This window comes from Pipistrellus hanaki (genome assembly GCF_964339955.1).
Source record: "Pipistrellus hanaki genome assembly, chromosome: 9".
NCBI lineage: Eukaryota > Metazoa > Chordata > Mammalia > Chiroptera > Vespertilionidae > Pipistrellus > Pipistrellus hanaki.
In genome coordinates, this window is record NC_140511.1 from 45,091,003 (window position 1) to 45,208,268 (window position 117,266).

At 38.0% G+C, this 117,266-nt stretch overlaps 11 protein-coding genes and 1 pseudogene across 12 annotated transcripts; 2 read left to right on the forward strand and 10 right to left on the reverse strand.

Moving 5' to 3' along the window:
• Positions 1 to 2,159: 2,159 nt before the first annotated feature.
• Positions 2,160 to 3,110, forward strand: LOC311628424 (olfactory receptor 52A5-like; the record flags this gene model as incomplete). Its single annotated transcript, XM_084895664.1, has 1 exon — positions 2,160 to 3,110. The coding sequence occupies one exon, from the start codon at positions 2,160 to 2,162 to the stop codon at positions 3,108 to 3,110; it is 951 nt and encodes a 316-aa protein (XP_084751790.1).
• Positions 3,111 to 8,750: 5,640 nt separating this feature from the next.
• LOC311627728 (olfactory receptor 52P1-like) lies at positions 8,751 to 9,704 on the reverse strand (the record flags this gene model as incomplete). Its single annotated transcript, XM_084894288.1, has 1 exon — positions 8,751 to 9,704. The coding sequence occupies one exon, from the start codon at positions 9,702 to 9,704 to the stop codon at positions 8,751 to 8,753; it is 954 nt and encodes a 317-aa protein (XP_084750414.1).
• Positions 9,705 to 22,390: 12,686 nt separating this feature from the next.
• On the reverse strand, positions 22,391 to 23,338 carry LOC311627740 (olfactory receptor 52P1-like; the record flags this gene model as incomplete). Its single annotated transcript, XM_084894300.1, has 1 exon — positions 22,391 to 23,338. One exon carries the CDS (start codon positions 23,336 to 23,338, stop codon positions 22,391 to 22,393), a length of 948 nt encoding a protein of 315 aa, XP_084750426.1.
• Positions 23,339 to 33,909: 10,571 nt separating this feature from the next.
• LOC311627726 (olfactory receptor 52P1-like) lies at positions 33,910 to 34,863 on the reverse strand (the record flags this gene model as incomplete). Its single annotated transcript, XM_084894286.1, has 1 exon — positions 33,910 to 34,863. The coding sequence occupies one exon, from the start codon at positions 34,861 to 34,863 to the stop codon at positions 33,910 to 33,912; it is 954 nt and encodes a 317-aa protein (XP_084750412.1).
• A 10,741-nt stretch (positions 34,864 to 45,604) lies between these two features.
• On the reverse strand, positions 45,605 to 49,890 carry LOC311628425 (olfactory receptor 51I2-like; the record flags this gene model as incomplete). Its single annotated transcript, XM_084895665.1, is given in 4 exon segments — positions 45,605 to 45,801; positions 45,804 to 46,596; positions 49,275 to 49,374; positions 49,844 to 49,890. Coding segments are annotated over 4 exon segments (1,137 nt in total).
• Positions 49,891 to 52,990: 3,100 nt separating this feature from the next.
• On the reverse strand, positions 52,991 to 53,962 carry LOC311627708 (olfactory receptor 52Z1P-like; the record flags this gene model as incomplete). The annotated part of the gene is made up of 1 exon (XM_084894263.1): positions 52,991 to 53,962. One exon carries the CDS (start codon positions 53,960 to 53,962, stop codon positions 52,991 to 52,993), a length of 972 nt encoding a protein of 323 aa, XP_084750389.1.
• An 8,049-nt stretch (positions 53,963 to 62,011) lies between these two features.
• Positions 62,012 to 63,713, reverse strand: LOC311628426 (olfactory receptor 51V1-like; the record flags this gene model as incomplete). The annotated part of the gene is given in 3 exon segments (XM_084895666.1): positions 62,012 to 62,940; positions 62,943 to 62,973; positions 63,531 to 63,713. Coding segments are annotated over 3 exon segments (1,143 nt in total).
• Positions 63,714 to 74,370: 10,657 nt separating this feature from the next.
• LOC311627802 (hemoglobin subunit beta-2-like) lies at positions 74,371 to 76,235 on the reverse strand. Its single transcript, XM_084894411.1, has 3 exons — positions 75,672 to 76,235; positions 75,351 to 75,573; positions 74,371 to 74,625 (listed from the first exon to the last, which is right to left on the reverse strand). Exons 1-3 carry the CDS (start codon positions 75,761 to 75,763, stop codon positions 74,497 to 74,499), a joined length of 444 nt encoding a protein of 147 aa, XP_084750537.1. The 5' UTR covers positions 75,764 to 76,235; the 3' UTR covers positions 74,371 to 74,496.
• A 3,857-nt stretch (positions 76,236 to 80,092) lies between these two features.
• LOC311627803 (hemoglobin subunit beta-1) lies at positions 80,093 to 81,782 on the reverse strand. The gene is made up of 3 exons (XM_084894412.1): positions 81,436 to 81,782; positions 81,115 to 81,337; positions 80,093 to 80,347 (listed from the first exon to the last, which is right to left on the reverse strand). Exons 1-3 carry the CDS (start codon positions 81,525 to 81,527, stop codon positions 80,219 to 80,221), a joined length of 444 nt encoding a protein of 147 aa, XP_084750538.1. The 5' UTR covers positions 81,528 to 81,782; the 3' UTR covers positions 80,093 to 80,218.
• Positions 81,783 to 86,576: 4,794 nt separating this feature from the next.
• LOC311627804 (hemoglobin subunit epsilon-2) lies at positions 86,577 to 93,364 on the reverse strand. The gene is made up of 4 exons (XM_084894413.1): positions 93,325 to 93,364; positions 88,079 to 88,295; positions 87,744 to 87,966; positions 86,577 to 86,844 (listed from the first exon to the last, which is right to left on the reverse strand). The coding sequence occupies exons 2-4, from the start codon at positions 88,168 to 88,170 to the stop codon at positions 86,716 to 86,718; spliced, it is 444 nt and encodes a 147-aa protein (XP_084750539.1). The 5' UTR covers positions 88,171 to 88,295; positions 93,325 to 93,364; the 3' UTR covers positions 86,577 to 86,715.
• Positions 93,365 to 96,034: 2,670 nt separating this feature from the next.
• Positions 96,035 to 109,227, reverse strand: LOC311627798 (hemoglobin subunit epsilon). The gene is made up of 4 exons (XM_084894400.1): positions 109,178 to 109,227; positions 97,256 to 97,403; positions 96,924 to 97,146; positions 96,035 to 96,262 (listed from the first exon to the last, which is right to left on the reverse strand). Exons 1-4 carry the CDS (start codon positions 109,200 to 109,202, stop codon positions 96,134 to 96,136), a joined length of 525 nt encoding a protein of 174 aa, XP_084750526.1. The 5' UTR covers positions 109,203 to 109,227; the 3' UTR covers positions 96,035 to 96,133.
• LOC311627534 (nascent polypeptide-associated complex subunit alpha-like) lies at positions 100,866 to 101,548 on the forward strand (annotated as a pseudogene). Its single transcript has one exon. The product of its transcript is annotated as a nascent polypeptide-associated complex subunit alpha-like (transcript).
• Positions 109,228 to 117,266: the final 8,039 nt, after the last annotated feature.

Genomic DNA, 117,266 nt, shown 5'->3' on the forward strand with positions numbered 1-117,266 from the left:
ATGGGTCTCACTTGAAGGTCTGAGGAACAGAAAATAAGAATTAACAAGAGAGAGGTAAATGGCTAGAGAGCTTGATGTATTCTTTCACTAGCAAAGATGAGTGGTGATTCAGAAAAACAAGCAAACAAATAACCTTTTGAATTTATAGCTTTATGAAGTTAAGAGAAGACCACATTTTTGGCTCATTTACAATTGGATGTCCATGATGCCTGAAAAAAATTTACACAACCCTATTGAAGAGAGTCTGTGACCACCCAACATAAGTAAAAAGTGAACACCAAACTGTGTGGAATTACAGATTGCTAGGAGGACTTTTGGAGGATAGTCATTTAATAGATCTCTCTAAACTATTATATAAAAACAGAAACTGGCTCCTCAAATGTGTAGCTCTTGGTGGAATTGATTGCACACAAAGCCAAGTGGTCAGAAGTAAATGTTCTTTAAAGAACAATATGAATCATAAGGCTGTTGAGCTTTTGCCAAGTATATGATTCTAGGATACTAGGTGACTATAAATCTTCATCAGAGTAGAAACCAGCTTTCTCTTTGGTATTAAGTCATCCTCAGAAGAAAGTTTCCTTCAGATGGTGTATAGTGTGATCATGGACCAATTCTGGCTTTGTCACAGTTAATAGAGACCATCAAAGAAAGTGATCAGCAAGTGTCAAAAATTCAATATGGTCGAGACCATTTATCTGGAAACCGAAATTTTTTTGGTTCGCTTTGGAGAGAAGCAAAAAATCAGTACATGTTACTGATAATTGAAATGAGCCTGACTGGACTAATTTTCTAAATACTGATGTGTGTGTGTGTGTGTGTGTGTGTGTGTGTGTGTGTGTGTGTGTGTGTGTTTGTGATGAGATGGTAATTGATAGTCAGGATTAGGAGGTAAGAGTTAGTGAGAGGAATGGCAAGGGTCACAAATAGAATAATTACATCAATCCAGAGAGTTAAGAAGTAGGCCTTGTCCATATAAATTCAGGGAATATATGAGAGCTAAACTGCTAGGAAGACTACTAATTAGTGATTACATATAATCTGAATTCTGGATTACTCAGTAATCACTTAATTGCTTACAACAGTAGAGAAGTGAGATTTTCAATGTATTGATTCTTCAAAACTGAAATCATCTTAAACCATCTGATATTTGCATATATGTGCATTTAATGTTCTATTACAAAAATATACATGCCAACTTACTAGTAGATTCATATTTTTGTTGAAATTGAAGAAACTAGGGGATAATTTTTGTTCATTTATATACTTCTTGCCTTGGTGTAGCCTTTCTGAGTAGAGGCTCTTGGAGTAGACTTAAATTGATTTAGAAAAATGACCAAAAAGTTATTGCAAATATAAATAAAATTTTTTTTATCACACAGCAAGATCCTTATTAGCTTTGAAACATAGACTCAGGAAGCATGATATAGTGTAATCATAAGACCAAATATTCTCATGTAAAATTAAAGTGCAAAATAGTCAAATGAGTTCAGCCTCATTTTCTGGAAAGTTCTATAGCTTTACTGTTTGTTTATTCAGACCCTGCATAGAGCCCCATCTATAGAAGATACCTAATAAAAGCATATTGACCTTAATTTGTATTAGTTGTGTGCCTAATTTCAATATGTCAGAGAAAAGTAAACATTTAAGGACTTGTACCAAATTCTTAAATATGAGAACTGCCAGCAAATGCGTATTTGAATACTGAACTACCACTTCCATAGCCAAATAATGGCAACACACAGGCAATTTAGTTGTTTAATAGTATCCAAAGGTGCTTGTAAAAATATATTAAAAACTGTTATTTATTTTTATCAGAAATTATAAACTGAACAAATAATTACCTATTTAATATTGCAGAGTATATTTGACATTCTATGTTTTTGCTTTTTATTGTTTTCTTACTTATCTACCAAAATAATATTGAACAATATCGGTTTTTGTATACATATGAAAATATATATATTATTAATTGATCTAATTGTGATAATAAACATTTTCCTAATAAACAACCTTAGCACATTTTAATTTTTGGCTCTTATTCTATTAGGTAAATATTTAAGATTTTGCAGAAATCTAGGTTGGAACAGAAAACAGAAGAGAGATACTCAACCCACACTGCCTTGAATCAGAAGCTCCAAAGCAGGGAGTTTTAAGCCATCATGTTCAAGCTCAATGGCACAGTCTTCATGCCCTCGGTGCTGATACTGGTGGGGATCCCTGGTCTGGAGTCGGTTCAGTGCTGGATTGGCATCCCTTTCTGTGCCATGTACATCATCGCTCTGTTTGGGAATTCTCTGATCCTGGTCATCATCAAATCTGAGCGCAGCCTCCACGAGCCCATGTATCTCCTCCTGGCAATGCTTGGAGCCACAGACATTGCTCTCAGCACCTGCATCCTGCCCAAAATGCTAGGAATATTCTGGTTTCATCTGCCAAAGATACACTTTGATGCCTGTCTCTTGCAGATGTGGCTTATTCACACCTTGCAGTCCATTGAGTCAGGTATTCTGTTGGCCATGGCCCTGGACCGCTATGTGGCAATCTGTAATCCTCTGAGACATGCAACCATTTTTACCCACCAACTTCTCACTCAGATTGGGGTTGCAGTGACACTCAGAGGAGCCCTTCTTGTGGCTCCATGTCTCATCCTCATCAAATGCCGGTTGAAGTATTACTGGACCACTGTGGTCTCCCATTCATACTGTGAGCACATGGCCATCGTGAAATTGGCAGCAGAAGATATTAGAATCAACAAGATCTATGGTTTGTTTGTGGCTTTCAGTATACTTGGCTTTGATATAACATTCATCACACTATCCTACATTAAAATATTTATAACTGTCTTCAGTCTGCCTCAGAAGGAAGCCAGGCTTAAAGCCTTTAACACCTGCATTGCTCACATTTGTGTCTTTCTTGAGTTTTATCTCCTGGCTTTCTTCTCCTTTTTTACACACAGATTTGGCTTCCACATTCCACCTTACATTCATATTCTTCTGTCCAATCTATACCTGCTTGTCCCACCATTGCTCAATCCTATTGTGTATGGTGTGAAGACCAAACAGATAAGAGATCAAGTGTCTATGATTTTCCATTCTATGGATTCTTTTTGATTTTTTTATTTATTATTTTATATCATACTAGAGGCCTGGTACTTGAAGTTCATGCATAGGGGTAGTTGGTCTCTCAGCCTGGCCTGCACCCTCTCTAATCCAGTAGTCCAGATTAGGCCTAAACAGGCAGTCAGACATTCCCTTCACAGTCTAGGACCTCTGGCTCCTAACTGCCTCTGTCTGCCAGCCTGATCACTCCTAACCACCTCTATCTGCCTTCTTGCCTGATCTGACCCCTAACTGCTTGCTCCCCTGCTGGCCTGATAATCCCTAACTGCCTCTTTCTTGGCCCCTGCCACTGTGGCTTTGTCAGGAAGGAAGTTGGACATCTGGAAGATGTCTGGTTGATCCAGTCTAATTAGCATATTACCCTTTTATTAGTATAGATAAATAACACTCAGAGAAACCATTGTTCTTAGAAAGATTCTGTGTTTTCTCAAGGTCATTGTGTGCTAAAAAAAAAAGTTTGCATTCAAGACACTAAGGCTCTAAATAGTATTTAAATAATTTCAAATTTTTATGGATATGGAACAAATTTATCAATAGATGCCATAAGAGACAGAAGAATCATAATTTTTATTTAGTCATTGAAATTCTTTTCTCAATTTTTCAGTGAGAAAGGGTTTTAAAAACACACTTAAATGTAACTGATTACTGCCGAGACCGGTTTGGCTCAATGGATAGAGCATCGGCTTGGGGACTGAAGGGTCCCGGGTTCGATTCCGGTCAAGGGCATGTACCTTGGTTGCGGGCATATCCCCAGTAGGGGGTGTGCAAGAGGCAGCTGATCGATGACTCTCTCATCGATGTTTCTAACTCTCTATCTCTCTCCCTTCCTCTCTGTACAAAATCAATAAAATATATTTAAAAAAAAAAAAAAAAAAAAAAATGTAACTGATTACCATCTGATTCAAAATGTTGTTTGTGGTGTTCTTTAAAACTGAATAAATTCAGTTTGAACTTGAGAATTCTAATGATAATGAACTAACTTCTTTTTGTTTTATTTTGATTTCAGTAATTGCCTTCCTCTTTTCCTCATCATTTTTCTAATTTTCATTATTGTTCAATTTTGTGTGTGTGTGTAACTTATCTTATGGCATTAAATATTGCTCCAGGCCCATCTTGGATATTTCCTGAACTGAACCATAGGTATGCATGGTGCTTGTTACCTATTTTTATTTATGTTGACAGAGGAAGGAATTTTGTGTGTACACTGACCTATGTAAGAGAACATATCAATAAATATTTCTAATGTAACTATTTATATCTAAATTCAGCTAATTTTCAGTTCCTACTAATATCTGCCACTTTGATTCATTATCACATAGATCTTATAGTCTCTTCTTGCTTCTCAGTAATTTTCTCCTTCAACAGTGAAACACCTTCCTACGACCATTGGTTATCCATTTATTTCATTGGTAATTTCCAGTTTAAAGCCCTCTATAATATGATAATCCTTGTCTCTCTGAGAAAAACTTTGTCTACTAGATACCCCTTTTGCCTTAAGTTCTAACACTATACTCATTTCCAAAGTTACTTAGATCAGTGCCTTTTCCCACCATCACCTTCAAGGAGGTTATTTCATTCATCTGTTATACAATAGGACATTTTTTTTTATAGTTTGCATCTCTCTGAGAATCCCCCAATATCCTCAATAATTGTATTTAATTGTAGGTTCTCTCTGTGATTTAAAGTTTTGTGTTTTTCAAAAGTGAATAAAGACATGTATTCACCATTACCATCTCATACAAAATAGTTTTATCAACCTAAAAATCTTATGAAATTCACCTATTCACCTTGTGAACAAATGATTTGTAAAGAAACAGAGTAAACATTTTAAGCTTTTATGATCATGTGATTTTTGTCTTAATTGCTGCTATAGCATATCGTTGTATAATGTCATTTCATTCAACACAGTTTTCTTATAAAGTGGATGAGATGCCATGGAAACTTAACTCTTGTTTTCAACAATTAGCCTAAGCTTAAAATTGGTTTCAATATATGTTATTTCTGTGGAAGTTCAGAAGCTATCAACAATTTTAAATGAGGACTTACTGTATAGGGAAAAAGCTTCCATAAATTGATGAATAAAGTGGTACTCCAATCAGCTTTTATTCAGAGAAAAAAGCCACAAGCTGATACGGTCTGTGTATGAACACAGAATTGACATGTTCATATTCTGTGTGATTGATCAAGAGTAACATTAGACTCTATAGGTGCAAAATAAAGTGTAGCCATTAAGTAAAATATTCAGGGTTTGAACTAGATTTATTACTAGGCCCAAGGTCATTCATTTGTACAAGACTGTGTGGATATTTTCTTCAGTACCATTGCACTCTCCTGTATTTCCCAAGGTGACCAATGTCCTTCATAGTGTCACACACTATATATTTTCCTATTGAAAGTCCATGCTGCTTTTCTAATTATATGTTTTCTTTTGAAGTTCTCTTCTTTTATTTTTATGACTTCACAGACTTCTGGATGTATTTTCACTTTTCTTACTATGCCTATTTACATCAATTGTGATGTTACCTCTTCTTGGAAACCTTTTCCCTGTTACCTGATAATTTACTATCATTCTTTAAAACTGAATTCAGTTTTTTCTTGGTATTTTTTAAAACATGATTAATTTGATTTTTTTCTCATTCACAGTATTATTTTGGTGTTCCATAGTTATTTACACATTTAAAAAACTATATTATATTAAATTTATTTTTTCCTACATTATCTGGAATAGATACTGGATTGTTTTTCTTTTCACTTAATTTACTTTTCCTCCTCACTTTGTTTTTCATATGTTTTTGGCATATATATGACTTTTTTTTATATTTTATTGATTTTTTTTTACAGAAAGGAAGGGAGAGGGATAGAGAGTTAGGAACATCAATTAGAGAGAAACATTGACCAGCTGCCTCCTGCACACCCCCTACCGGGGATGTGCCCGCAACCAATGTACATGCCCTTGACCGGAATCGAACCTGGGACCCTTCAGCACACAGACCAACGTTCTATCCACGGAGCCAAACCAGTTTTGGCATATATCTGACTTTTAATAAATACTCTATGACATTACTGATTCTCTCTTACTGACTTCAGTGACTAGGTGAAATAATAAATTTTGTAAGGTGATTTAGGTGAGTGAATAAGAGTAAAATGTTCACTTTTGGACATATTAAATGAAGAAATAGGATCTCTGGGTAGAGATAACTAGTCAGGAACTCTATTTAGACACATGGGAAAATAACTTTGCTAATTTATTATCATATCATGGCATTGACACTGGTGCATATGACAGAAGGCTTTGTTGACCATTGTGATTCTTGTGTTCATTATCTTATTTAACCCTTACTCTGATTCTATAAAGTATAAAAAATTTTTGCATTCAATTAATGATAAAATTGCAATTTACAAACTTAAAAGTAAAACTTACCAGCTCTTAGTAATGGAAGCAATATTTGACCTTGATTTTTCTCTCCCTACAGCTCTAGCTCTAAAATATCTGATAAAGCCTCCCAAGATATACTCATTGAGGAAATGAATGAATTACAGTAGTGTAACAAAACACCCTGCTATATAAGAGTTAATAGGATACATATATAGTCAGCAACAAACAACAGTATTTCAATAGCAAAAAAAAAACCCAAAACCAAAAACAAAAGCAACACACACATAAAAGCCAGTTTTGAGGAACTAATTTATTTGAACACACACAAATATTCTTCAAATATTAAAAAAAATGCATATGAACTTTGGTTAAAATAATCAATTTCCAACTCAATGAATTCTCAACCAATGAAATGAGCAAAATGTAAAAGAATGTATTGCACAGATTTTTTATACATGGGCCCAAAGTAGTTTCCCTTGTGCTCCATGCAAAATTAAATTAATATTATTAATTAAGGAAATTATTGTTTTCAAATAAAGCACTTACTGAATGTGACCAATAATTTACATTGCTCAAAAAGTATTGAATGCCAGTATGTAGGATTTTTTTTCTCTAGAAATTTTACTTTAATTTGGAAATTATAGTAATAGTGATAAAGGGCTACATTGACTGGACATTTACCTAGTAAAATAGAAGTACCACTGAAAATTATAATAAGCGGTTAAGAAAGACTTGAGAAAATCTATGACGATATCTAAAAAAACAGAATATATGTAACAGAATAAAATATATTTAAAAATAGATTTCCATATTCTTAAAGTGAATAACTATAAGCCTTCCATCATGGTACACAATATTGCAAGCTAAAAAGCATGTTTTCTGAAGCTAGAGTACATGGTTGAAATTCTACATTACTACTTCCTTGTGCAACCTATATAATTCCTCTGTCTTAGTTTACTAATGGATACAATGAGAATAATAAATGTCTATCCGACTGTATAATTTTTTGGGTTAAAGAAGTAAGTACATGTAAAGTTCCCAATAAACAGGAAAATACAGTGATCAATATTTGAAAAATAATCAATATTTGATTATTATTCACCATAATAAATCAAAAGAAACTTGTGACTAAACATTATTACTTGAGAACATTTAAACAGAGCATGGAACAAATCATTCATACATGTGCCCAAAGTAGTTTCCTCTGTGCTACATACAAAACACAATTAATATTACTATTTAAGAAAATAATTGTTTTCAAATAAAACACTTACTGAATGTGACCAATAATTTATATTCTTCAAAAAGGTATTGAATATCTGTAATTAGGATTTTGTGTCTCTGGAAATTTTACTTAAATTTGAAAATCATAGTAATAGCATTAAAAGGCCACATTGACTAAACATTTATCTAGTAAAATAGAAGTTATCCCTGAGAATGTTATAAAAAGGGGTCAAGGAAGAATCCAGAAAATGTACCAAAATATTTAAAAAATAAAGATCATATGTAGGAAAATAAAATATATTAAAAATAGATTTCCATATTCTTAAAGTAAAAAAGTATGACTTCCATCATGGTAGACAATATTGCAAGCTAAAAAGCATGATTTCTGAAACTAGAGTACATGGTTGAAATTCTACATTACCACTTGTGAAACTTATATAACTCCTCTGTCTTAGTTTACTGATAGAATGAGAATAATAAACGCTAATCCCAACTGTATAGTTTTGTGCACTAAAGAAGTAAAAATGTGTAAAGTGCTCAGTAAATGGGCAAATACACAATGATCATTATTTGAAAATGAAGTCATTATTACCATAATAAACCAAAAGAAACTTCAGAATAATCATTGTTACTAAAAAACTTTTAAACAGAGCATGGAACAAATAAAAATAAAAAAACACACCTGTTTTTATAAAATGCAATGTCCAATGTATTGAGAAGTTTTAAGTTGTGACAATAATTAGTCTAGTCATTCCACATTTCAGGATATTAAAATTTTATCAATAAATATAGAATATAAAATAATATCAATAATAAATAACAATTGCTACTAACAGTTATTGAAAGCTTTCAATAAAGAGAGGCCTTCCTTTATTTCTAAAAGAAAGAAAATATAAATGCGTAGCATCAAATATCTCTGATGAAAGACAGTGCTGAATGAAGAAATAGCATATTGGGAACAAGGTTTCAAGTATTGTTAATGCACTAGGACTTCATGAAACAGATTCTACCAACATGAGTACATATATATTTCACTTTTCATGAATTTTCTTTTTTGGAAAGAAGAGACCCATCACTCTGTCACGAATCTGCTTGGTCTTGACACCATATACCAAGGGATTGACTGCAGGGCCTACCAGAAGGTACAAACTTGCAAAAATTATGTGGACGCTTGGGGGTACCTTCTTGCCAAAGCGGTGAGTTAGGAAGCTAAATAGTGCAGGTGTGTAGAAGGCAAGAATAGTGCAGACATGGGCAGCACAGGTGCCCAGTGCTTTAGAGCGGGCATTCTGGGAAGAGAGCTGAAAGACAGCCTGGAGGATTTTGATATAAGATGTGGCTATGAGCCCTAGGTCCAATACCATCACTGAAAGGGCCACTGAGATTCCATATACTCTGTTAATGAAAGTGTTGGCACTGGCCAACTTCACCACTGCCATGTGCTCACAATAGGTATGATTGATGACATTTTGGGTATAATATGGTAGCCTCTTAATGAGAAGAGGACCAGGAAAAGCCATAAGTGTAGTTCGGGTCATGCTACCCAGACCCATTTTAATCACCATGGTTGTTGTCAGGATGGTTCTATAATGCAGTGGGATGCAAATAGCTACATACCGATCAAAAGCCATGGCTACTAGGATGGCTGAATCAATTATACAAAATGCGTGAATGAAATACATTTGTGCTAGGCAGATATTAAAGTCAATCCCATGAGCTTCCAACCAGAAGATACCAAGCATCTTGGGGACTACGGAAAAGGCAAGAGCCATGTCATTCACTGCCAGCATGCAAAGGAAGAAATACATAGGCTGGTGGAGGCTAGGCTCTAGTTTGATGGTGACAATGATTATGCTGTTCCCCAGCAGGGCCAGGACAAGCAGGAGGCAGACAGGGATGCCAATCCAGCAGTGAAAGTCTTCCAAACCGGGAATACCAACCAGGAAGAAAGAAGAGATGTAGGCATGTGTAGAATTGTCTGTCATATTAAAACTTAGTAAACTGCATGCTCACATACTCAGTAGACAGTTAATTCTCCACTGAAAGAAATCGTGTAACAGAGTGATTCTTCTATGGCCCACCAAGTAGAAAATCCAGACCCAGGATATAATAGCCTACCTGGAGGGCTGACTCCTCCTAAACCTCTGTCAGTAATCAGGTGTAACACTTTGCCATTCTAACTTTCAGCATCTTCACCTGCAAATGAGAAGACTGAGTTAACATCTTTCAGATAATTGTTCCTAAGTTTTTAAATTGTATTCAATTCTATCCTGTAGTTTTGATTTCCTATTAGAGGGTCAGTTATATAAGAGCTGTATTATTGTGTGAAATCCAACATGATTCTGTGATATAAACAGTTTTAGAGAAAAAACAAGTTGACTTTTCAAAGAAATTGATATCAAGTGTGCATACATATACATAAACACACACAATTAAGTTATAAGAGTTTCAAAAATAATAATACTTATTCATAGTTAAGCATACCAAAATAATTAGCAATTTAGAATAAGATTTTATAATCCTAAAATATAGAACATACTTATAAAAATTAAAGGCAAACAAAATTAAAGCCTTATCATTAATCAAAGACAAATTTGTCCCTATTTTCAATGAATTCCTTAAGAAGACCTGAAGATGTAGAGCATAACACAATCATATTAACAGAAAAAAGGAATATATTCTTTCTTCATGCTGTCAAATGATTTAAAGTTGCTGCAAAGAAGCACAATAGTTGTTAATAAGCTCCATCTATTTTCTGCAAAGCCCTGATTTCCAGCTGCAGATATCAATCCTTCTGTTTTAGCACCTTCCCTGACTAACAATAGTGCAGGAGAAAGCAAGTGCAATTCAGCCCTACTGGTCTCTGCAGCAGGAGTCCTTTCTTGTGACTCTTGTTCTGACCTGTCCTTTTGTTTTGCTAACTGACCCTGTTGTTCTTCCTAGCATCCTGATTCTTCCTAGTATCATACTTCTGGCCTTTGCACTTCACTCTTCTTAACATGCTTTTAACTTATAATTACTCCCAGCATCTCAATTTATGGTCCTGAACACCACTGATGTGAAAACACAAGATATATTGATAAATAATTCTTAATGGCAATGATTCCTTGAGTAGATGTCTAAATCTAAACAATATGTGTCTGTTGTGGGGTGGGGGCGATAATCAGCTTATGATATCCACATTCTACTCTCAATCAAACTGGAGCTATTCTAGACCTAGGTGAATAAGTATCTGAGGTGTTTCCTTGTTAAAAGTTAAAAATTTTTTTTATATACTTCATAAAAGTTCAGAACTTGAACTTTAGCACAGTAAAGAAACTTAGAGCTGTGGAAATTACTGCATAAGTGGATAAAGTCTATAACCCAAGACAAATATAAGAATTTAGGACAAAACCAGCAAATAGTGAACATTCAGAGTACGAAGAGGTCTTAAGTATTTATCAAACTCTTGCTCTTTGAAAATTCTCAAATGATTGTTTTCCACTTGGAAATTTGGTTGGCCAAGTTTCATTCTTACATTTGCTTCTGGGAAAATCAAACATGCAAAAGGCTAACCAACCTAAGATTACAAACAAGCATAATCACTCATGGTATATATATGTAAACGGTTTAAACTCCTTTTTTTAATTTTTAATAAACTAACTTACAATATAGTTACATGTCATCCACACCAAGAGAAAAGCTGCACTTACAAGATCATAACATGTCATCTGTACCAAGAGAAAACAAGTAAAGTGACTTCCTAACAAGGGAAGCTTCCTGTCAGAGCCATAGAATGTGGCACACAGAGGAAATTAAAGAGAACTGCCCCAAATCATGGTCTGCTTGTACAGTTACCCCTCTCACCTCAAAAGCTTTCTCTGTCTTCTCCCAAGCCTACTTTGAAATAAATTTGAAGAAATGTATTAATCTCAATAAGATTATTCTTTATATTATCTTCGGCTGTCTGCCAGGTAATCCACATAACTGCCCAGACCTCTCTAATTTTCTGCTGGCAATATCATTCTATCTGGTTCTGAAACATATAAGTACCTTATTTCTCTGGCAACCTAAGCTTTGCTATTTGCTGTTTCTGAGTCAGTCAGCATTTTCCTTTGCCTACAAATTGCCACTTCAGAGTAAAGAACTCTATTGGAATACCGTGGGCTTTTCTCTAGAGTCACTTTTGAGTACATTATATATTTTATATGAGGCATTGAAATAACACATAAAAATACTCCACAGTAACCTCTCCCATTCTTTTTCGCCCAAATGTACCTTATTTGTGGGCAACAACAAATACCATCCAACCACTAGGAACTCTCAGAATTGTCCTTGCCTCTGTATTTGTACCACTCCAGTCAAGCAGCCACAGGGTCTTCATTTCTGTTAATGATCTTACCGTGTGCTCTTTGTGTTTTTCTTGTATGTCATCTCCTTTCATCAGACTGTGATTACCCAAATGAAGGCCCTTAATCTCAGTAAACTTTCAGTGGAGTCTGAGGGAACACCTGATGTTTCTCTATGTCCTCCACAGTCCCTCAAGAATTTCACAGAGTTGTATCTTCCTCTCAAGGTTTCTGACCCACCAGCAATAATTTATTCATAGTCGTCGCCTACTCTTCATTTATTTCAGCTGCCACCTTACAGTATGATATTTTAAAATAGCTTCTGCTTATGAGTACAATCTCATAATACTTGACATATTGCAGAAAGTGATTAAAAATAACTATTATTCTTTAAAAATATGAAATTATAATTTATACTGAAGCAGCTAGACCAATATGCATATCTTGGAGTGTTTAAAAAATACCACAGTGTAGCCATCGGTAGTGAGGACTGTGTGGTCAAGTTGGTAGTAATGATTGCTTTGTAATAGGCTATTTCAGTGTTCAGGAGATCCCTCTGGAAGCCTGATGGGTCTCTTAGGAAAAATAAGATTGAAGGAAAAAGAGGTCTGGGCCAGGATGAAGCACAAAGCAGTAACAATGTCCCCCCTGGAAAACTGTACTTACATTGTAAACTTAAAAAAAAAAAAAAGGAGGTTAATGACTTCTGACATGTAATACACTCAGAATTGTTACTCCTGTCCTGACATGCAAAAGCTAGGCAAAATGAATATCAATGACTTTCCTTATAGCCTTTATAAAAATGAGGTTACAGGGCAAATCATCCAACTCAAACATAGAGAGACAAGCATTTCCAAGGAGGTACAGCTCATGGTATCAAGCTGCTTGGAGCAGAGGTCATTTAAAGTTACAACAGTAAACACACTTCACTATGAAATCTGACCTGTTGCTGGGAGCTGCATATAGATTGTCATGAGCATGAGAAACTCTATTGTCTTCATTCAGAGGTGTCCCACATATTGCATAGACTTAACTTGTAAAGACACCAACAGATTCTCAGTTAGGATCAAAGAAATATCCCCTGTTGGAAGAGAAGTCCATGTGAAACTCTCCCAGAACTCTCTGTATAAAAACAGCTTCCTCTGAAAGGGGAAGTCTTAGCTAAAGGACAATACTGGGGCCTTTTCTCTTCTGAAGTCAAACATTTCAGCCCACTCCATTTCTTCCTAATCTCATCCTGTGGGTTTCAGGGGGGATATAGTCAATAGAGGATAGGGCATCAAAGAACTAGACTGGAACCACTGCATCCAAGGAAGGGAATATAGGAAAAGAGGGGAGGAAAGTAACACAAATCCTCTTCCTCCACAACCTACCACCTCAACAAAACTTTAGTTCAGTGACAGTGGAATACATTACAACATAACCTTCTCTGAGGAGCAGTAGAAAGTGAAATCCCAGAGCTAAAAATAGAGCCATAAGCAGACATTTCTTATCCATAAATATAATTTGCCTTTTTTCCCTGAGTTCATTAAGATTGTTTAATTATATTTAACTGTCACCTATTTGGCTATCCTATGGTGGATTATGATTCTCTTTTATGTTATTGACTATATAGAGTGACATTGTTCAATGAAAGTGTATAGGTTTCAGGTGTACAACCTATAATGATAAAAGCGTAATATGCTAAATAGACTGACAGCTGAATGACCTTCTAGATGACCTACTGGATGAAGCTGGGGATGAGAGGCCTGAAGCAAGCCACTGCAGCTGCCAGGGCTGAGCCCTTTGCATGAATTTAATGCATTGGGCATCTAGTTCTATAACAATAATACATTGTGTGTTTGCCACCCCAAGTCAAGTCTCATTCCCTCACCATTTATGCCCCCTTTACCTGCTCCTACCTCCTCACCCCACTTTTCCTCTGGCAATTGCTATACCAATGTCTGTGTTTATGAGTAGTTTTGGTTTTAAAATAGTCCCTTTAGCATTTCTTGCATTTCTGGCTTGGGAGTGATAAACTCCCTTAGCCTTTTTTTGAATGTGAAACATCTTATTTCCCCTTCAATTTTGAATGATAGCCTTGCTGAATAGAGTGTTCTTGGATTCAGTCCCTTGCTTTGCATCACTTTGTAAATTTCCTTCCATTCTTTTCTGTCCTGATGTTTTTCTATTGAGAAATCATTTGATAATTTAATGGACGATCCCTTGTACATAACTTCGTGTCTCTCTCTTGCAGTTTTTAAGATTCTCCCTTTGTCCTAAATATTTGTCATCATAATTATGATGTGTTTTGGGGTGTGTATTTTTGGCTTTACCTTGTTTGGGCATATCTGTGCTTATGTTACTTTTTTTATTTCCCACATCAGGGAAGTTTTCCGAGATAATTTTTTCAAAGAAATTTTCTAATCCTATTTCCTCTTGTTGTTTTTCTGACACCCCTATTATTCGTATGTTGCTTCATTTTATGTTGTCCCAAAGCTCCCTTAGGATATCCTCCTGTCTTTTAAAATTTTTTCTCCAATTGCAATTCAGTTTGGATGTGTTTTGATTCCCTGTATTATAATTTGCTAATTCTGTCCTCCTTTTCTCTTAGTCTTTTGTTGAAACTTTCTATGGTATCTTTTATTGCAGCTATATCACTCTTTATTTCTTCTTGTTTTTTACATAAGTTGTTGATATTTCCATTCATCCAGTTGATGAATTGTATGACACTTATTCTGAATTATTTTTCTGACATATTGCATGTCACTATTTCACTTAGCTTCTTTTCTGATAATTCCTCCTTTATTGGGGGGGATTCTCTGTCTACACATTTTTGCTCTCACTGAAGGATCTAGGTGTTGACTCAGGCAGGAGCTGCACATTGGATGGCAGTGGCTCATTAGGAGGTGGCTGCTTCTCGGGTTGTCACAGTAGCGGCTGCTCCTTAGTTGGTGGTGGCTCCTCTGGTGGGCACTGTTTCCAGCAGTGGTGGCTGCCTGGCTGATGGTGCAGACTGCTGGCACAGCTGCTCCTCCTCAGACAGGGTTGGCTTGCCTGTGGCTGCTACTCCTTGGACAGTTGTGAGCTGCTCAAGTGGCTGGTGCTCTTCAGATGGGGACAGGATGCTAATCTGGCTGCTGCTTCTGAGATGGGGTTGGGCTGCCCATGAGCTGCTGCTCCTTGAAGGTGGGCGGGCTGTTCACAGGGCTGCTTCTCCTATGATTGGGGTGGGCTGTTTGTGATCTGTTGCTCCTCAGATGGGTGCGGACTGCTCGTGAAGCTGCTGCTGTTCAAATGGGTGTGGGCTGCATGTGGCTACTGCTCCTTAGACTTGGGCAGGCTGCGTGGGGCTGTTGCTCCTAGTATGGTTGTGCATTGCTCAGGCAGCTGCTGCTTCTCAACTAGGTGCCGGTTGAATGTAGCTGCTGCTCTTGGGATGGGGGCAGCTGCACTGGCAGCTTCGGCTTCTCAGAAGAGCACAGACTGCTCTCAAGGTTGCTGCTCCTTGGAAGAGGGTGAGTTACGTGTGGGGCTGCCTTTCCTCACACAGTGTGGGCTGCTTGCACAGCTGCTGCTCTTCTAATGGGGCAGACTGTGTGTGGGGCTTCTGTTCCTCCCATGGGGATGGGATGCTTATGTGGCTGCTGCTCCTCTGATGGTGTGGGTCATGTGTGGCTGCTGATTCTTGGATGGGGCAGGCTGCTCACACAGCTACTGCTGCTCCACAGATAGGGGAGGTCTGCTCCCATGGCTGCTGCTCCTCAGATGGGTGCAGGCTTTGTGTGGCTGCCACTCCTCAGGCGTGGGTGGGATGCTTGTGTGGCTGCTGTTCCTGGGGGCGGGGGGTGGGGAGGTAGGGGGTTGATCCTCAAACCAGGGCAAGTTGTGCACACAGCTTCTGCTCCTTAGATGGGCAGGCCTCAGAGGCAGCTGCTCCTTGGTCTGGGAAAGGCTGCTCATGGGCTGCTTCTCCTCGGGCAGGAGCGAGCTGCTCATGTTGTCTCAGTGCCCTGGGCTAAAGTGTTGGGACTGTCAGAGGGGAGTATGCTTCAGTATTCACAGGAGCCTGCCCCTGGGTTGGCTTGAGTCTAGGTGACCATGAGACCATAGGTGAGCAGCCAGTCCCTGGCAGAGGTGGCTATAGAGTCCCAGGTGTTATCTGAAGGCACACTGGGTGGAGGTTGGGTTGGGCTCCCAGTTACAGCAGCTCTTCCCTTCAGAAAGGTGAGACCTCTGTGGAAAAACCAGCCACTAGGATACTGTTTTCAATGGTAGCAGAGGCTGCCTGGTTAAGTGAGCCTGTTTAGCCTGCCCCTGAAGGTCCTGTGGAACCTAACTGTGCCTTACTCTCTCTCTTTCTCTCTCGTTCTCTCTCTCTCTCTCTCTCTCTCTCTCTCTCTCTCTCTCTCTCTCACACACACACACACACACACACACACACACACACACACACCACAAGACCACTGTTCCTCTTTTGCTCCCTAACTCACTCATGCTTTTTCCCTCACTGCCTCCTTCTTCCTGCCTCTGGATTGTTATTGACCCACTCATGGATGGAGTCTCTTCTCTGGGTGTCTGGTTATGTGGCTTGCTCTCTAATAGATTGGCCAAACAAGATAAAATTTACCTTGAGAAGACATGACACAAAGGGAACAAAGCACAAATGTACTCATGACATCGATAACCCCAATATAAGTAACCATCAGAGAAAAGAGAATTAGGGGAGAGAAAAGAGCACAAAAGATATCACAGAGAGAAAAAATGGTATGAGAGAAAAGAAAAAAAGAAGAAACAGGAAGAAAAAGGAAAAATATATATGTGTATATGGGGTGAAAATACTAGAGAACAAACAGACAAACCAAAACATACAAACATCAGATATCCAGTAAAGAGTTTGGGGGCAGAATCTTATATAGAGAAAGTAAGGTTAAGATATGGATGAATTTGGGGAGGACCTCAGTTAAGTATAGAGGAAGTAGAATGAGGATGAGTGAATAAGATGAAAGATAAAGAGAAGGAAAAAAATGATAAAATTTTTTTTAAATTGATTAAAAAATAAGATAAATAAAATAAAATAGAATGAGGAAAATAATGCAATAAGAAATAGAAAAAAAGAAAACAAAGGAAAATAATGAAAAAGGAAAAGAGAGAGAACAAAATAATAATAAACTAAAATAAAATGAAAATAAAAAAGTTAAGTGTCATTCCCTTGGTTGGTTTAATATCACATTCTTCTGTACTATCTGCAGCTTCTCAATTTCCTGTTGTTAGAACTGAAGGCTTCTCTTCAGACCAGTCACAATGGATTCTTAGTGGCCGTTCAGATCTCTTTTGTGTGTGTGTATTCTTTGTAACACTCAGGGTGTAGTCTGGGTGTGGCTGCATTAGTTGCCTGGAGAATACATGGAAGGGCTGTCTGTTCTAGAGGAAATGGCTGCATGGGTCCCGTAAGTTAGGTATGACTCAGTGCCATACGCCCACCCACTTCTCCCGGACCCTCTCCTCTCCCCAGACTCCATAAGCCATACCTCCTCCTGTACCTCAGCCATGAGTGAGTGTCTGTATTTGAAAGGTCCTATGAACTAGGGTCAGAAAACAAAACCCAAGACCAAAAGGAGGGGAAAGAGCTGCACTCCTGCAAACCCCTGTCCTCTCGGCATGATGGGGCCTGGGCAGCTGTCCAGAATGCCCCCTCTCGGATCCATTTCTCATGACTGTGGACCCAGATCTAGAATTCTCTGCCACCATCAGTCTTGACGACCTCCTTTCCACAGTCAGACCCTATGTCTGTCCCAAGGGACAGGCCTCGGTGCCAGGTAGTTTCCATCTGACCCTCTGGACTCCAAGGTCTTGCAGTTCTCTCCAGTCCAGATCCCTGATTTTACCATTCTTCAGGTGTCCCTGCCCTTCTTTGCTGATAATTATCTCACCAGCTGTGTCTTCTTCACCAATTTGGGCTGTATGTTATTCGATGTAGTTGCTGATTTTATCTGTTCTGGTACACGGCTTGGACATGTCCATCTACTCCACCGCCATTTTATCTCTCCTCTACCTGACTTTCTTTAATCTGTCTTTTTTTTTTTTATGGTTGTGTCTGCTGACAGAGCAAGGAATGAACGTAAATGAACATATCAATAAATATTATTATATGTACCATTTATATCTAAATTCAGCTAATTTTCAGTTCCTAGTAATATCTGCCACTTTGATTCATTACCACCTGAATCTCTCTGTCCTCTTCTTCTTGCTTATCAGGAAATTTCTCCTTCAACAATGAAACACCTTTCTTCAACCACCTGTTACCCATTTATTTCATTGGTAATTTCCAGTTTAAAGCCCTCTATGGTATGATAATCCTTGTCTCTCTGTGAAAAACTTTGCCAACTAGACTGCTTTTTTGCCTTTAGCTGTAACTCATTTCCAAAGTTACTTAGATCAGTGCCTTTTCCCACCATCACCATCAGGGAGTTTATTTCATTCATCGGCTATACAATGGAACTTTTTTTTTAAAATATATTTTATTGATATTTTACAGAGAGGAAGAGAGAGGGATAGAGAGTTAGAAACATCGATGAGAGAGAATCATCGATCAGCTGCCTCTTGCACACCCCCTACTGGGGACGTGCCCGCAACCAAGGTACATGCCCTTGACTAGAATCGAACCCGGGACCTTTCAGTCGGCAGGCCGACGCTCTATCCACTGAACCAAATCAGTTTCGGCTACAATGGAACTTTTTTGTTATAGTCCGCATCTCTCTGAGAATCCTGCAACATCCTCAATATTTGTATTTAATTGAAGGTCCACTCTGTGTTTTAAAGTTTTGTGTTTTTCAGAAATGTATAAAGACATGTATCCACCATTACCATTTCAAACAAAATAGTTTTATCAACCTAAAAATCTTATGAACTTCACCTATTCACCTTATTAACAAATGATTTGTAAAGAAACAGAGTAAACATTTTAAGGTTTTATGATCATGTGATCTTTGTCCCAATTGCCACTACAGCATATCATTGTATAATGTCATTTAATTCAACATAGTTTTCTTTTTCTTTTTTAAATATATCTTATTGATTTTTTACAGAGAGGAAGGGAGAGAGATAGAGAGCTAGAAACGTCGATGGGAGAGAAACATCGACCAGCAGCCTCTTGCACACCCCCCACCGGGGATGTGCCTGCAACCAATGTACATGCCCCTGACCGGAATCGAACCTGGGACCTTTCAGTCCGCAGACCTACGCTCTACCACTGAGCCAAACCGGTTTCGGCTCAACATAGTTTTCTTATAAAGTGGATGAGATGCCAAGGAAACATAACTCTTGTTTTCATTAATTAGCCTAAGCTTAAAATTGGTTTCAATATATGTTGTTTCTGTACAAGTTTCAGAACCTATCAATGATGTTAAAAGAGGACTTTCTGTATAGGGGAAAAGTTTCCATAAATTGGTGGCTAAGTGGCACTCCATTCAGATTTTATTCAGAGAAAGAGGCCTCAAGCTGATATGGTCTGTGTATGAACACAGAATTGACATGTTCATATTCTGTGTGATTGATCAAGAGTAACATTAGACTCTATAGGTGCAAAATATAGTGTAGCCATTAAGTAAAATATTCAGGGTTTGAAATAGATTTATTATCTGGATCCAAGATTATTCATGTGTACAAGACTGTGTGGATATTTTCTTCAATGTCTTTGCACTCTCCTTTATTTCCCAAGGTGACCAATGTCCTTTATAGTGTCACCACTATATATTTTCTTATTGAAAGTCCCAGTTGTTTGTCTTTTTAAAAAATTTCTTTATTGATTAAGGTATCACATATTTGTCCTCATTCCCCAATCCAATCCCAAACCCCTCCCCACACATGCCTCCACCACCCTGAGTCCCTGACCACTGGTTAGGCTTATATAATTACATGTTTTTCCTTGAATTTCTCTTCTTTTATTTTTATGATGCTACAGACTTCTGGATGTATTTTCACTTTTCTCACTATGCCTATTTACTTCCACTGTGATGTTATCTGTATCTGAAAACACTTGCCCTGTTACCTGATAATTTACTATAATTCTTTGAGACTGAACTCAGCTTTTTTTTGGTATCACTTTAAACATGATTAATTTGATTTTTTTTCTTAGACACATTATTATTTTGGTGCTTTTTAATTATTTACACATTTTTAAAACTATATTACCTTAAATTTATCTTTTTCTACATTATCTAGTTGCTTGATTATCTTTCTTTTCACATAATTTATTTACTTTTCCTTTTCACTTTGTTTTTCACATGTTTTTGGCATATATATGACTTTTAATAAATACTCTATGACATTACTGATTCTCTCTTGCTGATTTCAGTGACTTGGTGAGATAAGAAATTTTATAAGGTAATTTAGGTGAGTTAATAAGAGTAAAATGTTCACTTTTGGACATGTTAAATGAAGAAATAGGATCTTTGGTAGAGATAACTAGTCGGGAACTCTATTTAGACACATAGAAAAAAACTTTGCTAATTTATTATTATATCATGGCATTGACACTGGTGCATATGACAAAAGGCTTTGTTGACCATTGTGATTCTTGTGTTCCATTCATTATTTTATTTAATCTTATTCTATTCTATAAAGAATATTTTTTTGCATTCAATTAATGAAAGAGTCACAATTTACAAACTTAAAAATAACATTCATGAGCTATTAGTGATGGAAGCAACATATGACCTTGACTTTTCTCTCCTACAGCTCTAGCTCTAAAATATCTGATAAAGCCTCCCAAGATATACTCATTGAGGAAATGAATGAATTACAGTAGTATAAGGAAACACACTGCTATATAAGACATATAAAAGTTAATAGGATGCATATGTAGTCAGCAACAAACAAAAGTATATTTATAGCAAAAAATAAAAACAAAAAATAAACAAAAACCAAAGCACCACACACATAAAAGCCAGTTTTGAAGAACTAACTTATTTGAACACACACAAATGTTCTTCAAATATTTTAAAAATACTTATAAACCTTGGTCAAAAATCATCAATTCTCAACTCAATGAATTCCTAACCAATGAAATGAGCAAAATGTAAAAGAATGTATTGCACAGATTTTTTATACATGGGACCAAAGTAGTTTCCCCTGTGCTTCATGCAAAATTAAATTAATATTATTAATTAAGGAAATTATTGTTTTCAAATAAAGCACTTACTGAATGTGACCAATAATTTATATTGTTCAAAAAGCATTGAATGTCAATAAGTAGGATTATTTTCTCTGGAAATTTTACTTTTATTTGGAAATTATAGTAATAGCTATAAAAGGCTACATCGACTAGACATTTATATAGTAAAATAGAATTACCACTGAAAATTATAATAAGTAGTTAAGGAAGACTTGAGAAAACCTATGACAATATCTAAAAAAAACCCAAAAAACCCAGAACATATATAACAGAATAAAATATATTTAAAAATAGATTTCCATATTCTTAAAGTGAATAACTGTAAGCCTTCCATCATGGCAGACAATATCACAAGCTAAAAAGTATGTTTTCTGAAGCTAGAGTACATGGTTGAAATTCTACATTACTACTTCCTTGTGCAACTTATATAACCCCTCTTTCATAGTTTACTGATAGAGTGAGAATAATAAACGCCTATACTACTGTATAGTTTTATGGACTAAAGTAATAAATACTTGTAAACTGCCCAATAAACAGGCAAATATGGAGTGATCATTATTTGGAAATTAAGTCATTATTACCATAATGAATTAAAAGAAACTTCAGAATAATCATTATTACTTGAGAACATTTACAAAGAGCATGGAACAAATAAAAATGAAAACACATACCTGTTTGTACAAAATGCTATTGAGAAGCTTTAAGTTGTGACAATTTTTTTCTTAGACAGATTATTATTTCGGTGCTTTTTAATTATTTACACATTTTAAAAACTATATTACCTTAAATTTATCTTTTTCTACATTATCTGAATTAGTTGCTTGATTATCTTTCTTTTCACATAATTTATTTACTTTTCCTTTTCACTTTGTTTTTCACATGTTTTTGGCATTTATATGACTTTTAATCATTCTAATTTTAGGATATTAATGTTATCAATAAACATAGAATATTAAATAATATCAATTATAAATAACAATTGTTAGTAGGAGTTATTGAAAGCTTCCAATAAAGATGGGCCTTCCTTTATTTCGAAAAGAAAGAAAACATAAAAGTGTAGCATCAAATATCTCTGATGAAAGACACAGCTGAATGGAAAATAGCATGTTGGGGAATAGGATGCAAATATTGCTAACGCACTAGGACTTCATGAAACAGATTCTACCAACATGAGTTTACATAATCACTTTTAAAACTTTTTCTTGTTTGGAAAGAAGAGACCCATCACTCTGTCACGAATCTGCTTGGTCTTGACACCATATACCAAGGGATTGACTGTAGGGCCTACCAGAAGGTACAAACTTGCAAAAATTATGTGTACGCTTGGGGGTACCTTCTTGCCAAAGCGGTGAGTTAGGAAGCTAAATAGTGCAGGTGTGTAGAAGGCAAGAATAGTGCAGACATGGGCAGCACAGGTGCCCAGTGCTTTAGAGCGGGCATTCTGGGAAGAGAGCTGAAAGACAGCCTGGAGGATTTTGATATAGGATGTGGCTATGAGCCCTAGGTCCAATACCATCACTGAAAGGGCCACTGAGATTCCATATGCTCTGTTAATGAGAGTGTTGGCACTGGCCAACTTCACCACTGCCATGTGCTCACAATAGGTATGATTGATGACATTTTTGGTATAATATGGTAGCCTCTTAATGAGAAGAGGACAGGGTAAAACCATAAGTGTAGCTCGGGTCATGCAACCCAGACCCAATATAATGACCATGGTTGTTGTCAGGATGGTGGTATAATGCAGTGGGATGCAAATAGCCACATACCTATCAAAGGCCATGGCAACTAGGAGGGCTGACTCAATTATGCAAAATGTGTGAATGAAATACATTTGTGCTAGGCAGATATTAAAGTCAATCCCATGAGCTTCCAACCAGAAGATACCAAGCATCTTGGGGACTACGGAAAAGGCAAGAGCCATGTCATTCACTGCCAGCATGCAAAGGAAGAAATACATAGGCTGGTGGAGGCTAGGCTCTAGTTTGATGGTGACAATGATTATGCTGTTCCCCAGCAGGGCCAGGACAAGCAGGAGGCAGACAGGGATGCCAATCCAGCAGTGAAAGTCTTCCAAACCAGGAATACCAACCAGGAAGAAAGAAGAGATGTAGGCATGTGTAGAATTGTCTGTCATGTCAAAACTCAGTAAACTGCATGCTCACATACTCAGTAGACAATTAATTCTCCACTGGAAGAAATCGTGTAACAGAGTGATTCTTCTATGGCTCAGCAAGTAGAAAATCCAGACAGGATTTAATAGCCTACCTGGAGGGTTGACTCCTCCTAAACCTCTGTCAGTAATCAGGTATACCACTTCGCCATTCTAAGTTTCAGCATCTTGACCTGCAAATGATAAGACTGGGTTCACGTATTTCAAATAATTGTAATTGTATTCAATTCTACCCTGTAGTTTTGATTTCTTATCAGAGGGTCAATTAGTAATATAATAGCCTCATTATTGTGTGAAATCCCACATGATTCTGTGATAGGAACAGTATTAGAGAGAAAAAGCAAGTTGACTTTTCAAAGAAATTGATATCAAGTGTGCATACATATACATTAATACACACACAATAAATTACAGGTTTTTCTAAAATAATATTTATTCATAGTGAGCATACTAAAATAATTAGCAATTTAGAATAAGATCTTGTAACCCTAAAATATAGAATGAACTGATAAAAATTAAAGGCAACCAATGACCTATCATTAATCACAGACAAATTTCTTCCTATTTTCAATGAATTCTTTAAGAAGACCTTAAGATGTAGAGCATAACATAATCATATTAACAGAAAAAAAAAAGAAATATATTCTTTCTTCATGCTGTCAAATGACTTAAAGTTGCTGCAAAGAAGCACAATAGTTGTTAAATAAGCCCCATCTATTTTCTGCAGAGCCCTGACTTCCAGATGCAGATATCACTCTTTCTATTTTAGCACCTTCCCTGACTAACAATAGTGCAGGAGAAAGCAAGTGCAATTCAGTCCTACTGGTCTCTGCACCAGTAGTTCCTTGTGACTCTTGTTCTCACCTTGTCCTTTTGTTTTGCTAACTGACCCTATTGTTCTTCCTAGCATCCAGGTTTTCCCAAGTATCATACTTCTGACATATGCATTGCACTCTTCTTAACATGCTTTTAACTTATAATTGCTCCCAGCATCTCAATTTATGGTCCTGAGCATCACTAATGTAAAAACAGGGGATGTATTGTTAAATAATCCTTAATGGCAATGAATCCTTGTGTAAATGCCTAAATCTAAATAATATTTGTTGTGTGTGTGTGTGTGTGTGTGTGTGTGTGTGTGTGTTGGGGGGTGATGGAGGGGAAATAGTCAGTTTATGGTATCTACATTCTACTATCAATCAAACTGGTGCTATTCCAGGCATAGGTGAATAAGCACCTGAGGTGTTTCCTTGTTAAAAGTTAAAAAATTTTCATATACTTAATAAAAATTCAGAACTTAAACTTTAGCCACAATAAAGAAGCTTAGTGCTGTGGAAATTACTGCATAAATGGATGAAGTCTACAATCCAAGAAAATATAAGAATTTTAGGACAAAACCTGCAAATACTGAACATTCAGAGTACAAAGAGGTCTTAAGTATTTATCAAACTCTTGCTATTTGCAAATTCTCAAGTGATTGTTTTCCACTTGGAAATTTGGTTGGTCAAGTTCCATTGTTATATTTGCTTCTGGGAAAATCAAACATACAAAAGGCTAACCAACATAAGATTACAAGCATAATCACTCATGGTATATATATATGTAAATAGTTTAAAATCCTCTTTTAGTTTTCAATAAACTAACTTACAATATAGTAACATGTCATCCACATCAAGAGAAAAGCAGCACTTACAAGATCATAACATGTCATCTGTACCAAGAGAAAACAAGTAAAGTGACTTCTTAACAAGGGAAGCTTCCTGTCAGAGCCATAGAATGTGGCATACAGAGGAAATTAAGGAGAACTGCCCCCAAATCATGGTCTGCTTGTACAGTTACCCCTCTCACCTCAAAAGCTATCTTTGTCTTCTCCCAAACCTTCTTTGAAATAAATTTGGAGAAATGTATTTATTTCAATAAGGTTATTCTTTATATTATCTTCGGCTGTCTGCCAGGTAATCCAAATAACTGCCCAGACTTCTCTAATTTTCTACTGGCAATACCATTCTATCTGCTTCTGAACCATATATGTACCTTATTTCTCTGGCAACCTAAGCTTTGCTATTTGGTCTGTTTCTGAGTCAGCATTTTCTCTTGCCTGCAATCTGCCACTTCAGAGTAGAGAACTCTATTGGAATTCAGTGGTCTTTTCTCTAAAGTCACTTTTGAATACTTTACATATTTTATATTACGGTATTGAAATAAGAACAAAGAAAAATACCTCAAAGTAACCTCTCCCATTCTTTTCACCCAAATATATCTTATTTGTTGATATCAACAGATGCCACCCAGCCATTAAGAATTCTCAGAATTATCCTTGCCTTCTGTATTTGTACCACTCCAGCCAAGGAGCCACGGGGTCTTCATTTCTGTTGAAGATCTTACCATGTACTCTTTGTGCTTTTCTTGTTTTCACTTGCATGTCATTTTCTTCATCAGACTATGAATACCCAAAGGAAAGCCCTTAATGTCAGTAAACTCTCAGCAGAGTCTGGGGAAATACCTGGTGTTTCTCTATGTCCTCCACAGTCCCTCAAGAATTTCACAGAATTGTATCTTCCTCTCAAGGTTTCTGACCCACCAGCAATAATTTATTCATAGTCATTGCCTACTTTTTATTATATCGTATCTTAGAATATGATATTTTAAAATAGTGTCTGCTTATGAGTACAATCTCACAATCCTTAAAAAATTGTAGATAGTGACTAAAAATAACTATTATTCTTTGAAAAACATGGAATTATATTGTATACTGAAGCAGCTAGACCAATATGCATATCTTGGAGTGTTTAAAAATTACAACAGTGTATCAATCAGTAGTGAGGACTGTGTGGTCAAGTTGGTAGTAATGGTTGCTTTGTAATAGGCTATTTCAGTATTCAGGAGATCCCTCTGGAAGCCTGATGGATCTCTTAGGAAAAATAAGATTGAAGGAAAAAGAGGTCTGGGCCAGGATGAAGCACAAAGCAGTAACAATGTCCCCCCTGGAAAACTACTTACATTGTAAACTTAAAAAAAAAGAAGAGGTTAATGACTTCTATTTTAGCTCTGACATGTAATAAGCTCAGAATTGTCACTCCTGTCCTGACATGCAAAAGCTAGGCAAACTGAATATCAATGACTTTTCTTAAAGCCTTTAAAGAAATGAGATCACAGGGCAAATCATCCAACTCAAACACAGAGTGACAAGCACATCCAAGGAGGTACAGCTCATGGTATCAAGCTGCTTGGAGCAGAGGTCATTTAAAGTTACAACAGTAAACACACTTCACTATGAAATCTGACCGGTTGCTGGGAGCTGCATATAGATTGTCATGAGCATGAGAAACTCTATTGTGTTCATTCAGAGGTGTCCCACATATTACATAGGCTTCACTTATAAAAACACCAACAGAGTCTCAGTTAGGATCAAAGAAATATCACCTGTTGGCAGAGAAGTCCATGTGAAACTCTCCCAGAACTCTCTGTATAAAAACAGCTTCCTCTGAAAGGGGAAGTCTTAGCTAAAGGACAATACTGGGGCCTTATCTCTTCTAAAGTCAAACATTTCAGCCCACTTCATTTCTTCCTAATCTCATCCTGTGGGTTTAAGGGGGGATATAGTCAATAGAGGATAAGGCATCAAAGAACTAGATTGGAACCACTTTATCCAAGGAAGGGAATATAGGGAAAGAGAGGAGGAAAGTAATACAAATCCTCTTCCTCCACAACCTACCACCTCAACAAAACTTTAGTTCAGTGACAGTGGAATACATTACAACATAACCTTCTCTGAGGATCAGTAGAAAGTGAAATCCCAGAGCTAAAAATAGAGCCATAAGCAGACATTTCTTACCCATAAATACAATTTGCCTGTTTCTCTGAGTCCATTAGGATTATTTAATTTTATTTAGCTGTCATCTATTTGGCTATCCTATGGTGGATTATGATTCTCTTTTATTTTATTGACTATATTGTGTGAAATATTCTGAAGATGTCAATTAAGTCTATCTGATCTAAGGAATCATTTAGGATTGTTGTTTCTTTGCTGATTTTTTTTTTGTGTAGAAGAATTATCCATTGTTGTCAGTGGGTATTAAAATCCCTTACTATGATTGTAGTGTTGTTTTTCTATCCCTTGATATCTTCCCTGAACTTTTTTTAATTTTATTTGGGTGCTCCTGCATTGGCTACGTATACATTTATCAGGATTATATCCTCTTATTGTATTGATCTCTTAGTATTATGAAGTGGCCTTCCTTATCTCTTGTTACGGACTTCACTTTCTGGTCTATTTTATCCAATATAAGTATTCCTACCCCAGCTTTTTTTTTTTTTTTTTTCATTTCCATTTTCTTTTACTTTCAGTCTTTATGAGTTCCTTGTTGTAAGGTGAGTCTCTTGTAGACAGCATATGTATGGGTCATTTTTTTTAAAACCATTTAGCCATTCAATGTATTTTGCTTGGAGTATTTAGTCCATTTACATTTAAAGTTATTGATAGGTACTTGTTTGTATTTATTTTTATTTTTTGTGCCTGTGTTCCTTCTTACCTTTTTTATTTCTTCTTTTTACACCAGTCACTTTAGCATTTCTTGCATTTCTGGCTTGGTAGTGATAAACTCCCTTAGCCTTTTTTTTTTATCTGTGAAGCACCTTATTTCCCCTTCAATTTTGAATGATAGTCTTACTGGATAGAGTATTCTTGGATTCAGTCCCTTGCTTTGCATCACTTCATAAATTTCCTTCCATTCTTTTCTGTCCTGATGCGTTTTTGTTGAGAAATCATTTGATAATTTAATGGGAGATCCCTTGTACATAACTTTTTGTCTCTCTCTTGCAGCCTTTAAGATTCTCTCATTGTCCTGAATATTTGCCATCATAATTACAATGTGTCTTGGGCTGGATTTTTGGGTTCATCATGTTTGGGAATCTCTGTGCTTGTGTGAGATTTTTTATTCCCCACATCAGGGATGTTTTCTGAGATTATTTATTCAAATAAGTTTTCTAACCTTCATTCCTCTTCCTGTCATTCTGTTTCCCCTATTATTTATATGTTGCTTTGTTATAAGTTGTACCAAAGTTCTCTTAGGCTCTCCTCCTGTCCTTTAATTATTTTCTCCAATTGCAGTTCAGTTTGTGTGTGCTTTGCTCCCCTATCTTCTAATTCGGTCCTCTGTTTCTCCTAGTCTGCTGTTGAAACTTTCCATGCTGTTTTTCATTGCAGCTTTATCACTATTTCTTCTTTATTTTTACATAAGTTGTTGATATTTCCATTCATCCAGTTTATGAACTGTATGACAGTTATTCTGAATTTTTTATCTGACATATTGCATGCCTCCATTTCACCTCACTGCTTTTCTGGCGAGTCCTCCTTTCTTTCCCTTAAAGGTTTCTTTGTCTTCTCATTTTATTGCTCTCAATGAGGAGCAAGGTGTCGAATCCTGCAGGGGCTGCTCCTTGCGTGGCAGTGGCTCCTTGGTTGGTGGCTACTCCTCAGACAGTCATGGCAGCGTCTACTCCTCAGTAGGTGGGCACTGTTTGCAGCACTGGTGACTTCTTATGCTGACGGGGGCAGGCTACTTTCACAGCTGCTGCTCCTCGGACAGGGGTGGGCTCATGTGGCTGCTGCTCTTCGGATGGGGGTGGGCTGCTAACTGGGTTGCTACTTCTTGGAGGGAAGCAGGCTGCTCTAGCAGATGCTGCTTCTGAGATGGGGGCAGAATGCTCATGCAGCTGCTGCTCCTTGGTCAGGAGCAGGATGTTTGTGTGGCTGCTGCTCCTTGGACAGATAACAAAATAATAATAAAATAATAAAATAAAATAAAAATGAAAGTGAAAAAGTGAAGTGTCTATGGCTGGTTTAAGATTCCACTCTTCTCTATTGTCTGCAGCTTCTCAGTTTCCTATTGCTGGTATTGAAGGCCTCTCTCCAAGCCAGTCCTTGTGGATTTTAAGGGGCTATTTAGATTTTTTTTAATCCTTTGTAATACACAGGGTGTAGTCTGGGTGTGGCTGTATTGGTTGCCTAGAGAACACAGGGAGGGGCTATCTCTTCAAGAGGAAATGGCTGCCTGGGTCCCACAAGTCAGGTATTACTCAGCACCAAACTTACTGCCACCTCTCCTGAGTCCTCTCTCCCCAGCCACTCCCCAGACCCTACAAGTCCACATGTCCATCTGCACCTCAGGCACAGGTGAGTGTCTATATTTGAATGGTCTTATAAACTAGATTCAGCAAATAAAAGCAAAGACTAAAAAGAGGGGAAAGAGCTGCATGACTTGAGCTCCTCTATTCCCAGCCTCATGTGGCCTGGCAGCCATCCAGTATGCCCCCTCTGAGCTCAGTCTCTCGTGACTGTGGACCCAGATCTGGAATAACCTGCCACCATCAGTCCTATGGACCTCCTTTCCACAGTCAGACACTATGCCTATCCCAAGGGACCAACCTCCATGCTGTGCAGTTTCCCACTGACCCATTGGGCGCCAAGATCTTGCAGTTCTTTCCATCTCAGATTTTACCAATCTCCAGGTGTCCTCTGATCTTCCCAGCTGCGAATTGTCTCACCAAGTGTGTTTACTTCACCAATTTGGACTGGATGCTATTTGATTTAGTTGCTCATTTTATCTGTCTGAGACAAGGCTCTAGACATGTCCCTATATTCTGCTGCCATTTTGTCTCTCTATTACATGTCTTTCTTTAACCTGTCTTTCTGTAAGGTTCTTTCTGCTGACAAAGCAAGGAATTTTGGGTATTGTAACCTATGTAAATGAACATATCAATAAGTATTTCTATATGTAACCATTTATATCTAAATTCAGCTAATATTCATTACTACTAATATCTGCCACTTTGATTCATTACAACCTCAATCTTTCTAGCCTCTTCTTCATGCTTATCAGGAAATTTCTCCTTCAACAGTGAAACACATTCCTTCAACCATCTGTTACCCATATATTTCATTGGTAATTTTCAGTTTAAAGCCCTCTATGATATGATAATCCTTGCCTCTCTGAGAAAAACTTTGTCAACTAGTTAGCCCTTTTGCCTTTAATTCTAACACTCTAATCATTTCCAAAGTTACTTAGATCAGTACTTTTTCCCACCATCACCTTCAGGGAGGTTATTTCTTTCATCTGCTATACAATTGGACTTTTTTTGCTTGTTGTCTGCATCTCTCTGAGAATCCTCCAACATCCTCAATAATTGTATTTAAATGAAGATCCACTCTGTCATTTAAGTTTTGTGTTTTTCAAAAATGTTTAAGAATATTTATTTACCAATACAGTCAAATAAAAAATAGTTTTATCAACCTAAAAATCTTATGAATACCTATTCACCTTGTGAACAAGTGATTTGTAAAGGGACAGAATAAAAAATTTAAGCTTTATGATCATGTGATCTTTGTCCTTATTGCATGTCTTTGAATATCATTTCATTCAACATAGTTTAAAAAAAAAATATATATATATATATATATATATTTTGTTGATTTTTACAGAGAGGAAGGGAGAGAGATAGAGAGTTAGAAACATCGATGAGATGGAAACATCAATCAGCTTCTTCCTGCACATCCCGTACTGGGGATGTGGCTGCAACCAAGACACATGCCCTTGCCCGGAATTGAACCTGGGACCCTTCAGTCTGCAGGCCAATGCTCTATCCACTGAGCCAAACCTGTTAGGGCTATGTAACATAGTTTTTATAAAGTGGATGAGATGCCATAGAAACTTAACTTTTGTTTTTATCAATTAGCCTAAGCTTAAAATTGGTTTCAATTTATGTTGTTTCTGTAGAAGTTTCAAAACCTATCAACAATTTCAAATGAGGACTTACTGTATAGGGCAAAGATTCCATATATTAATGGATAAGGTGGCACTCCATTCAGATCTTATTCACATAAAGAAGCCTCAAGCTTGTGTGGTCTATGTACTATAGGTTGTTCCATAGATCTGACATGTTCATATTCAATGTGACTGATCAATAGTGACAATAGACACTATATGTGCAAAATAACGTGTAGCCATTTAGTAAAATATTCAGTTTTTGAAGTATATTTATTACTGTATCCAAGGTTATTCGTGCGTACAAGACTGTGTGGATATTTTCTTCAGTGTCATTGCACTCTCCTTTATTTCCAAGGTGACCAATGTCCTTCATAGTGTCACACACAATGTATTTTTCTATTGAAAGTCCCTGCTTCTTTTCTAATTACGTTTTTTTTCTTGAAGTTCTCTTTTTTATTTTTATTACACTACTGACTTCTGGATGTATTTTCACTTTTCTTACTATGCCTATTTGCATCCACTGTGATATTACCTCTACTTGGAAACCCTTTCCCTGTTACCTGATAATTTACTATCATTCTTTAAGACTGATCTCAGTTTTTTCTTAGTATCTCTTTAAAGATGATTAACTTGATTTTTTTTCTTCAGACACAGTATTATTTTGGTGTTCCATAATTATTTACACATTTTAAAAACTCTATTATATTAAATTTATATTTTTCTACATTATCTGGAATATGCTGGATTATTTTTCTTTTCACGTAATTCATTTACTTTTCCTCTTCACTTTGTTTTTCATATTTATGGCATATATATGACTTTTAGTAAATACTCTACGACACTACTGATTCTCTCTTGCTGACTTCAGTGACTTGGTAAGATAAGAAATTTTGTAAGGTAATTTAGGTGAGTGAATAAGAGTAAAATGTTCACTTTTGGACATATTAAATGAAGATATAGGATCTCTGGGTAGAGATAACTAGTAAAGAATGCTCTTTAGACACATAGAAAAATAACTTTGCTAATTTATTTTTATATTTACCATACCTACCATGGCATTGACACTGGTACTTATGAAAGAAGACTTTGTTGACCATTTTGATACTTGTATTCCATTTATTTTATCATTTAATTTTTGCTCTGATTCCTTAAAGTATAAAAAGTATTTTTCGCATTTGATCAATGATAAAATTACAATTTACAAACTTAAAAAGAAAACTCACAAGCTATTAGTGATGAAGCAACTTGAACTTGACTTTTCTCTCCCTACAGCTGTAACTCTAAAATATCTGATAAAGCCTCCCAAGATATACTCATTGAGGAAGTGAATGAATTACATTAGTGTAACAAAACACACTGCTATAGAAGACATATAAAAGTTAATAGGATACATATATAGTCAGCAACAAACAAGAGTATTTCTATTGAAAAACAAAAACAACACACATAAAAAGCCAGTTTTGAAGAATAAATATATTTGAACAATCACAAATGTTCTTTAAATATTTGAAAAATATATATCAACTTTGCTCAAAAATCATTAATTTGCAACTGAATGAACTCTCACCCAATGAAGTGAACAAAATGTAAAAGGATGTATTGCATAGATCATTTATACATACGCACAAAGTAGTTTCCCCTGTGCTCCATTCAAAATAAAATTAATATTATTAAGAAAATAATTGTTCTCAAATAAAGCACTTAATAAATGTGACCAATAATTTATATTATTAAAAAATGTATTGAATGTCAGTAAGTAGGATTTTGTGTATCTGGAAATTTCACTTAAATATGGAAATAATAGTAATAAAGATAAAAGGCTACACTGACTGGACATTTATCTAATGAAATAGAAGTAATCCCTTTAAAATATAACAAGGGGTTAAGATAGACTTGAAAATATCTACCACAATATCTAAAAAAAGATCACATGTAGAGAATAAAATATATTTAAAAATAGATTTCCATATTCTTAAAGTGAATAAGTGTAATACTTCCATCATGGTACACAATATTGCAAGCTAAAGGCCTGTTTTCTGAGCTAGAGTCCCTGGTTCAAATTCTACATTACTACTTCTTTGAACAACTTATACAACCTCTCTGTCTCAGTTTATTAATGATACAGTGACCATAATAACACCTATCTCACTGTATAGTTTTGTGAACTAATGAAGTAAATACCTGTAAAGTGATCAGTAAACAGGCAAATGCACAGTGATCATTATTTGAAAATTAAGTCATTATTACCATAATAAATCAAAAGAAACTTGATAATAACAATTTTTATTTGAGCACTTTTAAACAGAGCATGGAACGTACAAAAATGAAAAAGCAAAACTGTTTGTAGAAAATGCATTGTCCAGTGTATTGAGAAGGTTTAAATTGTGACAATAATTAGCCTAGTCATTTCACATTTCAGGATATTAAAATGTTATTAACAAATATAGAATATGAAATAACATCAATAATAAGTAACAGCTGTTGCTAACAGTTATTGAAAGCTTCTAATACAGAGGGGCCTTCCTTTATTTCTAAAAGAAAGAAAATAGAAAGGTACAGCATCAAATATCTCTGAAGAAAGACACTGCTGAATGGAGAAGTACCATGTTGGGGACAAGATTGAAAGTATTGTTAATGCACTAGGACTTCATGAAACAGATTCTACCAACACGAGTGTGTGTGTATATATATATATATATATAAAATTTCTGAAAACTGATTATATATATATATATATATATATATATATATATATATATATATATATATATATCAGTTTTCAGAAATTTTATTGTTTGGAAAGAAGAGACCCAACACTCTGTCACGAATCTGCTTGGTCTTAACACCATATACCAAGGGATTGACTGTAGGGGGTACCAGAAGGTACAAACTTGCAAAAATTATGTGGACGCTTAGAGGTACCTTCTTGCCAATGCGGTGGGTTAGGAAGCTAAATAGTGCAGGTGTGTAGGAGACAAGAATAGTGCATACATGGGCAGCACAGGTGCCCAGTGCTTTAGAGCGGGCATTCTGGGAAGAGAGCTGAAAGACAGCCTGGAGGATTTTGATATAGGATGTGGCTATGAGACCTAGGTCCAATACCATCACTGAAAGGGCCACTGAGATTCCATATGCTCTGTTAATGAGAGTGTTGGCACTGGCCAACTTCACCACTGCCATGTGCTCACAATAGGTATGATTGATGACATTTTGGGTATAATGTGGTAGCCTCTTAATGAGAAGAGGACAGGGCAAAACCATAAGTGTAGCTCGAGTCATGCTACCCAGACCCATTTTAATCACCATGGTTGTGGTCAAGATGGTGGTATAACGCAGTGGGATGCAAATAGCCACATACCTATCAAAGGCCATGGCAACTAAGAGGGCTGACTCAATTATGCAAAATGTGTGAATGAAATACATTTGTGCTAGGCAGATATTAAAGTCAATCCCATGAGCTTCCAACCAGAAGATACCAAGCATCTTGGGGGCTACGGAAAAGGCAAGAGCCATGTCATTCACTGCCAGCATGCAAAGGAAGAAATACATAGGCTGGTGGAGGCTAGGCTCTAGTTTGATGGTGACAATGATTATGCTGTTCCCCAGCAGGGCCAGGACAAGCAGGAGGCAGACAGGGATGCCAATCCAGCAGTGAAAGTCTTCCAAACCGGGAATACCAACCAGGAAGAAAGAAGAGATGTAGGCATGTGTAGAATTGTCTGTCATGTCAAAACTCAGTAAACTGCATGCTCACATACTCAGTAGACAGTTAATTCTCCACTGGAAGAAATCTTGTAACAGAGTGATTCTTCTATGGCCCACCAAGTAGAAAATCCAGACCCAGGATTTAATAGCCTACCTGGAGGGCTGACTCCTCCTAAACCTCTGTCAGTAATCAGGTATACCACTTCGCCATTCTAAGTTTCAGCATCTTCACCTGCAATTGAGAAGACCGAGATCACGTCTTTCAAATAAATTTTCCTAAGTTTTGGAGTTGTATTTAATCTTACCCTGTAGTTTTTGTTTCCTATTAGAGCGTCAGTAATATAAGAGCCCCATTTCTGTGTCAAAGCCAACATGGATTCTGTGAGATAATCAGTTTTAGGGATAAAAAGAAGTTGTCTTTTCACAGAAATTGATATCAAGTGTGGATACATATACATAAACACATACACAATAAGTTACAGGGGTCTCAAAAATATTAATACTTATTTATAGTGAGCGAAGCAAAGTAATCAAGTATTTAGAATAAGATATTCTAACACTAAAATATAGAACATACTTATGAAAATTAAAGCCAATCAAAATTAATGCCTTATCATTAATCAAAGACAAATTTGTCCCTATTTTCAATGAATTCCTTAAGAAGACCTGAAGTTGTAGAGCATAACACAATCATATTAACAGAAAAAAGGAATATATTCTTTCTTCATGCTGTCAAATAATTTAAAGTTGCTGCAAATAAGCACAATAGTTGTTAATAAGCCCCATCTATTTTCTGCAAAGCCCTGACTCCCAGCTGCAGACGTCACTCCTTCTGTTTCTAGCACCTTCCCTGACTAACAATAGTGAAGGACAAAGTAAGTGCAATTCAGCCTTATTGGTCCTCCCAGCAGGAGTAGTTCCTTGTGACTCTTGTTCTGACCTGTCCTTCTGTTTTGCTAACTGACCCTGTTGTTCTTCCTAGCATCCAGGTTCTTCCTAGTATCATAATTCTGGCATATGCACTGACTCTTCTTAACATGCTTTTAACTTATAATTGCTCCCAGCATCTCAATTTATGGTCCTGAACACCACCGATGTGATAAATAATCCTTAATGGCAATGATTCCTTGTGTAGACGTTTAAATGCAAATAATGTGTGTGTAAGTGTGTGTGTGTGTGTGTGTGTGTGTGTGTGTGTGTTGACAGGGTGAAATGGTCTGCTATTCCTTTTTTAAAGTTAAATTATTTTATATAATTCATAAACATTCAGAACTTAAACTTTAGCACAATAAAGAAACTTAGTGCTGTGTAAATTACTTCATAAGGGGATAAAGTTTATAACACAAGGCTAATGTAAGAATTTAGGACAAAACCTGCAAATATTGAACATTCAGAGTATGAAGAAGTTTTAAGTATTTATCCAATTCTTGCTCTTTGAAAATTCTCAAATGATTGTTTTCCATTTGGGAATTTGTTTGGCTAAGTTCCATTCTTACATTTGCTTCTGGGAAAATCAAACATACAAAAGGCTAATTCACCTAAGATTACAAACAAGCATAATCACTCATGGTATATATATGTAAATAGTTTAAAATCCCTTTTAGTTTTCAATAAACTAACTTAGAACATAGTAACATGTCATCCACACCAAGAGAAAAGAAGCACTTACAAGATCATAACATGTCATCTGTACCAAGAGAAAACAAGTAAAGTGACTTCTTAACAAGGGAAGCTTCCTGTCAGAGCCATAGAATGTGGCACACAGAGGAAATTAAAGAGAACTCCCTCAAATCATGGTCTGCTTGTACAGTTATCCCTATTGTCTCAAATTTTCCTCTGTCTTCTGCCAGGATTATTTTGAAAGAAATTTTAGAGAAATGCATTTGTTTCAATCAGGTTATGCTTTATATTATCTTCAGCAGTAACTGAAGATAACATAACTGCCAGACTTCTCTAATTTTCTACTGGCAATACCATTCTATTTGCTTCTGAACCATATAAATACTTTATTTCTTCTGGCACCCTAAGCTTTGCTATTTTCTCTGTTTCTGAGTCAGTGAACATTTTCCCTTTCCTGCAATCTGCTTCTTCAGAGTACTCTATTGAAATACAGTGGTCTTTTCTCTAAAGTCTCTTTTGTATACTTCATGTATTTTATATTAAGGTATTGAAAAAAGGACACATAAAAATATCTCAAGTAACCTCTTTTCATCCAAATGTATCTTATTTGTTGATAACTACAGATGCCACCCAGCCATTTAGAATTCTCAGTATTATCCTTGCCTTCTCTATTTGTACCACTCCAGTGAAGCAGCCACTAAGTCTTCATTTCTGTTAAAGATCTTACCATGTACTTTTCTTGTTTTCACTTGCATGTCATCTCCTTTATCAGACTGTGATTACCCAAAGGAAGGCCCTTAATCTCATTAAACCCTCAGTGGAGTCTGAGGGAAGATCTGATGTTTCTCTATTCCTCCACAGTTTCTCAAGAATTTCACAGATTTGTTTCTTGCTCTCAAGTTTTCTGACCCACCAGCCATTGGTTATTTATAATCATTGACTACCCTTCATTTATTTCTGCTGCCATCTTAGAATATGATTTTTAAAAATTATTTCTGGTTATGAGTTACATAAATATTAGAATTTTATTTGGTTCCTCTCTCCAAATCTCATTTCTCAAAAACCCATCCTTTCTCTTATAAATGTGATATCATTTATATATTTGTTAATCTTCCTTTTCCATTTTACTTTCAAATGTTTTATCTTGATTTCTGTCTCACATTCCTTGATATATTATAGATAATGATTTAAAATAACTATTATTTTTTGAAAATATAAAGTTATAATGTCTACTGAAGCAGCTAAACCAATATGCATATCTTGGAATGGTAAAAAATACAACAGTGTAGCCATCAGCAGTGAGGAATCTGTGATTAAGTTGGTAGTAATGGTTGCTTTGTAATAGGCTATTTCAGTGTTCAGGAGATCCCTCTGTAAGGCTGATGGGCCTCTTAGGAGAAATAAGATGGAAGGAAAAAGAGGTCTGGGCCAGGATGAAGCCCAAAGCAGTAACAGTGTCTCCACTGGAAAACTATATTTACATTGTAAACTTAAAAAAATCGTTTGATAATTTCTATTTTAGCTCTGAAATGTAATAAGCTCAAAACTGTCACTCCTGCCCTGACACACAAAAGCTAGGCAGACTTTTCTTAAAGCCTTTGTAGAAATGAGATCACAGGCCAATCACATCCATCTAAAACATATAGAGACAAGCGCATCCAAGTAGGTACAGCTCATAGTATCCAGCTGGTTGGTGCAGAGGTCATCTAAAGTTACAATAGTAAACACACTTCACTATGAAATCTGACAAGTTGCTGGTGGCTGCATATACATTATCATGAGCATGAGAAACTCTATTGTTTTCATTCAGAGGTGTCCCACATATTACATAAACTTTACTTGTAAAAACTCCAACAGATTCTCAGTTAGGATCAAAGAAATATCCCCTGTTGGAAGAGAAGTCCATGTGAAACTCTCCAAACCCTCTGTATGAAAAAAAGCTTCTTCTGCAAGGGAAAAAGTCTTAGCTAGAGGACAATACTGGGACCTTATCTCTTCTAAAGTCAAACATTTCAGCCCACTCCATTCCTTCCTAATCTTATTCCAGGGGATGCAAGGAGGATATAGTAAATAGAGAATAGGGCAACAAATCTTTAGTTCAGTGACAGTGGAATACATTACAACATAACCTTCTTTGAGGAGCAGTAGAAAGTGAAATCCCAAAGCTAAGAATAGAGCCATAATCTGGACATTACTATCCCATAAATATAATTTTCCTTTTTCCCTGAGTCCATTAAGACTGCTTAATTATATTTAGCTGTCACCTATTGACTATCATATGAGGGATTATGGTTTTCTTTTATTTTTTTGACTATATTAGAGTAACATTGGTCAATGAAAGTATATAGGTTTTGGGTGTACAATCTTTAATATTAAAAGCATAATTTGTTAATTAGAGCAGACTAGTTGTTGAGTGACTAAGGGAGCATGACTCAAAGGATAACAGATTGCTATATAGCGGTCCAGAACCATTGTCATCAGGCCTACTGATTCAATACCCTGAAATGTGTGATGAGCCACACCTGGAAAAGGCAAGCATCAAAATAGATGTCTGGCAAGTGGAACCAAAAGATACCAACTATCTTGGGGACAATTCTGGTGCTAAGAGCAATGTCCATGGCTCTCAACATGGCCAAGAAGCCATGGAAACTAGGTTCAAATTTGATGATAAGCAAAAGTAGAGAATTTTCTATCAAAGCAATGAGGTGCATAACCCAGAATGGAATCTCAAATCAGCACTGCATATGGTTTCCAAGCCAGGGATCCCAAAAAAAGTCAGCACAGAAGGCATGAACATGGTGCCATTTGGAATGGGCATGGCAGGTCAGTGACCTTCCTTGCCAAGCAGCCAAATTTGGTAAACTGTGATTCTCTGTACTGGTCTATGATCTATTATCAACCAGTCACACAAATATTGAATGATGGAATAGGAGAATCAACTTCAGCAGCTTATTTAGCATTTTATAAATGAATGAGACAATGGACCAACAAAAAGTTTTACCAGTATATACATTAGCAAAAGTAATCTTCCCACTCAGTGATACCCACATTGCAAAAACTGAGTATTTGGACACCTATGCCTATGATGGGTCCAACGTTATCAGGCTGCTTGGTGGTGTTCTTCCTCCCCCATTCCATCTTCTTTTTCTTCTTCTAATCTATTCATTGAAATCAGAAAAAAAATTTTAAAAAACAACAACATTGGAATGATACTTTAGATAGATAAACACCAAAATCCACTGTACCTTGAGCTCCACTTTTCTCTGTTCCTCACTTTCTCTCTTTTTACTATCACTTTAGACTAGCAGGGTTGGTTATTTCTATAGAACATACCAAAATTTCTTTGATAAATTATTGATTAAAGGCTCTTTATAGCATTGTGATTCTACCAATAAAACTACCTTTCCTTACCTTGAACTTCCTTCCCACCAAGAAATTTGTAAATATGATATTCATGCAGGGCCCAGACTCCATCAAAATAGACATTGGCAGCTGCATAATTTTGTATATTACCATGGCAATTCTAACTCAGGAAACAAATCTTATATATAAATTACTTTTAGATAAGCACCCACAGCTCCTCATATAGTCTGCTTTCCACTCAATAAAGTGAGGACATTTAAAAAAATATTAGTTCATAAAATTAAATGGATTAAAGAGTACCTAATGTAGGAGAAAAGAGACTTTTATTGTTTCACCAGAAGAGCAATGAAGAAGATGCTGAATGTTTAGGGTTAAAATTAATGAATGGGGTTGGAAGCCTAGGTCTCTATATATAGAAAGTGTTGACAGACATAATCCTCATATAGAAATCAGAGCTACTTACTGTTGAAGAGAATCAGAAAGCACTCTTTCAAATCTTCTGTGAAACCTGAAACAAGAAAAATATGAGTGGGTCTCTTTGAGAATTGTCCAAGATATTGCAAGGAGAATAATGACAAACACATAGGTACATTCAGGTGGAAGTGACTGGGGAGGCAGAAGAGACAGAAAGACTCTAAAATTTACATTGCAACATAAAGTTTGTTGCTGTGAACACTTCACACTTTCCAGTAACTGGATATAAGCAGGAAACTATAGTTCAGTTTTAGGGCTGACAAGAGTATGCATCTATGAATGTATTTGTTAAAGTGAGAGCAGAAAAATTTCTAAGTGATTAGTTGTCTATATCTAAATCAAATTGATTTATCCCTTTTTGTGTTATTGTCCTAAATATTTCAAAACATTTCTCCATAAATCCAAATAAAAATCCAAATATTATTGTGAGTTCTTCACTGGCCCCCAACAACCTTACTCATAAATTTTAAATTTGGAATGTTTAGGAGATTATTCTGCCAAATGACCCTCTCAAAATAGAATTCTTTAGCATTGCTGCCTAGCTGCTGACTGTATTTAGATTTATGGCTTTCCATGAATGTCTGTCTAATTATTGTACAGCTCTCTCTCTTGGAAAAATATTCTTATATTGGGCCAACCTGTTGCCTGTAACCACCATCCCCCTTTTAAAATTATGTAGCTTCAGACATGATACTACAAAGATTCAAGTCATTCATGATCCCCTAAATTTAGAATATAATATATCCAGGTCTACCTAACTTGTCCAATAACATGATACTGGTTTCCTTTAACCTCTCAATCTTCAAAAGCAGATACTTCAATGTATTGAATTGTATTTCCTAAAAGTTCTATGTCAGACTCTATAAAAAATAAATTTGTACTCTTTGCTTTTATAAAATAAATTTATACTTTTGGCTTCACTTATGTTTGCACTTTAAGATATATATTCTTATGTCTACACATTTTTAGCCATCTACTTACTCATTGTTCAGGAATAACAGTAGGAAGTGACTGCTACAGAACTAGGTCGCTCTTTGCTGGTTCCAGCTATAGAAGATTTGTTTTCTAACATAATTTTTCCCTGATGACCAAAATTCATCAGCCTCTTACAAATCCTAAGAGATATTTTCTTACTCCCTAGAGCAAAGAAGGAGGTTTAGGGTCAGAAGGGTAGATATCATTTCTTAGGACTGTACTCTCACTCAATTCCCTAGAGAACAGATATATCTATTCTCACCAGGAGATGGCAGTGTTGAAACATCTCACAGAGTCAGAGATTGAGATTCAACTTGCTCTCACTGTGTGCCTAAGAAATGGAACATAAAGTGGGGGAATGCAAAGCTCAGGAATCCATCCCTTGCCTGAAAAAATAAAATAAAAACAAAAACGGTCAACTTTATCTCATGCTTTTTAAGGGAGAGAAGTGAAAACTTCAAGTGAAGGAAACAAGTCAGTAGGCATGCTTTTATGATGGGAAGTCTATTGGCTGATATAGTTAGAATAGATAGTAAGTCAACTCAATACTTTGATTTCCACGTGTTTGCTCTTCTATGGCACCCCAATCATTAGATCCCTGGCTTTTGCTATTAGGGATAAAGTTTTCCTGCCTCAAATAGAATCATAATTGGAATAAAAAATCCTTCAAGAACAATCACATCTGACTTATTTCAGAGTAATGAGACTAGGTTGGCAGATGGGAGAATACTAAGTGAGTTCAAGGATGGTGGGATAGAGGGGTTATTATTGAAAAAGCTGGTAATGAAGAATTATGGGTATAAACATGGAAAGCAAGACTTACTGGCCAATTGTTGGGAGCCAGTTCTACTCTTGCTAGATGCCTGAAGAATATTATTAGTTACTGAAATCATTATCACTCATCCTTTATCACAAGTCACACATCAACTCTTTTCTCACCTCCAAATTCTAGTCTCAGTCTCTTGTGTTTGTATTCTTCAATGTTTCTTCTTTCTATCGTCAACCCTGCAAAGGTGCCCAGTCAATGCCATGAACCCCAGTTCATTGGCTGGGGTTATCTGCCAATACATGGGCATCTCTGGGATAGCCTTTCATGCTTTTCTTCTGTCTTGGCAATACAGACACTCTCCCTCTTCTGGAAGTCTGTGTGAGATCATGTTGCTGTATCCATTTTCCAATAAAACTCACAACAATGTTTGTACTATTTAGAGGCTCAGCATAAATGTATTGTGTTCAAATTGAGAGATAAAATTGCTAGCCACCAATTTTGATGTTCCCTAATGAATGTGAATGAGTTATGAACATGAATGAGGGGTTTTCTAGCCACTAGCTAAAACCGCCAGGGACAAAACATATCTTTTAGAATATATTTTTATTGATTTCAGGAAGAAAGGGAGAGAGAGAGAGAGATAGAAACATCAATGATGAGAGAATCATTGATCTGCAGCCTCCTGCATGCTCCCTACTGAGGATTGAGCCCACAACCTGGGCATGTGCCCTTGACCGGAATAGAACCTGAGACCCTTTAGTGGGTAGGCCAATGCTCTATTCACTGAACCAAATGGGCTAAGGCCCAAACAGATTTTAATTAAGCCCTTTGGGTTCATCCAAAGCTAATATCCATGAAATCATTTCTACAACTTTCAGTCATCTCCTTGCTCTCCTCTGTTCTTATTCCCTAGAGGCTAAATGCAGAGAAATTAACATTCAAAACTTTTCTTTTTATAAGCTCTTATTTTTCTGCCAACCCTATTTGCAAAAACAAACAAACAAACAAACAAACAAACAAACAAAACTAAAAGTCTTCTTAGATATAGACATGTTCCTCTACCTGAATTCTACTTTATTAATTTAATTATGATGTCTTTAAACTTCAAATTAAGATATAGAGCTATTGCTATCAGGCATTGTGAAAATTGTCTTTGGGATTAATATATTCATCAGATTTGATAGAAAAGTATGACTTTAATAAAATCTAAGTGCTTATTGAACAATTCTACCAAAAACTATGCTAATTGTTTTATATGCATCATTTTATTTAATTTCTGTTCATTTGTTTGTTAATCCTCATTCAAAGATATTTTTGCCATTGATTTTTTTTTTTACTTTTTTAATTTTTAAAATTTTATTTATTTATTTATTTAAATTTCTTTATTGATTAAGGTATTGAATATGTGTCCTTATCCATTGATTTTTAGAGAGAGTGGAAGGGAAGGAGAGGGAGAGGAAAAAGGAGAGAGAGATTAATATAAGAGAACACATAAATTGGCTTCTGCATGCGCCCCAAGGGCTGGGGATCAGACCTGTAACCCCTTGACCTGGAATAGAACCCAAGACCCTTCCCTGTATGAACTTTGCTTTAACCACTGACTCACACTGGCCAGGGCCATTATATTTAATCTTTAAACCATTTTTCTTTGTGTGATTTTGATAAATATATGTAACTTTTTTAATTTTTTAATTTGTATAATGAGATAAATATTATCTAATTTACAGAATTGTCTTGGAGATTACCAATAATTATTGTTATCAAAAGGCTTTTGAATTACTTTAAAAAGTTAAAAGACTAGGCTGGTATGGCTCAGTTGGTTGAGTATTGTCCCATGTATCAAAAAGTCACTGGTTCAATTCTTGATCAGGGCATATACCCATGTTTAAGGTTTGATTCCCAGTTAGGGCATGTGTGGGAGGCAACAGAACTTTCACAGTGATGTTTTGCTCTCTCTCTCTCCCTCTCTTTATCCCCCTCTCCATTCTCCTCTTTCTAAAAGTCAATATATATATATATATATATATATATATATATATATATATATATATGTGTGTGTGTGTGTGTGTGTGTGTGTGTGTGAATATATATATATATATATATATATATATATATATATATATATGTTTTAAATTAAAGACAAGGCTATTAAAACATATCCAAACCCATTTCAATGATTCCATTCAATTGAGCACTTTCAAAGATAGATTTTAAAAAATTAGAAAATGCAATAATTTAAATGAATAAGATAAAAATAGAAAAGAGAGAAATTATGCCACCCATCATTTAATTTGGAATACATTTATTATTTATTCCAAAACAGGAACCTCTCTTAATTACTTTGTTCACTAAAAAATCATTCAAAACTCTATGGTTTATGATGATACTCACTGCTTGTGGAAAGTCAAAATAATTTGGGAAAACAACAACAAATTAGCCTTGCAAGCCCTATCTAGAAGAGTTACCTCAAGTTTTTCTTTCCTTACTACCTTTCTGTGACCAGAAGATGTCTATTAGTGGTTTGTGTTAACTAAGACTAATACAAAAGCATGGGCTTATTTCAGACTGCTATTTTTTTTTTCTAACCTTAGCTCATTAAAAATAAAATGGTGTCCTAAAGTCAAATCATTTTCCAACCAAATCATTCTAACCAACTAAGTTAGTTCTGCTTCATGGCACATATTCAATAAAGACTTAATATTATCACCATTAGTATGTTGTTTTTATTTTTTATTTAAAAAATGTCAAACATGTACAAAGTATACAGATTATTATAATGAACCTTTATCTAACCATCATCCAGCTTCAACAATGATCAACATGATGCCATTCTTGTATCTTCTATACTTCCACTCACGTGTAACCCGATGATTATTTCTATTGTTATTACTTTTTATGAGTTTAGATTATTTTGATTATTTTTATGAGTTTAGAGGTAACATTGGGATACATTGAAATGTATAAATTTTAGTAGTACCATTTTGACAAATGGATACAATCCTGTAAGTTGCATCCAATATAACAGAGCATTTTTACCAGACAAAAAAATTTCTCATGTGTTTCCCCATCATTCCCTCACCTCTACACCCATCAAACACCACTGTTCTGTTGTTTTTGACACTAAATTAATTACATTTGTTCTTCAACTTCATATAAAGATAATAATACAATACATATTCTTTTGTGTCCTGATTCTTTTCACTCACAAATATATATCACTAAATTGCACATATCTGGAAGCAAAAGCCTCCCAGGAACCATTCTACTTATTTTCAATGGGATAAGAATGAATTTTATATTCAAAGACTCAATAAACAAATAATGTCCTTACCAGGGAATAAAACCAGGTCCCACATCTCTTTTGATAAACTTACTTCAAACTAATGAGATTCTTTATTCTCAGAGAGAAAGAGGGGACTATTTTACTTTCCTCCATCTACTAAAGCATATAGCTCATTCATAAGCAATAAGAAACTATGGAATTCTTCCCATTAGCAATGATAATATCCAGGCACTAGGTCCGATCCAAGTTCCTGTGTTCTTAGGGTATTGTCTGTTTGATTAGACATCATTCCTCTTTCTGGACAGTGTACGAACAATGCTATTGCGAATTTCCTTGGTTTTGATGCTATAGACAATGGGGTTGACCATAGGTGGGAAGAAGAGGTATATATTGGCCATAATAGTCTGCAGGAGTGGAGATAAATGCCGTCCAAAGCGGTGCAACAAAGAGAGGCTGATCATGGGAACATAGTACACAAGACAGCACAGATATGTGACACACATGTGTTGAGTGCCCTCCACCGCTCTGCCCCAGAAGCTATTCCCAGTACTGTGTGAAGAATCAGCATATAAGAAACTGCAATGAGCAATGAGTCCAAACCAAATGTGGAAATAACAACAAACAGACCCAGGATGCTATTGGGGCGAGTGTCTGCACAGGGCAATTTGATCAGATCTGAGTGGAGGCAGTAAGAGTGTGTGAGGATGTTGTGACCACAGAAAGGCAGACCCTTCAGGAGAACGAGCAGTGGTAACATGAGCATCACACTTCGCAAGGCAATGGTGGCACCCATCCCAGTGATGCGGGGAATTGTTAGGATGGTTGTGTACTGCAGTGGGCTGTAAATGGCCACAAAGCGGTCTACAGACATAGCCAGAAGGACACCTGACTCCATAATGGTAAAAGAGTGCATGGAAAACATCTGAAGCAGACAGCCACCAAAGCTGATATCATGAATGCCAAAGAAGAAAATGCCTAGCACTGTAGGTATGGTAGAAGCACAGACCCCAAGTTCAACAAAGGCCAGCATGGCCAGAAAAAAGTACATGGGCTGATGCAACACTGGGTCAACCCGGATGATATGTAGAATGATGCCATTTCCTATGAAGATGATGATGTACATCAGGCAGAAAGGGATAGATATCCAGATGTGCTCTGCTTCCAGTCCTGGGATACCAACGAGAGTAAATGTTGCAGGTGTGAATTCAATGGAACCATTGGAAATAACATAGTGAGACTTCACTTGAAGATATTGGGAAGCACTTGAAGACTGGAAAATATATATCACTTTGTCAGTTCTTGTACATTAAATTCAGAGCTCCTGATAGTCATAGTTAAGACATTTTTTTAAAGAGATGAAAAACTTATTTCTGATAGAAGGGGGCATAAACAACAGTGTATGAAAGAGAAATCTGATTAGATGTATGGAAGAGTATTCCCACATGGGCTACATGCCAAACACAGAAGGCAGTAATAAAAATATCAAGCTGGGGGGGTGCCCCTGAGCCTTCGACTGCTGAGCGCTGGCAACGGAGCCAAGGACGGGGGCTGCTTCCTGGGCGGCGCCGACCCCGGCAACAGGCTGGAGCAGCGCGGGAGCCCGTGGAGAACAAAGGGGTGCCACAGGCCAACCTGCTGAGCTCCCAGGACAAGGAGGAAGAAACCAAAGAAGTTCTCAATGTGAAGAAATCAAGTGAGAGCAAATGATAGTAAAATTACTTAAGAAAGAATACAAAGAAGATCTTGAAAAATCAAAGACTAAGTCAGAACTCAACGCACCAGCCAACATTGCAACATAAATGCGTTTTGTTTTTTTTAAAAAAAGAAAAAAAAAAAGGAGAAAAAAGGGACAGAATGTTGGAACAGCGGCGACCAGGCCTAGAGTGGCCAGGCACAAGGCAGTGGCAGCTGGGCCCGGAGCAGCAGTGGCCAGGCCCCAAAGCAGCAGCAGCCAGAACAAGAGCATCAACGGCCAGCACTGGAGCAGCCAGACCTGGGGCAGTGGCAGCCAGGCCTGAGGCAGAGGCGGCCAAGCCCAGGGTGGCCAGTCCAGGAACACCCAGACACGGAGTGGCTGGGCCCGGAGAAGCCCGGTCCAGAGCAGCCGGGTTGGGAGCAGCCAGGCCCAGAACAGCAGTAGCCAAGCACGGAGCATCCAGGCTGGGAGCATCCAGGCTCGGAGCAGCCGGGTCGGGTGCGGCCAGGCCCGGAGCAGCGGCGGCCAGGCTGGGAGCGGCCAGGCCCGGAGCAGCTGGGTCTGGTGTGGCCAGGCCCGGAGCAGCGACTGCCAGGCTGGGAGCGGCCAGGCCCGGAGCAGCCGGGTCTGGTGCGGCCAGGCCCGGAGCAGCAGCTGCCAGGCTGGGAGCGGCCAGGCCCGGAGCAGTCGGGTCTGGTGCGGCCAGGCCAGGAGCAGCGGCTGCCAGGCTGGGAGCGGCCAGGCCCGGAGCAGCCGGGTCTGGTGTGGCCAGGCCCGGAGCAGCAGCTGCCAGGCTGGGAGCGGCCAGGCCCGGAGCAGCCGGGTCTGGTGCGGCCAGGCCAGGAGCAGCGGCTGCCAGGCTGGGAGCGGCCAGGTCTGGAGCAGCAGCTGCCAGGCTGGGAGCGGCCAGGCCCGGAGCAGCCGGGTCTGGTGCGGCCAGGCCAGGAGCAGTGGCTGCCAGGCTGGGAGCGGCCAGGCCCGGAGCAGCGGCTGCCAGGCTGGGAGCGGCCAGGCCCGGAGCAGCCGGGTCTGGTGCGGCCAGGCCTGGAGCAGTGGCTGCCAGGCTGGGAGTGGCCAGGCCCGGAGAAGCGGCTGCCAGGCTGGGAGCGGCCAGGCCCGGAGCAGCCGGGTCTGGTGCGGCCAGGCCAGGAGCAGCGGCTGCCAGGCTGGGAGCGGCCAGGCCCGGAGCAGCGGCTGACAGGCTGGGAGCGGCCAGGCCCGGAGCAGCCGGGACCGGAGCAACCGGTCCCAGAGCAGCCGAGTCGGGTGCGGCCAGGCCTGTAGCAGCAACAGCCAAGTCCAGAGCAACTAGGTCGGGAGTGGCAGTGACCAGACCCGGAGCAGCTGGTTGTGGAACGAACCAGAGCAACAGAGGCCAGGCCCGGAGCAGCCAGGCCCGAAACAGCTTGCTCCTCGCCTGTACCTGCCCACGGCTGCCTCTCAGACATGGCTGGAAACTTTTGCGGGAACTTGAGGGTCTGCTGAATCAAGTGATGAAGGCTTAGATCTGGATGTGTTGAGTTAGTATAGCGCTGGGGTGTTGATCTGTGAGTGCCTTGGGTGGGGCCTGGATGAGGCTGGTTGACCTATTTGAAAATGTCTTTTGTGTGAAGTGTATCATTGGGCATGTGGAGGTATTATTGATATGAGAAAATGCTAAGTAACAGATTTACTATCTGAAAAGGGATTTACTATCGGGGAAAGGGAGGGAGGAAGAGACTGAACATAAACTGTGCACCTATGGATGAGGACAATGGGGGATGAGGAGGGGGCAGAGGGTGGGGTGGGAACCTGGTGGAGGGGGGAAGAAATGAGGAACCTTTGTAATAATATGAACAATAAAGATTGATTTAAAAAAAAAATATCAAGCTGGGTCATTTATGGCAGTGAAATGCAGTGATAATGAGCACAAAGATTATGGTTTCATGTGAAAATAAGGGACTAAAGAACCTGGTAACCTTCTACAGTTTGTACAGGAGTGAATGAGTAGCAAAAATAGTAGTAAAGAGCATTCTTGGTTCTCACATTTTATATACATGTGATCTTGGGGGTGTCACATATCTCAGATCCAGGTGTTCAATAGAAACACAAAAATAGTGATATATATTTATATATATATAATTGTTTATCATTATATTTGGGCCATGTTACATATTAAATGCACAAAATAAGAAAAATAATAAATTTGAAAACTGGGATAGTTTCTCCCACTTTTTCCCAATGTCTTTTTTTTTTTTTTTTTTTTAACTTACCAGTTCACTCTTTCTCCACCTGCTATCCATGGACGATGGGGAAAGGTTTTCTGTGCTTTGCAGGAGTGTCAGTATCTCCTGCTGGAATGTGGAGTCAGAGCTGAATGTAACACCAAAACCGTCAGGGTCTCACAGGCTGAATAGGATCATGATGCTGATGTTCAGAGCTGGGGTTCTTTATCTGTGAACAAGTTCATTTCACTAAAACTCTACTTAACTGTAGCAGAACCTCAGATTAAGATTAGGGGCCAGAAATGGAATTCAGAATGGGGCTCAGAAGTGGTAATGATGAGTGAGAGTGAATTCTTCCTCTTAAATGGGATGGGATCCTTGGTTAGGTATAACCAGTGGAGTGCTAATAAATATTTCACAAGTAGATCTCTGAGTGAAAAATGCCCTGATCTGTACCAGCTACCAATTTATTTGGTTAAATACTTCCACTTTAATGCTACTACCATAATTCCATTGAATGTAGATCTGAGATGTTTATAATTAGTTTTCCCAAAATGGTACAAGACAGTATCAAGAGGCAAACTACAGTTAGCTAACCCTAGATATCAGATACATACTTATCCAGGTGGAACTGAGAGCAGGCACATCCATCCACGTACTCCATTTCTTGCTGTTTCCTTCTAATTGGGCTGAAGGCACAGTTTCTACATCTACTTATATGTGCTTAGCTGACTGGCAGGGAAGGCGAGAGAAAACAGGTCCTAAAGGAGCAGTGAATCATGACTAATTATTCTCATAGCCTCCAGCTAGACTCTAGAGAAGGTGAAAGAATGAGTCTCACTGAAAGGCATGCCAAGAACTACACATAAACAAATGCATATACAAAAAAAGGAAAATAACACAAATTTAATTTAAAAAAAATTTACATTGTAATTTAGATGTAGAGAAATTGTTTATAGTTTAGATATTTTCAATATGGCTTTCTCTTGTCTTTCAACTTTGTTTATTCTGTCACACACAATGTCATACAAAATTTTATGTAATCAATTTAACATATTTTTATGACATATACTTTTCATTCCTAAGCTATCCCATACACAAAGTCAAAAATACAGTAAAAGAGGAAGGCATAGAACAGTAGATACAGATAGAAAATGACATAGGAATATAATAATAAAAGAGAAATATAAACAGTAATAGTGAAAAAGAGCAATAGAAGGCAAAGATGAGAAAGGGAAGAAAAAAAAAACTTTAACTTCATTTGGAGTTTGTTTTGAGGACTTGGGTGATAAGGGTTTTGTTTAATTCTCAAATATGTAAATAATTTATTCAATGCTATGTATTAATTGGTAGTCCGTTCTTCAACCATTTTGAGGACTGCATATTCTATTTTGATTTTTATAGAAATAAAATCTACTTACTGACTATGTATTCTGCTCTTTGATCTGCACTTCTGTTTTGTTATACTTCATTGATGTAATTATTCCTTTTTTATAGATATAAATTCACATCTAACTGGTTGTTATGTTTTTAAATTCCTGCTCATTAACAGAATAGTGAGTTGATTATATTATAAATGATAAATTTATCAAATCACTATATTGTATTCCTGAAACAAATGTAGCCAATGTAAGATTGCATATCAACTATACTTAAATAAAAATAAATTTTAAGAAGTAGAAAAAATTCAGTTTATTCTTTAATTTGTTGCTCATGCTTTTGTCACATTTAAGAATCTATTTTTACATCTAATGTCTTGAAGATTTACCTCTATATTTTCTTCTAAGTAGTTTATGGTTTTTATCATTTATATTTAGTAGCTTGCTCTGTTTTTATACAAGCTGGTTGTTAATATTTATTTGAAAGAATAAATATGCAAATATTAGCAAGAGAGAGAGAGAGAGAAGGATTTATTGCATTCATTGGTTGATTCTTGTATGTGTGCCCTGATTGGGGATCAAACCAGCAACTTTGGAGTATGGGGACTATACTCTACCTAATGAGCTACCTGGCCAGGCTCTTCTTGCTTTATTTAGATAAGTTTCAGCACCCTCATTTTAAAAATATATATCCTATCTGAAAAAGTATGTCAGTTGTCCTTAAGCCCCTATAGAACTCTCCATTTCCATTTGTGAGGCATTGTCTCCCTTAAACATTGTTAACAAGCTGAAGCTTTAGTAGTCAAAAAATAGTAGGACAATAAACGTCTTTTTCAAAAATTTCTGGACCAGAGCTGTAATACTGCATTTGGCAGTGAAGCATAGATAGTGACCTGAAGATTTCTTTAAAATTAAATTCAATCATATTTTGTTCCTATATTATACATTCTGGACATGAAATTAGCATTTCTTACTTTCCCATTGCCAAATGGGAGCATAAAAAATGTCTCAAGGCCACTTAATTGGGAGTTCTGTTATCATGCTCTAATCTATTGATTCATTCCTTGAATAATTTGCCCTAGAAAGTTCTTTTTTTTAAATATATTTTTATTGATTTCAGAGAGGAAGGGAAAGGGAGAGAGAAACAGAAATATCAGTGATGAGAGAGAATTATTGATTGGCGGCCTCCTGCACACTCCCAATTGGGAATCCAGCCTGCAATGTGGGCATGTGCTCTGACTTGGATTTGAACAGTGACCTGCTGGTTCCTAGGTCAGTGCTGAACCTCTGAGCCATGCCTCCTAGGCCAGAAACTTCTTATCTGCTGCAACTTCTATCAACATTTTATGTGACTTCAGTATCTAGGATGGTGACCCATTCCAAACATTTTTCTGAGGATTATTGAAAACAGGCTAAGGTTGTTTGGTGGATTAGGTTCTTTAATGTATTTATTCAGAAAAAATATCATCATTATCAAAACAAAACAAATATTAAGTAAATATTGAATACATTATATGACATATTTAATTTAATTATCAAGCCAATGAGGAGGTTAGTAAAATAAATCCATTTTACCAGCTGAGAACCAAAATACAGTGTCCCCCAAAATGTATATATACACTTTGAATAATTATAAAGGCAGTGTTCATTAAAATACATTTTTTTACTAAATTTAATGGGGCAATATAGGTTAATAAGATTATATATGTGTCTTTATTTCATTATATTTTAGTGACCTAAATGAATTTACCATCAGAGCTCTTGATTGCTTTTGTTTTTTAACTTTTTTTTATTGTTGATACTATTATAGATTCCTCTTAAAATTTTCAAGTATATAATTTTGTTATACATCATCTGTATGTTGCATTGTTTACCCATCACCCGAAGTCATATTTTCTCCCATCAACATGTATTTGACCTCCTTTATCCTATACTACTGCCCAAACCCCCCTTTTCTCTAGTATTATTGTCTGAGTCTATGAGTTTTGTTTATTTTTCTTTGTTTATTTTTAGCTTTCATTTTTATATCACACATATGAGTGTAACCATACGGTTTTTAACTTGTTCTGTATGACTTATTTCACTTAGCATTATATCCTTAAGATCCTTCCATATGGTAGAAAATTGCAGTATTTCTTCTTTTTATGGCAAGTAGTATTCCATTGCATATATATACCACATCTTCTTTATCCAATCATCTTGCCATAGAACACTTTGTTGTTGTTTTTTTCATGTCTTGGTTACCATGAATAATGCTGCAATGAACATTGCGGTGCATATATTTTTGGGAATGAAAGTTTTCAAACTTTGAGGCTAGATGCACAGGAGAGGGATTGCTGGGTCATATAATAATTGTATCCTTAACTTTTTAATGTATTCTTTATTTTAACAACATGTGCTAATGGGGGAGAAAAGCAAAATTACTCGCTCTTGAATCTGTTTGGTCTTCACCCCATAAATAATGGGGTTGAGCATAGGCGGCACCACTACATAGAGGTTGGCTATTAGAATGTGGATGTGGTGAGGGATGATTTTACCCCCAAAGCGATGGGAAAAAAATGAAAAGAATGCTGGAGCATAGAACATAAGTATGACACAAATGTGGGAACCACATGTACTAAGAGCCTTACATCTGGCAGCCCAAGAAGGTATCCGAAACACTGTGAGAAGGATCATTGTGTAGGACACAATGATAAACACTACATCCAGTCCTGTAGAGAGTAGAGCCACAGTCAGACCATAAATTATGTTGACATTGATGTTGTCACATGCCAATCTAGCAATACCCATGTGCTCACAGTAGGAATGGGGAATGGTATTTCTCCCACAATATGTAAGTCGGTATACCAGGAAAATAAATGGAAAGCATATGATAAAGCTCCTGATCACAGCTGCTATGCCAATCTTCCTAATGACTGAGGAGGTTAGGATTGTGGTATATCTCAGTGGCCAACAGATAGCCACATAGCGGTCAAATGCCATGGCCAAGAGAATAGCAGATTCTGCCACAAAGATGAAATGTATGAAGAACATCTGAGATACACAGCTACCAAAGGATATGTCCATGGAATGGAACCAGAAGATTGCCAGCATCTTGGGGGCTGTTGCTGTGGAGAGCAGGACATCTGCTAAGGCCAGCATGGAAAGGAAGAGATACATGGGCTCATGGAGATTGCACTCAGTCGTGATTAAGAAGATTAGAAAGATATTGCCTACAACTGCCACAATGTACATAGAACAAATAGGAATGGAGATCCAGGTGTGCGAATCTTCCAGTCCTGGGATTCCAATCAAGACATACCACATATCCTGGGGATCGGTATGATTGTAAAAGGTAGGCACCACCTGTGGCTGCATACTCCAGACCTAGTACCTTTACTGAAAGGGGCTGACTGAGGATTCAGAAGCACTACCTTAGGCTGAATGATATCTGATCAAATCGTCTTTCATCCCAATATATTCTCTGTGAAAGAATAATGAGATGGATTAACTAGCCTAAAAGTGTACTCTGACTCCTTCCATGGAAGAGTTAAATATATCCTGAAAAAAAAATAGTTAACATTTCATAAGTTCTTAATATGTCATAGTATTTTATGTATATTAACTTATTAAATTTTCATGATAGCTTATTAAAAAGACTTTTACAGTAATCCACGACATGGATACTGTTATTATTTCTATTGATGAAAAAAGAAAACATCCATTAGACCTTCAGCCTTTTGCAGGTCCCACTAGATTCAAAATCAGGCAGGGTAAATTTGAAAGCTCTGATTTTAATGACCACTCAATGCTGGCTATAAAAATAAAACTAGATATAAACATGTCATTGAATTTTCATCCCTGAGTACACAGACAGATGTGAAAGTGAATTATACTGCTTATGGAAGAGGAAAGGAATAGGTGTTGACAAAATAGATTTCAAGAAATATGGCACATATGCCCTTTTCAACATTGAGTAAAAACTGATTTGATGCTAAGCCTTGTGATAGTCATTGAGGCCACACAGGAGAATTAATTGATCCCTCTCTGCCAATCAATACATCCCTTAAAATTGTAGGACTGACCTTAAAAACTATTTTAAATGCCAAATTGAGTTGGGTTCTTAAATGAATATACTTAGCATGTGGTGAAGGAAAATCATTCTAATCCACTTGGGTCACTGAATAAAAATCAGACAATATGCTTTTTATTCCTAAAGACTACCATAGCAGCAAATAACTTAATGCTTTCACATTATAAAGCAGAAGTCTATAGTTTTTCAAAAAAGAAAGGGAAGGAAATTTATTAATTACTATTTTTATAAGTTTGAAAAGAATGTAGACAGAAGAAAGGAGATGTTGGGTGAAAAGTCAGGCTAGGAGATACAATATTAGGATAAGCTCTATACTAGTATATGTGTTTGTGTACATGTAGACATAGATATAAATCAACGTGTAGACATAGGTACAAAATAAATGGGTGACAAGTGACTCCCTCAGTCTCAATTCTCAAATAAAAGCTAGCTAAATACCTTATTTTTTAAGGTTGTACATAGGCTTCAGAATGACTGCCTCTTTATCTCTTGATTTTACTGCAGTCCAGTGCATTAATCATTGTACAGTATAGTTCTACTACCTTTACTTTTATGGGGTCTTCAATATCGTAATTCCTTTCTTTATATGATTGAAAAGTTTGGCCTCTGTGTGTGTTTTTTTTGTTATAAAATAGAATATATAATATACAAATGGTCATCCCATTATTCTTTTATATAAGCTTCAGTGTAATTCTTTTAAAATAATATGTTGATATGCATAAATATATGGATCTACTTTAATTATATAGATTAATTGTATAACCATTTAACATACAGCTATGATTACTTGTTTGAAAATTTTAATGGGCTTTTGATACTTCAGAGAGTGATAGAGAAGATAATTTGAGTACTCTTATACAGACCTATGACAGAGCCATATATGTGAGTGTAGTGCTGTGAAGGTGGGGCTTACAGTGAGTGAAGTTTCATAAGGACATTAAGTTGGATGGGGCTAGAAAGGGTCAGTGGGAGAAGAAGGGGAAATATGTAATACTTTCAACAATAAAGAGTTTAAAAAAAGATGGGGGATATAAGAGTCTAAGTAATAGAAAGAAATACAGAAACATAGATGGGAGGGAGGAAAATAAATTTTGCAAGTGTTCTTCCAACTCTACTGGTGATCTGGGATACCAGTGATGTTTTGTTTTGTTAGGTTTTAGCATTATCACATGTGGTTACCTAACTTACATGTCTGGGGCTCCTTGTAGCATTATATTATAATATTACTAATGGAATATTCTGACTGAATCTTTAATAAATGCATGAGGAACTGTGTGGTAATATAAATAGTGTGCTTATAGGGCCACACAGAATTGAATTTAAATTCTGACCAAGTCATATTATGGCTGCATGGCCATTTTAAAGTTACTTAATTTGTGGTTCAGTTTTTATTTGTAAAATATCTAAAAACAAGCACCTAAAGCATCAACTCTGAAGTTAGTATTTTGGGATGTTCACTACGTAAACCAAATATGATTCTATTGCCAACAACATATGCAATTAGAGCACTAACAAAATTACCATCATTAAGACTAAAAATTTCATTTTCTGGACTTTAGGCTTATGAGCCATTAAACAGATACTGAAGTGGTTTAGGATATCCATAAAAGCCATGGCTTGTTTTCCCATACTGAGCACATGATACCAATTGGTAATTTTTACCCCAAAAGTGTAATTTTACTTTTATAAGGTACAGAAAGTTTAACATACTGATAATAGACACTTGGGCTTAAATATAGAGTATTGTTGCCCTATCACCAATGTAACATTTTCATTATATAGAAAAGGGAGTTAAATATTTGAGTTTCAGCTTTTTCTAACCCAGCACCTGATGTATAATGAATATTCAGTAAATTCTATGGGGGGGAAATCATTATATATATATATATATATATATATATATATATATATATATATATATATTCAAAACACTACCTTTGTAATTATATTTGTAGTGTATATACATTTTTGAGATACCCTGTATATATACTTTATCTTTAACTGCTAAACTTGTTAAATAACTGAGCCTTGTTTTTAAGTACTGGGATATAAGATCAATGTATACAAGCACTACACTCAGATCTGCATGTCAAAAAAAAACCAAAAACACACATAAAACAACCATTACATTAACATATTCTAAATGAAAAATACATGTATTTGTGCTCTTTGCAGAGGGCCCATTTAATAAAAGAGCACAAAGAGATACTGCAATTGCAGGTGAAATTCAGAATTAAAGTCACGTCCAATGTATCATAGGGTTAAAGAAATTGCAAGATGATTCTGATCCAGAAAGAATGAGTAGCTTCTACAGTTTCCTGATTTTTTTTCCCTCCTGGTGTCTTGTTCTATATATCTTCACTAAGCATAATTCAGTTTACTTACCTTTATTTTCTAGGATCCTGAAAGATGAGTAGAGAAAAAAATTAAAAGCAAGATTTTCAAAACACAAATAGGAATCTGAAACTCCCTATTTATACCTTCTTTTGGGCATCTCTCATGAGGAGCATCTTCAGCCCCTGGAGGATTGCATTTTATTCTTCTCCTAGAAAAGACATAGCCTCAAGCTAGTACATAGTCCTAAGGGAGAAGCACACTTGCTTTCTCATCCTCTATGATTTATTCAGTTGCTCCTCTGAAGAGCATTCTCAGACACTCAAATAATCACATGCAATTAAATACCAAGTTCCCTTTACATGTCAGAGACTCATGCTACTGGAGTACATGGAGACATTTTCAAATATAAGCTTTCACTGCCACCTGTGGAAGAATTGTATGCTTCTTAGAAGGCTCCTAAAACTGCCTTCTGTCATCTTAATTACTTTGAAATGTTTAGGCTCCTGAGTGTGGTCACATAGCATCAGAGGAGTCCAGATCCTTTTTATCCTTTGAAACACATTTTAAAGGCTTTAATGTGGGTTATAGTTGGAGGAAAAAGGAAATAAATACAAATTCCACAATACTAATGGGATTTAAAAAGATAAGGTAATCCTACCTAATAAAAGAGTAATATGCAAATTAACCATCACTCCCCTACACCCACCAGCCATGCCCACCACCCAATCAGAGCAAGTATGCACATTAACCCCAACCAAGATTGCTGTGGCCACAGAGAACAGGAGGGAGGCTTGGGTTTCCCTGACAATGGAGGAAGCCAAGCTTTGCACATACCTTGACAGGCCCAGGTCTCCACACAAGGGTACAAAGTTTCAATAATAAAAGGTAAATAAATTCCAACAGAAAGGGCGGCAGCCACTGAGCTGGAAGAGCAGGAGGCTAGGGTTGCCCTGGTGATGGAGGAAGCCAAGCTTTTGCAGCCCTGGCTGGCTCAGGCCTTCACTCCAGGGTACAAAGTTTAAATTATAGAAGATACATAAATCACAACAGAAATGGCTACCACCATGGAGCGAGCAGAAGGCTTGGTTCCACTCCAGGCAACAAAGTTTCAATTGTAGAAGATAAATAAATTTCAGATATCAGAGCCTCCGCTTGGGTCTCTTCTTGGGTCTATGGCTGGCCTGCAAACCACCACAAGTCCCTCACACAGGCCACCCCATGCCCCAGGGGAACCCCCATCCTAATCTGGGACGTACCTTCAGGGCAAACCAGCTGACCCTCACCCATGCACCAGGCCTTTATCCTATCTACGGTAATAAAAGAGTAATATGCAGTTGACCATCACTCCAACACACAAGATGGCTGCCTCCATGTGGTCAAAGATCCTGCTCCCATGTGGACACAAGATGGCCACCACAAGATGGCCAGCAGGAGCAGGCAGTTGGGAGGCACCAGGCCTGCAAGGGAGGACAGTTGGGGGTGATCAGGCAAGCAAGGAAGGGGAGTTAGGGGTGACCAGATTGGCAGAGGAGGGAAGTTGGGGGCAAACAGGCTGGCAAGGGAGCAGTTAGACATCAATCAGGCTGGCATGCGAGTGGTTAGGGGGTGATCAGGCTGGCAGGCAGAAGCTGCTAAGGGCAATCAGGAAGGCAGGCAGGTGAGCAGTTGGGAGTCAGAAGTCCTGATTTGTGAGAGGGATATCCGACTGCCCGTTTAGGCCCAATCCAGGTAGCATTGGGTCTAAATGGGAAGTCGGACATCCCTTGAAGGGTCCCGGAGAGGGTGCAGTCTGGGCTGAGGGACACCTCCCCTCGAACCCCCCGTGCATAAATTTTGTGCACCGGGACTCTAGTAAATATATATCATCTGGTACAACAACATTTTTGTCTCTTCAATGATTAATGTTGTTATATTCTTCTGTTTTCTGTAGAGTGAATTAAAAGAAGCAATGGGGATAAAAGGGAGAGATCAACCAAAGGACTTATGTGCACACATGTGAGCCTAACCAGTGGTCAAGAACAATAGAGGGATGGGGGCATCAGTTTGGGGGGGGGAGGGAGTGGAATGAGGGGTTAAGGACAAATATGTGATACCTTAATCAATAAAGAAATTAATTAAAAAACAAAACAAAACAAAAAAGTACAATAGTAATGATGAGTACAAAAAAATTAAAATAAAAAATAAAACTGACTCCATGCAAATGAGATTTGTGGAGAAAGGAATACTTGCTCATTAACTTCTTTCAAATGGAGCCTCCAAAAAAACCCTGATGTGCTAGTATTTAATAACGACTTCCTGAAAGCTACTTTCACCTATATTAGCATAGATTCCCTATAAATATAATGACAGACCATCAGCTGACCTCAATTGATGATGATCGATATCAGACAAATGGCCAAATCAGCCAGTCAGTTACCTAGACTTGTTTGTAATTACAGGCTGAAAGAAGCTGTATGTCATTACACACGTGAATATTATCTGGAAAGAGAGCCATGAAATGTCTCTGGCATTTCAAATGCTATGTATCCAAATGTATTGAAACTAAAAATGATGGCTTTTTGAATAGCTTTTACCAGTAGTTTTGAATATCTAAAAGGAAAAATACTTATTTTCCCACCTATCCTTGAAAAGCAAATTAAGGGAATCAAAGTATAGTAGAGGAAAAGAGATTGAGGAAGAAGAGTGAGAAATTAAGTAACAATAGAAGTTGGTCTTTACATCTGATTTTCTGATGGTGAGCAGAACAAAGAACGGGAGGCACAGGTTGAGGCTGTAGGCTCTACTTATTCAGATACTTTCCAATCTGGGGACTCTGCAGTCTTGGTTATCTAATCTCTGAAGATTTTTGGTTTATTTATTTATTTTATCAAAAGGGTTTGGTAGATAATGATTTATCACTCAGGCCACCCCACACCCCAAAGGAACCCACATCCTGATGCGGGACACACCTTCAGGGCAAACCAGCTGGCCCCCACCCATGCACCAGGCTTCTATCCTATCTAATAAAAGAGTAATATGCAGATTGACCATCACTCCAACACACAAGATGGCTATCCCCATGTGGTCAAAGATCCTGCCCCTATGTGGACACAAGATGGCCACCACAAGATGGCCAGCAAGAGAAGGCAGTTGGGAGGCACCAGGCCTGCAAAGGAGGACAGTTGAGATGGACTAGGTCTGCAAGGGAGGGCAGTTGGAGGCAATCAACCTTGCAGGGGAGGGCAGTTAGGGGTGACCAGGCCGGCAGAGGAGAGAAGTTGGGGGCAAACAGGCTGGCAGGCAGAAGCTGTTAGGGGCAACCAGGAAGGCAGGCAGGTGAGCAGTTGAGAGCCAGCAGTCCTGGATTGTGAGAGGGATGTCCAACTGCCCGTTTAGGCTCTATCCCACTAGTGAGGGGTCCCAGATTGGAGAGGGTGCAGGCTTGGCTGAGGGACACACCCTGCCCCCCATCCCCAAATGCACGAATCAGTCTGCTGATCTGGACTATGAAGTTATCCATCATCATTAGGGAAATTAGTACAATATCTGACATTTATTATAACTTAATTAATTACAGTTATTTTGGTTCTGTAGCAAGAGAACAAATCCCATTCAATTAGCAATTAGAGTACAGTTATTTTTCATCCACATGTTAGACACTACTTTATTTCTGGTATCTTTGGCTAACTCCTCATTGATTTAATAAAATTTACTTTCTTCTCCTTCTAATTAAACCCCTGCTCTAACCCCAAAGTCTTAATTTATTATCCTGTGGATAATTTTACATTTTTATTTCTGGCAAAGATACTTTAATCTGTTCAGGAAATTTAGTCTGTACTGAAAATTAAGCCAATATTTTTTTCTTTTGACTCAATAAACAGAAACTAATTAATTGAATGAAATGCAGAAAGGAGAAAAATACATACACATTATTTTAAATGAAAGTTTCAAATGCATATGTTAGATTTATATATAAAATATTAAGATATACTTGTTTTCTTGGTGTAAAATTAGTGCATTAATCTGTTGAGTGTTAATACTTTCTATCTTATATATCCAAGAGATTATAGGAAGATTAAACCAATTACTTCTCTTTATCCCTAGACAATTAACTGATTTCTTTTTTTCATGATCTCAGGGTCAGTCATAAGCACACGGTTTCATCTGTTTGGGACATTGTTTGGTATTTAAAAGCAAAGGATTCAGAGAAAAATCCACTTTCAGCTACATATAACATATAACAAAACGTAAGCCTCTCAATCTAGAGTAGATGTGATAAAAGTTGAATTGCAAGCTGTATTTGACTATATGTTCTTTTTATTTCTATACCTGCACTGCCTAATAAATGGTCTTTTAATATTTAAATATAAATTAACTACAGTTAACTAGAATTTGCAAAGGATTTGCCCACTTGTTCTATGTACATTCCAAGTGCTCAGTAGCCATATGCAACTATTGATCTACTTATTCTATGTGATAGAACATTTCCATCATTTTAGAAAAATTCTGGTTGGACAATTCTGGCCCAGATAGAAACCACAATATTCCTGTGAGTTTGGTATTTTTCTCATTTTGAAGATTAATTAACTATATCTCAGGGAATTAAAGAAGCTGTTAAGTTATACACTTTTGAAACTATAAGACATAGGATTTGAATTTACTGCAAAGAAAATATTTGAAAAAAATATTTTTGGGAACTTGACTACTTACACACTTTCTTGAATGTTACTGTACTTGTGGAATAACTTACATATGTTTTGTTTTTCACAAAGCAACAGTTGATAGGGTTTATGAAATGTTTCAGATGGAAATCTCCCACTTTCAACTCCAAGAACAACTCATTTCCTGGTCATAGATGAAAATGGAATTTGTTTATGGGTCATCCTCTGATTACATTTAAAGTATTGTTTTAAAATCAAGAATCATGGACTCAGGATTAAAGCTCCAACTCTAATACAATTTATTTTTGTATACTTACTAGAGTTGTCTCTTTTTATTTCTTAAAAGACCTGAGTATCTCAATGTATTTTCAGAGAAAAAAGTCTGAGCATCCTGCTACGGATCTGTTGGGTCTTGACACTGTAGATGATGGGGTTCATCAAAAGTGGGAAAAGGATATAGATGTTGCCCATGAGGACATGGACCATGGGGGAGAGATGCTTGCCAAAACGGTGCACCATTGTTAGGCCAATGATAGGGATGTAGAACACCAGGACGGCACAGATGTGGGAGATACAGGTCTGAAAGGACTTACGTCGCTCCTCCTGAGAGGCAATTGCCAGGACTGATTTAAGAATCATGACATAGGAGAAAAGGATAAGAACAGCATCCAACAGTAGTGTGCAAATGACCAGCATCAGGGCATAGTAGCTATTGAATCGGATGTCTGAGCAAGCTAGATGGAGAAGGTCCTGGTGCAGGCAGAAAGAGTGAGAAAGGATGTGGGGATGGCAGTAATTTAAGAACTTTAGGCGAATAATAACCGGGGGTATGAGTAGTGTACTCCTACATAAGATTGCCACCCCAATTTTTATGATTTTGTCATTAGTTAGGATGGAAGAATAGCGTAGTGGGTGGCAAATGGCGATGTAGCGGTCAAAAGCCATAGCGAGGAGGACCGAGAACTCCATGAAAGACAGACCATGGATGAAATAGGACTGGGCGATACAGGCATCCAGACTGACTTCCTGGCTGAGCCCCCACAGGATCCCCAGCACTGTGTGCACTGTGGACAGCCCCATGCACAGGTCAGTGAGGGCCAGCATGGCCAGGAAGTAGAACATGGGCTGGTGCAGGCTGGGCTCAGTCCGGATGACATGCAGCACCATGCAATTGCCCAGAAGTACCATGGCATAGATGGCAGAGAAGGGGATGGAGATCCACGGATATTGCTGCTCCAGGCCAGAAAATCCAATGAGATGGAAGGAGGAGAAATTCATACTAGGGCAATTGAAGCAATCACTCTGGAACTGAAATACGTCTTCAGGCAGCAAGAGTGTTTATTTCAAAGGAAATGATTCAATTTCAGGTGAGTTAGATGGAATTTTGAAGTAAACAGCATTATGCTAAAAGTCAACTGACTTGACAAAACACAGCCAAGCAACTCTATTGCTATTAGAGGCATATTACCTGCTGTGTGGAAGAGAAGGGTCTTTTCCTGATGTCATTGAAGAGTCATTATTCATCCACTGGCAGGCTCAGAGCTGTACTTAGAAGCCACATGTAAAAACAAATAGTTTGTAGTAGAAAACTAATTTTCAGAAAAGATATGGGACATTTTCTCGAGGATGCTGGTGAGACGCTATAACTGTAAAATTGGGAGCTGAGGCTCTCAAAATAATTCTCCTCCTCTACCCTCCAGTTCATTAAGCATTTAGGAATAATCTTGAAGCTTTACTATTATAAGTGCATTTAAATAGTCATTTCATGCCCATCATTTCTTACATTGTGCTGCTCCAGATGTATTTTTCCTCCAAATAGTATTTAATGAAGGTGTTTCTATTTCATTCCACTCCAGATGACATAGCCAACAATTACATTTCCTTCCTTGGTGGTAGACGGGGAAGGATATTTATACACAAGACCTTTGGTGAATGATTTCCCACAGGAGCACTGTCCCTCTGAGATGTTAGACTCCTCTGTGCCTATGGGGCACGGAGACTTCCGTTGTAGACCCACACCCTCTGGCATCAGCCTATTGTTTTCTGTGTACTTGTTCATTCATTCAATGGGTCCATTGAGTTTTCATCTAATATGCTTTTATGAAAACTCAATAAAAGTTGTTTTTTTTCTCCTTTAGAATGTGCCATTTTAAAGACCAGAAGGTTAATGTAAAAATACCTGTCTATGTCTAGAATTTTAAAAGCCTTATTGCAGTAGAATTGATTGGCTTCTTCTTCACATATTTTCCTGCCTTAATAAAGTTCTGGCCCTGAAAGTCTTCGCAAAAGATTTAAAGGCTCCTGTGAAGTAGACAGGTATTTAAAAGTCCATACTGGCTTTCCTGTTTGAGTTAATTATTTCAATGTGTGAAAGTAACTTCAGATTCTGGCTTGCTTTTGTGACCTATTTCTCATCTTTATTATTATACTAGTGGCCAGGTGCCGAAATTCGTACACATTAAAAGGGAATGAATTACAGGAAATATTTTAATATTGCTATTTGCCCTTTCTCTATAATAGAAGTGTCAGAGTTGAAAGAAAATTAGTAAAATGTATATGAAAATCTTCCTCCTGTCAGAGTCTGGGTTGTGCCACAGGTCCAGAGTCAAGTCCTGGCCCACCCGCGTGCACCTCGAAATCGCGCCAGACCGAGACCCAGCCGGCTTCACCCCCACTGGCCAAGTCTCAGACCCAGCTGGCCCCAACCCCATCAAGCCCGGCTGATCAGTCATTACAGCATCATGGCATATTAGCCTTATCTCACCAGGCAGCTCCTCAGGTTAATCTTCTTCTGAATGTACCTGTCGGAGTATAAAAAGTGTTTCATAAAAAATAATTTTTCTACATTTCCTGTAACACTCTTGAATTATTTTCTATTGCTACAACATTGTAACAGTTCCTACTTATTTCCTATCATGATCACTATTACTAAAACAGTACTTTTTGCCCCTGTCAACATTAGACAACTTAGCTCACTATTTTAATACATTTTCCCCAGCAAATGAAATTTCTTTGCCTTTTAAAGAAAAATTGGTCAGCTTTTAAACATTTATTTTTCAAAATTACCATTTCCCTTCTTTTATGAGACTTCTCTCTCGATGTTCTCTCTGCCTAAGACGGTTTTTCACAAGGAGGAGACAGAGGTTGAGGAAAAGTTCCTCAACCGCTGCTTCCTTTTGTAAAACAGTCTTTCCTTGTCCTGTGCATCTCTTCTAGTTGGCTGTTCCTGGGTTTTATCCTTTATAATAAATTCATAATAGTAAGCTAAAAAAGAAAAAACAGTCTTAAATTTTTCCCTCTGCATCTCAATCATCACTTTTTAGAAAACCCCTTAACAAAAGCATGTTCCCATATATTTTGATAACACATATTTATATTTATAAATGTTGCACAATTATAGAGGTACAAAAATAAGATAAATACAAATACATTGTAAAAATTCCACATGCATCCTTATCGCCACACTCTGCCAGTCTTGGGTCATTGAATATAAGGATTAGATGGCGTATAAAACAGACACTGCCAAAGGAAGCCTTGCTAACCGTGGTACAACACTCAGAATTCAAAAAAGATTCCTACAATTCTGGCCCAGACATATAGACAAGTCCCTGGAATTGAGGACAAAAGAATCAAAAAATATAGGCATACATGAGAAGCACAGCCGAAACCGGTTTGGCTCAGTGGTAGAGCATCGGCCTGCGGACTGAAAGGTCCCAGGTTCGATTCCAGTCAAGGGCATATACATTGGATGTGGGCACATCCCCGGTAGGAAGTGTGCAAGAGGCAGCTGTTCGATGTTTCTCTCTCATTGACGTTTCTAGCTCTCTATCTCTCTCCCTTCCTCTCTGTAAAAAAATCAATATATATATATATATATATATATATATATATATATATATATATATATATATATATATGAAAAGCACATAACTCTCCTTCAGGCTTCTTCAAACTAACCACAAATTTTTATGGTGCCTCCACAGAGAGTATCAGCCTTTTAGCAATTGAAGATCAATAAATCTTGGAATTTTTTTAAAGTTCTATTTTAATATGTAGGATGGGAGTCAGGAGAGGATAGTGTTGATGAGACAAGTCAATGAAGATTTCAAGAGGAAAATGCTCAGATATGTCAGATGCACCACATGCTCCACCTGCGCTAAAAAAGAGAGAATAAAAAGGCCAACATTTCCCCAAAACATCATGCTGTGTTATGGCACCTCAAAGTCATGTGCATAATAACTTTTTTTAAAAAAAAATTTGTAACAACCAGAACAATGCCTGGCATAAAATAAAATAAAATAAACAAAATAAGAAGCAGTGAATTTGAGTCTGGGGAAATAATAAGATTCTGATACCCTCTCTGTGTACTTCATCTAAAATTCTGTAGTGTTCATTTAGAAAGCACATATGGGATCAAATTAAACACATCATACTTTCAGGGGACTTTTTTCTTATTATTTTTTTAAATTCAAACTGACCCAAATGTCCAGGCACCTGTATTTTTATTTTTATTCTTGGATATAATTCCATATATTATTATTTTTCAAATTAGATAGATTAATGACCAATAGTTTTTGCTTACCCTAAAGCAGTGGTCGGCAAACTATGGCTTACGAGCCACATGCAGTTCTTTGGCCCCTTGAGTTTTTAGCAAAGGCCAGCTTAGGAGTACCCTAATTAAGTTAATAACAACGTACCTATCTATATAGTTTAAGTTTAAAAATTTGGCTCTCAAAATAAATTTCAATCATTGTACTGTTGATATTTGGCTCTGTTGACTAATGAGTTTGCAGATCACTGCCCTAAAGGCATAGATAAAGAATTTGGGTCTAAAATTCAACGTCTTTATAATTATATTGACTAGAAAACGTTGTTGTTGCTTTTAAGACAGTCCATGTTTTTGCTTATTCTTCAGTATAATTATTTAATGACATCCACACAGGAACTACTTTGAACAATTAATTATATTGCCACATTTTGAGATAATTTCTCTAGTAGTCCCAACTGTCCACCAGCAGGGGGCAGAAGTAATCCATCCCACCTCCAACCGCAGCTTTCTTCAAAGAAGCATAAAACAGGTTTGCTTTAGACCTGCTTAAGCATAAGTCAGGCCAACCATTTTAGCCTTTAGCGTGGCTAAAGAATTAAGAACCTTCTGTAAGTCTAATCCAAAGAATGTGTGTTCAGAGGTTCTGATACTCTAACATGGGAGATAATTGATTCAGCACAAATCCAGAGTAGACTTGAAATTTCAGTTTAAGGGTTATGATTATTAAATTTGTGAATGAGTCCTTTATTATATATTATTTTATTTCTTTGTTTATATATTCTTTATGACATATTTATACTTTTTCTATTTATATTGATAATAAATGTATTATTATCATAATTAAAATATTGAAACATTATTATCCATAATTTAGAAGCATAACAAATATTATATTACTAGTACATGGTGCATATGTTTAACTGTAGCCATCTGGGTATTTAATACATTTCCCTTAGGATTTGTATGATTTGATTAAACTATGACATAAATACAGGGAGTTTACCTATTTAATTTTAATAGTTTTCTATATCTAAGAAAATGTGAGACAATTTAAATTTAAAAAACCCAGAAATAATAAAATGACAAACACTAAATGAAAGATGAAAACCAAGAAAAAAGTTCAAAAGAGGTGGCAACTAAATCTCTCTTTAATTATACTAAAACACACATTTAATTTTTTTAGTATAAATATATAAAGTATTATACATATTTAAAATTGTCCCCAAAGAATTGCAGAATAGGTCAATAAAAGCTAATTTAGGCCAATAAAATCTAATTACAGAATAGGCTAACAAAATGTTATCAAATAAAATTTAACTCATTTTCAAGATAAAGAAATTTGTAAAGATTTCTAAGAAATTAAGTAACAAAACCCACGAAGGGGAAGTTTTCTGTCATTATTTGTTCAAATAGGTTTTCCATTTCTTGTGCTCTCTCTTCTTCTTCTGGCACCCCCATTATACAAAGGTTGGTATGGTTAAAGTTGTCCCAGAAACTCCTTACACTATTATCATTTTCCCTCTTTTTTGTTGAGCTCATTGGGTGTTTTCTGTTTCTTTATGTCCCAACTAGAGACCCAGTACAGATGAAATTTGTGCACTAAAGGGGGGTAGGGGTAAGAGGGTGTTTCCCTCAGCCCAGCCTGCACCCTCTCCAATTTGGGACCCCTCAAGGGATGTTCGACTATCTGTTTAGGCCCTATCCCACCTAAATGGGCAGTCGGTCATCCCTCTCACAATCCAGGACTGTAGGCTCCCAACTGCTCACCTACTTGCCTTCCTGATTGCCCCTAACTGCTTCTGCCTGCCAGCTTGATCACCCCCTAACCACTCCCCTGCCAGCCTGATTGATGCCTAACTGCTCCCCTTCCAGCCTGTTTGCCCCTAATTGCCCTCCCCTGAAGGCCTGGTCCTCCCCAACTGCCCTTCCCTGCATGCCCAGTCACTCCCAACTTCCCTCCTCTGTTGGGCTGTTCACCCCTAACTGCCCTCCCCTGCTGGCAATCTTGTAGTGGCCATCTTCTAGCCACATGGGGGCAGCCAATATGGTCAATCTGCATATTAATCTTTTATTAGATAGGATAGAGGCCTGGTGCATTGGTGGAGGCCAGCTGGTTTGCCCTGAAGGTGTCCTAAATCTAGGTGGGGGTTCCCTTGGGGCATGGGGTGGCCTGGGCAAGGGACCTGTGGTAGTTTGCAGTCCAGCCACGCCCCCAGCAACCCAAGTGGAGGCCCTGGTATCTGGGATTTATTTATCTTCTATAATTGAAACTTTGTAGCCTGGAGCAGAGCCAAGCCTCCTGCTCATTTTGAGGTGGCAGCCATTTTTGTTGGGATTTATTTATCTTCTATATTTGAAACTTTGTAGCCATAAGCAGAGGCCAAGGCAGGCCAGGGCTGCAGAAGCTTGATTTCTTCCATCACTGGAGGAAACCCTAGCCTCCTGCTCTCTCCAGCTCCCTGGCTGCCACCATTTCTGTTGGGATTTATTTATCTTCTGTAATTGAAACTTTGTAGCCTGGAGTGGAGGCCTGGGCCTGTCAGGGTGTGTGGAAAGCTTGGCTTCCTCCATTACCAGGTAACTCAAGCCTCTCTCTTGCTCTCTCTGAGGCCACAGCCATCTTGTTGGGTTAATTTGCATACTTGCTCCTGATTGACTGGTGGGCGTGGTTTGTGGATATAACGGGGTGATGGTTAATTTGAATATTACTCTTTTATTAGATAGGATGATTTAACTATCTCTTTCAGCTACTCTATTGTCGAATCTCTGTAATGTACTAGTATTCTTCATTTCAGTTAGTGTGTTCTTCATTTCTGACTGGTTTTTTGTTATGTCTCTTATGTATTTGTTAGAGTATTTATTAAGTTCATTTTAAATTCATTGAGCATCTTTATAACTAGTATTTTCACCTCTGGATCTGGAAGAATGCTTGTTTTTATTTTGTTTAGTTCTTTTTCTGGAATTCTGTTCTGTTCTTTCATTTGAGACATTTTGTTTTTGTTTGTTAGTATTCTGTCTCCTCAGATTGTCAGCTTCTATGTGTCAGGTAAAACTGCTAAGTCTTCTGGGCTTGATAGAGTGGCTTTATGTAGTAGAAGTCCTGTAGGGCACAGTGGTGCAGCCTTTCCAGTCACCTGAGTTGGGCACTTCAGGTCCACCCCACATGTGAGCTATGTGCACCCACTTGCTGTAGTTGAGCCTTGATTGCATTTGCCACATCAATGGCAAGGATTTACTATCAAGCTGATAGGCTATTACCATGGAGGATCTGCTTTGCAGGGGTTGACCCCATGGAACAGAATACAACTCAGTGGAGCTCAGATACCCACCCTGTCCACCCCTTAAGTGTGTTGTTCAGGGAGGTAATTGGGTGGTGCTTCCACATTATCTGAAGTTATTCACCAGGTATGCTGGTTCTAGGGCCTCCCAGGAAGTGCAGGCAAAGATCAGCAACTTGCCTGTGTCTCTCTTGGGGCCACCTTCCATGAGCTCCAAAGTGATCTGCAGATGGTTGCTACTTCTGCTGGATTTGGGAAAGGCCAAGCTCTGAACCAAGGCTGGCTGTTGCTAGTGCAGAGAATGGGGCTTAGGGAAAGGTATGGGGCACACAGAGGCCAGATTCTGCTTATTTGAGAGATTTTTTGGAAAGTTGGCTGCAAGAGCCCAGAAAGGCCTTTGGGCCCACAAGTTGGGTGGGGTGGGGCTTCAAGGAATCACCAGGGCAGGGTGGACAGTGTTAGCCATGTTGATTTAGACTCAGCCACGTCATATGCCTCCCAGCTCTGTGGTGGGAGAGCTCAGCAAAGGTACAATGGCTTCTGCCCGCACTCTACCTGGAAAAAGGTGCCCCTCCATCCCCTACCCTGATGCCAGAAAATTTATTTCCTCCCCATGTGTTCCTGATGCCTTTAAAGCTGCTGCCCCAGTGCTGGGCCTAAGAGTGAGTGAATTGCAGCAAATTAGTGCATTGACCCTTTAAGAGGAATGTCTGGGGCTCCAGAAGCCCTCCTCCTCATTCAGCTACAATCTCCATTAGTGTCTATATCCAGAAGTTATCAGGGCTTCTTTTCCCAACACAGAAACACTGGGCAGGTGTTTCTGGTGTGGGGGCGAAGCTTCTCACTCCTAAAGGGGACCTCCACCCCCAATTTTTAACTAATATATATGGGAGTAGAACCAGCCAATTTTGTATTTCTGCCCCTTTTGTGTGGCTTCTTCCACATATTCTTAGTTATAAGACTTCTGTTCAGCTAGGCTTTGAGTGGTTCAGAATGATGGTTATTCTGTAGTTTAGTTGTAATTTTGATGTGGTTATAGGAAGTTTCCTATACTGCATTTACATACACTGCTATCTTGACTGGAACTGTACATCATTTTTAGTGAGGTGTCATCTGTTAAATTATTTGGCTGCCGAATAGTTCTTAACTACATAAAAAGGGATAGCAATGGAAGAATGCAAAAAAAAAAAAAAAAAAAAAAAAAAGGGAAAATTAATGAAAAGAAAACTTTTCTAGAGTAGTGCTGAAAATTTGCTATGCAGAGAAAAGTATAATGAACCCAACTGTGTACCTGAAATTCAGAATTATCATCACCATGTTCATTATTGAAACAAAACAAAAAAAGGGGGTAGTAATCCAAATACTCTTTCTGTTTCTATATGGGAATGCAAACAAGATTTTCTTCTTTGCCCAGCATCTGAACAAGTTGAATAAATCTATCATATGTATACAGAGGAAAAACAATTCATCCAAACAGTGGTAAGTCTGCCCTACTGCTGTTGTTGATTTCATAAGCCTCTATATACTGCTTTATTATTTGCTTTTTTTTTTTTAACCTATGCACTTTACTGTCAAGCACCTACCTCATGCAAGGGTGTTAGTTATCAATGGATTGCCTCTCAATTACAAATCTCACTCTTAATGGACTTTTCTGTGATAATGGAGGTAGATTCTTAAAAATTCCAGTTGACATGATGATAAGTTGTGCTGGCGAGGCCCTAGAAGAAGAGGATTCTCTTCCTAGTTCTGTTGTGATACTTTAGTCAGGATCCTGCAAAAATCTCTGTCTCTGCAGCACCAGACTATGGCAAGGCACTCAGCCCCTTTGGTGCCAGCCTCTAGCAGTACACATGGCTTTGCAGCAGAACATTTCAGGCTAGCACCTCCTATGAGCGGCTCCCCTTTTTATACCCCATGGATAGCTTTGCAGGGGGGTGCTATTCTTCTGGAATTTTCCCATGACTCACTTCTTCAATCCTCAGTTCTGTAGAAAGATCTGGGGTTCAGTTAATTTATGTGGGTGGCTTCCACTGACACCCCATGGAGCAAATTCTTAATAAGTAGCTTCTTATGTATCTTCCTTTAGGCAACTTTGCAGTCTCAAAAATTGTTTAACCTTCTGTTGAGCCTCGGGAATGCTCTCTCTTAAGAGCTTTGCTTATCAATCCCAGGAGAACTACCTCCCCCAGATTGTTTCTTAATTCATTGCTCTACATAAGAACTAGGAGCAGTGACTGTGCTGTCTAACATGGTTAACATAGATTCCTATGTCTTCTCTTCTTATGTTTTTATAATCATCTTTACTCCTTATTGACTAATCTTCAATTTCTCCAATTTCTGGTTTTATTTAACAATTCCTTATCATTAAATGTTTCTTTTCAAATTTCAGTGTGGTTTTAGCCTCCTAATTGAAGCTGATACTCTGGTCTGTTCAATAAGAAACAAATCACACAGATTCCTGAATATAAGAGGTTGGGAAATATGAATGGTGCTAGGTAAGCCATAATATTTCTTGCTCTGGTTTTCTGTTTCATGAGACAGCTCTTTCAGGCATCATAATGAATATTAATTAATGACACCTCTTCTACTCTTATTGCTCATAATGATTTTAACAAAACACTATTAGATTATATTTGCTAAGACATGTATCAGGCAGGCACTGTGAAGTGTCAGATGTTGCAATAAACTTTTTTTGTATGCCTATCTCATTTAATCCTTTACAGCCACACCATAAAACATATGTTCGTTTAGATATTTTATAGAAAAGAAAAATGAGGTTCAGGCAGCATATGTGAAATGGTAATGTTGTATTTAATCCAGGCTGTTTGATTTCAAAGCTTATGTTCTAAACTGCTATTCCATTTTATCTCACTTGTCAATTCGTTGTACAAGCATCTCATATGCAGAGTGGTTAGATTGCATTCTTTTGTTTATAAGTTTCTAATTTTAAATGTGTCCTCTACAGTGTTCACCAAAGTTTATATTCATATTTTAGTTTATCCTGTCCTATCTTATCCTGCCCTGTCCTGTCCTTCCTTAACCTATCTACCAGGAAGCAGTTTTGTTTCAATTTTTTTCTTCTTACTTGAACTTATCAGAATACCAAACATGCTACTGATATGGGCAGAAATGGAATGTTGGGGAATCTGCTAGAATTGTAAGAACTCCTAAACATGCTCTGTTAACGGTGGTTGTTTTATTCTGATTAAAAAAGGCACATTTTAACCTAGCTGGCAGCTTCACTCTGAACCTGGGAGCTCACCTGGAAATTCAGCCCATACTCCTCATCTATTACCATGGAAAGATTAACAACTTTGCTGCAGAAACCAGAATTGCCAGCGCTTTGAAGACCTCTGCCCTTTCTGCATATCACTAAACCCTTTGAAGAGCCCCAGCCCCCTGCTTACCTGTGTTAACTGCCCATTTGGCATACCCTTTGGATAGTTCCTCATGCAATCTTTGTCCTTTTACCCAATGTAAGCTGCTGGCTTATGATGGGGTGCAGAGCAGGTTTTTATGGATGACCTGCTGTTTTCCCATATTGCTGGCAATATTGGAATACATGTGCATGTATGATTCAACCCTGTCTCTGCTTAATTGGCTCCAGTAGTGACAGGCAGCAGGGACCCATTGATGGTCCTGTTACATTACTGCTGTACTTGTCAGTGGTTTGGTACAGGCCATTCACCCTTTCCATTTCCCCCCCTTCTACTTCTGACCAGTATCTACTCATCCTATCACTCATTTCACCCTTTGATCTCATTAAATCCTTTACACACTAATTTATAGGCACTTGTTAATGTCTTACTTTCAATACCTTCCAAATTAGACTACTATTTGGGATACAGAGGAGACATGAACCATTTCAAATTCTTACTTTATTTCAAGAAGCCAGCACCCATCTAAGGGGCTGTTGAATGAGGAATAACATTAGGGTGTGCTGCTGATGATAACACTATGCTAATGAGCAGCCATGAGAGGTAAGATAAGGAAGAGAAGAGACCTCCAGTCAATTCTTGGATATGAATGCAAAAGCACCCTGAAGAAACTGGGATTCCTTTGGTGCAAGCCTGTGACAGGATTTGGGGAATATCAAGCCACAAAAAGTCCCTCAGTCCTATTTTTTTCATAATATTAGCAAGCCCCTCTTCCAAATACAGAGTGTGAAAGGCTCCAGGGCAGAGGCAGTGAAATGCCCTTCCCCAACTTCCTGTCCCATAGGCATTTGTATAAGGTGATGAAAGAACTAGATAACAGTGTTGGGGAGGAAGGACATTGGGAACTGCAAGGCAAAAAAAAAAAAAAAAAAAAAAAAAAAAAAAAAAAAAAAAAAAAATTTAGAGGGACAGGAGTATCTTTAGGTTGAAGAATTTAATAGAGCTGGGCTGTGAGATTCTGGACAACTGAAGACATTTATAAATGAGGCTAAAAAATAATTAATATAAATAAAACAGCAAAATTCTAACCCCCAATTTAATCTTCAACTTGAATGCTTTTCTGAAACAAAAAAAGCAAACAGCAGCATCTGCCTCCCACATATTAACTATTATTATTTTTAATCTTTATTGTTAAAAGTATTACAGAGGTCCTCTTTTTTCCCCATTAACCTCTTCCAGCCTGCTCCCATTCCCCACCCCCTCTAGACCCACCCCACCCCATTGTCTGTGTCCATGGGTTATGCATACATGTATACAGTTCATTGGTTGATCTCTTCCCTCCCATCCTCCCCTGCCTTTTCTCTGAGGACACATATTAACTGTTTACAACCTCTTTTTTTTTTTTTTATTGAGCCCAGGATATAAACATACTTTTCTGAAGTCTGACCTAGCCCCTCATGTGTTTATGTGCCCATGTGAGTGAGAGAGGAAGACATAATGGAAAAACACCAGTCCAATGAGAATAAATGCTTTTTATTAGGCAGAAACCAGATGCTCAAAGCCCTTCATAAAACTCCCATGTGCAGGTGTTAGGCTCTGGGGTGAAAGGCACGTTTCTGGGAAAACAGGACAGGGAGCTCAGTGGTACTTGTGAGCCAGGGCAGTGGCCACACCACTGGCCAGCTTCTGGAAGGCACCCTGCACCGGAGGGGTAAATGCTTCGCCAAAGTGGCGAGCCAGCACAACCACCAGCACGTTGCCCAGGAGCTGTGGGGAAGACACAAGAGGCATGGTCAAAGTCAGCAGATGGACTAGCTTGGACTAAGAATATTCCAGACTCTTTCCAAGCTGTGTTTTTCAAATATAAGCAGAAAGATAGTAGGATCTCTGATGTAACTATTGATGCAAATCCACCCACATCAGTCTGAATTTTTACTTGATAACATTCTTCCCTTTCTGTCTTACCCCAGAACTTAAGTTGGCTGCCTCCTGTATGCCTCCCACAGGGGGCCCAGCATACAACCCAGGCATGTACCCTTGACCAAAACTGAACCCAGGACCCTTCAGTATGCAGGCCAATTATCTATCTATTGAGCTAAACTGGCGAGGGCACTTTTATTCTTTAGAACTATGCAAAGCAGTAATAACACATTTGGAAAGAAGTCATAAAGGAGAGAAAGTATAGGCCATTTTAAGTGGACTGAAAAAGACTTATGTAAAAATTAAACACTCAAATAAACCACTTACTTCAAAAAATAAAGAGAAGACATTGCAGAAAAAAGAAAAAGAATAAGAATAAGAATAAATAAGAGGAAGCAATGGTTGTGAGCAAAGAAGGCACAAAAAATTAAATGGTTCTGTGTAATCCTTAGTGATGCAACCAGAATACCTTTTTCCCATTCTGAATTACATCCTGACATTTATGTCCTCCCACCTTGACATGAGCTTGACCATGGAAAGGAAAGAGAACATTGAGTGTCCTAGAGACTCACCCTGAAGTTCTCAGGATCCACGTGCAGCTTGTCACAATGCAGCTCACTCAGCTTAGCAAAGGTGCCCTTGAGGTTGTCAAGATTCTTCAGACCCTCGCCAAAGGCATCCAGCACTTTCTTGCCATGGGCCTTCACCTTAGCATTGCCCATCACAGCGCCGGCATTGGACAGGTCCCCAAAGGAGTCAAAGAACCTCTGAGTCCAGGGGTAGACCACCAGCAGCCTGAGGGGTGATTGCAGCACAGAGGCCAGAGGGAGTCAGTGCCTGTCAGAAACTCACACACCCAGCTTCCCTCACCCTCCTTATGCCTGGATACTCACCTGCCCAGGGCCTCACCACCAACTTCATCCACTTTCACCTTGCCCCACAGGCCAGTGACGGCACTCTTCTCATCAGCAGTCAGATGCACCATGGTGGCTGTTTGTGTAGTTGCTAGTGAACACGGTTGTGTCAGAAGCAAGTGTAAGCACCAGCTAACTCTGCTCTTCCTTTTATGGCCAGCCCTGGCCCCTGCCCTCTCAGCTCCTGTGAGCTTATTGGCCCAGGCCAGGGTGTGGTTCTGCAGGGTGAGGATTCAACGATGACAGCTATCCTGTCCTTACCAATGCTGGCACTGGCTTGGGAATCTGACTTTAGACCCTCAGCCCTCTCTCTAGGCATCTCAAGGCCCCATCCAGGAGTACAAACTGCCACTTAAAAAATCATCCTCCTTAAAAAATTTTGCTTATATAATTTTTAGAATCACAGCCTGGTAATGTCTTGGAGATCACCTTCTTTATTTTCTTATTGGTCAAACGAAGAATCTGAGATCCAGAAAGTTCACCCTAAGAATATATGGATGGTTCATGCCTGTCTTCAGAGTACACATATTTATAAGAACAAAATAGATAACAAGTTTACTCCAGTTCTAAGTATATCTTTCTTTATATGATTTGGATTAAATCCTCCTGGTAAGAAAATATCTACTTTATTGATTTTTAAAAAAAATCATATAACCAAATAAATGATGATTAAAAAGTAGAATAAACATAAATCCGGAATGTTCTGTGAAATAGTTGTCCTCTTAGATTTGGGAATCCACAGATAGAAATTTAGAAGTCTCTCAATGTTGTAAGACATACAAATAAGTCAAAAATCAATTACAACCCCAAATTGTTAATAACACTGAGGGGACAATATGTTAAAATACTAACCAGGGACACAGATTTCTTTCTTCCCGGACTGATCTGGGGAAATACCTGAGAGAACAGAGAAGCGCTCTGTGACTTAAAAGAAGGGGTGGGAAAGTGGAAAGGCATTCCTGCCTTAGCACTTGTTATTTTTTCCTTCAGCCACTAAGAATTCTCTGTGTATAATCATTTCTCTGACGTAAATTCATCGCCCATAATCCCATTTTCTCTGTATGTTTTATTTGTTTAAGCCTTCATTTACTAAAACTTACTCTTTTATCTCTACAGCTTTCTTAATACCCATGCCCTGCCCCACCCATATAACCCTTGGAGCTCCTTTTTCTCATGTAATAAATTATGTTAACTTCTCAGGCTGGGGGGAAAAAAAGTGTAAAATCCTTCTTCTTGTTATTAAAAGATACAATAAAAAGGTATAAATTAGCAAGTAGTTCTGAGCTGAGCACAGGATCTTTGGGTTTCTGAGGGCTTGATAGTTATTTTCCCTAATTTTCATCATCACTACTTCCTATGTCCATGTATCTTCTACCTTAGACTCTTCTCCTAATTCAGGTGCCCTGAGGTCTAGAATCACCTTTTTCTCTCCTTTGCCATCCCTGGCAAAAAAAAAAAAAAAAAAAAAAAAAAAAAAAATGTAACAGAAGTCTTCTTTCTTAAGTCTTCTTTTGCCATAAATGATCTAAGTGTCACTCTGGTACCAGCAGTGGCTGTAGCCACTGTCTTCCTGCTTTCAGGACAGAAGTTGCTTGCTGCTTTCTCTCACTACTTCTACTTCATATGACTACAGAGTGAAATACACTTTTCCTTTTATTACCCATAACCCTCCAAGGATAAGGCTGCAAAGTTATAATAAGACATCAAAAGCTCAGGGACATACCAGACAAAATTGAAAATGTGTAAATAATAATAAATGTGTTCAGAGCCTCAGGTTCAAATCCAGATCAGCATTGAAAGGTTCTTGGAACCTTCCTAGCCCCACTGACAACATTACTGTTGTGAGCTTCTGTCTATCCTGGGAAGAGGTACTATAGGAAGTCTGCTTTACTTCGACTCCATACCCACTGAACACTAAACACACACACACACACACACACACACCCCTCCAAAACAGAAGCATTTTTCATTTAATTCATTCTGTCAAGTTAACCTAATGTGTACCAGAATGGGACTAATCTGAGCATGATTAAGAAGATAAATACTAAGCTCTGGCCAGTTTTGCTCAGTGGATAGAGCCTGCAGACTAAAGGGTCCCAGGTTAGATTCCAGTCAAAGGCATGTAGGTTGGTTGTGGGGGGTGTGCAGGAAGCAGCTGATTGATGTTTCTCTTCCATCAATGTTTCTAACTCTCTATCCCTAACCCTTCCTCTTTGTAAAAATTAATAAAATATATTTTTCAAAAAGAAGGTAAGTATTAACTTTCTTCAACAGAATCGTGACACTCATCCAGAAATACATGGGTGCTTTATCCATTTGTTTTAAAAATTGCACCCAGCTAGAACACTTTTGTACATGCTCTAGTGTCCAATTCTAAATTCCCCCCAAGAAGACCATCCTGGCAATCTAATCTCTATTTTCCTCAGTCAAGCACAGTGACTTTTTGCTTTTTTCTCTCACATGCACAATCTCTTGGTTACTTCTGTTTGGCATACTCTCAAAATGAAATGAAGTGAAAATACTCCAGAAAGAACATAATTCATAGAAACAAAGAATATAAACACAAGGTAGTTTAGAAATATGATAGTTTAACTCATTTTTAAGACATATTTTTAATTTCAGTATTGAAATTTTTAGGCCCAATTTCTTGTCTAGATTCATTGATTAGTTCCAGAGGTGAAGGAACAAAAGAGGGTATAGTAAGCCTTTTGTATTTTTGTTCTTTCATGATCATTTGGAGGAAAAAAGGATACTTTTTTTTTTTCTTCTTTGAGACTATGACACCCACAATTTCTTTTACTCTTTTTCAATTTCTCTGAAAGTCTCTCTTCTTCTCTGAATATTTGATTCTTACAAGAACTTTTCTGTGATGAAGGATGTGGAAATAATCTCCCCAGCACCTCCTGGGGTGACTCTGAGTCCATGGTTGTTAAATACTCTTTGCAGATATAAACAGTGCCAAGTGTCTAGTATGTACAATGACCTGAGAAGAAAAATTAAAAAAAATATAAAAATGTCTGCCCTCAGGCAATTCAAAATATAGTGGTAAAACCATAAACTGTAATGTGTTGTCTATACCCTGATAATATACACAGATTAATTATGAAAAACACTTTCATACAAAAGGAAGCAACAGGCTCTATTGTTGGTAGTATTAATTAATAAGAAATTATATAGAATTAAGGAAATGTGTACAAGTTAGAAGGTCTAGAAATCCTTCAGAGATATTTTACTAGCTAATCAGAAAACAAATGTCTGATCATTGCTTTACTTTCCTAAGTGCTTCCACATTATATATTGTATCATTAACACTCAAAAAACTCTGTGCATTGGTCTGTTGTTTAGATTATCTTCTGGTCCCAGGACTTCTAACACAAGGAATAATTACCTACTCATTGATTTATTTCATTTAATAAATATTTCCTCACTGCCTGTAGCGGAACTTTAAGCACAGTACTCATGTGGGATAGTACTAAATAGGCAGAAATGTTTATACAGCATAGAGAATGAGTGTGATAGACAAGAAAAGTGAAAAATGTGGAGGGGGTTGAAAAGATTCCCTTAGGCAATTTTGTAAAGTTTATTGAAGCCAGTGTCAAAAATGATCACAAGTGATATTCAAGCATTAAACTTTGCCTGAGGAGGTGTGGGGATTAGTTTTGGAGGTGTTCTGGGGCAAGTGAAAGAGGTAGGTTATTTCTTTTCTTTTCTTTTCTCTTTCTTCCTTCCTTCCTTCCTTCCTTCCTTCCTTCCTTCCTTCCTTCCTTCCTTTCTTTCTTTCTTTCTTTTTTACATGTGGGCAATTATTTTTTAATTAAATTATTATATGTGTACATATCTTACCATTGCCCCTCCCTTCCACACATGCCCTCCCTCCCCAGAGTTTTGTGTCCATTGGTTATACTTATATGCATGCATACAAGTCCTTCGGTTGATCTCTTATCTCCCCCATATATTTCTGAGAGCAAGGACAGCTGATGGAGTCTAGTGTTAGGGGTTACAATCTAGAGGCAAGAGACATAGGAAAAAAAAAAAAAAAAAAAAAAAAGAAAGAAAGAAAGAAAACTAAATAGTGTCTTGAGCAAGTATTATGTCTTAAATGGAGCATATTATATTTTGACTAGTTGTTAGGAAATGGATCAGAGCATTAGCCTGAAGGGCATGTCTTAATTTTGAGGTCCCCCATAGAGCCCTGTAATGCCAGAATCTTCTCTATATCTCCAGAACTCTTTGGAAAGTCCTATGCTTTGAAGGTAGAAGTGTCAGCTTTTAGTGACTGTGTATGGTCCCCTTCCTTTGGGTAAAACACAAGAGCTCCCTATACATAGATCCTCATGGATGTCCCTGTACCCCCAGAGGAAAAAAAAATAATAATAAAATAAGTGAAATGAATCAAGAAGTTGAGATGAAAGTTCTTTATTAGGCAGAAGCCGTATCCTTGAGAATGGGTATTATTTCCCTAAGTTAAGAAATAAGGATCTGAAGAAATGGAGTTTTCCAAAGATCACTAGGACACAGGCCAGAAATCAATGGTACTTGTGAGCCAGGGCAGTGGCCACACCAGCGGCCAGCTTCTGGAAGGCACCCTGCACTGGAGGGGTAAATTCTTTGCCAAAGTGGCGAGCCAGCACAACCACCAGCACGTTGCCCAGGAGCTGTGGGGAAGACATATACAATGGTTAATAGCTTGCTTTAGGGAAAGTAGGTCAATAATAACTTTTCCTGCCTACACTTAGCCCACCAGCATAATGAGTAAATATTTGCATGCTTATATTATATAAATAAATGCATATATATTTATTTATGATAAATATTATGTACATTAGTAATTAATTAATTAGTGAGATGATGTACTGTCTTCAGCAACTAAACTGCTCTACTTCCTACTTCTGGTCTTTTCACCTTCAAATATTAACTTTCTTTTCCTTTCCATTGAGTATAAATGCTGTAAAGTTCAGACTACTTTTCAATCTTAAAAAATTATTTATTTATAGCCTCTAGAATAATAATAAGTCTACCCCTGGACTCAAAGAGGTTCTTTCCACTTTGAGGAAAGATGAGTCTTTTCATCCCCCTTCTGGAGGAATTTTCTAAATGTAGAGGCAGCGGGTGAAAGATAGTTTATAGAATTTGAGTACTGGCTAGGGAAAATGAAATTGGGGTGGGAAAAGAGAAAGAGGTGAAAAAATAAGACAAGCAGCATGATTAAGAAAATGTTTGTGAGTCCATGGTTGTTAAATATCCTATGCAGATATAAACAATATAATATTGAAAGAAAAAAATATAAAACTATATATATTTTGAAAAGTATTAAATAATGAAATATGGTAAATTAAAAGAATCCTGGAAGAACGGGTAGGAAAAGAACGAGAGTGAAAGCAAGAAGGTGGAAAGCAAAAAGTAGAACATCTCCTAGACTCACCCTGAAGTTCTCAGGATCCACGTGCAGCTTGTCACAATGCAGCTCACTCAGCTTAGCAAAGGTGCCCTTGAGGTTGTCAAGATTCTTCAGACCCTCGCCAAAGGCATCCAGCACTTTCTTGCCATGGGCCTTCACCTTAGCATTGCCCATCACAGCGCCGGCATTGGACAGGTCCCCAAAGGAGTCAAAGAACCTCTGAGTCCAGGGGTAGACCACCAGCAGCCTGAGGGGTGATTGCAGCACAGAGGCCAGAGGGAGTCAGTGCCTGTCAGAAACTCACACACCCAGCTTCCCTCACCCTCCTTATGCCTGGATACTCACCTGCCCAGGGCCTCACCACCAACTTCCTCCACATTCACCTTGCCCCACAGGCCAGTGACGGCACCCTTCTCTTCACCAGTCAGATGCACCATGGTGGCTGTTTGTGTAGTTGCTAGTGAACACGGTTGTGTCAGAAGCAAGTGTAAGCACCAGCTAACCCTGCTCTTCCTTTTATGGCCAGCCCTGGCCCCTGTCCTCCCAGCTCCTGTGAGCAGATTCTCTCAGTATACTCAGAATTTCATTGGTTTGTGAGAATGTGGGATCCACCCTTATTCTCAAGTCCCTTCCCCTGGCCCTCTAGGTCTTGTGTATCTTGACTCTTAGGCTTCTACAAATATACTTCTTGTTTCATTCATGCATAAATGTTTTAGTCTGATATGGTGGGGTGTATCTTAGTGTTTAATTCATCCAGTTCTTTCATTTTGTAGATAAGGAAACTAAGTCCTAGGAAGCAAACTTTTAATCAAGTAGACTCTTTAGAATGGAGCTTTTCTTTGTCTCTAGAGTTATTTCTAAGTGGGTGAAATGATAAATATTTTGCCATAATTTTAATTTGCCTTTTTTTCTACTACTTAGGCAAATACAGTTAAAACACACACACACTCTCTCTCTTTTTTCTCTTCATTTTCTTCCTTAAAATGAATGCCCGTTAAAATAATGGAAAATGATAAACATTGTTTCTCTCCCAACTACTAAATAGATTTGGGAACATGAATAATAATGGGGGAAATATAATAAAGATAAAGAAAAATATCTGATACTTAGAACATAACTGTTTAAAACTATGATCTGATTGCTGGCTTGCCTTAGTGGTTGAACACCAACCTATGAACCAGGAGGTCACAGTTTGATTCTCAGTCAGGTCATATGCCTGGATTGCAGGCTCTCTCCCCAGTGCAGGGCATGTAGGAAGCACCCAATCAATGATTCTCTCTCGTATTTGATGTTTCTATCTCCCTCTCCCTTCTTCTCATAAATCAATTAAAAATATATATTTTTAAAAATACTTATGATCTGACTAAAGTAAGAATGCAGGGAAATTGGAAAGGAAAGAAAAGGAAAGGAAAGGAAAGGAAAGGAAAGGAAAGGAAAGGAAAGGAAAGGAAAGGAAAGGAAAGGCAAGGAAAGGAAAGGAAAGGAAAGGAAAGGAAAGGGAAAGGAAAGGAAAGGAAAGAAAGGAAAGGAAAGAAACAGTTTACTTTATTCAGCCATATTAAGCCTGAAGTCTGATGGGGGTCAGGGGAAAAAATTCCAGTGCAAAATTTCTCCAGCTATGCTCTCAAGGAAAACTAAAATAGAAATAATGTAGAAAAGAAGAAGGAGGAAACCAATTCAAAATAAAAGATTGAAATGAAAGGCAAAGCGAAGAGAAAACAATATAAAGCCTGGATGGAGTATCTCAGTGGTTAAATGTTGACCTATGAACCAAAAGGTCACAGTTCAATTCCTGTTCAGGGCACATGCCTGGGTTGTGGGCTCAATCCCCAGAGATATTGAACCACCAATCAGGGCCGATCAGGCTGAGCTGGCTGTGGGGAGGGGCCTAGAGTGGTTGGTGGGCTGGTCCAGCCCCTGATCAGGATGGGGGAGGCGATAGGGGGTGGGGACAACTGTGGGAGGGGCTGCAGGCGTTTGGCAGGCTGGTCCTGCCCTCTGGTCAAACTCCCAGTTGAACTCCCAGTGGAACTCCTGGTAGAGGGGACAATTTGCATATTAGCCTTTTATTATATAAGATAATGAAATGTCATAAAGCAATTTAAATTGCTGCTTTACATGCAGCAATACAGATAAAGCATATAAAATAATATTGATTAAAAGTAACCAGACAAACTCAACCAGTGTGGCTCAGTGGTTGAGTGTCTACCTAAGAACCAGAAGGTCACAATTCAATTTCTAGTCAGGGCACATGTCTGGGTTGTGGGCTCAATCCCCAATAAGGGGGATGTAGGGGGCAGCTGATCAATGATTCTCTTTCATCATTGATATTTCTATCTCTCTCTCTCTTTCCTTTCTTCTCTGAAATCAATATAAATATATAATATATTTTAAAATGTATAAAAGTAAACACACAATAATTCAAACTGTATGCTTTTTATATCAAAAGGTGAATAGTATGACTATAATTCAGGTCATAAGGGGAGAGGATTATATTAATATGATAGAAGGGTACAGAGGAGCCATAAATGATCTTTAAATTCAGTTACAGAATATTTTTCTTTATCTTTAAGTCAGGAAACAAGTTTGAAAAATTCAAGGAAAGGGGTGGCATGATTTGATTTGTATTTTTCAGGAATTATTCTGGCCCTGGCTGGTGTGGATTAGGTGGTTGGAGCACTGTCCTGTTCAGATGAGGGATCCGTTGTTTGATCCTGGTCAGGGCACATGCCCAGATTATGGGTTCTGTCCCTGGTCAGAGCAAGTATGGGAGGCAACCGATTATGTTTCTCTCTCACATTTCTCTCTCCTTCTTTCTCTTTCTTTCTCCCCCCCCCCCCGTTCCCTTTCTCTCTCTCTCTCTCTCTCTCTCTCTCTCTCTCTCTCTCTCTCTCTCTCTCTCTCGTCATCAATGCAAAACATATCCTCAGGTGAGGATTACAAACAAACAAAATAATTATTCTGGCTTCAGTGTATAAATGGATTTTAGGGGTAGAATAAGTAAGAGACAAATCTGATGTTATTATAGTAGGGGAGTGAAATAAAAAATGCCATCTGTATTTTCAGGCTTAGGTAATGAATGATGTATTGGTTGCTGAGGTGAGGTACATAAGAAGAAGGCTAAGTTAGCAGGAATAAGTTAGCAAAAGATCAGGGGTTCATTCTTGGACATATTGTATTTGATGCTCTCCAGAACAATTCAAAATTTGATATTAAGCATATAGTTAGATTTATGGGTCTTGAGCTCAGATAAAATACAGCCAGGTTAATAATACACAGTGAAACAAGGCATAGAGGCACACATTGTAACACCTGGGGGCTTTTTTTCTGCCAAGGGCCATTTGGGCAGTTATAACACTATTTGTGGGCCATACAAATTATTAACTAAAAATTATCCTGCTATATTTGGTCAAAGATTTATTTTACTCACCCCCTAAAGCTTGGCAGAGCCAGACCAAATGATTTCTGGGGCCTTATGTGGCCTGCAGACAGGATGTTCCCCATCCCCTGGTATAAACTATCACCACTACCTTTCAAAAATGACAGGCAATGCAGCCTATGAATACCTCCTTGAGAACTTGAAATGTATTTGTGAAATTAGAGTCATTATACCATTTTACAAACCAAGACATTTTAAATAATACTTTGCAAGTCAATAAGGATGTAATGTGATCCTTGTTCATTACATTCAAAAGCCCTGGCTCTTCATTTCTATGCCAAGGACCTGAGTACAGAAATTTTTTAATTAAAAAAAAAAAAAGTTTGTACTCCCCAGTGACCAGACATTACTAGATAATTTAATATGTAATCATCCCAATAAATCCCACACCCATCCAATACCGTGCCTAGTTATTGAATATTATTGACTATATTTCCTATGCTGTACTTTACACCCACATTTACAAAACTATTCTGTAACAACCAATTTGTACTTCTTCATCCCTTCACCTTTTAGGCCCCCAACTTCCCTCCCATTTGGCAGCCAACAAAAATTTCTCTGTATCTATTTTGCTTGTTCATTCTGTTTGTAGATTCAATTGTTGATAGATACATATTTTTTGCCAGTTTATTGTTCATGTTTTTGATTTCTTATTCTTCTCAATAAGACCCTTTAACATTTCATACACTTTTTGTTTGATGGAGATGAACTCCTTCAGGGTACAGGAATTTGAAGTGATTTCTACAAAAGTGGTTGTGATCAGAGCCAGGTCCAAACAAGAGACGTCTAGGCATTTCCTGTTTTGTCAAAAGATTTTCTTCTTTTCATTCACCAGGAGGGAAATCTGGCTTTTTGTTGTGATTTCTCCATTCTCTATTTTTCTATGTTTTAAGTCCTAAAGAATATTTGCTTCAATGGTCCCTGGCTTATTTTTTCTTAGTTTCATTGTGTCTGCAAGTTTAGTCCTTTACCTATAACTTCACTCTAATCACAGCAAACCCCTATGGCTACACTTAAATTAGATGCTATGTTTTAAATTATATAACCACATGTGGATCAGTTTCCCACAAATTACCTATTTTTATGTCCCTCTCCTGTGCAAAAAACAAACAAACAAAAAACAAACAAACAAACAAACAAAAAAACTGGAGGGTTTTTTATTTGTTTGTTTGTTTGTTTCTAACAATAGCATCTATTCCTGATTTTACCAGTGTCTCTCATAGCTTCTCTAATTTTATACCACCACATTGTATTTAAAGGGCAAATTTTACATCCGTTACTTAGGCCTAGCATGATGGCTCCTGGATTTATCATTTTTCCACATAAATGTACTTTCATCACCATTAAAGGCTTAATGGAATTAGAAATATATTCCTTTAAGTAGTGTGAAACAGATTCAAACCAAGGCGGTAAGACTCTTCCATTATTACCATTGAAGACACTCAGGGAAATTTTATAGCATGGCCCTTGACTGGGTCTGTGGGAAGCTCCAACTTCACAGCATTACAGCTGATAAAAATGTTTCTTATGTGAAATGAAAGTGAACTATAGCTTTAAAAGAGGTCTATTATTAATTTAAACAAATAATAACATACATGGGACACATACCAAGTCCTAGCATGCCCTACTCATAATCGATCATTGTATTGTATGTCTTAAGAGTTCCTCTATCCCATCCCTTTGAGGGTGGGGGTAAGAGGGAGAGATCAACCAAAGGATTTATATGCATGCATATAAGCCTAATCAATGGACACAGACACAGTGGGGTAAGGGCATGAATGGGGGGTTAGGGGGTAATGGAGGAATAAGGACACATATGTAATACCATAATCAATAAAGAAAAAAAAAATAAAGACATTGTCCAATTCAAGAACCTACTATTTCTTCCTAGAAGTAACTGCTCTATTGGAGCCACTTTATCTTGAAGAGCCTCCAAAAGTTTCTTCTCAATTATCCCCCAACTACCAATACTCTCATTCTCATAAAAGTGCTTTATTTTAGCTGAATCAACATAAAAGACAAACAGAAAGAAAAGACAAGGATATTCCTTATGGAGGATATTTTTATTTGATTTTTATCAGATAGGAGTTAAATGTAGAGGCAAAGGCATTGCTCCCATTTTTCAGGAGGTGAACTCCTGGAATAAAGGACCCTCCGATAGGCACTCGCAGAGTTGGACAGGTGACTCAGTGGTACTTGTAGGCCAGAGCATTAGCCACAGCAGTTGTCAGCTTCTGCCAGGCAGCCTGCATCTGGGGAGTGAACTCCCTGCCAAACTGTGTTGCCAAGACAACCAATATCATATTGCCGAGGAGCTGGAGAGAGATTGGAGATAAAAGAAAATTAGCATAGAGTAAACAGAAGTCTTCAATATGGACAATACCCATTTCCTTTCTAAAAAAAAGTTTGAGCAACTTTCAGGGTCGTGATCCCATACAAGTGCATCATTATGGGCTTGCTGTTGGCTTCAATATGATTCACAGTCATGTACTGCTATTGAGTTCAATGCTTCTCTTATTTGTCCTGCCAATTCATCATGCTAGCATTGCTGTGATATTGCTATGAAATGCTTCCTTTCTTTAGAAAATCTTTCTTTTTTATTAAAGTATGATTATAGTGCTGCAAGGTGTCTCAATATGAGCAATCTAAGTCCCTAGATATTACATATATGTAAATTATTTGCATACTCATATGACAAAGAATGCTGTGTTGTGTATACAACAGCATTTTATCATTGCTAATAAGGGAAGTGGTAAGGAAACAGCCATCCATAGAAAAGATTGTTCTTACTTTGCCCTGCTTAGTTTTGGTTCTAACATCAAGAACCATGCAGTGATATAATCATCCATTTTTACAGAAAATTTAAATTAACTAAGGCAAAATGCTTTCTACCTGACTCCATTTGTATTCTGTAAGCCAAAAACATTTAGTTCAGTTTTGACCACTGCTCTTTACAACAACACTTAGATTTTTTGTTTGTTTGTTTGTTTGTTTTAATATTAGACAAGTGGTCTCTCCTAGTCATAGTCATTGTATTACTCTACTTGGTCTTACTTTTGAAACTACTTAACTACCAAACTCTTGCTCTCCCCTGAAATATTTATTTCTACCATTACCTATACAGGATAAGACTTAAATGCTTATCTTCCCTGATGTATGCATGATACAAATAACTAGGACAAAAGAACAAAATACAAGCATGCTCAGAACTCACGTTGAAGTTCTCAGGATCCACATGCAGTCTGTCACAGTGCAGCTCACTCAGCTGAGAAAAGGTGTTCTTGAGGTCATCCATATGCTTAACAGCATTTCCAAAGGCGGTCAGCACCTTCTTGCCATGGGCCTTGACCTTGGGATTGCCCATTATTGCAGTTTCAGAGGATAAGTTGCCAAAAGTGTCAAAGAACCTCTGGGTCCAGGGGTAGACAACTAGAAGCCTGTGGGATGAACACAGTCATAGACCAGATGAGAAGTCAGAACACTTAAGAGACCTGATCAAGTTCTCTTTCAGAAATGCTTTCTGCCTCTTTCCTCATTTCCAGTACTTACCTTCCCAGGGCCTCGCCTCCAGCCGCCTCTACATTCACCTTGGCCCAAAGGCTAGCAACAGCAGCCTTCTCCTCAGCAGTAAAATGCACCATGGTGTCTTGGAGCTTTCTGTTGATCACAGATGAGCCAGAAGCAAGTCTGTACTGCTGCTTCTCTGTCTGGTCTTTTATTCCTCATCTTTGGCCCCCAGCCCCTTGTTTCTTCCAATGAAATGAGGCTATTGGTCAAGGGTGCATTGTTACCACCAGGGGTGGGGACGGGGACAGGTGGACATTTGTGTCACTGATAGTGTTAGTGGCTCTATCAGAGGAATTCTGCTGTTCTTTCCCCTGCTTCTACTATGCATCTCATATCTCAAGCTCCCCACCACCACTCTCCCTGGTGACCTCTAGGGTGACCATGAAGCATGACTAAAATCAGGAAGGGTAAGAATTAGAAATCTGTTGGACATTGTGTCAGGTGTTTACAAGACATCATTCTACTGTCCACCTAGGGTATGGAATAAGCCAAAGTTCAAATAGGTTACCAATTTTTCTAAAGATTAGATAAGGTTCATACTTTTATAGTTCTTGTAAACAGAACAGCCCTAATTCAGCATCAGTTTAGAAACAGGACAGGTCAGAACTGGATAATTTAGAGAAGAGTTGAACATTTCCCTATTGTTGTTTAGTTCTATTAATAATATATATACAATTGTCTGAGCAAATTTATTTCACTCTGATTCTATGCATAAGTGTATCTGGCCTATACCATATATCTACTCATATGTGTCAGAACATGCACAATCAAGTGTTGGGAGATATGGGACTCCTGTGTTCAATGAATAGAGCATTAGAGGACTCCATGGTTGTGGCTATAGATTAAGAGATTTGCCCCTATCATATGCTGGAAACACATAAAAATCCACACATGTGTTTTTAGAGTTATTTTAAAATATAAAGAGTTCAACCCAATATATTAGAGCTGAGGTTTTGTTTTTACAAGAGAAATCCTTTCTGTCCACTTGATATAGTAACAAACTTTCATCTCTTCAGCTTGGAAAAGACTTCAATGTGGAAAAGAATTACTAATGGCTAAAAGGTAGTTTACCATCACAACCTTGATTATTTGTGATCTCTTAATGCCAAGATCTATTGTTGTATTTTGGAACAGAGATATAAAGAAAAGAGTTTGAATCAATCCCAAAAGGATTTGCTTCAAGAGAAGAGGCCAATGAAATAAAAGAAAGAAATGAAACTTTGACCACTGCAAGAAATCTTCCTTTTACTTAGTTGTGGGCTTGGGCCAAAGGCCTGGCTCAAGGTATTTGCTCTCTATTGGTGCTAATGCTCACCTCTAACAGTGTGTGTGTGCACTGAAATCCCTCAAACTCAGGGGCACCTGCAACTTTGAATGCTGGTGAATAGCTTCCTCCTGTCTTTCCAGAAAACCACACAGTGATTCTGGCAGTTACCTCTAACTCCTGCTTTTCTTTCACCCTCTTTAGACATTCACTTTCACTGACTTTTTGATTCTCTTTTGCTGTTCCACATTTTCGATATATCCCCATCTCCCCGCTCCATCTGCCATCTAAATGTTTATCACATCAATGCTATAGCATCACAAACACCTAATGTTTTCCAATCAATCATCATTTATTTTAAAAAATCAAATATTTGCCGGGACCGGTCTGGCTCAGTGGATAGAGCGTCGGCTTGGGGACTGAAAGGTCCCGGGTTCGATTCCGGTCAAGGGCATGTACCTTGGTTGCGGGCATATCCCCAGTAGGGGGTGTGCAAGAGGCAGCTGATCGATGACTCTCTCTCATCGATGTTTCTAACTCTCTCTCTCTCCCCCTTCCTCTCTGTATAAAATCAATAAAATATAAAAAAAATATATAAAAAAAATAAAAATAAAAAATCAAATATTTATTGAGGTTTAATCATGCCAGGTGTTGTTTTCAACACTGGAAATCTTGGTAGAAACAGAACAGTTGGTCAAGTCCCAGGATACTCACATTCTAGTGGGCAGAGAAGACTGACACTAATAATTACACAAGTAAATGAATGAAGAATTTCAGATGGTGTTTTATGACAGGCAAAAACGGTATCAGATGGCATAGTAGCAAGTGACTACAGAAAAATAATATAAGGAAAGATGTCCTAAACTTATATCCGAAGTGAGTCCTTAATGATAAGATGAAGCCAGGTGTAAACAAGTTCCTGGCGTCAGGAAGAGCAAGTGAAAATCTCCAAGGCTGGAGAGAAAAAGCAAAAAAAATGAAAAAAAAGAGGGGAGAAATAAAAACAGAAAAGAAAAACACCTGGAATTTCATTAAGAGAAAGGCATTAGAAGGTTGAAGTAAAATGCATTAAGGGAAGAGTTGGAGGAAGCAAAGATGGAGAGATGGGCACAGGTTAGAGTGGATATTACACTCTAAGGTAGGGGTGTCGAACTCAATCAGAGAAGGGGCCAAAATCTAAAATCCAGCCTAAATCGCGGGCCGAATGGTTTACTGAACAGTCATAAACTGACAATGTCATAAACTGACAGCGGAGTGCAGTGATGACAGCGCGGTGCGGGCCACATTGCACGGCCTGGCGGGCTGGATTTGGCCCGCGGGCCGTGTGTTTGACACATGTGCTCTAAGGCATGAGAAATTAGTAGAGATTGGTAAACCTAATATTAGTATGGTCTCTAATCTACTCAGCACAGCCAGATTCATCTTTCTAACTTTCCTGTCCACCACTTTGCACTGTTGCCTATAACAGGTATTAACATCTAGTCATACAAATACCCTTAAAGTCTGTCCTTTCCAACTATTCTGTGCAATTTCTTTCCTTTTCCTTTAGCTCTCGCAGTGCTTATCTGTTGCTCTGAGCTGGATTCTGAGCTCCTTCTGTTTCATTTCCCTACATAAATCCCCATCTCTATGAACAGTTTATAAGGACCTCTCTTCCTCACCATGCTATAGTCAGTCTACACACGTGGGTACTGTCTCTCTCCTGGTGGCAATGCAATCAGTTTATTGAGGCAGCTCTCACCACTTACATCATAAAGTTTTTAATAAAGCCCAGGAGCAGTTCTTTGAGTTGACTTTGAAAAAAGTCATCTCTTCCTCTGACCTCCAACCCCTCCCATTCTAATCTATCTTCATAAGGGCTTGTAACTAACCAGTGGCTTCTAGAAAGTGTTTCCATAAGCAAGGGGGGATTAGAAATATATCCTGGACCTTACCATCTTAACAACTCAGTTAATTTTTCTCTGCCAGATCCCCACATTGTAATCTGCCTCTATCCAGATCCCTTGCCTACCCTGAAGTCTTTACAGGGGCCAATATAATTGTTTGGTTCTGAAGAGTTCTTGTCCCATCATACCCATTTCTCCTATCAGAACTCTCCTATATCTTTAACTTGAAGAATTCCCAAATGTGTGTTCCTTCTAACTCTATGACCCAAATGTATATTTATTTTATGGCCCCATTTTTTATTTTTTTATTTTCTTGTTAAAATAACACACACACACACACAAACACGTACACATTCATAGTTCAACATATAATCCCTGGGGTTCTCACATGTAATAGCTCATGATTAAAATAAAACTGAAGACAATTATAGGAGAATTCTTAGCAGAACAGCCATTATTATTATTATTATTATCATAATCATCATCATCATCACTACTATTACTATTACTTTTATCATTTAAAAAATATTGTTGTTTCTCACTGAATCCACTTTTCATCTGGTCTTAGATTAAGAACTAACATCAGGAAGCACCTCTTTCTCTCTCCTATGTGCATGCCAAACAGCTCTAAAGAGACAAAGGTTCTTTTCTTCTTTGACTAGCAGTCCACAGAGTCATACCAGAGACATCACTGCACTTTAAATGAGTTTATCTCTGATTCACTGCAGTTTTTGAAAGGACACACTTACAACGTGACAGGGTCAGAATTTCTACTAAGTTTTCTCCCCCTGTGAGTGATGTATAACCTCAGATGTTATCTGACCAGGGTTCTGAAGCTTTAGAAATCTGACCTATTTGCTCTTGAAACAAAGAACTGCATGCAGATCAAATAAAATGCAAAGTATGAAGTTGCATGATGGAGTCTTTAGAGTTTTTTCATATAAAGAATTTTGTAATCTGCAATAAGTAAGCCTTATATTTCATTCCCAATTTTGATGCATTTTATTCATTTCTCTGGCCTGCCTGCTCTAGCTAGGATTACCAGTACTATGTTGAATAGGAGTGGTGAAAGCAGATATCTCTGTCTTGTTCCTGATCTCAGAGGAAGAGCTTTCAGTTTTTCACCATTAAGTCTGACATTAGTTAAAAGTTTGTCATATATGGTCTTTATTATGTTGAATTACTTTTCTTTTACACCCATTTTGTTAAATTTTAAAAACCATAAATGGATATTGTATCTTAACAAATGCATCTTTTGCATCTTTTAAGATTATCTGACTTTTAGCATTTATTTTATGTGGCATATTTCATGGCTCCAACAAAAACTATTAGAAACAGTAAACAAACACTTCCAATGGGGGAGGAATTGGTTCATTTGATATTTTCCTCCAGAATCTGTTTCTCTTGTATTTAGAGCTCTAGGAAGCTGCCTTGTGTGTGTGTGTGTGTGTGTGTGTGTGTGTGTGTGTATGTGTGTGTTTTCTGAAATAAATCCTTTACAAAATAACCCTTAAAAATCTACTCCCATGTGTATTTACTGAGTGCTCTAAAATTTTAAGAGCTCAACCCAATACATTAGAGCTGGATTTCTGCTATGAGAGAAGTAATCCTGTAGTCTGCTTTGCGTAGTTGTGAGGCTGTTATCTGTTCTTAGGGAACTGGGGAAGACTTCGTGTGAAAGACAGATAAGAATTTAAGGCAAGACCCAGAGGCTTTTCTTGAAGATCAGAGGTCAGCGAAGTGGAGGAAAAAAAGAGACAGTCTTGAGCACAGTCCCTTGCTAAAGCATGGTACCTGAAGCTTTGGAAATCTGGCTTGATTATTTGCCCCTCTGACCAAACCTCATAATCATATGAAAGAGCAGATTAAATAGTTACCTGTAAATTTTTGTTGCAGTGCACCTCTGTCTTCAAATTAGTTTATCATCTAATTTGTCAGGTAGTGTGAATCTTACTCCTCCTCAGACTAATGAATTTTTAGGAATCCTCATGTCTGCAAACAATCTTCCCATTTTTCTAGAAACCCAATGAATAAAAAATCATATGTAACTCTCGTATCTTATACTTTTGAGGCAATACCTTCCAAAATGTTTTCTTGTCTATTTCCTCCATGTCATTGCTTCTGACATTGCATAAATCCTCACCACATAAGTTATTTCTTTACCAGGAGGCATTCATGTTTTTTAAAACATTCATTCTCATGTGTTCTCAAGCATTCATTCAATAACTATTTGTTGAATAAGTGCACATCATAATTGTTCCAAATACTGGGGACTTAAGATAAATGAGGAAGAGAAAATAACTTTTTCTTTAGGATTAATAATTTATAGATTGAAGATACAGGAAATGGATAAATAAGCCATCAATAAAATAATTTCAAACATTTGTTCTGAAGAAAATTGATATTGGATTCAATGAGAGAGGGGCATAATTACATCAGGAATAGTCTCTCTAAGGAGGTAGTATTTGAAGTGGGGCCAGAATATTTAAAAAAAAAAGGAATCTGCCATGGAAAAATATTGGGATAGAAAGTCTGAAAGTTGGAATAGTAAATCCAAACCTCTGAGGAAGGCAAGCAAACCTGTAATACGCAAGAGGTATCAATAATAGGCAAATGTGGTTGACATGTGCATAATAAAGGTGAGAATGGCCTGAAGTATTGTCACAGAGAAAGCATAAACCAAATAATGTAGAACTTGTCTTCAATGGTAAGGAGTGAAAAGCCATTATGGAATTTTAATCCTGGTAATGACATATTCTGAAAACCCTCTGTATTCTTTGCTAGTTTAATATTCAAAGAATATTCTGTTCACCACAACATTATTTTGCTCAGGTATATTTTATTGCCTACCAACAATGAGTAGTCATCCTTTCATCTATTAAAGAGCTGAGTCATCCAGCCCTGCCTTGTGTGTGTCCATATGTGTTAATTATAAAGTTGTTTTCAATTATGTTAAACTGAAAAAAAAATCTAGATATAAATCCAGGCCCCTAAGGGATAAAGAATGTATCTTCAACTCACAACTCTATCATCAACATCCTTGACCCCTATTATTCAGATCAAAATAATAGATTAGGGGTAAGAAAGATAACAGGTTGATTGATTGAAAATGTACGAAGTTCTCATTAGTTGACTGTTAGGGTAAAAAGGTCTAGTGCCATGAATAGCCTCTGTTTACTATGTTTAGGGGCATAATGAGAGGCCACAAGGCTTAGAAAGACCAGTGCTGTTGACAGCCTATAACTATAATAATCCCTGGTCTCTCATCCTTATTGTGAAGACATAAGGTGAAATTAGAAGGTAATTCATAGGATTAGTTCTGATCACTGTGTAGAGGCAATGAAATGCCCACAAGAGTTAAGTTTGCCAAGAAATGACAAACTTATAGAGTGTGAAGTTTCTCAAGCCTTTATATGAGAAATTTGACTCAAGGACTAAAGGTAAAGTCTTCTTGAGCAAACTAGCAATAACTCCTCCAAAAGTGATTCTGTTAATGCCACTCCTACCTGAGGATCCACAGGTGAGTGCATGGCCTCTTCTTGTTAGATTCATGAGGCTGGGAGCTTTCAGTCATTTACCATCACCTCCTTCCTTCCCATCTACCCCAGTCAATCATGTACCATGTCTCCTCACTCCATCTTTGCTCATTCTTTACTTTTTTCAGACTTCACTGCTCTTCTTGGGTTTAACCCATTATGTCAAGTGCCCTGAGTTATAATCCATGTCTAGTTCCTGCAGTTTTGAATTTATATTTGTGTGCATTAAGTATCTCCCTTCCCAATATTATTATTTGAGTCATTTAAAATTCTAAGAATATTTATTGTTTACTCATTTATTTACTTTTTTTTAGGGCCTCCCATTACTTAGTCTTTCCTAATACTCTACCTATGTGTACTCTCTCTCCTCTAGCTCTAGATAGAAATTTTCATGCAAGTCACCAAACCCTAGCTTGCTGGTTTAGACTCTGAGTCTATATTATTATCGTATCTCCTACATGAAGTTTTGGCCATTATTTCCCTTAAAATTGACACAAATCCTAATTCTAACTTTATTATTGTGTATGTTACATTCAACCAGAAGATAATGCACAATGATTTCATGTGTTTTAGCGTTGGCTCCCCAGTGAGAAAGTGAAACCCTTCAAGAAAGTACAAGGATATTGTTTATTAATAGAGACTTTTTTTTGAAAGCTCCCAGCCATTCCTCAACACATCCTTTATCTCCAATCCTATCTCATCAGACATATGACTAGATAGGTGATTCAAAATTCACATTAGAGTGAATTGAAATAGTAACCCAAGCCTAGACCTGGATCCCTACAATATTTCTTTCTTTCTCTTTTGAATTTTTATTAAACGTATTGGAGTGACATTAGTTTATAAGATTATATATGTTCCAAGTACACAATTCTATAATACATCATCTGCATATTGCATTGTGTGTCCACCACCCAAAGTCTGAACTCTGACATGTACCACAATCTACTTTGTTTTTTTCTTAGGCACTGCTTACCACCTCCTTCTTTCCCCTCTATGTAAGATTTTGTCACACTGCACTCACTGCAAGTGCATGCTCACGTAATTAACCATCTCCCCACCCCAGAAAACCCAATCTTGCCATCCTCCCAGACACTCTAGAATCCACCCACAATGCACACTTCTCAAAAGAGTTGTTTCTTCTTATGTCTCTCCCCACCACTTAGCCAACGAACCTTTGCTCCTCTATCACAAGAGTTAAAGATGGAAAAGATACAATATAAGTTCTGATTATGGAATAGAATGCTCTTTATTAAACAGAAGTTGTGCTGTTAAGACAAAACCTCAGTTCCCATTTGCAGAGGGAAGGTAATGGGGACACAAATGGGCACTGGTGAACTGGAAAGAGGACTCAGTGGTACTTGTGGGCCATGGCATTGGCAACACCAGCCACCAGCTTCTGCCAAGCAGCCTGCACATCAGGGGTGAATTCCTTGCCAAAATGAGAAGCCAGAACAATCACCATCACATTGCCCAGGAGCTGTTAGGAAAAAGACAAAATGACAAAGAAGCATGTTGAGCAGAAGTTTCCAACACAGGTTGTGGAAAAAGAGAATGGCTTAAAACCAAAGCTGCCTGCCAACACTGGACATTAAACTCCTTATGGGTTGTGCTTATGCATGGGCTCTCAGAGTGAGTTTAGTTAAAGTCTCCAACCATTGCCAAAACAGGCCTCCATTTGGTCACAATGCCATCAAGTAACTGGACTTATTTAGACAACTTGTATTTTTGAAAAATTCTGTCTAAAAATCTTTCTCCAAAATCTCTTCCTAAACTTCAATCATCAGGGACCACACAAAATCCTGCATTTCTGCTTTCCTGAGGTAGAACTTTACCTACCAAAAGCCAAATTCCTTTCCTCCTTAAATAAGTTTGCTGTTCTCTGATATTATTCCCTAAGATAAACACAGTTCTGACAAGAGTTTCTGAAAAGATTTAAGCAAACTCAGGCTATTCATCACTTTTTTAAGTCATTAGTTCTGAATCAAGGTGGCCTTGGTGATGCCCACTGGAGGCCTGCCCTCCTACCCGCAGGACCCATAATTTATGAGATCTTTGTTAGTTTTCCCAAAGACTCAATTTCCATTATAATCCCAAAAGGTAAATAAGAAAAAAAGCACATGAACATCTTCTGAACTCACCCTGAAATTCTCAGGATCCACATGCAGTTTGTCGCAATGCAGCTCACTCAGCTTAGCAAAGGCACCCTTGAGGTTGTCCATGTTCTTAACGGCATCTCCAAAGGAAGTCAACACCTTCTTGCCATGAGCTTTGACCTTGGGGTTGCCCATTATGGCAGAAGAAGAGGACAGGTTGCCAAAGTTGTCAAAGAACCTCTGGGTCCAGGGGTAGACGACCAGGAGCCTATAGGATGGGACCATAGCATATGGGAAATCAAAGACTCAACAATCTTAAACAATTTTCAAGGCTCATATTCACCATCCTCACCCATGCATTGAATCCCAGTTCCTACCTGCCCAGCACTTCGCCTCCAGTCTCTTCCACATTTACTTTGCTCCACACATTAGTGACTGCGGTCTTCTCCTCAGCAGTAAAATGCACCATGATGCCGGTCTGAGAGCTTATGGAGATCACAGAGGTGTCAAAAGCACGTGTGTCTGCTGCTGGAAGGGGTAGCCTTTTATTCTTTACCGCTCACCCCCTGGCCCCCTAGTTTCCCCCAGTACTTGGAACTCATTGGTTACGGCTGAGCTGTTCCTTGGGGGTGGAGTCAGGACAGAAAGGGGTCAGCAATGAAGAGTGCACTCCGGTTTGTAACAGAGTTCCTGGGACAATCTCCTTTTGTTGGATCCCTTTTCATTCTCAGCGCAATTTTTTTATTCATTCCCCTTTTTGTCACCCCATGTCATTTTCCAGGATGGTGTTTATCTCCCTCCGTCTCCTTCTCCAAGTAAGACTCATAGAGAGGCAATAAACCCAAGATAGGGAGAGAGTTCCAGCCAAATATTTGTGTTAAGGATAGTGACAAGGACAAAAACAGGGTCTCAAAAAACAAACAAACAACAATAACAAAAAACCAGCCATGACTGGGTAGCTCAGTTCATTGGAGCATTGACCCAGACATCAAAAGGCTGTGGGTTTGATTCTAAGTCAGGGAACATGCTATGGAACTATAGCAGATGGGAAATCAAATATTCAAAAATCTTAAACAACTTTCCTGATCAAATGTCAAGGTTCATATTCACCATCCTCACTCATGCATTGAATCCCAGTCCCTACCCGCCCAGCACTTTACCTTCTTCCACATTTACTTTGCTCCACGCATTAGTGAGAGTCTCCTCCTCACAAAAGAAGAAGTCTCAGGAACAAACCCACATCAAAACGCTGTGGGTTTGACTCCAGGTCATGTTTTGAGTTTGTTCCCCCATTGGGCACTTGCGGGAAGCAACCAATCAGTATTTCTCACTCTCTGACTCAAAAAATCAATAAAAACATATTCTCAGATAAGGATTAAAAAATATAATGGACATAGAATCTCAGCCAGTTCTATCTCCCTTAAAAAGTAATTTAAAACTCTGCATCTTAGTTTACCAAGTGAGAAAAAACACATATATGGTTACTTCAGGAAGCTGAAGAGAGTAGTAAGGGATCCACAATAGGACTATGACTTTAATCCCAAAGTACAATACCTGAGGGTGATTTCACAGAGAAGAATGACAGAATATAAACTTCTATCCCATGCTTCCCAGGACCCCTCACTCTGTCTATTTCTCTGTGACTGAAGAAGAAGCTGGCTGCTTTGGGGATATTGCTCTGAGCTCTCTTCTTGATTTTCTGTCCTACTTATACTCTTTTTACAACTTATTTTAAACCAGGATTTGTGATCAAACTAAGGAATAGATTAATCAATGTTAATCAGGCTAGGAGTTGGAGAATGGTTTAATGTTTGTTGTAGCCATTAGATGCCAGAGACTTTAAATTTCTGGTGTCCTTATTTTTTTTTGTTTGTTTTGATGCTCTTGTTGTCTTTGGGATTCCCTAAGAATTCGTCATGAAATATTGTCTGGACTTGTCACTTTCTCAATTACAATTCACTGTTATTATATTCAAGTCTGTTTGATATGGTGGTGAGGAAAGGTGGAGAAGCATTCTATATGCATAATTAAATGTCAGTCTTTTATGGACCAATTTTCCTAAATTGTCACCTTCCCATGTGGTATTTAGTTATTTCTCCCTTAATAAATTTAGGGAAGACTCCCTTGATTAGACTACATAGTCTAGCATGACAGGATTGTTGGGTGAGGAAGAAGATATTTGATCACTGAAGTAGAAGAACAATGAATAAACAAGAAACAGTTGGCTACTCAGTAAATAATAATCTTTGGTTTAATACAAGTTTTATGTGTTTTTTAACCCATAAAAATAGAGCTATAGGTTTCCAAAGAAAATTTTCTATAGATCAAGTGTGAGGAAAGTGACTTTTCCTTAGACCTTGGGCATGAGGGTCAGACATTGCCAAAGCACAATGAACAAGAACCAAGTCGCTCAAAACCAAGAGCTTGGGAAACAAATCTCTCTCTGAAGCAGATCCTATGAGAATGTCCAGTTCTCCTTCCAATTCAGAGCGTGGGCATCAGTCTTCTCTTGGCTTCAGCATATGGTGTTGATCCTCTTCCTCCACCTTCACTCCCATTGCAAAGCCCATAACTCCTCTACTAGAGGCTTTAGGAATCAGAGCTGGCTTGCCTCTAGGGATCTGGCTCATCCTTTGCTCTCTTAACACTAAAGGTTGTGGAAAAAGACTTTAAGAAATGGTTATAAGGTTGAATGGCAGCATATCTGCAGCTAAGTATAAGGCTTATGAATTCTGATTCTGAAGTCAGCTGAGTGTAGTTTCATTAGGGGTTTGTTGATTCAGGCTAAATTATCTCAGATGCTCATTTTGAAGTATTTTATATATATTTCTCCTATGGAATATAATAATTATTTTCTTCCTTTCTTGAATGAAATACCCAATGCTTAGAGAGATAAGTGACATAGTTATCCAAGATAGATCAGAAAGATTAAATGTCAGAAAAAATAGAAATTTATTACTTATAAAGTAGAAAATTAATAAAATATGATAGTAACATTAAATCTCAAAGTACTTAAACAAAAAGACTTTTAAAAAGAAACTCTGATGGGAGATATCTGTAAAACTATCAACAATAAAAAATATATTTAAAAAACAATAACATTTATAATGCTAACCTAAATAAGTGAAATAATAAATATATAAGAATTATTAATTAAATTAACAAAGATAAATATGGAATATACAAAAAGCATACACATATAAACTTATTATAAAACTAGAGGCCTGGTGCATAATCAGGCCAGCAGAGGAAGGCAGTTGGAAGGAACCAGGCCTGCAAGGGAGAGCATTTGGGGGAAACTCAAGCCTGTAGGGGATGGCAGTTGGGGGCAACAAGGCCTGCAGGGGAGAGCAGTTGGCAGTGACCAGGCCTGCAGGGGAGGTCAGTTAGGGGCAACCAGGCCAGCAAGGGAGGGCAGTTGGAGGCAAACAGGCTTGCAAGGGAGGACAGTTAGGGGCAACCAGGCTGGCAGGGGAGTAGTTAGGCATCGATCAGGCTGGTAGGGGAGTGGTTAGAGGTGATCAAGCTGGCAGGCAGAAGCAGTTAGGGGCAATCAGGCAGGCAGGCAGGCAAGCAGTTTGGAGCCAACAGTCCTGGATTGAGAGGTTCCAGATTGAAGATGGTGCAGGCTGGGCTGAGGGACTATCCCTACTGACTGTGTGACTTTGGGAATTATATTCTTTATAAACAGGATGTTCACTTACACCATTACTTATTATGATGTAAAATTGGAAACAACTTTTTGGTTCAACAATAGAATATTAGTTAAATTATGATAAACATGAATTTGAATAAGCTTCAGCTAGGTAAAATTATATGGATGATTATTAAATTACCTGAAAATTTTATGGATGATTATTAAAATTAGCCTTAAAAAAAAAAAAAGAAAGAAAGAAAGAAAAGTAAAAGAAAAAGAAACTCTGGGTAGGTCAGGCTCACACTCGCTCTCTTTCTGCCCCCATTTTGGTACCTGGTTTCCCACACAAAATGCTCAGTGAAGCCACAGAGATTGTCCCTCCTACAGAGGAGGTGCCATAGCCCCAGGCTGGGACATGGTCTGGAACAGAATCGGACATTGATGCATCAGTACCAGAGCTCAGGGAACAAGATTCCATAACAAGCACAACAGCAGTGGCTGAAATCAATGAAGAACCATTCAGTAAAACAAAACAGAGCCAGAGTGAAGAGAAGGCACAGAAGGCTATGTCCAAACTGGGATGTGGACAGGTTCCCCAGGACCCTAGGGTCTCTATACAGACATCGGAGAATATTATCTCTGTCATCACAAAACCAGAGGTCTGCAAGAGCCCAGCTTCAGATGATAGGTAGTTTGGGGGAAGCCAAGATCGAGGATTGAGTTCAGCAAGCATAAGTAGCAGCTGCTGAGACATTCAAAGTTCAAGGTGAAGCTGTCTCAAGCATTTAAGAAAACACACAGACTCAAACTGTACAAGGAGGAGAGTGAGGAGTAAGAGGTTGATGAAACAGGTGTAGAAGTTAAGGACATAGAATTGGTCATGTCACAGGCAAATGTGTGGAGAGCAAAGACAGTCCCTGTCCTGAAGAAAAACAGTAATGGTTCTGTAAGTGTTATGGAATTAACAATGCAATCATCTAAAAATGAGAAACTTCTGTTGGTATTTCAAAAGAGTAACTGTAGCTTGGCTTGAAATTTGTGCTGTTTCTATCATTAGTAAAGTTATGGCTTCTTATGGATGAAAAAACAAACTCTGAAATTTGTTAAAGATTAATTCCTACTCTCAGGGTATCCAGTATTAGCATTTATATGCTGTGCAGTATTTTAATAAACGTAAGATACCTGTTTTTAGCAGGAACAAATCAAGTACTTTTTAAAATCTTGCTAGACATGTGTACTAATCCTAGGAGTCAAATATTGTATTATCTTCAGAAGCTCTTGATGTGGGGAATTTTATGAAGTACATTGTTGTTAGGTAAAACAGGTCTTTAATCCTATTGCAAAATACTTGATGTATTTTGTATTATGATGTAAAATTAGAAACAACCCCCCCCCCCCAATTTTATATCATAATACAAAATACATCAAGTAGCCGAAACCAGTTTGGCTCAGTGATAGAGTGTCGGTCTGCAGACTGAAAGGTCCCAGGTTCGATTCCGGTCAAGGGCATGTACATTGGTTGCGGGCACATCCCCGGTAGGGGGTGTGCAAGACGCAGCTGGTTGATGTTTCTCTCTCATTCACGATTCTAGTTCTCTATCTCTCTCCCTTCCTCTCTGTAAGAAAATCAATAAAATATATTTTAAAAAAATACATCAAATATTTTGCAGTAGGGTTAAAGACCTGTTTTAAAAGAAAAATACTTCAAATGTTATTCTTCACCACAAAAGAGTTCTTTTATTTTTAATTTATAAAATTGAAAAATTATAGACAGGGTTAATAAATCACTGAAAGTACAAAATAGCTGCTTAGATTTTTTGAAATTCTTTATTGTTTAAATTTTTATGTAAGTCTCCTTTTCCCCCCATTGATCTCTTCTTGGCTGCCTGCATCTCCTCCCCCATCCTTGACCAACACATGCCCTCCCTCACCCCCTACTGTCTATATCCATTGATTATACTCATATGCATGTATAAAAGTCCTTTGGTTGATCTCTTATCCCTCACCCTTCATCTTCCCTCATAGGTTGTACAGTCTGTTTGATGTTTCTATGACTCTGGTTATTTTTGTTCATCAGTTTATATTGTTCATTATAATTCCATAAATGAGAGGAAGATATTTATCTTTCTCTGACTGGCTTATTTCACTTAGCATAATGCTCTCCAGTTCCATCCATGTTGTTGCATAAGATAAGTATTCCTTCTTTTTTAAGCAACATACTATTCCATTGTGTTGATGTATGAAGTTTTTTTTTTTTAATCCACTCACCTGATGATGGGTATTTAGGCTGTTTCCAAATCTTAGCAATTGTAAATTGTGCTCCTGTGAACATAAGGGTGCATATATCCTTTCTAACTAGTGTTTCTGTTTTCTTGGGATACATTCCTAGAAGTGGGATTACTGGGTCAAATGGAAGTTCCATTTTTAAGTTTTTGAGGAAATGCCATACTGTTTTTCCATAGTGGCTGCACCAGTCTGCATTCCCACCAACAGTGCATGAGGGTTCCTTTTTCTCTACATCCTCTCCAGCACTTGTCCTTTGTTGATGATAACTATTCTGACAGATGTGAGATGATACCTCATTGTTGATTTTATTTGCCTCTCTCAGATGATCAGTGACTTTGAGCATGTTTTCATATGCTTCTTGGACTTTTGAATGCCCTCTTCCAAAAACTGTCTATTTTGGTGTTCGGCCCTTTTTTTTAATTATTATTATTGGATTGTTTATCTTCCTTTTGTTAAATTGTATGAGTTCCCTATAAATTTTAGAGATTAAACCCTTATAGGAGATAACATTGGCAAATATGTTCTCTTATGCAGTGGGCTTTCTTGTCTTTTTTTTAATGGTTTCTTTTTACTATTCAGAAACTTTTTATTTTGATGTAGTTACATTTGTTTATTTTCTCCTTAGTTTACATTGCCCTAGGAGCTGTATCAGTAAAGATATTGCTACAACAAATGACTGCTATTTTGCTTCCTGCAGCTTCTTCAAATATTTTTATAGTTTCCTGTCTTACATTTAAGTCCTTTAGTCATTTTGAGTTTGTTTTTGTGTATGGTAGAAGTTGATAGTCTAGTTTCATTTTTTTTTGCATGTATCTGTCCAATTTTCCCAGCACCTTTTATTGAAGAGACTGTCTTGACTCCATTAGATGCTCTTGCCTCCTTTGTCAAATATTAATTGAGCATAATGGAGTGGTTTGATTTCTGGGTTCTGGGTTCTATTCCATTGAACTATGTGTCTGTTCTTGTGCCAGAACCTGGCAGTTTTGAGAAGAGTGGCTTTGTAGTATAGCTTGATATCTGGTATTGTGATGCTTTAATTAAAAAGAATATTGGTTCCTCTGCTTCCATTATGCATCTGAATTTATGTTCTTACAATAGAAATATGTGGGATCAAAGGTCCTATTAGGTGTTGCATTAGCCCAAAATAAATCGGGGAAAAAAATGTTGTAGTTGCCATGCAGGAACCAAGGAACATTTTCTAATATGATTGCACAGAATGAGAAAATAGACCACAACCTGTGGTTAGGCAACACTACTGCTTTCTAATCACAGTCCCATCACTGAGATGCATACCTAAAATTAATAAAATAATTTATGTCAGCTGTGATTGAAAAATAAAAATGAAATAAATAAACAAATAAACATTGTGTCTGCATCTTCTCTCACAAAGGTTGTAGGTGACTTTGAACCAGAACTGGGTCTCATACTTAGTGGCATCTTTTGGTTGGTGCCTTACAGCATGGACATTGATAGCTTAACTGATCTCTGTGTACACTGTGACATGCTATAGCCAGTCATTTATATATGTTAATAAAAATAGCAGGAATCTTCACTGGGAGGTGAGGTAAAAAAGGCCAGAACAAACCAGTTATTAAACACTTTCTATATGTTGGACCCTGAGTGTAAATCTTAAACCTAGCAACTTAGAAAGTTATACATTTCTCATTTTCCCTGAAATGTAGCTTTACTCTTTTGGTTTCCTTGATGTTTTTTGACTTTAAGTAAAATTATCTTATTTTCATGATTAAAATTCTGGAAAATAGTGATATTTCTGTTTAATTTAAATAGTATTGCTAATGCATTCTATGAACTAAGAACAATATAGAAAAAAATGTCTCTGGAAGAGTCAGCATTTGAACCAGTGCTTTCTAATTTTTGTATTGCTAAGTTTATTACACAAGTATAGGTTATTGGTCCATATCTTATGGCTCTTATCTAAGACCCAAGTTTAGTGGAAATTTATAAACTTTTGTTCAAATGTAGTACCTATGAATTATACATAAATCCACTATTTAAATTTCTATTTAGGGTTGATTCCAGAGGACTCTTGTAGGAATAGGGCTTAGAATTCTGTATCCAGAAATGAAATAAAAAGTTTAATTCTATGCTAAGATCCCATCTCACTGCTGGAGATTTAGAAATCTTTGACTTGGTTACTTTTAAATTCTCAAGATGTTAACTTTTTTTTTTTTTAAACCCCGGCATGCTATTTTAGTACTTTATTTGGGCTTTCAGTATTGAAGCTATAGCATAACATGGTTCCTGGGGCGGGGGGGAGGGGTGTGTGTGTGTGTGTGGGGGGGGAGAATTCTGCAATCTCCCTGGGAAAGGATAAACTTAAGATTTGGTAAGTAAGCCAGATATAGATGGAAGCAGCAATGACTATGGTTAGATCCCATCTATTGACAAGATAATTCACTAAGAGAAATTATGAGAAACCAGAATCCTTGATTTATATGACCTGGTGGGGCAGTTCATGATTACTCCACCCATAAACCCCCTTTCAGCTCTTGCTAATTCTAGCTCTAAAAGGGTTCTTCCTAAAATCAAATTCCCACAATTTCTGAATTTTTGAGTTTGAGGCATGTGGGAAGGAAAGGAACACCTCTTAGCTTTCTGAACTAACAAGCTACTGTAGCTCTTCTCTGTACAAGAGCCTCATTCAGACTCCAATGTCACTGGTTTCTCCCTATACCTGTTTTTTGTTTATTTGTTTTTCTTTTTTCTTTCTTTGTTTTGTTTCTTCTTTAGTTTATTTACTCATTTACTCACTTGTTTTCTGAAGTTTCAGAGGCACTTTATTATTATTATTTTTTAACAGAGGCAGGCAGATCTAGTGTTTTTCTCCTTCTGGGGACTTGGGCTGGTGATAGGTGGGTGAGGTCAGAAACTGTGGGAACAGATAAGGGCTCAGGAATACACAGAGATGTGGCAAGGGAGGGGACTAGCTAAAGACAGTGACAGTGAAAGTTTCTTTCCTACTTTCAAAGACTCCATCTATGGTCCCTATCAAGTAGATAATGGGAGTACTTGAGGGTCCTGCATTATTAACTATCAGAAATGCCTAGTAAATATGTGGTGTAATATATCAGTGTGTGTTTATAAGTATGTGATTATTGTCAAAACATGAAGGCTACAGTGACTAGTTAACATGCAAGGTTCGGGAAGCCAGTAGAATAAACTTCATTCTTTAAATTAAAATAAATTAAGTGACAAATGAGAGAGATTCAGTTCCCTGAAAGAGACAGAATGTCTCCCAGGCCAGAAATTCTTAATTATAATCTTATGGAATGTTCTGATATATAAAGAGAAGAGTTGTACTCATTAGAGAGTTGGCCAACAAAAAGTATTGTATAAAGGGAAAAATCAAGGAGAGTGTAGAAAAAAAGTTGCTCTATTGGCTTATAGTCTAGATGTTTTGAACCTCACATGGCATTTACATCCAGGCCAAGGCTATCCTTGAAGATGAATGAATAGGCCATCTCAAGATGATTACTTAGCATATTTGCATCCAGCTACCTGCCTCACAGTTTATTTCCTCTACTTTTACCTGATTGATGTAAGGAAATAACTTAATGCTCACATAGACATGAATAGTCCAGTTATAAATCTTCATGTAAATTAATAAGTACTCTGGTTTCCATTTTGGTCCTGAGTGCCTTTCTTTTGGCCAAAATAAGCCTTCAAGAGCAAATTCACCTACAAAACAAATGGGACACATCCTGTAACTCAATAATTTGATCAAAATACTTGCTTGTTTACTTTTTGTCAGATTCCTCCCACTATCAACTCCATGAAAACAGGGGCATTTCCCACACACACACTTTTATATTCATAGTATTTTCGCAGTGTTGAATAAATGAATGCATAGCTAAACACAGACACAAATACAACCAGTTTGGCTCAGTGATAGAGCATCAGCCTGAATTCTGAAGAGTCCCAGGTTCGATTCCAATCAAGGGCATATACTTTGGTTATGGGCACATCCCCTGTGGGAAGTGTGCAGGAAGCGGCTGATCAATGTTTCTCTCTCATCAATGTTTCTAGCTATCTCTCTCCCTTCCTCTCTGTAAAAAATCAATAAAAATAAAAAAAAATCCTTGCTAATTGATATCTAACTAGTTCTAGTTGGCCTTACCCCTTCCAACATTACTCCACAGATTTCTTTCTATGTATATAGCAGTTGAATGTGTGTATATATATATATATATATATATATATATATATATATATATATATGTGTGTGTGTGTGTGTGTGTGTGTGTGTGTGTGTGTCTTTTTATTTACAGTTGTATTTGTGTCTGTGTTTAGCTATGCATTCATTTATTCAACACTGCGAAAATACTATGAATATAAAAGTGTGTGTGTGGGAAATGCCCCTGTTTTCATGGAGTTGATAGTGGGAGGAATCTGACAAAAAGTAAACAAGCAAGTATTTATATGGTATATGCCAAATGATGTTAAGTCCTATGAAGGAAGATATTGTATTGAGGGCAGAGTGTGAAGAGACAACTGTGAAAGGGTATTGCTGCTTTGAATAGTGTGGCATGGATTTCCTCACGATAATGGAACACTTGAGAAGCTACTGGTAGATGACAAACCAATTCACACAGAACTGAGGTTAAGTGTAAAATGCATGGGGAATTTCAAATATAAATATCCTAAAATGAGAGTGAAACCTAGATGTGTGTTTGTTTTCTCCTTTTCCATCTCCTCAAGAGGATGCTTAGAATTTTCAAGGGAGGACAATAAGCTCAATGTAGAAGCAGATTAAGTGATGGAGAAAGTGGAAGATGTGATCCTAGACGTGCTAATCTATAAAATGTGGAACAATAATAATACTTATATCTTAGAGTTGTAAGAAAACATTCAATATACATATATGCCTCTCTCTCTCTCTCTTTATATATATTCTTAGACTCATAGATGTATGCATATATAATATACATATAATTATATCTGCATATATACATACATATGTATATATGTTATGTATACACTAGAGGCCTGATGCACGAAATTTGTGTAAGGGGCTTAGCCCTCGCAGCCCTGACTTCATCCAGAAGGTCATCTGGATGGTCTTCTGGACCATTATTCTGCTGTTCAGTCCAATTAGTATATTAGCTCTTTAGTTAATGTGTTAATATATATGTGCCAACATTAAGACGTTTAATGCAATAAATGAATCTAAAAACATCCATTTCAAAATTCCCTGTGGTTCAATTGAACTAATTTATCTGCCCCCCCCCCTTTTATTTTTTAATTAAAAAATGTGTTTAACTTATTGGGTTGACATTTGTTAATAAAATTATATATGTTTCAGGTGTACAATTCTATAATACATCATCAGTCTATAGTATTGTATGTTCACCAAACAAATTCAAATCTCCTTCCATCACCATTCATTCCCCATTTGCCCTCTACCACTTTTTCCCAACTCCTTTTCATTTATTTTTCTTAAATGTATAATTCCTTAAGTCATTTCACATTTCTGAAACATGTTTTGCCAACATTAACTTCTAGCAAAGCCTACTTCAACGTAGTTGATCTGGAGGCCTTCTCTGATCCCTCAACCTCCTGGTCTTCTCCCCCTTGGCACTGTTTCATGGTTTTTAGCCCTTTATAGTCCTAGACAGTTACTGACACATGGGAACAATGTTGGCTCCAATCAGGGAATGTTTCTTTTTGATAGGATTTTCAGTTGTCTACATTTTCCCAATAAAATAGGTAGCGCCAAGACAGTCCTGAGACTTTTTAAAATTGAGGGCTTCTAAGTGTCCTCCCCATCAGAGCTGACCCAGCATGTGAGCCTGTGCCCCACCAGAGCACGGGGCCTTTGTCACCTGGATGTCTGGAAGTATACTGAAATGGCAAATAATGATGTCCTTTTTTGTCTGTTTCATGCCTTTCTCTTTTATACTCATATCTCTGTCCAAATCTACAAAATTCTGTACAAAGTGGCTGTTCAGTATGTGCACTGTTAGGAAGGTAAGATCTGGGAAATACCTTTAGCAACCCAGTCCTGCCACATCTTTATATATAAGAAGAAAGTAGGTTCTGCTCTGGTATATGAGAAAGGGTCAGGGAGCTCACTGGCAAAGGTCTTATGTTTCAAGTTATTTTGATAGTGTTAGATTATTAATTAAAAATCCATACACATGTACTGACAAGAGATATTTGTCTGCTTCCATGCATATGATGCAGCCTGCAAGGTGAATATCTGATGAACATTGACTGATAATTCTGTGCCATCTATTGGGACAAGCAGAAATAACCTTTTAAATCAGAAGAAAATATATTGTAGTCTAAGACATTACATTCTGCATCAGGGATCCCTTTCTCTTTACGATGCTGGTTGGGGTGGAGTTGGTCTTACAGTCAACTTCTTCTTTTCTTGCCATCTGTCCTCTAAGCCTCTTGCTGGGGACCCAGATAGCAGTCATCTCTGAAGGCTGAAAACATCTGGCCACACACGCTAAGCGTCAGCATGACTCAGCATGATTCAGCAGGCTGTCCTGGGGCTAGATCCTTGCCTAGAAGGATAGGCAGATCATGAAGATAGAAACATAACACTGACTCAGACTGGGGCCCTGAAAAAAATGTCTGTGGGGACTACAGGAAGGCAGCAATGGAAGATTAGACAAAAATGGAATATGAAGCTCATTTAATCAAAGTTGAGGAGGCTGGAGGGGATAGAGAGCTGGGCTTGTAGAAAGTACAGTCATCTAGTAAATGTTCCCAGAGTACCTTCTATGTGCCAGACACTAATTTTAGTGCTTCAATCATAAGACATATAACATCTCTTGCCTTTCAGGAGTCCTTGTCAAACCAATAGTTAATAATAACCCAGTATTATAGTATTTTTCATACTTAATAAAGACTTACATAGGGGCTCAAAGATGTGATTCTTTAGGTTCTTTCTAGGGAGTAAAAAATGGGCCAAAATATTTTACAGAATTGAGAAAGCTTAGGATTGGCTTAAACAGATGAAGATAAATTTTTCATAATGGAACAATTCTTCAGGCAAGGTATAAAGAACTAGCTAAAATACAGTAAAACAGGGTGACTTGGTATAAGAGAGGTCCCATTGTTTCATAGTCAGAGAAGAAAACTTCACTACTCATCACAATCCTTCCTTCCTCCTCTCTTCAACATCAGAGGTTTCATAAGTAAGCTCTTGAGGGTCAAGAAAATCACATAAAGGAATAAGGTGTCAGGTAGAGTCTGCAATGAATACAAGCCCAAACCTAATAAAAGAGGGCAGTCAATGCTTTAACCAAATGATGCCATAGGACCCCAACCCTACCTAGTTCTTAATGTAACCTTGGACAAGTTGCTTTATGTTTCTGAAATAGATTTGTTATGAGGAATAATTTCACTTATTGTATAAAGAAATCGGTACATAGTATATGCTAAGAGTTATCTGTTGTCATAATATTATAACTATATACTTATAATGAAAGGGCCACATCTTACTTTCAAAATATGATTGGGAATAGAAATATTTTGAGACATTTTTTTTGTGGGAGGAAAACAAAATTTATTGGGGGAAACAAAGCTTGGGGGGAAATACACAGACCAGAGAGCCCAAAATGGATTACCCTATTTTCCTATATTTGAAAATAAATGTTACATATACTTAAAGTGTACAACATGATGTTTTGAGATACATATAAATTGTGAAATGTATTACTACCCTCAATAATTAACATATCTTTTTCTGACAGTTATCATTTTGTATATGTGATGACAGTACCTGAGATCTACTCTCTTAGAAAAAAAAAAATTCAATATTGTATCACTTACTATAGTCATCATGCTTTGCATTAGATGTCCAGATTTATTCAACTTACATAACTGCAACTTTGTACCCTTTGACTGACACCTCCCTATTTCCCTCCCCACCACAATAACCACTCTTCTACCCTCTGCTTCTATGTATTAAACCTTGTATTCCACATATAAGTAAGCTCATGCAACTTTTTTCTTCTCTCGTTCTTTTGCTTTAAATGTTGGCAGCAGTTTTCATTTATTTTGAAACACCCTTCAGGCCTCCCAAAAACAATTCTTATGAGAGTTACTTAGACAATGGGCCATCAAGTTGTGTCTTTTGGTCTACCTTCTCTCTCGCTCTCACCCTCACATTTGCCTTTTCTCTTTACTCACTGTCCTCCTCATAGTGCCTTTCTACTAGTCTTCCTTTGACCAGTGAATGTCTCCTGAGGCAATCTAAAATCTAAACCAGACCTTACATGTAGAAGGAAAGAAAAAATCAATGGCTGATTTTTGAGAGTGAGGAAGTAGGACAGCTCAGCCCAATACAGATGATATAGCATCTTCTATGAAATTGGAGATGAAAAAGTCAATGTGATGCCCAAGCTGGTTTGGAGAAGTTAGCACACAGAGAAGTCTTACAGTGATAACATTTGGAAAAACTGTTATTGTAGGTTCTGAATATGGAGGTGTAAGGAATCTTCAGACGTTCTTTATATTTTTGTATTTCTAACTTATCACGCAGCACTGCTCCTAGCATGGTGTCTTGACCCTAGTTCGAATATCACACAGACTGAAATAGGCAGATATGAGTATGTTTTGGGTGCAGTGAGTTTCTTATTTACAGCAGCATTAACAGAGACTCAGTAGGTTAGCCCTAAGTAGTAACTGAAGACTGTAATACATGAATGTTCTCTTCCTTAATCAAATTGGCAGCTTGGCTGAGGGGTCAAGAGGTCATTTGGGCAGGTATGGGCCTCTAATGTTATGCAAGACCTATCTATAACCTGCAATTCAACAATCTCTGTAATCCAAGACAGAGCCTCTTTCTATTCTGAACTTGTTTCCAGTTTTTTGTTTGTTTGTTTGCTTTTTACTTCTTTACTTCTCAACTTTCCTAATGAGATGCAGCCATATTGTGGAAGTATATGTCAAATGTGGTTTGAACTCTTATCTCCAATCTCTGAGGAAAGTGGGTGAAAGTGAGTGGTAGAGGGTAAGGGTAGCTACTTCTGTTTCTTGGGTCTAGAAGATGTTTGTATTGGTGTTTTGTTTTGGAAAAAGCACAGTCTCTGCAGCAGCATAGCTGAGCACCCATCCCAGCCTCACTAGCTCAGTGAGCTTAAATAGGTTATTCCACCTCTTTGACCAGGCGCGTATTAGGAGAACCCAGAACACCTGGGTTCAAATCACTTCATGGGTATACGGCTTCAATAAATTTTCTTGTATTTTCTGTGCCTCGGTAAGAAACATTAATCTACTTCTGAATATTAGTATGAAAATAAACTAAGTTCATATGATGCACTTTATGTATGCCCTAGTGTATACTTAATAATAAACAAAATATTACTTAACACTAGCATGAATTACAAAACATTCAATATATATAACTCACAGATTATTTAAATACCCTACGATGGCACCAGACATTTTAAAAAATTTCAATATTAATTCCCATCTCCTTTTCATTTTTCTCTGGCTTAAATCCCTTTATTTATTTATTTATTTATTTATTTATTTATTTATTATTAATATATTTTATTGATTGTTTACAGAGAGGAAGGGGAAGGATAGAGAGTTAGAAACATCGATCGGCTGCCTCTTGCACACACTCCACTGGTATGTGCCTGCAACCAAGGTATGTGGCTTTGACCAGAATCAAACCTGGGACCCTTGAGTCTGCAGGCCAACGCTCTATCCACTGAGCCAAACCGGTTAGGGCAAATTTCTCTATTTCTTAAAGTCTATTCTTTGATCACAAGTTTCTTTAGCATTCTATTTCTTGTTTAACTCCTGGTCAGATTCTTAGTGGACCTTTTATGCTTCAAAATCTTGGGTTGTATATACTCCCAATAAAGTGATATTTAAAAAAAAAAAACAACCCTCCAAAATTGTTGTCAGCTGCTTTCGTCTGTGCCCAGTGGCTTCAGAGGCTTCAGCCCTTAAAGTTAAGCTCTGAATGTGGACCCCAGAACTTGGGAAGATGGTCTTACTGGGAGAAAGGGAGGCTTCTGTTGCACAACATCTCAGGGCATTGTCAAGTTAAATATTGGACTTGGAACCTGCCTCTACATTTAAATAGTGATTGGTGTTAATTTTCTAGAAACTATCTGTTGCTTTGACACCTCTGGTCACCAGGAAGCCTACAGTTTTGGCCTGAATTGTTGTCATTGGTTCAGAAACTCTGTAGCTCTGGATGCTCATTAGATAGATACAACTACTATTCTTATTTCATAGATAATGAGGCTGAGCTCAGAGGAGTTAATGCATTGTCCTTGTTGGTGGTGAGTCTCATGTGATAGTAAAATGCTGCTGTGCTGTGTTTCCCTACCCTTTCCCATGCTCACCCCTTAATTCACAATCTATCTCCCCCAAGACTCATGAGCTCCACCCAGAGCTACCAACCTGACCTGAATATCTATCTGAGCCCACAGACCTATAGCTCTTCTGGGCCCTGATAGCTGGCAGCTAGCCCTGCCCCTGCCCTCTCTGCAACTTCTGATAGACACATCTTACACAGCAGCTCCCAAAGTTCCTTTGGGGGCCTTGGGTTTGCTGAGTCAACACTTCCTGGTTCAAGCTATGAGAGACTCCTGCTCGCAAATCTGTAATTATCAACTTTTCCGTTCCCACTTCCTTCACCTATAGCCCTGTTCCTATGCTTTCCCAGTTCCATCCATCAAACGCTCCTCAGCAGTGCAGCAAGGGGCTGTGAGCAGTACATACAGTGTCTGACCTGGGTCCACGCACTAGCATTGTCCCTTACATGTCTGACTTTAGGCAAAAGCCTCAGCTCTTCTGAGTTTAGTCCTGTCATCTAAATACAGGAATAATAATTATATTTCTCTTATGAAGTTAGTGTGAGTATAGAAAGAGATATGACACAAGGTCTATAAAGCAGAAGTTTAATTGATTAGACTTTAGAATAAAAAGCATTCTCAACAAATAGATTTTATCATCCATTAACCCTGTCCTTCTTCACCCACAGATCTCCCACTCACTCTTTATATCTTTATATCCTTTCGTTCCTATTCATTCTCTCTCCCTTATAGAGCTTCTCTTTAAAACTACCGATACCAGGAATAAGATGGGATTTGGAAATAAGCCATTAATAAGGGAGGTATTTCTTGAAAAGGCCATAGTCACCGAATGGATCATCTCACATCTCAACAAGGTTTGGGGGGGGGGGGGATTAAGGTCAGTGGATGGAACCAAGAAAGGAATACCAGGCACCTGGGCTCAGGACCTCCTAGAATCAGAATAAGGTCTAGATGTTGGGAAGGTTTTCTCAGGAGAAACTCTTTCAACAAAGAGGGTCACAGGCTATGGAAAACCAGTTTTTGAATATAGGTGAGGAAATTCTGAGAGGACAGGCTGAAGAGGGTTGCTCTGGAGGTTTGGGGCAGGAGGCTTTCTGTCACAGGAAGAAAACCTGTTCAGTATAGACACTTGTCTTTTTCCTCTTCATGTCAGTGGGCTCCTGAGGTTAGATCAGGCTGCACAAGGCCTTACATTTCCATCTGCTGGAGCCCTGAATGTGGAGAGAGCATTGTGGTTTTCATGTCACTCACAACACTTTCTTGTTATTCTTCCCCAGCACCTCAGCTGATTAATACAATCATTAAGGGTAGCGAGAGCCTTCTCTAACGTGTTCATATGTGTGTACATGATGGGGAACAGAGAATAACGTGTAATGTCATAGGTATTCACAGAGATATGTGAGTCTAGGAACTCAAGGTCAACTTTGCTTAGGGTAAAAACCCCTATGAAACACCTCCATCCTATTCTTACAATCGGTGAAACACTTTCTTTCATGGGGATACTCTCATGGCTTTTCCATTGAATCCTTGTCTTTGTGAGATAACTTGATTTTTACAGTTTTTACAGAAATAAAAACCTTTTATTCTGTGTCACATAGTATAATTCAAATCTCTGTCTCAGTAGACAGTCTTACCATATAAGAGCTTTCATACATTTGTTAAACCCAAATTGCATGCTTTATAACAAATGCTGCTGACATAACAGTGAAGCAGAGAGCCACAGTCCTTGGATTCACGAAACCAACCATTCAAATAAAGGTAGAAAAATAAATAAAATTATATGTTATGCAAAATATTTACTACACTGTCTAGCATAAATCCAGTTAATTTTATTATTATTATAAACTAGAGGCCCAGTGCATAAAATTCATGCATGGCATGGGGATGCCCCTCAACCCAGCCTGCACCCTCTTATTATCCAGGACTGCTGGCTCCAAATCTCTCGCTTGCCTGCCTGCCTGATTGCTCCTAAGCACTTCTGCCTGCCAGTCTGATCACCCCCTGACCACTTCCCTGCCAGCCTGATCAATGCCTAACTGCTCCCCTGCTGGCCTGATTGCCCCTAACTGCCCTCCCCTGCAAGCCTGTTCATCCCTAACTGTCATCCCCTTCTGACCTGGTCACCCTTAACTTCCCTCCCTTGCCAGCCTGGTTGCCCTTAACTGTCCTCCCCTGCTGGCCCAGTCACCCCTAACTGCCCTTCCCTGTCATCCTGATTGCCCTTAACTGCTCTTCCCTACTGGCCTGGTCACCATCAACTGCTCTTCCCTACAGGCCTGGTTCCCTCCAACTGCCCTTCCCTACAGGCCTGTTTGCCTCCAACTGCCTTCCTCTGCCATTCTGGTTACCCCTAACTGCCCTCCCCTGCTAGCCTGATTGCCCACAATTGCTCTCCCCTGCCAGCCATCTTGTGGTGGCCATCTTGTGTGTTGGAGTGATGATCAATTTGCATTTTATCTCTTGATTATATAGAATTATATAGGATGACCTGTTGTAAAGTGCAGCATAAAATAATTTGTGGCTATAGCAAGGATAATTGCAGTTAAACACAATAAAATAACCAAGATTTCTAGGGTACATAACATATATAAGTCACTACTTTGAACTCTTTGGATATATTAACTCACAATCTTATGAGAATGTTAAAACTCCATTTTACAGGCAAAAAAAAACTGAGGCATACAACTAGTAAGTGGTGCTTAGTTGCCCTCTACTCAGGCAGTGTGGCTCCAAAATCTGTGCTCTTAGCCACTGCTCTTTACTGCCTAAAACTTCCTGTAGCAAAAGGTTTGAGTCTCTGAAATGAATTAGTGGGGATGGCTATATGGGGAGGGTGTCAAGTTCTTTCCTAGTGTGTATGAGAATGGGGGAGATGGACATCCTCTCTTCATACACCCAGTACCTAACTGGGCCAGGCTGAGGAAGAGAATTTCATTGTTGAATGAAAGGACCTGGAGACATCTGCTAGTTCAGGGGCATTGGGTTCAATGACATCCCCAGTTTAAGAGTTGAGGGAGCTGATGAAATTAACAAAAATTCTCTGGTGGGACAAGGTCCGTAGATTTTAGCCTATGTTTAGAGAAGAAGAAACTGAAGCTTAGAGAATGGTGGTGACTTCCTCAGTATGACTTAATTTGTCATGGAAATGCCCAGACCACGACTCAAAGCTCTTAATTTACTGTTCAGGACACTTTCCCTTAGCCTCTTTGCCTCTAAATCCTAATGCTGGAAGAAGGAACAGAAGGCATCTAAAATACCTCAGGTCATTTTCATGCCATAGCCAAGGCTGGGCAGATGCCAGGTTATTTCTTTAAAAGTAAATATGTCATTTCAATACATAAATAAGCAAACCCTGCTCAGGTCTGGGAGGGAGTGGTTGCCCTCCTGGGTCCTGGCCCGGTAGATAGTGCTATCAGAGTCCTGCCAGGGCCCCTCCAGTGCTGGGCCTTGGGGTGAGTCAGCCTCACACAGGGGAAAGACAGGCCATATCATTCTGTCCTGGACACTGAGTATGAGAGGGGAAAAAAAATGGCATCACAGTAACAACCTCAGGCTATGGCTATAATTTCTCCCTAAAAAGGAACAACACTCAGAGTTTTATGTATACCCTGTGTTCCCTTTAGCATGCACCTGAGCCCCAAGGAGCTCTCTGCTCTAAGAGTGAAGGCAAGACCATTGCACTATCTGCTATCTCATTCAAACCCTGGCCTGGCTTCACATACCAGCCATGAGCAATACCCCTCCTCCCAGGCCAACATGCTTGCTTTTACATAAAATCAAGGAATCATTGAGAAATGTACTCTTTCGATGTTCTCTTTTTTTCTTGCTTCAGTGGCTTCAATTTATGAGGGGGGAAAATGTAGGTATTTTTTCCCCTCATAAATTGACCATAGATTTAATTTCACAATAATGTTGTTGGGTTTTTGTAAATTCACAATATCTTTTAATGGCTAATGTCCAACAAAGTTACTTTATGGTGAATAAAAAAGAAATTCATTATGAATGCAGAAAATAAAAGCTATCATCTCTAGGCCTCGGTTTTCTTATCAATAATATAAATATTATAAAAACTACCCAAATTATTTTGATAACGCATATATAACACCTACTTCTAAGACTGACACATGGTAGAAAATCAGGGGAAGGCTTTAA

What these genes read in the sequence shown, in the direction of transcription:
- LOC311627802 (XM_084894411.1), bottom strand. Translation starts at nt 75,763, where the DNA reads ATGGTGCATCTGACTGCTGATGAGAAGAGTGCCGTCACTGGCCTGTGG. An exon ending in GGTGGTGAGGCCCTGGGCAG is followed by an intron (nt 75,574 to 75,671) that starts GTGAGTATCCAG and finishes ATCACCCCTCAG; the next exon opens with GCTGCTGGTGGTCTACCCCT. An exon ending in TGGATCCTGAGAACTTCAGG is followed by an intron (nt 74,626 to 75,350) that starts GTGAGTCTCTAG and finishes TCTTCCCCACAG; the next exon opens with CTCCTGGGCAACGTGCTGGT.
- LOC311627803 (XM_084894412.1), bottom strand. Translation starts at nt 81,527, where the DNA reads ATGGTGCATCTGACTGGTGAAGAGAAGGGTGCCGTCACTGGCCTGTGG. An exon ending in GGTGGTGAGGCCCTGGGCAG is followed by an intron (nt 81,338 to 81,435) that starts GTGAGTATCCAG and finishes ATCACCCCTCAG; the next exon opens with GCTGCTGGTGGTCTACCCCT. An exon ending in TGGATCCTGAGAACTTCAGG is followed by an intron (nt 80,348 to 81,114) that starts GTGAGTCTAGGA and finishes TCTTCCCCACAG; the next exon opens with CTCCTGGGCAACGTGCTGGT.
- LOC311627804 (XM_084894413.1), bottom strand. Translation starts at nt 88,170, where the DNA reads ATGGTGCATTTTACTGCTGAGGAGAAGGCTGCTGTTGCTAGCCTTTGG. An exon ending in GGAGGCGAGGCCCTGGGAAG is followed by an intron (nt 87,967 to 88,078) that starts GTAAGTACTGGA and finishes TTCATCCCACAG; the next exon opens with GCTTCTAGTTGTCTACCCCT. An exon ending in TGGATCCTGAGAACTTCAAC is followed by an intron (nt 86,845 to 87,743) that starts GTGAGTTCTGAG and finishes ATCTCTCTCCAG; the next exon opens with CTCCTCGGCAATATGATATT.
- LOC311627798 (XM_084894400.1), bottom strand. Translation starts at nt 109,202, where the DNA reads ATGGCAAGAAAAGAAGAAGTTGACT. An exon ending in GGAGGCGAAGTGCTGGGCAG is followed by an intron (nt 97,147 to 97,255) that starts GTAGGAACTGGG and finishes CCCATCCTATAG; the next exon opens with GCTCCTGGTCGTCTACCCCT. An exon ending in TGGATCCTGAGAATTTCAGG is followed by an intron (nt 96,263 to 96,923) that starts GTGAGTTCAGAA and finishes TTTTCCTAACAG; the next exon opens with CTCCTGGGCAATGTGATGGT.